General features: G+C 44.2%; 4 protein-coding genes across 4 annotated transcripts in view; 2 read left to right on the top strand and 2 right to left on the bottom strand.

Moving 5' to 3' along the window:
- Positions 1–554, top strand: part of MRPL40 (mitochondrial ribosomal protein L40) — a 5,967-nt gene extending 5,413 nt beyond the window's left edge. The window contains exon 4 of the mRNA XM_040348277.1: positions 72–554. Within this exon, the coding sequence (XP_040204211.1) occupies positions 72–384 (313 nt within the window). The 3' untranslated portion in view covers positions 385–554. The remainder of the gene's footprint in view (positions 1–71) is intronic.
- A 2,869-nt stretch (positions 555–3,423) lies between these two features.
- On the bottom strand, positions 3,424–17,002 carry C1H22orf39 (chromosome 1 C22orf39 homolog). The gene is made up of 3 exons (XM_040348264.1): positions 16,894–17,002; positions 11,393–11,560; positions 3,424–3,708 (listed from the first exon to the last, which is right to left on the bottom strand). The coding sequence occupies exons 1-3, from the start codon at positions 16,909–16,911 to the stop codon at positions 3,595–3,597; spliced, it is 300 nt and encodes a 99-aa protein (XP_040204198.1). The 5' UTR covers positions 16,912–17,002; the 3' UTR covers positions 3,424–3,594.
- Positions 17,003–28,787: 11,785 nt separating this feature from the next.
- On the bottom strand, positions 28,788–50,401 carry UFD1 (ubiquitin recognition factor in ER associated degradation 1). Its single transcript, XM_040348252.1, has 12 exons — positions 50,293–50,401; positions 49,825–49,957; positions 46,478–46,510; positions 46,211–46,332; positions 43,723–43,853; positions 42,321–42,393; positions 38,834–38,902; positions 36,965–37,030; positions 36,152–36,199; positions 34,768–34,856; positions 32,471–32,552; positions 28,788–29,383 (listed from the first exon to the last, which is right to left on the bottom strand). Exons 1-12 carry the CDS (start codon positions 50,293–50,295, stop codon positions 29,309–29,311), a joined length of 924 nt encoding a protein of 307 aa, XP_040204186.1. The 5' UTR covers positions 50,296–50,401; the 3' UTR covers positions 28,788–29,308.
- A 57-nt stretch (positions 50,402–50,458) lies between these two features.
- On the top strand, positions 50,459–113,837 carry CDC45 (cell division cycle 45). The gene is made up of 19 exons (XM_040348240.1): positions 50,459–50,694; positions 52,243–52,302; positions 66,314–66,406; positions 66,647–66,784; positions 66,863–67,012; positions 67,233–67,291; positions 67,409–67,457; positions 68,293–68,354; positions 79,997–80,047; positions 80,294–80,413; positions 87,096–87,227; positions 99,927–100,025; positions 104,371–104,532; positions 104,684–104,822; positions 105,588–105,671; positions 110,587–110,705; positions 111,463–111,539; positions 111,961–112,027; positions 113,627–113,837. Exons 1-18 carry the CDS (start codon positions 50,644–50,646, stop codon positions 112,023–112,025), a joined length of 1,710 nt encoding a protein of 569 aa, XP_040204174.1. The 5' UTR covers positions 50,459–50,643; the 3' UTR covers positions 112,026–112,027; positions 113,627–113,837.
- The last annotated feature ends 30,342 nt before the right edge of the window (positions 113,838–144,179 follow it).

Below are 144,179 nucleotides of genomic sequence, written 5' to 3'. Positions count from 1 at the left end.
TTTAAAAGACAGCAGCTACAGTATTTGGGCGAGACTGAAACAGAACTAAAATGAGTTTGTTTTTCTAACAGGATTAGGCCAACCCCTAAGCTCTCTGAAGATGAACAGGAGAGAAGAGCACTACTGATAAAGAAATGGGCGCGGGTCAAGCAGGAAGAACATGAGGCAGATCAGAGAAGTATTGAAACTCTTCTAGAAGCACAAAGAAAAGCTTTGGATGAGCTACGCCTCGAGTCAGAAGAGCTTTATCAAGCAGCAGTGCGCTGTGATCCAAGCTTGTTTCCAGTGGAGCATCAGGGACCTTGCAACACTGCACCTATACCAAAATATAATCCTCCAGATGGGAAATTCAATGACATTACCCAAGTTCATATACAACAGTGAGATGAAGGACAGCTGTGCGATATAAAAGCCTGCAAATCTATTACAGATGAGGATAAATACATCATGGCATCACTGCAGTGGACTTGGGGATATAATGTGTAGGGTTTTATTATAAACATGTAAATGTATGTTATGCAGTTAAAATTTGATAAAGTTATGTATAAAGCAGATCACTTTTCATTGTTTAAGGGGAAAGATACATTTCCTGCACTGCGTTCAAAAAACATTGCCTTAGCAGATTGCAAAGGGTGTCAGTACGTTCTTAACGGAACCTGAAACATCTTTGCCAGCACCAGATCGCTTGGTATCGCAGTACCGTGCAATTTGGTGCAGCATGTTTTTAAAATGTAGTGCATTTGTGTGTTCTGGTGCAATTTGCAGGCTATTCAAATTAATGGGCTGCCAAAATAACACTGCAGGGGAATGCACAGGCACATGCGATCCAGCCCTTTTATGGTGCTCTTCTTCTTTAAAAAAAATATATATGAAAACCCACTGCCTTGGGTGTGTAGCGGAATCTAAGCAGAGTTCATGGCCCCACTTGATTAAGTCAAACAGAAGAACCTTGCATATATACCTTGATTGCATATCTAGCAAAATGTCTTGGAAGCACTGGTAGAGGTTGCCATTACCGTGTTCAGCAGTTGAAAAATGCCAGTAATGAAGATGAAAAGCCAGAATAGGTTCTGGGTGGAAACACAAACCAACGCAGAGCTGATGGAGCGATTCAGCGCATCACATGGCTCCCTTTTTTTTTTTTTTTACAAAATTTATTTGAAGTGTACATTTCATTCACAGCAATGTACACCAGTAAAGGGCTGCATGATTTGGCAATGTGCTGCAAAATGTTATAACAAACTATGAAACATGATTTTTTATTTTCTATCTTTCTTTGTTTAGCAAAAAATAAAAACCCCAGCGGTGATTAAATGCCACCAAAAGAAAAAACTCTATTTGTGTGACACTTGGGTACAGTGTTGTTGTTGTATAACCGTGCAATTGTCATTCAAAATGCGTCTGGGCTGGAGGGAGGTTTAAAAGTGCCCAGTAAGGAAGTGATTAAAAAACTTGTGTTTCCAAACCTCACAGAAAATCCATGCTTTGCCGTGCATTTTAGAAACACCATGCAAATGCAACGTAACAAATGCTTCACACTCCACTCTATTTAAAAAAAGAAAAAGCATGTTTTGGGGCAATTGTTGGTCTGCCCAAAAGCACTCCAAAATGCCCAAAAACAACGTGTGGGAATGTGAGTTACCGCTATGTCAATGGGGCCTGACAGCTGAGTGTCTCCATCCAATCCCTATGTACTTGTATAAACACAATCTCTATACATTGTCGTTTAGCTTTACTAAAACTATGGAACAGGAAAAATCTATTGATTTGTATCAAATCAGGCAGGCCCCTGTACTACATAGTTGATGGGAGATCTAAAGGAGATTGTAATGTGTATGGTCATCTTGAAGCGGAATTTCACCCAAAAGTGGAAGTTACGCTTTAAGCACTCCTCACCCCTTTGGCATGTAATTTTTTTTGGGGGGGGGAGTGGGGGCATTGGTAGGAGTGGGACTTCCTGTCCTCCTTCTGCCCAGGGACTGCCTAGGCAGCGGCTCATCTCACCTTAGCTGGCCCCTCCCTCTAGGTGATCTCTTGGGACATGTGATAGGTCCCAGGAGATCGCCTGTCCACTCTGAGTGCGCAGCGCAAATTGCACATGCGCATTGGGTGACCACAGTCTGAATGGAGGCGCCAGCAGAGGGGGGGGTTGAGAAGAGCGACGCTCTGGTCTGTTTATTAAAAGTCAGCAACTATACTCGTTGTAGCTGCTGACTTTTAATAAACATAAAAAGGCTGGAACTCTGCTTTAATAAAGTGGAAGTAAACCCTCCTTATTTTCAGCCAAGGAAGTTGAAATCTTGGCCTGTGTTTAATTTTCAACTGACATGATACTGCACATGTGATTAGTCATGAGACCAGCCATTGGATGGTTTGGTTGAGAGCACACCCAATCTGACCGCTACATTTCTGGCACGTGCTGGGAATGTGACTTTTTTTTAAACTGTTAAATCAATGGGTTTACTTCCACTTTAAGGGAAGAAGTAGGTGGTGGTATAGTAAGGAGGGAGGTGTGGTGTACACTGGTAATGCATGCCCTATCGCACCCTTTTCTGTGATGAGAATGATGGTAGCTGACCTACAGGAAGTGATGCAGCCAGAAAAAATGTTTTAAAACTCCCGACAGAAACTTAAAATTTCAAACCTTTTGTGGATGAGGAAAGTGAGATATAAAAACATTGGGATTGCTGGGCCAGAACTGATATTACCAAAGGATTTGATTTATTATGAAAAGTGAAATTCTGCCTGAAAAGGTAAACCTTTTGCACTTTGACAGAATACACAGTTGCATGTTAGGCTGCTTTTACATGATCATGAAAGCCTATGGAACTCTTCACACTGGTCAGCTGTGTTTTGTAAAAATCCTACTTACTGCATTTTTGATGCGGGCGAACACACACCCGCGGTTATGTGTTTGAGTCTATTTTTCACAGGTGCAAAACTTGAAATGTGGTAAAAATGTGTATGCGTTTTTACCACGTCTTTGCAATGGAGGAGTGTGAAAGTAGCCTTAAAGGAGTTGTAAATCCTTGGAATGCATTAAGGTGAAAAACAATCTGTGCTGCAGCTGCCCCCTCCCCTTTTTCTTACCTGAGCGGTCCAGCAACGGCCATGAGCACAGCCAGACCCACCAGGGGGGGCTGGGTGGGTCTGTCTGTGTCAATGGATGCAGCAGTAGGACTCAGAAGCGCGCTCACACGCGTGCCCCCATGGAAAGCGGCTCTCCGTGTGTGCAGTCAAGGAGGAGCCAGGGGGCCCCAGAAAAGGTGGATTGGGGCCACTCTGTGCAAAACCCTTACACCGAGCAGGCAAGTTAACAGGTTTGTTTCTTTTTGTATTTTTTTTTTTAAAACAAACCTTTTACTTTAAGTGGATGATGTAGCTCATATACATATAATTTCAGTGCAGATCAAACACTAGAAGAATCAAAATAACCTTTTTTATTTCTTTCGTTTTTCATAAACTCAGATCCATGCTTCTAAATAAAGGAAGCAAAATACATAAAAAGAAATGCCTCAGAGCTATTACACTTCCACAGAAATTAAATGGAGTCACTCTTCATATTCAGCTTATTTCAGGTGTTCTTGTTTAGGATTATCTATCCAGTGGCAGGTGCCAGTCTGCAGGAGGATGCTTCCTCATTGTCCACACTGGATTGTTGTTCTGTTTTTCATTTTGCCGAGCCTTCTCACTCTGCAGTAGAGCTTCCTGTGAAGATATATTATAAAAATATAATGTCATTGGTAAAATCTTCAATATGTTTACAAAGCAATGCTCTGCTGCAGGCTACACTCCTCTGCCCCAACCTCCCAGCTGCAGGCTCTCCACAGTCATAAGCTGACAAATGTACAACAATTTAATACTTCAAAAAGGAAGTGAGAGACACTTAATTTATTAAAGCAAAATGATGCACTGAGAGCCAGGAAACTGTTCAAGGGAGCTTAAAGGGTAACTCCCCTTCTGTGGGAAAAAATATTGCAAATAAAGAAATAATATAGAATATACAATTTGCACGCAAGCCATATTGTAATTTTGTGTTATTAAAGATTACCTTTTCTTTCCAATCTGCAGCGCTGTAAAATTCAAGGGCAACCTGGAGGCGTTTCGTACACAGTTGGTGTACAGAACACCCCCAGGAGATGCAATTTCCTGCTTGTGTGATTGGTTCACTGATTTTCCTTTAAATATGCATTAACCACTTAAGCCCCGGACCTTTAGGCAGCTAAATGCCCAGGCCAGGTTTTGCGATTCGGCACTGCATCGCTTTAACAGACAATTGCGTGGTCGTGCGACGTGGCTCCCAAACAAAATTGGCGTCCTTTTTTCCCCACAAATAGAGCTTTCTTTTGGTGGTATTTGATCACCTCTGCGGTTTTTATTTTTTGCGCTATAAACAAAAATAGAGCAACAATTTTGAAAAAAATGCAAAATGTTTAACTTTTTGCTGTAATAAATATCCCCCAAAAACATATATAAAAAAAAAAATTTCCTCAGTTTAGGCCGATACGTATTCTTCTACCTATTTTTGGTAAAAAAAAAAAAATCGCAATAAGCGTTTATCGATTGGTTTGCGCAAAATTTATAGCGTTTACAAAATCGGGGATATTTTTATTGCATTTTTATTAATTATTTTTTTTTTTACTACTAATGGCGGCGATCAGCGATTTTTTTCGTGACTGCGACATTATGGCGGACACTTCGGACAATTTTGACACATTTTTGGGACCATTGTCATTTTCACAGCAAAAAATGCATTTAAATTGCATTCTTTATTGTGAAAATGACAGTTGCAGTTTGGGAGTTAACCACAGGGAGCGCTGAACGTGTTAGGCTTCACCTAGTGTGTGTTTACAACAGTAGGGGGGTGTGGCTGTAGGTCTGATGTCATCAATTGTGTCTCCCCTATAAAGGGGATGACACGATCAATGCTCCGCCACGGAGAAGCCGTGTTTACATACGGCTCTCCCCGTTCTTCAGCTCTGGGGAGCGATCGCGACGGAGCGGCTATAAACGAATAGCCGCGCCGTCGTCCCGGATCGCTCCCCGAGGTAAGCCGCACGCAGCGGAGGGGGTCCCGATCGGACCCCCGACCCGCGGAAAGGCAAGGACGTATATATACGCCCATCTGCCTGTCCGTGCCATTTTGCGGACGTAAATAGTCGTGCGGCGGGCGTTAAGTGGTTAAGATAAAAGTCAGATTTTAACTCTCCCCTGCAGCAAACATTTCTGTTTTAGTGCGATGCTCCTGAAGGGATAATGATTTCTAAAGGAATGCAGACCCTGCCACTCTCCTCAGAGCTCTGCAAGTGCATCAGCTGATCAAAAATGAAAAAGTCACTCTAGTTCAGATTGATCAAACAAAGAGCTATTCCTTCTAAGCAGAAACAAGTATGACTCTCTCCTCTTTATTCATAGGGTCCTTTGAATTGGCTCCTTTAAGGAGCAAAACACAGTGCAGTTTCCTGGCACCAGGTGGAATATAGGTGAATTGCTTTGACCGGTGTACTGCTCAAAAAAAAATTTAAGGGACACTTTGAAAACGCATCGGATCTCAATAGGGGAAAATATCATGATGGATTATCTATACTAATATGGACTGGGTAATGTTTTAGTGACGAAAGGATGGCACATCATTTGCTGGAAATGAAAATTAGCAACCTCCAGAGGGCTGAATTCAAAGACAGCCTGGAAATCAAAGTGAAAAAATTTGGTGGCTGGGTAGTACATTTTGCTGAAATTTCATTGCAACAGCTCAAAATGGTCCCCCACGTGCTTGTATGCATAACTAACAACATCAGGGCATGCTCCTAATGAGACGACGGATGGTGTCCTGGGGCATTTCCTCCCAGATGTGGACCAGGGCATCGCTGAACTCCTGAACAGACTGAGGTGCAACCTGGCGGCACCAGATGGACCGAAACATAATGTCCCAGAGGTGTTCTATTGAATTTAGGTCAGGTGAGAGTGGGGGCCATTCAATGGTATCAATTCCGTCATCCTCCAGGAACTGACTGCATGCTCTCACCACATGAGGCCGGGCATTGTCGTGCACCAGGAGGAACCCAGGGCCCACTGCACCAGCGTAGGGTCTGACAATGGGTCCAAGGATTTCATCCTGATACCTAATGCAGTCAGGGTGCCATTGTGTAGCCTATAGAGGTCTGCGGCCCTCCATTGACATGCCTCCCCAGACCATCACTGACCCACCACCAAATCGTTCACGCTGAATGGTGTTACAGGCTTCTCAAGACCCTTTCACGTATGTCACATGAATTTAGATGCTCTCATCTGTGAAAAGTGCAGGGCGCCAGTGGCGGACCTGCCAATTCTGGTGTTCAAAGGAAAATTAAATGTTCTCACTGCCTGGCTCCAAGGTGCCAGGCAGTGAGCACAGGGCCCACTAGAGGACGTTGGGCCCTCATGAAGTCTGTTTCTGATTGTTTGGTCACACCAGTGGCCTGCTGAAGGTCCCTTTGTAGGGCTTTGGCAGTGCTCATCCTGTTCCTCTGCTTTAAGGCGAGAGCCTGATCCACTCCACGCTGTAAGAACAGCAGAATCTGGGACATCACGTATGCACGGGGGTGCCAATTCATCTCCTCACACAGAGATGTAAGCCTTCCACATACGATGGTAGACTTCTGCGTCCGCAGCATGGTAGAGATCATCGAATCCGACAGCCCCCGGTCCCTCAGCACCTGGCTCTCAATAGCCACGCCGTTAAAGCCAACGACTGTAATGGATGAAAGATAGGACCCTGCGACAGAAGATCCTCTCGCAGTGGCAGGCGCCACGGAACACCTGCCACCAGACCTGCGTACCAGGGACGGCAAGGCCAATTCGGAGCAGTTAGGATTGTTGATATCCCCTCGGCTTCCACTCTGCGTAGCAGACGAGGAAGAAGCTTCAGAGGAGGGAAGGCGTAGATTAGGCGATAGTGACTCCACGGTGCCACCAACGCGTCTGACGCATCCGCCAACGGGTCTCTTGACCTAGCCACGAACCGTGACACCTTCAGATTGAGTCGGGACGGCAGAAGATCCACGTCTGGAGTGCCCCATTTCAGACACAGACTCTGAAACACATTCGGGTGTAGCGACCAATCTCCTTGGTCTAGCGTTTGGTGACTTAAGTAGTCCGCCAGCCAGTTCTTTACGCCCGGAATGTAAACGGCCGAAAGACCTGGAACGTTCTTTTCGGCCCACCGGATGTGAGCGACTTCCGCTGCTGCAGCCGAGCTCCGTGAGCCCCCTTGATGATTGACATACGCCACAGCCGTGGCGTTGTCCGACTGAATCCTGACCGGACAGCCCTGCAGTCTCAGAGACCACTTGGAGAGGCACAGCCTGATCACCCGGAGTTCCAGGACATTGATTGGCAGGCGGGACTCTTCCCGAGTCCAGCGCCCCTGGGCTGACTGAACACCCCAGACTCCCCCCCAGCCGGAGAGACTGGCATCCATCGTGACCACCGTCCAATGGCACGGCAGGAATGACTTTCTGGCCCAAAGTACCGGAGATGTCAGCCACCACACTAGGGAGGACCTGACCAGGCGACTCACCCAGACTTGGTAATCCAGAGACGAAGGGAGCTTGTCCCAACGTGACAGAATTTCTCTCTGTAACACACGAGTGTGAAATTGAGCATACAGAACCGCCTCGAAGGAGGCCACCGTCAGACCCAGAACTCGTATGCAAAAGCGAAGCGACGACCACTTCTGGGTCGCCAACCGCCTCACCGCAGTTTGCAGTGTCTGTAGTTTCTCCGTGGGAAGAAAAATTCTCGCCTCCGAGGAATCCAGGACCAACTCCAGGTATTCCAGACGCTGAGACGGTACCAACACTGACTTCTGAACATTTAGCAGCCAACCAAATTCCTGGAGGGTCTGGCAGGTGATAAGACACATCCACCTCTAACTCTGAGCTTGAAGAAGCTCGCAGAAGAAGATCGTCCAGGTATCCTACAATAGCGATCCCGTGCTGCCTCAGCAGGGCCAGAATCGGAGCGAGCACCTTGGTGAAAACCCTTGGCTCCAAAGCCAGGCCGAAAGGGAGGGCCACAAATTGAAAGTGGTCCTCCCCGACTGCAAAGTGCAGAAATCTCTGGTGCCTTGCGCATATGGGGATATGCAAGTACGCGTCCTTGATATCCAAGGACGCCAGGAAATCCCCTTGATGGAGTGCCGCTACTACAGAGCGAACCGACTCCATCCTGAATTTTTGCACTTTGACAAAACAGTTGAGGGCATTGAAATCCAGGATTGGATGGACCCCTTCCTTCTTGGGGACTACAAAACAGATTGGTGGCCGCGATTGCAGTAAAAAAACACACATACAGCAGTGACCCCCAAGCAGGCCCCCCCCCCCGCACACACGGCAGCAAAACAGCACCCCCTAAGCAGACACAGCCCCCAGCCACTGGATGGAGCCCCCCAGGCGGACCCCCCACCTCACTGCCGACCCCACCACCCAGAACGTGGGGAAAGGAGGGAGAGGAAGGGAGAAAGGAAAGCAGGGCGGACCCCCAATCGACCTCCCCAGGATTGCACCAGCCGCACCACCCTGCCAACGCAAGGGGACTGCTACTTACCTGTCCTGCGACCACCGGCTGGAGGCATCCCGGACAGAACCAACGTCCGCGCAGTTACGGCATGGCTGTCGGCCCGGCACACTGTGACACGGACATAGAGCCGGGTCATATGTGTGCCCTGGAGCGTATAGCTCACCGGCCACCCCTGGAGCAACGGGGCATGACGTGGACGGCCCAGTGCGTAGCTAAAGGCCGGCACAGGCTTGATGGCCGAACTTGGGGGGACTACAGGGATCGAGGATCCAGACTGTCACCCAGTTGATTGTAGATCTCAGGATCCAAAAATGCAGGAAAACAAAAAAAGAAAAAGCAAGAAAATTGCAAAAAAAATCCCCAGAGCACATGGGCATAGAGGAGCAATGTCATTCTCCTTGCTAGGCAGAAAAAAAACTGAGGCTGCAGAGCAGAGAGTGGGGGATGTACCCGGGGGAACCGCCCCCTGGGAGGTACTGTACTGTGTGGAGTGTTTAACACTTAACATGCTGTTTTTCTGCCTAGTCAATCTCCTAGAAAGGAGGGTAATACCCTAAGGTCAATATGCTGCTGTGTCCGTCCATGAACGGAAGAGAAATCTTGTTTTCCCACTGTAAGAGACAAACCGCGCCTTGTTGGGTTCCCAAAAACGATTTAGACTAACCTTTACATGACTCAAATTTCAGCCATTTCCTGCTGAATTGGCAGTATTTGAGTCTTGGGTGGCTTTACTGCCGACACCACCCTGCTCAATAAAAGTGAATTGAAAAATTGATTGAGCGGGTAAAATGTATTGGCTGAAGAGTGACTACCTCAAACCAGAGGCAATCACCGTTTGAGTATTTGGGCAAATGTGGATGCTGGCTATCTGAATACAATAGGCAGAAGGGGAGATTTCCCCATCAATTCAGTTTAGTGTGAATGAGGAATATCTAAATGTTTATGGCTATGTTAGGTTGCAGCTGTGCTTACCATCTAAAGCTGAGGACAGCTTAAACACATAGGTGAGAACTTGAAGATTGGAAATTTTGTTCAAGAACTCTGCTGTTTAGGTGCAGTCAAGGCTGTGTTCCACACTCAATGTAATTAATCCTTGACAATGCTGCTAGAGCTGGTCCCTACTATTACAGTTATCCATTTCAGCCAATCCTTGGCTTGGCCTTTGGAGTGTTGTGGCTGGCCTAGAAGTGATTGCCGGGCATTGGGCACCTAAGGGATTAAAGTTTTTTTTTACTAAAGCAAAGACTTTACCCTGCATTGAGGTGAAAAAAAATAGACATAAGCAGCAGCAGGAGCCATAGGCTGTCAGTAAAAACCAGTGGGAGGTGTGGCCAAAAAGTGCTGTGTGCACATGGCTTGCTAAGGGGACACATGCAGGAAGGAGGAGAGGGGCCTGCCAAGGAAGAGGTAAGGGACCGGCTCTGTGCAATATCTTTGCACAGAGCAGGCAAGTACTCCAACATCTTTTATTTTTATTACAACAAAAAAAAACAACTTGCATTTAGAATCACTTAATGCTGTGGAGATTGAGTACTGATGTAAGGATAGTGAACTACCTAGAGCACTCATCAGCACCCTGGTAGTTCACAAGCCGTTAGCCGCAATGGATGATGATAGTTGTTCTTATCCCATTCACAGAACTCTGGTAATGAATGATGCAGCCGGGTGGGCGGACAATTTTTTTCCCCATTGTAAAAGCAGGTGTGGGGTGAAGATCACCAGCCCGCTGTCACAACTGGGGATGCTCGTTTAGTAACACTTTATGAAAGGCGAACTTTACAACCAAAATAATATGCGAATTCTGACTGCAGAGACCACAAGCGCACTTTTACACTTTCCCCAGCAGACCCTGCATCTTTTTGCCCCTACCAGATGAACTAATAGTCTCTTTTTACTCCTGTGACAGCAAGGGACTGTGGACTGGCCTCCTACCCACAGATTATGGCCCAGAAGAGAACAAGAGACTTGGGGACAAGCTGGCATTGAGATAATGTAATGTTACATCCCTTCTCCCCCCCCCCCACTTGTTGCTGTGTTTAATTGTGTTGGTTCATGGCAAATAGACAATGGTCTGGACTGTAGACATCTCTCAGCAGAGGGATGTGTATTGAGGGGCTGCCTGCTTACCATAATCCCTTTATGCTTAACTGTAGTCTGTTTCAATGTACAAGTGTTCAGTTCCCATTGGTTCTTCCTTGTCCCCTACCCCCTCCCCTCTATGACAAGGCTAAGGGGAGTGTCCCTAACTGTGTGTAAAAGTGTATGTTTTGTATTTAATAAACAGGTTAAGCTCTGCATGTTTAACCCTCAACACCTGTGTGGCTTGTCTCGTGATTGAGGGGTTAAAAGCTGATAACGGCGAATCTGAAGGCTGCGGGTGCGTTTGGAGGACAGGATACACAGGTCTGGTGGATGTGCCCACCTGGGGTATCCGAGATCCGTCACAACTCCCAAACTAAAAAAAGACCACTTTGGCTCCTATTGACGCAGTGTACACCAAAAGGAAGATGAGCCTGCTGCTTTGACTAGTGCTGCACCCAGTCTGGGGTCTTTTAGAGAACCTAAAAGCTCCACTTGCATTAGAGTTTAGCCACAATGGGAATTCCAGTAGCAATAGTCTAACAGCTGCGTATGGATAGCTATGGCCACCGAGTCAGTACACTGCAATAACAGGTTTTGGCAACCACAGCTATTTATGACTGTCTGCATACCCAGTGATTACCTGCAGCAATTGTGGCTGGATGCACACAAAGTGGACAAATCCAATCCAACAAATCAGAGCCGATTTATGCCAAACAACATGCTACATTCATGAACACGTTTTATGACCCACCTTGGCTGCCTGGCTTTTTCTCTTTTCCCACTCTTTGCATGCTGTATAGTCTGCCTTCCACTGCTGGCAATCTGGTTTTCCTCCATAAGTGTAGTAGTAATGAAAACGATTCCTTAGGCTCTTACAGTATTTCCATTCATCCAAGTAGTCATCACAGTCCCGGGGAGGCTTGTGTAAGAAAAAAAAACAAAAATAAAAATTTAATCCCACTGCACACAATGAAAAGGATATACTTACGATGATATTACTCAAATTGCATCTAAATGCCCCTATTCTTTTGCAGCTGAAAACAGCAACATCTTAAGTTGGCCATACACGGATTGAAATGTGTCTGGTTCAGCAGGGACTGGCTGAATTTTGATCAGTGTGTGGCAGTTGCCGATCAACAGAAAACAATTGTTTGACTGTTAAATAAAACAAAAAACACCTATGTATTGCATCTGTGTCTAATCTCATTAAATTACTTTACGTTAAAGCCACAGAACAATATATATATATATATATATACACACACACACAGTATGTGCTAGATTCAGGTAGGGGGACGTAAATTTGTGCGGGCGTAGCATATGTTATTTACGCTACGCCGCCGCAATTTAGAGAGGCAAGTTCAGTATTCACAAAGCACTTGCTCTGTAAGTTGCGGCGGCGTAGCATAAATCTGCCGGCGTAAGCGCGCCGAATTCAAATTGTCAAGAGGTGGGCGTGTTTTATGTAAATAAAACATGACCCCCACGTAAATTAAGTTTCTCACGAACGGCGCATGCACCGGCCGTGAACGTATCCCAGTGCGCCATGCTCCTAATCATGTCGCAAATAGTCAATGCTTTCGACGTGAACGTAATTTACGCAAAGCTCTATTCGCGAACGACTTACGCAAACGACGTAAAATTTTCAAAATTCGACGCGGGAACGACGTCCATACTTAACATTGGCTATGCCTCATATAGCAGGAGTAACGTTACGCCGGAAAAAGCCTTACGCAAACGACGTAAAAAAATCCGCCGGGCGCACGTACGTTTCAGAATCGGCGTATCCAACTCATTTGCATATTCTACGCTGAAATCGACGGAAGCGCCACCTAGCGGCCAGCGTAAATATGCACCCTAAGATACGACGGCGTAGGAGACTTACGCCGCTCGTATCTTAGCAATATTTAAGCATATCTCAGTTTGAGAATACGCTTAAATATACGACGGCAGGGATTCAGGCTTACGACGGCGTATCTACGGATACGTCCGTCGTAAGTCTTAGTGAATCTACCCCCATATATATATATATATATATATATATATATATATATATATATATATATATATATATATATATATATATATATATATATATATATATATATATACATATACATATACATATACACACACACACACACATATATATATATATATATAAGGGCTGCGACTAACGATTATTTTGCCGATTATTGTTTCGATTAATCGGATAATAGCCTTAAATTTTTTTTTTTTAAATTTACATTATTTTGGGCCAACTTGTTGTTGGGCAGATTTCAAAACACAAATTGCCGCAAAAACACATTACATGCTTTTCTGCAGCTTCTCCATTGAAGTATATTGAACCAAAAAAATGGCACCGTTTTGTGTTAAAAAGTCCTTGCCCTTTCCAAATACGCAGCAGCTGAAAAAAAATCATGGATGTGAACGTGTCCTATAGGAAACCATGTAAATGAACTGTAGTGTGTTTCTGCAAAAAGCACCTAAAAACAGAGGTGTGACCCAGGCCTGAGATGTTTAATAACATAATGGGGTTAAAAAATAAGTACAAAAAGAGCAAATAATCGCCACTGTAAGGGGGTAATTTTTTACGGTGGTACAGTGAAAGTAAGATTTACAGTAGCGATTTGCTTTTTTGCATCTCACTTCTACATGTTTTAGGCCCCTTTCAGATGTCTGCTCCGCCTGTCCGTTATTACAAGTCCGTTAACGGACTTGTAATACATCCCTATGGGATCGCGTCCGTTAGCGGATGGAGCATCCGCTAGCGTCCGCGTCCGTCGGGATCCGGTTTTTTGGGACGGAAGAAAACCCTATTTTTCTTCCGTCCGGCGGAACGGAACTGTCCGTCTGCATCCGGTTCCCCATAGGGCAGAGCGGAGCTGAGACAGGGCGGTCCCTGCACTGTGTGCGGGGACCGCCCTATCCGCCGACAGCTCAGCGGGGATCCCTGCTGAGCCGACGGAGACACGCGGAGCGGACCCAGAAACGGTCCGCTCCGTGTGAAAGAGCCCTTACACTTCTACATCAGTGGATAGATGACTGCTCCCACATCTTAACACCGGCGGGGGGAAGTTTCATTCTTGCATTCCACCGAATGCAACATGCTGTTTGTTTTTTGCCAAGGGGGAGTGGATGGAGGCGGGGGGAGTGGGTTTAAAACTGTGGCTCAATCTCTCGGCCACTGGTGTGAATGAGGCCCAACAGACCAATAGTTCAGAAATAAGAGACGTTCATTATTAGCAGGTTTACATACACTTTAATGACAACCTCTTCATGACCAGGCCATTTTTTGTGAGACGGCACTCTGTTACTTTAACTGACAATTGCACGATCATGCAACGCTGTACATAAATTATTTTTCTTTTTTTACCCCCCACAAAGTTTTTTTGGTGGTATTTGATCACCTCTGGGATTTTTTTTATTCTGTGCTATTAAAGCGGAGGTTCACCCAAAAAAAATATTTTTAACATTACATTCAGCCGAGTTGTCAGAATGACAATCGGCTGTTTTTTGTTATTTTATTGGCGTACATATCGTATTTTCACCGCCGCTTTACGGTATGTACGCCGATAAAATAAAAAAAAACAGCCCATTGTCATTCTGACAACTCGGCTGAATGTAATGTTAAAAAAAAAAAATTCTGGGTGAACCCCCGCTTTAACACCGACATTTTTTTTTATATATATATATATATATAAAAAAAATGCAAGACAAAGGCATTATGAGCTAGTATGTATCGCATTATGAAATACTTACCTTAGAACGATGCCCTGGATTGGCGTTGGCCCTCCGAGTACAGCGCGGACATCTTCCACCGGGGTTCTTTCGGGGTTTGCAGCTCCAGCGCTGTGATTGGCCGAAGCTGCGATGGTGCCATTGTCGCGGCGCATGCCTCCTGTTGCGGTCATGGCGTGACTCCTGAAGAAAATGCACCAGCAGCCCGTTTCTTCAGTGCGTATGCGCCAATGACGTCGGCAGCAGCGCATATACTGAATAGTACCTACAGGTAAGCTTGCCTGTAGGTAAAAGTGGTGTAACAGGGTTTACAATTACTTTAACCACTTAACCCCCTGACCATATTGCTGGTCAAAACCACAGCACTTTTTGCGATTCGGCACTGCGTCGCTTTAACTGACAATTGCGCGGTCATGCCACATGGCTCCCAAACAAAATTGGCGTTCTTTTTTTCCCACAAATAGAGCTTTCTTTTGGTGGTATTTGATCACCTCTGCGGTTTTTAGTTTTTGCGCTATAAACAAAAATAGAGTGACAATTTCGGAAAAAAAATGAATATTTTTTACTTTTTGCTATAATAAATATCCCCCAAAAATATATATAAAAAACAATTTTTTTCCTCAGTTTAGGCCGATACGTATTCTTCTACATATTTTTCGTAAAAAAAAAAAAAAAAATCTCAATAAACGTTTATTGATTGGTTTGCACAAAAGTTATAGCGTTTACAAAATAGGGGATAGTTTTATGGCATTTTTATTAATATTTTTTTTTTACTAGTAATGGCGGCGATCAGCGATTTTTTTCGGTACTGCGACATTATGGCGGACACTTTTGACAAATTTTTGGGACCATTGGCATTTTTATAGCGATCAGTGCTATAAAAATGCATTGGATTACTATAAAAATGCCACTGGCAGGAACAGGGTTAACACTAGGGGGCGGGGAAGGGGTTAAGTATGTTCCCTTGGTGTGTTCTAACTGTAGGGGGGGGTGGCCTCACTAGGGGAAATGACTGAATGCTGTTCATACATTGTATTTCTCCCCTGACAGGCCCGGGAGCTGTGTGTTTACACACACAGCTTCCGGTCCGTGCTCTGTAACGAGCAATCGCGGGAGCCCGGCGGCGATCGCACCCGCACGGGAGTCAGGGACAAGCAGGGGGGTGCGCGCCCCTAGTGGCCGCTTAGAGAGCTGACGTTATAGTACGGGCTCTCGCGCAGGGCAGCCGACCTGCCGCCATAGAACTGCGGTGGCTGGTCAGCAAGTAGTTAAATGTGTGCCTAACCAACCAAGGGAAGTGGTGAATTTTATCCCCTGTGGGGAAAGAAAATCCATTACTTCCCCGCTGACAGGACCGAGCTCTGCCTTGTTTACATGCCGGCGGGCATTCCATTGGCCAGCACCTGCTGATCAGCATTTCTGTGTATAATCACAGCACAGCAGGGTTGCCGCCCCCTACCCAGAAGTGCCGAATCACGTACCTAGTACATGATCCAGTGCAGCAAAGCCGACATATGTGGAAGTGATACGGTCAGCAAGTGGTTAATTAAAGCAGATCTTTGCCTGCGTCTCCCCATTTATATATTTTTACCCCCCCTTACCGAGTGGTGTGTTGTGCATGTTTCAGATACTCACCCACCCAGGGGATTCAGTGTTGTCCTTCTGAGATCCTGTCGTCTGCCACTGCTCGGTCCTGTGCCACAATGTTGCTTGTGATGTCATTGAGAGGCCTGCGGGTGTTCGGACGAGAAAGGTCCCCTGTCTAATAATGCCCGCCCTGTACTGCACAGGTGTACTCCACCCCCTTTTTTAACAGCTCAGCCCATCATTATTAAATACGGCCTCTTCTGTAGGCATCCGCCTCTCACACGCATTAATCAACATTATCCGCCCCTTGCATAGTTGCACGAGCATCGGGAGCAAGTGGCACAAAGTCGTCTGCTGTGCGCAGGCGCCGTGTACAGCTGTTCATGTTCGGAGACTTTTAGCGGCTCCGTAGTGCTTCGTACTGCGCAGTACAGGGCAGCCATTATTCGACGGGGACCTTTCTTGTCACAACACCAGCTTTTCCTGGTTCAGCCAGCATGCCTCCCGATGACGCAGTGCTCTTCTTTTCTGAATGAAGGGCAATTTCTCCTGGGATATGTGCCATGCATAGCCCAGGAGGAACAGTGAGCATGGAATTTACCTCACGTTTTCATAAAAAAAAAAAAAGGGAAATAAAAAAATTAAAAAGCCAGCGTTATTCATGAATTGGAGGGGTGGATTGCATGGAAGTCACATAGAGGGTGAGGATTCGCTTTATCCCTCTGACAACTAAGGGCAGCCATGACCCCTATTGGTGTAATGTGGAGCTACCTTTTAATTCAATGTACTAAAGAAGTAAAACATCCTTTCTGATACTGTGATAATAGCACTGGCTATCCTCCATATCACTCCTCACTGGCAGCCTGTGTCATTGCCTATCACACTCTCCTCATTCGTCATTCACCGCCTGCTCCATACACTCACCCTCCACAGCTCAGCCATGCTTCCTCCTCCAGTCACACCCACTTCAACCTCTGACCAATCACAACACACTTTCCGAAGCACCAATGGGAGCAGAAGCGAAAGTGGAGGAAGGGGCGGGGTCCAATCGTGCGTGTGTAGGTATTTCCTGCTGCATGTGATTGGTTGGACGTCAGAAATGTGTAAGTATAAGAATAGACCTGGGAGGACTGAACATTGTGATGTGTGAGAGCGCCGCTCTGAGGATCGGGACTGTCACTGCTTCCCCTACACAGAGCTAGATGGAAGCTGCCATTGCACCATTTATCTCTACAGATCGGCAGTGCTCTTTGCTATATCAAGTAATAAAACACATCAGCTCTGTCACTTAGAGCGGGAGTTCACCCGAATTTTTTTTTCAACATTAGATTGAGGCTAATTAGGCGAAGCAGAATCGTTTTTTTTTTAAAATCAATGTAGTACTTACCGTTTTAGAGATAGGTGTTCTCCATGGCTTCTGGGTATGGTCTTCGGGACTGGGCATCCTATTTGATTGACAGCCTTCCGACGGTCACATACAGCGCGTCACGAGTTGCCGAACGTCGGTGCGGCTCTATACGGCGCCTGCGCACCGACGTTCGGCTACTTTCGGGAACTCGTGACGCGCTGTATGCGACCGTCGGAGGGCTGTGAATCAAATAGGAACGCCCATACCCGGAAGCCGCGGAGAACATCTATCTCTAAAACGGTAAGTACTGCATTGATTTAAAAAAAAACACCCGATTCTGCTTCGCCTAATTAGCCTCAATCTAATGTTAAAAATTGATTTTTCGGGTGAACCTCCACTTTAAGCAACATATGCAGGAAAAAAATACACCTATATGAACAATACAAAAATACTAAAAGAAATTAAGCTGTATAGTGGGCAATTAACCACTTCCATATCGGGCCTATTTTGGCACTTCTCTCCAACATGCAAAAATCATATTGTTTTGCTAGAAAATTACTCAGAACCCCCAAACATTATATATGTTTTTTTAGCAGACACCCTAGGGAATAAAATGGCGGTCATTGCAACTTTTTATCTCGCACGGTATTTGCGCAATCATTTTTCAAACGCCTTTTTTTTCGGGAAAAAAACGGTTTCATGAATTAAAAAATAACAAAACAGTAAAGTTAGCCCAATTGTTTTCTATAATGTGAAAGATGAAGTTACGCCAAGTAAATAGATACCTAACATGTCACGCTTTAAAATTGCGCACACTCATGGAATGGCGCCAAACTTCAGTACTTAAAAATCTCCATAGGCATCGCTTATTTTTTTTTTTACAGGTTACCAGTTTAGAGTTGCAGAGGAGGTCTAGTGCTAGAATTGTTGGTGACGCTCTAACGCACGTGGCGATACCTCACATGTGTGGTTTGAACGGCATTTACATATGTGGGCGGGACTTACGTGTGTGTTCGCTTCTGTGCGCGAGCTACTGGGTATAGGGACGTTTAAAACATATTTTTTTTTATTATTTTATTTATATTTTTACTTTTTAATTTTATCACTTTTATTCCTATTACAAGGAATGTAAACAACCCTTGTAATGGGAATGGTTTGTGACAGGTACTCTTTATGGAGAAATGCGGGGTCAATAATACCCCACATCTCTCCTCCAGGCTGAAAAGAATGAGATTGTGAAAAAAAAATCATGGATCTCATGCTTTCAGCCGCGACTGCGGCTTTGTTTACATTCTGGTACCCGGGCGTGACGTCATAACATCGCGCACGGGCCTCCGACAATCATAGAGATGACTGGTGACCATCTGGTTACCATTCATCTCTATGCCTCCCATCCGGCGCGGGCAGATCGTTTCTCCGGGTCTCCGATGGCACGGGAGAGCCCGGAGAAGCACCAGATGACGGCGGAAGGGGGGGGACGTCCCCTCCCATCGCCTGTAAGAACGATCAAGCGGTGGAACCGACGCTATGATCGTTCTTATGGTGCACAGAATCGCCGGCTGAAGAGATGGATATCTGAATGATGCCTGTAGCTGCAGGCATCTTTCAGATATCCCCACTGAAAGTCCAGGACGTCATATGACGTTCTTGGGCGGGAAGTGGTTAAACAACAATAAATCCATAAAAACGATATACAGTAGTCAGCATATAAATTGAAACAAAACCATATAACATGTATAGTGGGCAATAATAAAAAAAAATAAGCCATCTAAATTGTATAGTAAGCAAGTAAATAAAATAAACCCATATCAATTTTATAGTGGGAAAAATAAATAAAAAATAACCCCATCTAAACTGTATAGTGGACAATTAAATAAAGATGAACCCATATAAATTGTATAATGGACAATTCAAATAAATAAATAAAAGCTGACCATTGTAAGTGTTAAATTGATAGTTTCAACCCTCTGATCTTCCTGCTGACCATCACACTATGTATCATGAGTTGTGGGCGAGAGAGTGGGACTTAACATGTTTGTATATATCATTTGATTCATTCTAAATATTTTCTTTTTAGATACATCACATGCTTGCTCCCAAGGCCGCTGATAGAAATCATGGGGCCCCGTACAGCCTACCTGACGGGGCCCCCTTCAGCTCCACCCCTGGTCCCTCCTTCAGCCCCATCCCTGGCTCCTCCCCAGACCCCACTTTAAACAAAGTGCAGGTTTGTCTACAAGTGATATTTATTTTTCTCACCTATGCCGCCAATGCCATAATGTGCTGCAGACAGTGCCACCCATGCTGCCAATGGCATTATGCCATTGGCGGCATAGGTGGCACTGTCTGCAGCAAAATATGGCATTGGCAGCATAGGTGAGAAAAATAAATATCACTTGTAGACAAACCTGCACTTTGTTTCAAGGTGGGGTCTGGGGAGAGGCCAGGGGTGGGGCTGAAGGAGGGACCAGGGGCGGCATGGGTGGCACTGTCAGTAGGTAGCACATGCATTATGGCATTAGCGTCATGGGTGGCACTGTCTGCAACACAATATGGCATTGGCAGCATGGGTGGCACTGCCTGCAAGTAGCACATGCGTTATGGCCTATAATGCATGTGCTGCCTGCAGAGACAGTGCCACCCAATGCCGCCAATACCGTAATGGGCTGCAGACAGTGCCACCCATGCTGTAATGTGCTTCAGACAGTGCCGCCAATGCTGTAATGTGCGGCAGACACAATGCCACCCTTGCCACCAATAGGAATTATGCCATTGGTGGCATGGGTGGCACTGTCTTCAGCACACTACAGCATTGGCGGCACAGGTGGCACTGTCTGCAGCACATTATGGCATTGGCAGCACGGGTGGCACTGTCTGCAGCACATTACGGCATTGGCGGCACTGTCTCTGCAGGTAGCACATGCGTTATGGGCAGTAACGCATGTGCTACCTGCAAACAGTGCCACCCATGCCGCCAATGCCATATTGTGCTGCAGACAGTGCCACCCATGCCATGCCGCCGATGCCATATTGTGCTGCAGACAGTGCCACCCATGACTCTAATGCCATAACGCATGTGCTACCTGCTGACAGTGCCACCCATGCCATATTGTGCTGCAGACAGCGCCACCCATGCCACTAATGGCATAATGCCATTGACAGCATGGGTGGTACTGTCTCTGCAGGCAGCACATGCGTTATGGCATTAGCGCCATGGGTGGCAACGTCTGCAGCACATTACGGCATTGGCGCCACTGTCTCTGCAACACATTACGACATTGGCGGCATAGGTGGCACTGTCTCTACAGCATATTACGGCATTGGCAGCACTGTCTCTGAAGGCAGCACATGCGTTATGCCCCATTACGCATGTGCTACCTGCAGACAGTGCCACCCATGCTGTAATGTATAGATGCTGGCTGCTGCAGTAGTAGTAGATCTTGAATCCTCCCCTCCCCCCCCCAAGCAAGCACACACTACACACCTGTGTTAGCCGGCCAGGAGTCACTTCCTCCCTGATCCTGCTGCTGTTGCCTGGACTGTCCACACAAATTTCCAGTCGGATGCCAGCTGTTTCTCTTCTGCCGCTCGATTTGCTGCTTCTCTCACACAGAGGGAGAGGAATCACAGGGAACACAATATAGAGGACGCACTGGTGGGGAACTTGAGCCAGCATGAGGAACAGGCGCGGAAGAATGCCTCTTCCGTGCCCAAAATAGAAGAAATAGTCCCTTCACCTACCGCTACATACAAGCACATTACAGTGCAATCAGAGGTTTGGTTTGGTTTGCCGGGGAATTGTTTGGCCGTCGGACAGACGATGGCTGGAGGATTTTTTTTTTTTTTAAATTACAGTAATTAGCTATCTGTTCAGGTTCCCGGGCCCCCTGCTGGCCGGGCCCGGTACAACAGGGCTAGTTGTACTGGCCTATCAGCGGCCCTGCTTGCTTCTAAAGAGTGGTCCCAAAGCCATGAAATGTGTAGAGCTACCATATGCCGCATTTCTACCAAACCTACCTGGAACTTTTAGCCAATATGCAATACCCATACTTTAGGATCAGTGAGGCCATAGGCCCTGCAGGCATTATTTTATATTTTACGGTTTCATACAAATCTTGTTTTTGCTGAACTATGGAATACTATAGTAGTTATATCATGAGATAGCAATGTCATGTCATTATCATGTGTACTTACCATTTTTATAAACTATAATGTATACCCATATGATATGTATGTTTATATTATATAATGATCGACAGTGACATGTCACATTAAAGATTAAAGTTGAGAAGCGGGGGGAGGGAGTGTTCTGCTGTCATAAATGACATTTTACATTAAAGTGAGAAGCTGGAAGTGATGACTTCTTACCTCTTCTCCCATGCAGCCAGAGAGTTGAGAAGCGGGGTGAGGGGCCAAAAATGACTTCCCACCAGGCGGGGCCTTTAGTAATTTGGGAGGCCCTAAGCGGCTTGCATAGTAAGCCTATAGGGTGGATCTGCCCTGTATACAGGATTTATATAGCGCCAACAGTTTGAGCAGCGCTTTACAATGTACAATTTAAACAAGACGGTTAGGAGGAGCCCTGCTCCTGCAAGCTTACAATTTAAGAGGGAGGGGCTGGTGAAACAAAAGTAGGGACTGAACTGATGAGGGGAGTAGAAGATTTGTTTGTTAGCTGGAGGCAGGATAGGCCTCCCTGAAGAGATGAGTTTCAGGGATCGCCTAAAAGTGGGCAAAGTAGGAGATAACCGGACAGATTGGGGTAGTGAGTTCCAGAGGATGGGAGAGGCTCTAAAGAAGTCCTTAGACAAGCATGGGAAGAGGAGACAAGGGAGCTAGAGGGCAGAAGGTCTTGGGAGGAGTCGAGAGCAGGGCCATCTTAATGCATGGGCACCCCTGGGCACTGCCCAGGGCCCCCAGGTGTATCGGGGCCCCATGATAATCTTGCATTACACTTGCCAACTGTCAGATTTGCTGGCACAGTCATGCTTTAACTAAGCTGTCCCATGATGGCCGTGTACTGGGCAGCGTCCCAGAACCAGTACAGTGCCCTCCTGACCTACCCTGTACTGTGCCTTTCTGCCTCCCTCTGTACTGTGCCCCCTTGTGTTGATTAGTCTTTGATTTATGGCATGTGTTCTCATTGATTAAAACAGATTTTTATTGAAAGTACTAATCAATATATTTTTAATTCTATCAACTATTCATACTTAAATTCTTCAGAGTAAGGGTGCAAATTGGGGCAGGCTGGTAGGGGCCCCAGTGTATTACTTTGCCCAGGGGCCCATGATGTTATTAAGATGGCTTCGGTGGAGAGCATGGTTTGGGTGATATTTGGAGACGAGATTGGTGATTGGCTCGGGGGGGAATTGTGAATGGCTTTGTTTGTTTTAGTTAGGGTTTTGAATTTTATTTATTTTATTGGGCAATGGGAAGCCAGTGGAGTAATTGGCAGAGAGGAGTGGCGAGCACTGAATGGTTGGTAAGGTGGATGAGTCTGGCAGCGGCGTTGATAGACTGAAGAGGGATAGCTTGCAGAGGGGTAGGCCAATGAGGAGGGAGTTACAATAGTCAAGATGAGAGATAACAAGGGAGTGAATGTTGCTTAGTGGTGTCAACATTTAGAAAGGGGCATATTTTGGAGATGTTTCGGAGGTGAAGTCTGGACGATTTGGACATTAATTGGATTTGGGGCTGAAAGGACAGGTCAGAGTCTAGGATTACACATAGTACCTTGGCATGAGGGAAGGGACTGATGGTTGTATTATTGATCTTGATGGGAAAGTCGGGGAACAGGCTGGAGGAAAAATTATGAGCTCGGTTTTTGAAAGATTGAGTTTGAGGAAGTGGTGTGAGGAGTGGTATGGTAAGGAGCGAGGTGAGGCGTAGAGAGATAGATTTGTGTGTTATCAGCATAGAGGTGGTATGGTACTGGAAGCCATGGGAATATATTAAGACCAAGGGAGGAGGTGTAAATGGAGAAAAAAAGGGGTCCGACGACAGAACCTTAAGGTACCCCTACAGAAAGAGGAAGCGGAGAGGAGGAAACAGAGTTATAGGTCACACTAAGGCTGGGTTCACACTACTTTCATCCTACTTTGCTCTGTGTTCAATGTTTCCCTATGAGAGCGTCTTGTAGCGTCCTACACAAGTCGGTCCGACTTTGAAAATGCTCCCTGTACTACTTTTGGTCCTACATTGATCCTACTTCAGGCCCATTGAATATCATTGAAGTCGGACCAAAGTAGTATCCTGTTCATGAAAGTAGGATGGATGTAGGACCAATGTAGGATAAATGTAGGACCAATGTAGCAGAGCAAAGTAGGATGAAAGTAGTGTAGTAGTGTGAACCCAGCCTAAAGGAGCACTGTGATAAGTAGGAGAGTCAGTTGAGAGCAGAGTCTTGAAGGCCCAGAGAGTGGAGTTTCTTGAGGAGGAGGAGATGGTCAACAGTATCAAAGGCTGCAGAGAGGTTGAGTAGTATAAGTATGGAGTAGTGCCCATTGGTTTTAGCAGTTAGTAGGTCATGAGTTTCAGCATATGCATTTTCATGGCTAGTATACATGTTAAATATTTAAGGAACTCATTAGATCTATAAATATATAAAGCTTAACTCAAGCAAACCTATAAAACCAGGCATGTAATAAAGAATCAAATATGTGCATGACCACACTCACAATATGAAGTGTTAAACTACCTAAAACAAGAAAAAGTGTTAAAATAATACTATATAAAATTTATCAACAAAATATTCACTTTCAAAATTATTGTGCAGCTGAGTTCACAAAAAACGTCACCTTCTTCCCTCTTCTCTTCTTCAATGGTGACTCGAACTCGAACCAACAATGCACTAGCTTAAAGGAACCTATTTAGAAAATAAAAAGGAACCTTTACAACCCCTTTAAGGTGGACCTTTGGTTATTTTTTTTTTAACTTTCCATCTATTAAATCTTCTGCCCTTGTTGTTTTAACTTTGGATAGTAAAACTTTTTTTTTGCCAGTAAATACCTCATACAGCCCACTTCCTGCTTGTCTGGTAAAAGGCCTAGGCTTATGACATCATGCACAGCTCTCTCGCACTCTCCTGGGAGTTTGCCAGGAAGAGACAATGAGATCTGCAGGGCTGCAGCAGAGCTGTAGTGTCTGTGTAAATCCAGGAAGTGAACAGGCAGCAGGTTCAGCTGCCCACAGTTAAAATGGATGCAGCCAGACTCAGTGGAGGGAGATTGCTGCAGTAAATTTGGCAAGTACAGAATCACAATATATATAAAATAAATATGCAAAGTGGTTGGAGGGAAGCTTCAGAATGTCAAAGATGTTTTTATTTCAAATTATGTGAGCAGACTGCAGTTCCTCTTTAGGCATCATGCACACTGGACGTTTTTACAGCAGCTATTTTTGGCAGTAGAGGTTTTTTTCTACAGTCAATAAACTCTCCATCATGTTATCCTATGTGTCCATGCACACATAGGCTGTTATCAGCAGTTTTGCCAGTGGTGTTTTTGAGCAGTAAAAAAAACCCCCCAAAACTAGTGGGTTCCGAGAGACATTTTTCAGCTGTAAAACATTTCCCCCCCCCCCTTCAACCAAAAAACGCGAAAAAAACGCTATTGAAAAAAACGTTGAAAAAAAGCTGAAAAAAGTTGAAAAAAAACTCACTGCAAAGCTACTGGCATTTTTATAACGTTATTTTAACATCCAGTGTGCATGAGGCCTTAAAGCGATTGTAAAATAAATAATTGCATTGCAAAAACAAAAAAAATAGACGTTATACTTGTTCAGTGGTTTTGCCCAGAGCAGCCTCGATTCTCCTCTTCTTGGGTCCCCTGCCTACGCTCTGTGAATGCATGAAGGTAAAAAAACCTTCAGCCTTTACAACCACTTTAATGTCCACCCATGGGTTAAAGGATTCACTTTCTTCATTAAGGTGGAGTTCCACCCAAAAATTTTACTTTTGCTTTAAGTGACCGTGACCCCCTGACTTTACATATTTGGCATGTCATTTTATTTGGGGGGGAGCGGATACCCTCTTGTCTGGCTGTCACACTGTTGTGCCGAGGAGAGGAGGGGGTAGAGGAGCGGGGCTTCGTTCACCCGCATGACACTGGACCGCGGGACAAGGTGAGTGTCCGATTATTAAAAGTCAGCAGCTACACTTTTTGTAGATGCTGACTTTTATATGGGTGGAACTCTGCTTTAAAAAAGGAGAAGTCCAGCTTGGGCTCGTTTGGCTGGGCTTCTCCTAAGGGTCACGGGAGTGCAATTCGTTTTGCACTCCTGTGACCCTTTTCAGCAGCAAAAAGTCTGAAGTCTGCTCTTTGCTGACGCCACTAGAATCAGTCCAGGCACCACGTCATCCCAACTTCAGAAGTCTGGATCAGCCAGGTGCCTGGACTGATGGCAGTCTCAGCCTCTCAGTAAGCCGATGAGATAGCCGCTCCCCGCCCCTCTACAGCATAGCGCTCCAGTGAGCGTGGGGGAGCAGAGCAGGAGAGCTGCCGATTGACAGTCAGCAGCTCTCCTCTCTGGTAGCCAAGAGAACCGAGCCAGGCGGTGTTCGATGGCTTAGTTCACAATGCAGAGATGTCGGGGGACAAAAAGGCAACCCCATACTTCTTTAATGGGCTTGCAAGATTCTGGATAGTTCCAGACCATTTGCCAACATGCCAAAAAACAGAAAGGAAGGCTTCACAGAGCAAAATAACCGATTATTTATTTAAAAAAAAAACATCATAAGTGCACTCACATTGACAGGTATTCGCATAGACAAGTAAAGCCGCCAGCTTCAACCACCAACACAGGTTGATGGTCAAAGCAGACTCAGTGTGGGAAACTTCACTCAGAGCATGAACTCTGTCTAACAGGTTTTAACATCAGAAGCAGCATCATGTAATAGAAAATATTTCGTACTGTATTACTTGGTCTCGCAGTTTCATAAGCCCAGGTTATTTTTATAAGCTGATCAAAGTCTAGCTTTAAAATGAAGTGATATTTTGTCTTTCCTGCGTATTGTTACCTTCATGCCACATGCTCACACAAATTAAAATACATATTTGCCAGCACACCAGGGATCTTCAAGTAACATCCAAAACGTTTATTCAAAGTGATCACATCACAGAGGAAGAGTGCAACATTTTAGGGCCACACAGGACCCCTTTGTCGTCAGGCATGTGATGCAATAGGGCAGGGGTCATTTCCAACACAGCTGATATCCTATTAAAGTCAGCCAACACACAACAAGGTACATATAATGAAAGGAAAGTCTGGATGGCTGCACACCAAACTGAGATCCAAATGCCTTTATTCACATAAAACTATGAAGAACATGAGGAGCACGGCTTACGTTTCGCACACCAATTGTGCTTTATCAAAGCCACAGTCGCTCTCTATGGAGCAATAACCATCAGTGCTGTAGTTGTAATTCTTTAGCTTACAGGCACCTGGTGCAGAATGAGGTGGATATATAGAAGAAAAGATAACTTAGCATTTGGGATTTGTTTGGTTAGTATTAGCGGTTATTGAGTTTGCTTCAACTGTTGGAGTTAGGTGTTGGGAGAAGGTTATGTGTCACGCTGGTATCATGTGACCGCTTCACTAATAAAATGTGTCAGCCTACTCCATTTGCCCTTAATGCTAAAATCCAGGCAGATAATAAAGGCACAATCGAATACAGGCTTGTATTCATTATTATATCTTCAAAGCGGTAGTAAACCACACCAATTAGTTTTTAAACCCTGCAGGATAAAAGGCATAACGTGCTAGTATGCTTAGTGTCAGGACGTCCACTAACACACAGCTCCTTTTTCTATCTGCAAAGTAGAGAGTGTCCTGACTTGCCTGCTCCCCCCCCCCTCCCCCTCAAGAGGCTTTCTCCACACCAGGGAGAAAGCCTTGCATTACGGTGTGGAGTTACAGACAGAAGAACAGGAAGTGAGGATTTCTCAGAAGAAATAAGGACATTAAAAAGCAAAATGGAAGGATGAGGTAAGTGAAGGAGGACTGCACTAAGGTAAAGGAAGCTATTTAGGGATTTTTTTTTTACTTTTACAACCCCTTTAAGCCAAGATAGGCATTTGTCAAGAGTGCCCAACTATGCCCGCCCTTTTTTCCCCTATCCTCCATTAATAGAAGCTTGCTATAACTTCTATGAATGGAATAAAATTCATAGAAGCTATAGTGCAGCTTCTATCAATGGAGGAGGTGGGCGGAAAGGGAAGAAATAGTCGGCAATCTTAATGAGTATATCACAGCTCTCTCGGCTCTCTTAACCTCCTCCATGCCAGAAGACTACAGCAGGGGTGAAGGTGGGGACGGGAATTGGAACATTTCTACTAAACAAAAAGACTGCAGCACAGGGGACAAATCACACTGATAGTAATTAATGTCCCTTGTGCATTTTTTTTTTTTGAAAAGCCTATGGCGTGCAAAACACACCCAAAAACTTCACCCGGTGCAGAAAAAATGTGCACACACATAGAGAGTGTTCACAGAAACGTGCAGACGGGTGCTACGTCAAGTGGTCCTCCTGTGAAAAAGGACCCAAACCCTGATCCCCCGGGGCGTTAGGCTCCAGACGGGCACTAAGGTACTGTGGTGCGAGGAACCAAAGCCGACACGGACCCAACTTCCTCGGAGGGACTGCCGAAACAGAACCCTCCCAGTACTAGGTGGGGCTCCCCCGAAGGGAGACCCCATGAGAGCAGGCAAACTAAGCCAGAAGGCCATGTCCACCTACTCCCAAGACGTTCAGGACGGGTACCCTACTAATCACACAGTGAGACAAATAACGTGCACAAACAAAAAAAGGACAAAAAACGTGACAAACATAGGCAACAAATTAAATAAAGTGGGGGAAAGGGATAGTGGAGAGGAGAGTGAAGAAGTGGCCATTGTGCAGCACAATGGCCAGGCCCTCCGGCCAGGAATAAAAAATTCCTCCGGTCCCAGCCAAAAGGCCCGGCTCAGGAGGCAGGTGCTTAAAAAAACGTGTATTGGTGCAGTGACCGTGGTACCAGTCAAATCAAAGTGACCCTCACTCAGTGATTTTTCCGGTACCCCTGGACTGCCACTCCAGGGGCACATGCACCATAGGCTTTTCAAGTTCCAAGTTTTTTTTATTAAACCTAGGCTTTAATTATTTTTATTTTATTGCAGTGTAAGTAGGTGAATTTAACCAGTCTCTAGCAATCCCTGTACAACCACGCTCAGAGAGTGGTAGGCGAAGCAACAAAAGGATCAAGTGATATTCTGCTGTGCAAAGGGCTGATGGGAGGAGAGAGCAGAATGATAAAGAGATGAGCTCACCAGTCTACTGCTTCTACTATAACTGTCCAGCCATATTCAATGGAGTCAAACGTAGCAACGTTTGGGTAATCCAAGGTAGCTGGGTTGCTGGACAAACACTGATACTTTCCTATAGCCTGCTTTTGAAAGGCACACAACACAAGAGAAAAATCTAACCAGCAAGCAATTAACTGCAAAGAAAACTTTTATTTATTTATTACGTGTTTTTTTTTTCAGTAAAGCCAACTGGCTGATGTCAAAAGAGAATGGATGAAAATTGCACTTTTATCAAAAGCAATCTGCAAGAATGCACTGGACTCGTAACAGTCTAGTAATCAGAAGAGTGTAGAAACATTTATAAAGCCATTTGGGGACATCTCCAAATTGAATATTTGTGAGCTATAAATAACTGTATGCAATTTTAGTTCTCTTGTCCCGATTTAGTTTGAGGATGTTTTACGGTTTACTGGATTTTTCCTATACAGCCTATATTGGAACCGCTAAATAATTCAGGAACTATTTCCAAGTAAACGGATAGTTGATCCTTGGTGTATCGATTGTCACAGGCTCTTCACCATCCTGAGGTCTTTAAATATTAAGACAATATACTTTCCTTTCTGTAGATCACCAAGATATTTTTAATGCCTAACTGACAGCAGAAAACCAAATGCACTGAACATTCATTTCATTTTCCACTTGTGAAGTCTCTTAGGGCTTCCTGCCTTTCTTCCTCAAGGACTGTCCTTCTCCAGAGAATGCAATAAAGCGATTAAGAGCATCATCCTACATCAAGCCCAAAAAAAAAAAAAAAAAGAGTTACAAGCTTAGTAGAGTTTAAAGAAACACTTCATAAAATACAGTAATATGGTATTTAAACCAGGCCATGCCTATCTCACCTAACACCTGTGTATAGAGGCTGTTGTAATCTCTTTATTGTCCCCTCACCCTTATGTCACAGATTACAACATAGCAGCGGGGCAAGCACAGACTGGAAATCAGATTTTAAATGGCGGAAGCGATCAGGTCCGGTCTCCTGCTCGGCTGGGATATGAGTGAGGGCAAGATGGCCATCACCCGTCTCCATAGCATAGCAGGGCGGAAGCGACGTCAAAACGTCACTTCCGCCCATGCTTCTTAAAGGCACATTTTCTTGCTGTCATTTTTTCAAATGACAATTTTTTTATTTTGCATTTTAGTCTAAATATGAGATCTGAGGTATTTTTGACCCCAGATCTCATATTTAAGAGGACCTGTCATGCTTTTTTCTATTACAATGTATGTTTACATTCCTTGTAATAGGAATAAAAGTGACCCATTTTTTTTTTTGTGTAAAAATCCATAAAATCCACAAAAATAAATAAAGCGTCCCGTCCCAACGAGCTTGCACGCAGAAGCGCCCGCGAGTAGCGCCCGCATATGAAAACGGTGTTTAAACCACACAAGTGAGGTATCACTGCGATTGTTAGAGCGAGAGCAATAATTCTAGCCCTAGACCTCCTCTGTAACTCAAAAGATGCAACCTATAGAATTTTTTAAACGTCGCCTATGGAGATTTTTAAGGGTAAAAGTTTGACGCCATTCCACGAGCGGGCGCAATTTTGAAGCATGACATGTTGGGTATAATTTTACTCGGCGTAATATCTTTCACAATATAAAAAAAAAATTGGGCTAACTTTACTGTTGTCTTATTTTTTAATTAAAACAAGTGATTTCTTTCCAAAAAAAAGTGCGCTTGTAAGACCGCTGCGCAAATACAGTGTGACAAAAAGTATTGCAATGACCACCATTTTATTCTCTAGGGTGTTAGAAAAAAATATATATAATGTTTGGGGGTTTTAAGTAATTTTCTAGCAAAAAAAAATGTTTTAATCTTGTAAGCACCAAGTCTGAAAAACAGGCAAGGTCCTTAAGTGGTTAACCACTTTCATACTGGGCTTATTCTGGCACTCCTCTCCTACATGTAAAAATCATATTTTTTTGCTAGAAAATTACTCAGAATCCCAAAACATTATATATGTGTTTTTTAGCAGAAACTCTAGGGAATAAAATGGTGGTCATTGCAACTTTTTATGTCACACACAATAAAACACTAAAGTTAGACAATTTTTTTTTACAGGTTACCAGTTCAGAGTTAAAGGTCTTGGACTAGAATTGTTGCTCAGGCTGAAAATGTTCCTGGCGATACCTCACATGTGTGGTTTGAACACTGTTTACATAAGTATGCGTCCGCTTTTGCTTTTTGCGTTTTTTTATTGTTTATTTTATTTTAATTTTTACAATTTCCCTTAAAGTGGATGTAAACCCACCCTCATCTTTTCTAAACGACTGCCATAGTGGTGATCTATAAGGATATAGATGCCTCCTGCATATATCCTTACCTGTCAAATGTCTCCCCTCTGTCTGTTATAAGAACTGAAAAACTGCAGATTCTGTGGATGGATCTGTTGTCTGGAGCTCTGTGGGTGGAGTAGTGATGTCACTAACCGAGTTCTGCTATGATCACTAACATCCAGTCAAAATCCAGAAAAGTAACCACATGACTTCAGAAAAGGAGTGGGGGTGGGAATTGAAAAATAATGCCCTTCTCCAGGCTAGTGAATGAGTGTAAATAACCTGTCACTCATGGCAAGGGGGCGGAACGGACTAAGTTTTTTCTCTGCAAGTCCGTTTTATTTCACTGAACAATAAAAGAGGATTGCTCAGAGCTGGATTAACTCTGTGTGGCAAGACTGGACACAGATGATAGGAAATCTTATACTGTACATTGTGACATAAAAAAAAAAAAGTGGGTTTACATCCACTTTAAATCACTTTTATTCCTATTACAAGGAATGTAAACCTCCCTTTTAATAGAAATAGGATATGACAGGTCTCATCTCTGCTCGAAGCAGGAAAAGCTGAGATAAAAAAATTAAATACAATCTTGGCCTTTCCAGACAAGTATATGGTAGTGTTTACATCTGGTCATAACGTCGTGGCCCAGGCCTCCAAAAATCACAGAGACTGCCGAAAACCATCTGGTCCACGGTATTCTCTATGGTAAACTTCCGGCACCGGCGGATTTCTTCTCCAGCTTGCCGATTGCACGGGCGAGCTGGTAGAAGCACCGGAGGGCGGCGGGAGGGGGTCAGCCCCTCCCGCTGAATGTAAAATCAAACAACCGGCTGAACTGTCACTATGATTAATCTTACAGTGCAGGGAATCACCGGCTGAAAAAGATGATATTTGAATGATGCCTTCACCCAAAGTCCAGGATGTCATATGACAGCATTGGGCTGGAAGTAGTTAAAGGAGCATTTCTGAAATGCACCCTCAGGTGACTGATGAGGTAATGATAAAGAAGCAGCAGGTACACAGATCCACAGCACTAGCAAGAACAGGGAGTACCACAGTAGTGACATCACCAAGTCCTATTCTAAATCTCTTGAGATTAGCATTAAAAGAGCACAGTGCCTCTCAATCAGCCGATATACAGCTACTCCTAGGCTCAGAAAATGCATTACTATTTTTCGGGAAGAATTTAAGACAAAAATGTAATCTTTAAGCTACTGCTTGGGCACATAACATTTCTATACATCCCCTAGGACCAATAATATAGCAAATCTTAATTTTGTAGCACTCAGGCCAACCTTAAATAATGATTTATTTGTGTAACAACTTTCACAAGATAAACATTAGGCTAGGCGTAATTTATACAAAATCTAAGAAAATTGCGCTTTTGTCCATGTCAGCCAAAAAGGTAAAACTTTTAATCTTCACTGGAAAATGTTTGCTAAAAAATTGTCCTCATAAAATATACACCGTCTCAATTGTACTATGAAGATAGGCAATGCTATCATCCTCATATCCTTACATGATGAACATACTTACTTCTTCTACTTTCTTTATCTGTGGCCGCGAGTTCCTGATGAATGTAATTGTGCCAATCTTGAATTCATAGTTTGGAATTCCTCTGCAACAGGATAGAAGAAAATGAAAAACAAAGTCAAAATAAAATCAGGGGTGCACCCTTTGAAAAGACTGTTAGCTAAAACCGGACACACAATCAAGACTTTACTATACATATTATCTACAGTTCGGTCCATATATATTTGGACACGGCACAATTTTTATACTTTTGGCTCTGTATGCCACCAGAATAAAATTACAACAAAACAATGCTAAAAATTATGCACTTCAAATTCATTTGGATTAAATCAAGGGGTTGAACATAAATATCAAAGTACAAATTTTAGGAACTGCTTTAATTTGTATACACCATGCCTTCATTTACAGGGGCTCAAATGTAAATGAACAAATGAATATAATGATAAATAAAATGTTAATTTCTAATATTTTGTTGAGAATTCTTTACTGGCAATGACTGCCTGAAGTCTGGAACCCATGGATATTACTAAAGACTGGGTTTCCACTTTCTGAGATCAGGCGATTGACTCGGCCATTGCAGAATATTCCACTTCTTTTCCTTCAAAAGCTCCTGAGTTGCATTTACAGTGTGTTTTGGATCATTGTCCATCTGTACTGTGAGGCGCCGTCCAATCAACTTTTCTGCATTTGTCTGAATCTGGGTTTACAGTATATCTCACTGCATAATTCATCTGGCTGCTTCTGTAACATCACCAATAAACACCAATGACCCAGTGCCACTGGAAGCCATTACACTGCCTCCACCATGTTTCGCAGACAACGTTGTGTGCTTTGGATCATGAGCTGTTCCAAGCCTTCTCCACACTTTTTTCTTCCCGTCATTCTGGTACAGATTAATCTTAGTTTCATATGTCCAAAGAATGCTTTTCCAGAACTGGTCTGGCTTTTTTAAATGTTTTTGGCAAATCTGGCTTTTCTATTCTTTAGGCTTATGAATGGTTTTCACCTTCTGGTGAACCCTCTGTATTTGCTCTTGTGAAGTCTTCTCTTGATTATAAGCTTTGACAATGATAAGCCCACCTCCTCTTCACTTGTCTGGATGTTGTAAATGGGGTTTTCTTTACCATTCCCCCCCTCCACAAGCTCCTGCCTTTGTCTGCCCCTCTTGAATGGACCAGCTTTGGGCCATGTAGTAATGCTTAAACATGCTAAGGGCAAAGACTAATAATAAATATTTTTATTGTTTATTTGTTGTGTTTTCTCTATTGTAAAATTTATGTTATTAGTATTACTTTGTAGAACTTGTTTTTAAAGCTCCTGAAGAAGCATTTTATTTCAACGCGCAACATGTCGGGCTGAGCGTCGTATGACATTTCTACCTCCTGCAAACCACAAGGGTTCTGTTATAATTACCAATAGGAAGTGGTTGCTAGTCCTTCACCTTTATGTATTGTAACCCTGGGTGATAGGTGCTATGTCATGCTAACTTTCTCGTGTTCATTAGGCATTCTTAGGAACGGCCTTATTTGTACATTTTATGTCTTTCAATAATTTTTATGTAATTTTTCAATAAATATTTAATTTTCAATGCGCCTTCAAAGTCCATCATCTGCCATATATATTTTTCTTTACCATAGAGAGGATCCTACAATCATCCACCACTGTTGTCTTTCTTCGCAGACCTTCAGGCTTTTTTATGTTGCTGAGCTCACCAGTGCGTTCTTCTTTCCTCAGAATGTACCAAACTGTTGATTTGGCCAATGAATGAATGTTGCTGCTATCTCTCTGATGGATTTGTTTAGTTTTGAAGCCTGTTTCACTTGCATGGACAGCTCCTTTGAACGCATTATGTAGGTTCACAGCAATAGATTGCAAATGCAAATACCACACTTAGAATCAACTCCAGACCTTTTACCTGCATAATTGATGAAGAAATAATGAAGGCGTAGCCCACACCTAGCCAAGAAAAACAGCTTTTGATTCAATTGTCTAATTACTTTTGGTCCCTTGAAAAAAAAAAAGGGGGGGGGGGGGTTGGATATTCTTAAGAGCTGTAAATCCTAAACCCTTCTACCGATTTGGATGTACATAACCTCAAATTAAACCTAAGAGGGTGCACTTTCAGCCCATATTAAATAACTATAGCTTAAATATGTTTTGGTAAATACCTGATAAGGACTACAAATTGTGCCTGTGTCCAAATATATATGGACCCAACTGTCTATTGACTAGAGAACCTATATAATCTATAATTATTGGACTTTAAATTTTCCTGTTGTCCGTCTGGGACAGATACTCACCTCCTCATGTCTTCAGGCTTCAGTGGTGAAGGACTAGGATCAATCCCTTTCTTCTTTCCATCTAATCTATTTCCAGAACCAGTAAAGGCCTATATGTGGATAAAAATTAACACTGTATGTGAGCAGTAAAGCACAGACTTAATATGGCTTTCCCATAGTACAAAGACATTATTAACCGCTCCAAACCTTCCTAATGTTAATGGCTGTTAGGGGACTGCTGAAGTAACAGCCATCACACAGACACTTCTTCAACCATCTCCACCTCAAAGCATGATTTTTATGCACATCATGCTTCCAGTCTACAGATCTATTTAGGAGTTATGCAGAAAAGCTGCTGGACATTTCATGGAGGCGTCTACAACCAATGTATGAACTGAAACATACATAATACATTCTTCTAATAAAATATAAATGGCAAACACATCTCAGTTAATTGTACTTTTAGACCCCTTTTATTTCAGACTAGTGGACTGATCGGTACCACCGGTTGGTTTTTCAGGTGGACCCGATCGGACCCTCCAGTCTTCTCTATGGAGTGGCGGGTGTCAACAGACATAGGTCTGTTGATACCCGCCGACATCCAATCCACTAAAAACAGATGTATAGGGATCCCCATCTGCCTGGCAGATCGGATGGTAGTCGGGTGTAAATGGACAGGCGGTTCGTTTCTATCCGACTGCTCATAGAGTGCGGGCTATATCCACTCTGCATAAGCGGAGTGAACACGGATCAGCGGACAGATTTGCCGCTGAGCAGGTAGATTCCAACAGAACCCACCATATGTGGAAGTGGTCAAAGATAGTTGTGCAGTTCTGTTTATTACTTACAAGAGATACACCATCAAAAAAATAAAATAAACAATTTCAAGCAGTTGTCTGCCTAGACAATCTCTTTAGTTTCTGTGTGGTCAATCATTGGGTCCATCGGTGTTTCCTAAGCAATAAGGCTTGTTTACCACAAAAACTATTCTCTGAGATCATAATTCTGTGACAGTCTTGGTTTTCTGCCATATAACCGAAACTTGCATAGCCTTTAGTATGTAGCCTGAATGCCAACCCTACACAACATCAGTGTATATTATGTTAAATATTCAGAATAGCAGATAGCAAAGAATGTAAAAAGATGTAGAATTAATTGAAGAGCCAAGAACCACTTAGCCTTTTTCCACTTAATACAACCCACAAAATTCCAAAGATCTGATTTATGCCATACAGGCACAGAAACTCTATATGGTCTAATAGCATGCAGTACAGAAAAATGCAGATAGTCCCACATCCTGGCAGGAAAGCCCCTACCACTCTGCTCCAGGCAATGATTAGAAGGATTTTCTACATCCAAGCTGAAAAGAAAAAAAAACCTTTAATGACAACCACAGAAGACTCACCCTGAACCCTAGATCTCCCACATAGTCGCTGTGATCAGGCTCAATGTCCTAGGAGAAAATGGAAGATTATATGAAACATAGCTTCACAGATTTACACATTAAAATGGTCAAAATGCAAAATTATATATTCATTTTCACATTGTATTTCATATATTCGTAGCCTACGCCTATTAAATCTGAATGATTCTGAACTTTGACCGAAAGATGTAGGAGTTGCTGTAGGTATGTGCAGACACCTCTACACGTTATTTCTGAAAAAAAACTTTATATATTTTTATGAAACAGATCATCCTATTATATTCCAATACAGTCAAATGCTAGTAAGAAATTGTGAACATTTTTACTTTTTAAAAAGGAAAAGGAGGCAGCAGTTTCATATTACACTAAAAATATTATCAGCAGTTTAGGAAAGGGTTCTAAAAGTGGTTAAGCTATGGGACGCTTTGCCATACAAAATTAATATTGGATTAAAAAAAATTGAGCGTTTCCATGCTATATTGATATCCAAAGTGTTAATTATTAAAGTGGATATGCAAGAATATTTTGATGTAGGAAACTAATCCAACTGCTTCTGTAAAAAGGTCAGCAAGTATGTTGCTCATTCCATATGATAAAACTGGCAACAGGGGTTTTGTTCTGTCTCCAAAACAGAACTGCTGGAGTTGAAAGGCTGAATTTGTTTGCCAGGTTTTTCTATATCCAATTACCACAAACACAGGGATCTCCTAAACAAAACATTATTGCAAGGTACAAGGCATTTAGAGATTTTGTATTTAGGGCAATCTCCATTTACTGGAAAAAGGTTATTCTTACAGTTGGCTCTTCCTGCTGTGTTGGTCTTTCTGGCTCCTTGTAACCCAACGGGGCATCAAAATCCACCTGAAACAAAATATATTGATTGAAATGTATTTACTCAAAAAAAAAAAAAAAAAGATCACTCATTGCATCAACATGTGAATTCAGTTTTCTATTTAACACCACTAAACTGCCATAGAAATTCCCACAGAATATAAACGCCATGCCACAGCAATGTAGGAGACTGTCAATATCAGGAATCAATATTCCAGTAACATTAATCACATGGTCTGTGCATGGGAACTTCAATCTTTAGCAACGGGCATGTTTCCATGGGTTCTCAACTAATCGTTCTTAGCTATTTATTGTTCCACTTTATCAAACCCAGGGACATAGACTAAAAAGAAACAAAGAAAATGTTGGGAGGGGGGTAGGAAGGTCGCCTCTCTCTGCTTCAGTATGCTGACAACTGGATTCTTGGAGGTGCAAGATACAGCCCATTCTATAATTGAGGGCTGGTCAACACCAGATGCAATCCAGAGCATTTTTTTTCTGCATCAAAAAACACATGGACAGTGTATTATATGGGTTCCAATGGCCTAGTTCACACTAGTGCAATCAGTTCCAGAGCATTCCAATGCAGAAAAAAAAAAAAAAAAAAAAGTAGAACATGCTGCATTTTGTGTGCGGAAAACTGTACTGCAATGCAGAAAAATGCATCGGTACCCATCTAAAAGCATTACAGCCAAAGAAAAAAAAAATGGGGGGAAAAAAATGAGAATTGAAAATGCATGAAAAATTCACTGGAACGCAACAACAATGCGCATCCAAACTTCCCTGAGAAGCCAGGGGTGTCTGAGCTGTATGGAAGAAATATGGCGTCCAAGTCCTCCAGAACTTCTTCTCTTGTCCTTTCATTGCCATTGCAAGGTTCTATATTTACTGGATTTGTTCAACTCTGACAAGCCTGTGTGATTTTGTAGGAGGCAATGTTTGTTTCCCCAGCACCAGTATGCAGGCTTTTGCTGCATTAAAGGAGATGTTTCAGCAGATAGTTTTTGACAGATAAAGGGGTTACATGTAATAGGTAGGCTGCAGGAATTTATTCAAGAGACACATCTGTAAGATTTTTAATACGTTTTACTATGTCCCAGAAGTCTTGACGTTTTGGACAAATCCAGAAAATAAGCAACAAGGTGCCTTCCGAAGCAGCGGCAGAATTTTTTTAGAGGTCTGGCCACATATGGTGGAGAATCACTGGAATACTGTACTACCTAGTTAAGAGTTTGTAGCCCCCTTCTTGGTACTTGCAGGCTATGAAAAATTTATGTGGGAAGAGGATTATCTTCTAAATGTATTTTTACATGGAGTCAGCAAAGTACCTGAATCTGAACAAAACGTAACAGTTCACACAGTATGTGCATTTCAACTGCGTATTTAGTTGTGTGCCTAACTTAAAAGAGGTTGTAAACCTCTCTGTGGAAATTGTATCTACAGGTAAGCCTATAATAAGGCTTACCTACAGGTACTGTAAATATCTCCTAAACGTAAGCCGTCCAGGAGATATTTACTGTGTTTTATGCTGATGATGTCATCGGCACATGCGCTGTGAAGAAACGGCTGCTAGAGAGGCGAATATGGATGCAGCCTGCAGTGGGGACAGCGTGGGCTTCCTTTGCAGGTAAGTGTCACTTAATGTGCTAGTATGTGATGCATACTAGCTCATTATGCTTTTACTTTGCAGGGGCAAAGTAGAGGAGTAAAACATCAGGGTTTACATCCTCCTTACAGCCCTGCAGTGGGTATTCTTCATGTACTTAGTGTTCCCATGTCTTTTTTAGTGCCTATAACAATGTTATCTGTAAGGATTATTTTTTACTAACTTACATTCATGTCACACTCAATGATGGATACTGCTTTGTCTGGTTTTGTTTCCATCACCCGAAGTTCATATATCTGAAAACAGAAGCATCTTTTGTTACAAACAGTTACAGAAATACTTTACATTGCTTAAAATTTTGCCTAAAATTACAAAAATTGTCAACACTAAATTCCACAAAAATATAATTTTCACTGAAATTGACATACAGTAAGTACCAAAACACTACTGGAAAAAAAAAATTCATAATTATACTGCATATAATGAAAATGTGTGCGATTATTATTATTACAGTAAGTCCCCTATTTATGGATGAGTTCCGTTCCGGTAGCTCGTTTGTAAGTCCAACAAAGATCAGTACTCGCAGACAAAGACTATTGGCTGTAATCAGTGTGTTCTGGCGGGGGGAGCCCCCCTGTCAGAACACAATAGCACAGCTAGGGAGATCACTGCACCAACATTGCTTGTGTTGGTACGGAAATCTGTCAGTTTTTTTCATTCAGCCTGCTGGGTTGAAAAAAAAAAAAAAAACGGTGCAAACACATGTGCGCATCTTTCAAAGTTTGCAAGTTGAACGTTCGTGTGTAGGGCACTTACTGTTTATTACTTTACTGTACATTACAGATTTAGGCCAGGTTGCAGATTCTAACCTGGTCTAAAATTTGTGTAAGGTAACACATGTTGAAGTTCAGGCTTCCAAAGATACCAGAGAGAAACTGGGTTAGTCTTGAAATTTACCTTACTTGCAGCATTTGATGCTCAGCCCTGGCTTTACACAAACCATGGCTGAAAAGCTGCCAATCCAGATAGCTGCTCGAGACCAGCTCAAGCAGCATTATAGTAAGGTTTCTTTACTGAAGTTACTGAGGAAAAACATCAGCAGTGTACTAAAATTCTTCACTGACGTCACCAAGGTTAGATGGCTGTTTGTCAGTGTCCTGGCCTCCTGTATGCAGCAGTATAACCTCACAGTAATAGAATTCCTGTGTCCATTAATAGACAATAAAGATATATTTTTTAAATATTTCCAAATGACCGAGCAGCCAACAAGGTCCATTTACACAAAATTCATCAAGAATGTTCATTAGGGAAAAAATTACTGCATTCTTCTTGAAACTGAAACTACAGTTGCAGAGAAGTGACTTAGGGGCCCAATTATAAAGAACCCATATGCCATTACCACAGCCATACTGCTGCTTAAAAAATATATATATGTATTTATAAAAAGTACAGTGAAGTGCCTCACTTGCTTCAGGGATGGCATAGAACAAAGAATTCAGGATGGAAGAGAAGTGCTCTGTTCCTGTCACAGACTGTTCTCTGATCAGGGTTATGCAGAGAACACTAAAGCCCTGTACACACAATTGGTTTGTCCGATGAAAACAGACCGATTGACCGTTTTCATCGGACAAACCGATCGCGTGTGGGTCCCATCAGTTTGATTTTCATCGGTGCAAAAAAATAGAACATGTTTTAAATTTTTCCTTATGGATAAAAAACCGATAGAAAAATCCGACTGTATGTATGGAAGTCCATCGGTCAAAAATGCACGCATGCTCAGAATCAAGTCGACGCATGCTTACAAGCATTGAACTTATTTTTTTCCGGTTAGTCGTAGTGTTGTACGTCACCGCGTTTGGACACGATCAGATTTTTGACTGATAGTGTGTAGGCAAGACTGAAGAAAGTCAGCTTCATCGGATAGCCGACGAAAAAAATCCATCGGATTAGATTCCATCAGATATCCGATCGTGTGTACGAGGCTCAAGACTTCACAGGCACCACATAACGACATAAAACAAAGAGCAGATGTACTGTGGAGTAAACATTGCAGTGTTTCGCTCTCTATTATTAGCTTACACACAATAGGCTCTCTATCTAACTCAGTGTTTCTTAACTCCAGTCCTCAAGGCACCCCAACAGGTCATGTTGTCAAGATTTCCCTCTGATGAAATGGCTGTGGCAATTACTAAGGCAGTGAAACTGATCAAATCACCTGTGCAAAATAATGGAAAGCATGAAAACATGACCCATTGGGGGTACTTGAGGACTGGAGTTGAGAAACGCTGCTCTGGCAGTCTCAGTTCTGATGTCTACATTGTGAAGCTAAATAATAAAATTTAAAGCAAAGCAAAAAATCAAGGTGCTGACCTTGTCAGGTAACAGTTCACTTTCTCAGTGCAAATGAAACATGTCTGGATTCTAGGCCCAAATACCATCTATTCTGTTTGAGGAATCAGACCTTCAACTCCCTGGTTACAATAAACTTCAGTCAACTACGATCTGATATGCTCAAGGATATAAAGACACTGAAACATGTCTATACACCACAATTTTCATCATAACAGATTACTCAAACAATCTTGGCTTCTGAATTTCTGCTGCATCACCAACCTAGAATAAACCAATTTTCTCTAAGTATCTGTTGTAAAATCAGTTAAAAAGTGGAATGCTCAAAAAATATATCTTTAGAGAAAAAAAAGCCCGCCACAGATGGCTTAAATTTCAAGCTCTTGGTGGCTTTGTAGGCACCACCCTGCTTGTTAAAAAGGCGATTTTATAGTCAACTGATCTGGGTGGAAAATGATTGGCTAAACAGTATCCTCTCAGATACACTCACTGCTAATCAGAGCCAGTGTGACAGACACAAGTGCCTGAATACAACAATAGCCAGCAGTGCAGATTTCTCCAGCCAAACTGTTAGCAATTTATGGGGGAATCAATCCATTGGGCTATGCATGGTGGCCTTTACCCGGTAAAGCAGCACAGAGTGCAAAGATGATGTGGACAGGGCAGTAACACACAATCGGATTTTCCGATGGGAATTGTGTTATGGCAGGGTTTTGTCGGAAAATCCAACCGCTTGTATGCTCCATGGGACAATTGTTGGATTTTCCGACAACAAATGTTGGATAGCATGCTTTAAAATTTTCTGAAAAACCAAATGTGCGATGTCAGATTACAAACAAGCATGCTCAGAAGCAATGCTAACCATAACACAACATTGGCAGAAGTTGCCCAAAGGGTGGCGCTAAAGAGCTGAAAAAACACATAGCTCTGTATTTGTTGGCTGACAACGTTTTGCCGTCTATATGAAGAACAAGTTCACGGCCAACCCCCTTTGGTCAAAAGTCCTACGCTTTGTCCGACGGAAATCTGATTGTGTGTACAAGGCTATAGGGTTTGATTTTCTAAAACTGCAGAGTGCAAAATCTAGTGCAGCTCTACATAAAAACCAATGAGCTTCCATGTTTTTTTGTCAAAGCTTAATTGGGACAGCCTGAAGTTAGAAGCTGACCGGCTACCATGCACAGCTGCACCAGATCTTGCACTCTCCAGTTTTAGGAAATCAACTCCACAGCATCTTGTCTGATCTCAGTATATGTATTAGTAGATCCCTATAGCTTACTGCACATTGCAAAAGTATAACTCATCCATTCCATTCATGCAAGTTTGTATGTGTACATTCCACAGATGTCACTAGATTTAACCTACCTTTTCATTGTAATTTATAGCGATTACATCTCCAGTCGTAAGACAGGCAAAATTTCTCAGAGCATTCTCCAATCTTAAGTTGAAGTTAAGGTAAATCACTGAAAATGTATTTTAAACAGAAGCGTTGAGGACATATGGGAGCGCCCACTACCAACCTGTTCCTAGAAAACATTTTTCCCCTAAAAAGCCTAATGTTGGTGAAAAATATAAGGATGATATAGATCGGCATCAAAAAATGTCAGCTGCTTATTTTTATTATAGTGTCATTATTATAGTTGCAGAGCCATACTTGGGTTTCTTGCTGCAAACCTCGAACAATATTTTCACTAGCAAGTATGACATCATGTTCACTAAACACAGGAGACTTGGATCAAATCCAAGCAGCCTATAAATAACATTCAGGCAGTACTAGAGCTGCATTAGCAGTGGCATTGTGGCCATTCAGATATGATACTCTATACCAGGGGTCCCCCCAAAACCCGGCCCACTTGTATGTTTTCTCTGGCCTGGAGATCACTCAGACACTGCAGACACTTCAGACACAGCACTACTGGTCTGCTTGCTTTTCAAACCCCTGCTGTTCTCGACAGTATGTAGAGCAAGTCCTGGCAAACAGCAGACAAAGCCGCTCCCTCAACCCCCCCCCCCCCACCATTGCACTGCCACGCTGTGTCATGGATTGGTTGCTAGGACCACTGGTGTCCTAGCAACCAATATCATCAGCACTTCCCGGCTCCAGCCCGCTGTTTTTCTTTCGCATTTAGCCTTCTTGTGTAGCAGCCATCTGGAGGTGCAAGAGGCTACTGTGCCATTACTGTGACAGCGCACAACACAAATGTGCTGAATAGCTCTGATGGGGACACAGATGTCCAGAAAGACTCTGATGGGCACACAGATGTAAGGGGGAATCTGAGGGAAACATGGATATAAAGGGGATCTTGAGGAGAACACTGACATTAAGGGGGGACTCTGATGTAATAGGGGACTCTCATATAAGGGGGAACTCTGATTTGGATTCTGATGTAAGGGTAAACTCTCAAATCTTTTCCTTGTTCAGATAAATTATTACATTTATTTATAAATAACTGTTTTTTTTCATCCTGTAAATATTTATAAAATCTACAATGTGACTTTGTGCTGAAAAGTTTGGAGACCACTGCCCTATACTATCACTATTCAGATACAGTATAACTTTATAGCAGGAGTCTATGCTGGAAGGGAAGGAGCCAGAAGCAGCTGGGAAATATTTGTGTTGTATAAAACCTTACATCATGCATACAATATATTTGCTGTTGTCGTTTATCTGCCGTTACAAAAATGCTTCTTAGTTGTAGGTAGCACACATGCAATGTATTAATATTTTGAAGTTCTTGCAGTCCATGTGGTTATAGTAAAAGGATACACAGCTTTGGGGTTTGTGATATCCAGGAAATCAGGACTCTGGGGTTGGAATTTAGAGTATGTAGCCACCTGAAGATTGACACTTTCCACTTGTACCAGACCTCCCTCTTCTAATAGTAAATTCTGCATCATCTGAAAGGTAAGAAAATAAATACGGTTACATAATCTTTGGTCGTTTTTTTTTTTTCGTGAACAAAATGACTATTAAAACTGTGTGCTCTGTAAGAAGACATGCCCATACAAAGATGTTAATTACAATCAGCTAGATGTTGTGAACAAAATTACTCCTAAAGCTGCTTAATATTTAAGCAGCAGTGATCAGATGCTCATCAGATAAAATGCCTAACTCTATCAAGATGCAGTAATGGTATAGCTGCTTCGACTGCTGCCTGCACAATCCCAATAATATCAGGCAACAATTCGTTGTAATACTATCAACACAATAAATAATTTGCCAGATAGAACAAATCCAAGAATACATGGATTAGTAAGTAAGTTTTTTTTTTTTTTTATTATACAGGGAGAGTTATTGGGGATTTGAAATTAAATTTTAGCTAGGTAGGGTTAATTTCTCTTTTACGTTCACATATTGATTACCGTATTTTCCGGCGTATAAGACGACTTTTTGGATGCAAAAAAATGCATCCAAAGTCGGGGGTCGTCTTATACGCCGGTGACAGTCTCCGTCTGCTGCGAGCGTCAATGATTTAAAAGACGCTCCTTCTCCTCAGCGTGTTCTGTGATAGGAGGAACACAAATCTTCCCAGCAGCGCCTCTGTTCTGTGTTCCTCCTATCACAGATGCCTTCTCATCCTCAGGCGAGAGGACGTCCGTGATAGGCAGAACACAGAACAGAGGCGCTGCTGGGAAAATTTGTGTTCCGCCTATCACGGAACAATCTGAGGAGAAGGCACGGCCTTCAAATCATGGATGCTCACAGCAGACGGAGACTGTCACCGGCCTGGAAGTCAAATCAGCAAAACGTGAGTGATGGCAATGTTGGCACAGTGGGGGCAAGTGATGGCACAGAAAGACTAATAGGAAGGGGGTAGTCTTATATGGCGAGTATATACCAAAACCAATTGTATTTAATTTTTAATGTTTTTTTTTTTTTTCCATTTTTTCTGCATATTCATATTCACACTTATGGTATTGGTGTTTGAGTATACCAGTTTCATTTATATATTTGAGTTTTGCGCTGCACTTTTTCTATTTTATTATATACCAAAACCAACATTTTTCCTGGAAAAATAGGGGGTCGTCTAATACGCCCAGTCGTCTTATACGCCGGAAAATACGGTACATTTTTTTTTTTAATTTACAAGGTTTTGTTTTTAGGAGAAGTAGGAATTTAAGGGAGCAATATAACCTATGCTCCAATCTACAACAGGAGAGGTTGTAAAGTTTTGCTCCTGAAATTATTTCAGCCCTGGTTAGTACAAAATGTTTATCCCTTGAATACAGGTGCTGGATGTGCATATAGCCCCTATACTGCTCTGGGCTGCATTGTGTGCAGCTGTCAAGTGCTCCCCAGTAAGCAAAACAAGCCCTTTAAAGCAGGAGAAATGCCAATATGCCATAACCTAATCACTGCAGGTAGTGTTACAGGAAGATAGGCACAGATCAAAGTAAATGCTTCGATAAACACTCATGAGTATTGAACAACTTGGCTCAATTAACTCTTTCAGCACTAAGCAGATGTAAGGAATGTCCACTGAGGGGCTTAAAGCGGAGTTCCACCCAAAAATTGAACTTTTGCTTACCTGGTTCCTCCTCCCCCCTCCGGTGTCACATTTGGCACCTTTCATGGGGGTGGGGGGGGGGGGGGAGCAGATACCTGTCTAATACAAGTATTTGCTCCCACTTCCGGCGACAGATTTGGCGCAGATTCCGCGGCGATCTACACGTCTGGCCCCTTCTCCGTCCCCCCTGCTGTCTTCTGGGAGACACACAAGTCCCAGAAGACAGCAGGGACCAGTCAGGACGCACATCATGACTTGTGCATGCGCAATAGGGAACCAGGCTTAGAAGCTGCAAGGCTTCACCACTTCCTGATTCCCTTACTGAAGATGCTGGCGCCTGCACCCGGGAGTCAGGTCCGGCTTCAGGTGAGGACATCGCGGGCGCTCTGGACAGGCAAGTGTCCATATTTTAAAGGTCAGCAGCTGCAGTATTTGTAGAAAAAAAAAATGTAATTATATACTTACCTATACATGCCTATACAGGCAGTCAGAGGGTTACAAACAAGACAGGTTCTGTAGGTTTGTTCTTAAAGCATAGCTCCACCCAAAATGGGAAGCTACGCTTGTCTGCCTCCTCCCCCCCTCAGCTGCCACATTTGGCACCTTTCGGAGGGGAAGCGGGTACCTGGTTTTGACAGGTACCCACTCCCAATTCCGGCTGACTTCACTGCAGCAAACTCAGCCAGAAGTTTGGCCCCCTCTTCCTACATAAAGATACTTCAAATAGATTTAATAGTCCCCACTTACCCAGTGCGGGAGGTAGCAAATCCCTTCATCTGCTACAAACTCAAGAACACCACAATGTGTCATTCTGTCTGAATTCTTATTCGTTAACTTGAAAAGCATTGGGTATGTGATGTTTAATCTGCCTGTAAACAAATCAGATCACGCATGAGCAGAGTTTCTTACTACCAGTCATTAGTAACATAAAAGAATGGTTCTTTTACACTATATAGCTGGTTTGAATAATAAAACACAATAAAACACCCAAGTGAAGTTAGAGGAGATTCTTACTTAGCTGATCCAGTGCAGATGGAGGCATGATAACTGAAAAAGATAAAAATTACACTGAAAATCATCAATCTGAGTTTCTTCTTTCTGAAAAGCATACAGTTCTATGTGCAATGTACTTATATAATCAATGGTGGATACAAGTAAATAAACTCTGAGAAACATAAGTGGAACCTGCCTCTTTTAATAACCAGTAAGTATAATACCTACACTACTAGTAATTAAAACTTTAATTAAACTAAAAATGTAAATTAAAACTAGACCTCTTTGCATACCAACACTGTATGTTATTTATTTACATTTTTGAAGCATATCTAGCCCCCCCCCTCAAAAAAAATAAAAACATGTAATATATTGCCGCTTACCAGCCCTCAGGGGGTGATGCATTCGTTTTCTTTTTTGTAACCTTAACTTTCACCCAATGATCCAACAAATAACATACTTGTTACCTGTCTACGCTAAATTCTAAACTAGATCTAGGGAGGGAGTCATGGTTGTCATATAGGCTGAACTTCAAACATGTCTGCCTTCGTTTCCATGATATGGTGGATTGATGGGATTAGCAGTTTACACAAGATAAGGTTGTTTGTGCTTTCTTTTCTGCTTATAGAAAATGGCAAGGACAGTACATTTCTGACCAGATGAATGAGCTGACTAATAAATTACTTTAAGAACCCTGTGTAGTGTGGGGGGCCGGGATCTGGCGGCTCCCTTATTAAAGGGGGCTCCCGGATTCCGATAAGCTCCCTGCCCGCAGACTCCGACAACCAACGGCCAGGGTTGTCGGGAAGAGGCCCTGTCCTCATCAAAATGGGGACAGGGTGCTTTGGGGTGAGGGGGCCGCAGGGCGCACCCCTGCCCCAAAGCACCGACCTCCCCATGTTGAGGGCATGCAGCCTGGCATGGTTAAGGAGGGGGGGGGGCGCTTGCTCGTCCCCACCCCCTTTCCTGACTGGCTGGGCTGCTGCTAAGATACGGGTCTGATATGGATTTTGGGGGGACCCCCATGCCATTTTTTCGGCATACAGGGGTTCCCCTTAAAATCCATAGCAGACCCAAGGGCCTGGTATGCTCATGGAGGGGGAACCCATGCCTTTTTTTTACGCATTCAGTTCTATTTTTTTTATCCGCACAAAACCGCAGGTAACCGTAGTGTGTGAAGGGTGTCATAGGAAAGCATCGTGTGCTTCTAGCTGCGGTAAAATCCGCAGCTAAAAGCATCATTCTATCCATCCGTGTGAAAGGGGCCCAATAGCTGCAGTTACACCACACTGCACCCGTGGTGTGGGTACATTGCAGCACATCGGTGTGAAAGCAGTCCTATACTATTATGCCCAGTGCATTACTTCACACTGACCTGAAGATCTCTTCTTTTCTGCTGCTGGCACCACTTTGGAGTACCACCCACCAAATGCGGTATGCCATATAATTATGTGGTGTTTAGATGGGTAGTGGGGTGGTTGTTAAACCATGACTTAACTGCCTTCTTTTACCACCGCCTGGCTGCCCATGTGAATGAGCCCTTAAAGCAGAGCTCCAGTCACCATATTCAGGTTTTTTTTCTAAAAGCACCCCCATGATTGGCACAGATTGTACATTACTATTTGGATACTGTCCCAACTGTAATTATGTTTTTTTTTTTTTAATCTGTTAAAACGTACCTGATCTTGGAAGCAGGCAGGGGCCATCACGGTTCTGGGCATCTGATGCCCGCTCATGTCTATTTCCATAATTGGGGGAAGCTGGCTACCCAGCATGCACCTCCCGAATCGGTGCAGGTTGTTGATTGCAGGTTGCCATAACAATGAGGGTGGCAGAAGTTCCCGCCCCGTTGTTATAGCAACCTGTCAATCAAAAGAGAATCAGGCGATTCCCTTGGAGTCCTGGGTAGGGATGCGCTCCGGCGTGTTCGCACACTCCACGTGCAGAGCCCGCCAGGAAGTCGGCACTGCGCTGCGCTAATCACAGGCAGTGAGACATTTCCCGATCCCTGCATCGGGACAATGTCTCACTGCCTGTGATTAGCGCAGTGCCGACTTTCTGGCGGGCTCTGCACGTGGACTGTGGGAACACGCCGGAGCTCATCCCTACTCCTGGGATAGAGGACATTGATATCCCAGGAGTCCAAGGGAATCCCCCGGTGACAACATAGTCTAGGTGGCCAGGACCGGAAGTGCTGCCGACACATTTAAAATAAAAGCTATTCAGACATAATAATAATAATAATAATAATAATAATAAACAAAATGTCCATTTAGGATTGCACTGCGGGTGGCCATGTGGATGAAAGAAACTCCACTTTAAAGTGGTTGTAAGCCCTTACATAAACCCAGTGAAGTGACTGACCTCAGGTGATACACAGATAAAACAAATCCTCCTACATAATTTGTACCTATTTATCTACATCCATAAGAAGAACTCTGCAGAGCTCAGTGAGGAGAAGGGAATTTATTTATTTATTTATTATCTATTCACAAATGTTTTGCCTTTCATTTATATTTTAAACAGATGGGGTTGTTTTACAAGGTGGTGGTATACATATACGTTAAAAGAGAGCACAAGTACTCATGGGACGTGTACTGTGTTGCAGTGTAAATGGGACACTAGTGGGCTTGCACATATGGGGCCAGATTCACGTAGGAGAGCACATCTTTGTGCGGGCGTAACGTATCCTATTTATGTTACGCCTCCGCAACTTTGACAGGCAAGTGCAGTATTCACAAAGCAAAGTTGCGGCGGTGTAGCGTAAATAGGCCGGCGTAAGCCCGCCTAATTCAAATGTGGAAGATGTGGGCGTGTGTTATGTAAATTTATTGCGACCCCACGTAAATTACTCTTTTTACGAACGGCGCATGCGCCGTCCGTGAAAGTATCCCAGTGCGCATGCTCCAAATTAACCCGCAAAAAGCCAATGCTTTCGACGTGAACGTAAATGACGCCCATCCCTATACGCAAACGACGTAAAACGTGAAAAATTTTACGCTGTTCCGACGTCCATACCTAACATTGGTACGCCTCATAGAGCAGGAGTAACTTTACGCCAGAAAAAGCCTAACGTAAACGGCGTATCTGTACTGCGTCGGCCGGGGCGTACGTTCGTGAATAGGCGTATCTAGCTGATTTACATATTTCTAGGCGTAAATCAGCATACACGCCCCTAGCGGCCAGCGTAAATATGCTGTTAAGATACAACGGCGTAGGAGACTTACGCTGGTCGTATCTTAGAGAAATGTTGGCGTATCTGATTCTTTGTATCAGGCGCCAAGGTACGACGCCTCAGACTCAGAGATACGCCATCGTACACGTTGGAGCCCATCAATATTTAATACTACTTGTATAACAGAACTTACTTTTCCCTCCTTTCTCCACATCTGAGCGGTCATTTGGCCCAGCCAGCATGGAGACGGAGTAGCAGCGGTACTGGGTGGAGAAGCGGTTCTGGAAAACCCTCGGTATAGGGTGGTCAAACATATTGAAAGAAAACTGGAAGAGAAAGTAAAGAGAATGTTAGCTGTGTGCCTGTGGATGAGGTCTGGGCACATCACAGGACTGGATCTATAGGACAGGCTGAGTCCAGGTAAGTGCTGAATACACATCATGGCAGGACACTCCAGAGACTGAAACCTGGACTGTCTGAGCTCACACCTCAGAGGGCTCAGCCACACAGATGTCCCCTTCCTCCTTTACACATGACATCTCTCACTCCATCATTCCTCATCACAACTGACAACATGAAAGTTCTATTCCTAGGAGACCTCTGCTAAAGGAGCAGACAGAATGAAGGTCCCCAGCACTGTGTTTTCCCCGGTACGTCTTACCATGGTGCTGCCGGTTTAGGGACTTCACAACAATATCGCACTGAGTCACTCTACTCAGCCGGAAGTGTCTCTATTGAAGCCAAGTCTATACACAGCACAGCGCAGCCGCAGAACACAACGCTTTGCGCCGCTACACTACAACTACCAGCAGCACTTGCAGCGCGTCCGGAAGTGAAAGCTAAAGCTCTTAGAGCACTCTCATTGGTTGCCTGTAATCTATTGCTTTTGTGGGCCGTAGTTGTCAGTGGCTGGTGTTCGCTTCTCGTCAGGAGAAAGCGGGCTCTGTGATTGGTCTGTGTGGGGAGAGGAGTTTAGCGCCAGTTTCGAGGCATACACCCGCCAGGCGCAGAGATGTTTGTCAGCGACCTTCGTAAGGAGTTCTACGATGTGATAGTGCATGAGGTGAGGAGGGGGGCGCCGGTGTGTGCATAGCCCGGGCTGTGTGTCCTGTCCCCGGTTGTAGTGTGTGGGAAGGACGTCTCAGGAGGAAGTCTAGGACGTGTATATACGGTACCATTGTAGTCAGAGTCCTGTGTGCTGCATTTATAGAAGGTTTATATCAATGGTCACAGCATACAATTCCACTTTATACCGGCAGCAGTAATAGGGCCTCATTCACATGAGTGTATTACAGTGTAAGTCGGTGTGAGGGCCACATCTGCCCTCATGGGGATGTACAGGTGCTCTGTGCCGATAGTCCCACATTCTTGTCCATTGGGAAGCGGCAACTCCAGACCTCGGTATGGGTGCATGGTCCTAAACGCTGGACCGTGTGTGTTCTGGACCATGCGTCCGCATGGCTGTCACATTGGGAGCAATGGCTGTGTCCATGGAGCTGCCGTGTTTCAATGGACAACGATTGGGACTATTTTCACAGAACGCCTGTACATCCCCATGGGCGCAGACGTGGCCCTAGCACCGACGTACGCTGTAGTTCAACCATGTGAATGAGGCCAAACGATGGTTTATTTTGCCAATCCTGTTTAACCACTTGCCACCTGGGTCTATTCTGGCACTCCTTTCCTACATGTAAAAAATATCATCTTTCCCCTTTTTTTTTTTGCTAGAAAATTACCAGATTTTCTAGCCTGGTCCAATCACAGCGCCCTGTATCATGTGATTAGCTGTAGCCAATCGCAGCATGTCAACAGTAAGCCAACTGTCTCACTCTTGACATACTCATGCACTCCCTATCTGCTGTGTGTGTATCGATCAGGACTCGACAAATCCCATGTCGACTAGAAATGGCGTCCTTGTGCCTGGGCATTTGTCAGACAGCTACATTTAGATTTATTTTTTTCAGGCTTTTTCCCCTCTGTTTAAACCTGCAGATCTGTCCAGTAACACACATCCTGTATTCGTGTCCCCAATCTAAATGAAGGAGCACCTTTGGACAGTAGCATTGTCAGTCTGGGGGGGAAAGTGTTAGATATATTGGCAGATTTAAATGCACTAAGAAGTTAAATACTTTATAAGCAGTTACAGCAAACCTTGCTGGTGTTAAATGGTTTGCTCCTTTCTGCAAGTGATGCCTTCTACTGCAGAGCTTGTTCTTTTGAGAAGCAGACTTACTGGCTTGATCACCAGATCTTGGTTCAGCGATGTACACAAAAGCAGCTGCTCTCCCATTGGCGCTTGCTTCTGTCAATCGCACCAAGTGAGGAGGGAGCAGGGCTCGGGAGCAAGCACACCCGATTGCAGGAGCGCTGGCGAGGGACCAGAGAAGAGGAGTCGGGGCTGCTATCTGCAAAACCATTGCACAGAGCAGGTAAGTATTACATGTTTGTTATAAAGAAAATAATAATTTGTATCACTTTTAATCATGCCGATCATGTGAAACTGACCTTCACGTGTATAAGGCACCAGCTGTTAGAAGGTTGATGTATAGTTGTAAAACACCACTAAATATGGAGGCATGCAGACTGCTAATGATCTTCTATTTGATTTCAGCGTGTGCTTCTCCTTGTTGCACCTGATGTGGATGCAATGTGTGCATGTAAAATAATTCAGGTAAGGCTGTTTTTCTTTTGCGCTTTTATTTTTTTATAAAATGAACTTGAACTCATGAACATTTTTAAACTTTTAATCCCCCAGAGGATCAAGTGCATATAACATCTGATCCTGTTAGGATAGTGCTGTGAAGTCTGTTTATCTGAGGCTATTTGTAAACCCACACGGCTCCGCGACGCTGAATGTTACTTTCATTAATGAACACTCAGTGCTGTTAGAGCTGTGTGATAGTGCTGCTATTGCTCTGTATGTTTACTAGAAACTGGCAGTTCTATTGCACAGCACCAGTCATTCATAACAGTAAAATATACTCTGTTGTGGGGTTGTGTACGTCGCCTGCTGGCGCTTTTCTACATTGTTATGCGAATGGGAGGAGATTACTACACGTAAGATTATTTTTATAATGATTGTAGTTTTATAGGCACGTGGAAGTTATCCATTGTCGCTTATCATTAAAAAGGACTTTAATGCGCCCTTTGCAAAACCAGATGTCAGCAGCTACAAGTTCCCTGTAACTACTGACTTTTAAAATACACATACTTACCAGCCCATGAAGTCTATCGTCTTCTTCTTTACCTGATCCTTTTCAGGGTTTTGGTTTCTCTGGGCCAACATCTTGCATTTTAAGAGCTGCTTCTCACTTTCTGGTCATTCACAGCCAACCCTTATCTGTGAATTCGTAAGATTTCGGCCTCCCAGGATGTGTAAGACGGCAGACAGTTCAAGTGCTAGGTCCTCATCACCTAGGAATAATGAAGTAGTAGAGAGCACCTACAGAAAAAGGAACTTGCTTCAAATATAGGATTACACTTCTTAGTATTGCTACTAAATAGGTTTTCAGTGTGGAAAGGCATCTGCAGAGACAATTGAATTACTGTGTTCCTGTTGGGGCTTGTTCACTGTGTGGAAACCGGCAGTTTTCAGCACTAGAAAGGGTACACAGAAAACAATTGTTGTCTATGTGCCCTGTTCCAGCCTTTGGGTGAGGTGTGGAGCAGAAACATGCAACATATTTGCACCACTGACAAGACTTGATGCTTCTGCAATGTAAAATGTGTCTTTGTCATACCTGGGTAGGTACAAGAAAGATGGTTATGTTAAGCAATGCATTATTTTATTTTTTTTCTTTCTCATTCATAGAGGGACACCCTAATTTAGGCACTGTTGGGTTATACTGCTGCCTTCCAGAGATTGTCAAGTTCCAGCATTCCATGTTGCTAGTGTCCTAGGAGAATGAAATCTCTTTGCTGCTCTGTGGAGAAAAGGCGACCATTTTTGGTAGTTTATTTGTACTTTTCTCTTCAATCAAGAGTCCTGCTGTATCACAGCTAACCTGGTCTCTCCACGCAGCTATCTGAATAGACCTTTCCTAAGCCTGACTTGGAAGTGCTGTACCCAGATCCCAATGGAAAGGCTGCATGGAGCTAGCCTGGAATGTTACCTTTTGGACTTTTGCATTGTGGTGCTTTCCAGACCAGAGTGTTCTGTTGGCCACACAGTGCTCTCCTGGTTCAAAACTGTAAGGCCCCTTTCACACTGGGACGAGAGCCGCGGTGGCGGTATAGCGCAGCTAAAAACAGCGGCGCTATACCGTCGTAATTGCGGCGGGATTCGGCCGCTAGCGGGGCAGTATTAACCCCCGCTAGCGGCTAATAAAGGGTTAATACCGCCCGCAATCGCATTGCGGGCGGTATTACCGCGTTTTTCCATTTTAAATGTGAAGGAGCGTTATACGTACCGCTACAAGGACGCTGCTTGCAGGAGATTTTTTTCTCTCCTGCCAGCGCATCGCCTCAGTGTGAAAGCCCTCGGGCTTTCACTTTGAGGTTGCTGGGCAGGAGTTTTTTCAGGCGGTATAGCAGCGCTATTTTTAGCGCTGTACCGCCTGAAAAACTCCTCGGTGTGAAAGGGGTCGAACACTGCCACAGATTTGACCCTGTATTTGAAGGATCACTTTAGCTCTTCTTCCAGTCGATGGTGACCTGATCATTCGCCACCTGTCTTTTCTCCTACCATGCAACAGACTGGTCTGTGAGTATTTGTGGCGTAGCATCGTACCCTAAGCTACGTTGCCTTCTTCCCTGTGGTGTAACATGTCTGATCCTACTACGGCTGTAGCTCATATTTCCTCTAGCTGTTCTGGTCCTTTTTGCAGTGTACCCCCTTAGATACCAGGTACTGACACGCTGGAATTTTGTCCTCTGGTAGAGTGGATGCAATCGTCAGTTTTCCTTAGCTCTGTTGGGCATGGCTCTCTCCTCAAGAAAAGAGACAGGACACTATGGTGGAGAGAATGTGGCTGCTCACCCCGATAAAAATGATGAAAAGAATTTTCCCAAATGGGGTTATTGCGCTGCTCAAAAGGAAAGCGGTAATACCATGTAATAAAAAAGTTGTGTTTATTCACATGTTAAAAAGTGGACAAAAATTGGGTAGCATAAATGGATGGAGCATGAGTTGTATCAAGTACACAAACAGCGTTTACATAAATGTATAACAAGCAGTACACAAACAATGTATATACAGTCAAAAATGTGCATTGTAGTAAAAACAATCTAACGAACGTTTCGACCTTTGAAGGTCTTCTTCAGAGAGTTTGTGTGGCTGGAAAGGAACATATAGTGGTTAGACATCTCATGATCATAGTTTAGGTAATAAGAGATACATTGTTGGTTTTACAAAAAGCCCTTTGGCTAGAGGAGCAGTATGCAAAAGGATGTAATGAAAACAAAAAGTCAAAAAATTAAGCAAATTCGTGTGCAACATTGCAAACAAAATTATCTTAAATAAATTTTTTAGTTTTTAGTTTTTAATTATTAATTCCTTTACCTTGATGATGTGTCTCAATGATGTGCTGCAGTCCAAACGGCAGCATCAGGCGGTCTAATAAGGATAGCTTCCATCCCAGGCAGAAAAAACAGCTGTCCACATACTGTGAAACACCCCGCTCAACACCACAAGAGGTCACCCCCAAAAATTATGGGGCCAAGATGGAATGACCATATAGAAACCAGGAGGGGTAGGGGAACGTCGGTGGAACGAGGAGGTTTAATAAAGAAGCCTGTAAACAGAATAGTAAAATTGATATTTTTCTGCCTGGGATGGAAGCTATCCTTATTAGACCGCCTGATGCTGCCGTTTGGACTGCAGCACATCATTGAGACACATCATCAAGGTAAAGGAATTAATAATTAAAAATTAAAAAATGTATTTAAGATACTTTTGTTTGCAATGTTGCACACGAATTTGCTTAATTTTTTGACTTTTTGTTTTCATTACATCCTTTTGCATACTGTCCTCTAGCCAAAGGGCTTTTTGTAAAACCAACAATGTATCTCTTATTGCCTAAACTATGATCATGAGATGTCTAACCACTATATGTTCCTTTCCAGCCACACAAACTCTCTGAAGAAGACCTTCAAAGGTCAAAACGTTCGTTAGATTGTTTTTACTACAATGCACATTTTTGACTGTATAAACATTGTTTGTGTACTGCTTGTTATACATTTATGTAAACGCTGTTTGTGTACTTGATACAACTCATGCTCCATCCATTTATGCTACCCAATTTTTGTCCACTTTTTAACATGTGAATAAACACAACTTTTTTATTACATGGTATTACCTCTTTCCTTTTGAGCTGCGCAATAACCCCATTTGGGAAAATTCTTTTCATCATGGCTCTCTCCTCAGTCCTATCCTGGGAGGTTTTTACAGCAGTCGTGCACAATTTTTTTTGGGCCAAATAGCAAATTTATTGCCGACTATGACTGCAGAGGCCACAATGTGCTTCCATGACTTGCCCTGTAAAATCTTGATCTGCCTGCAGGCTTGGAGGCCTCTGGGCCCTCAGCCATCAAGGCCTTGTCTGATACAGTGTACCTTAATGGACAAACCTACACAAGAGAAGTCGCAGTCTTGTGTTATCCCTCACAAACTTGAAGAGACTGTCGGTCATTAATAACATGGTGGTCACAACAACTTTAAAACCTAAGGTCTGGGTAGGAGATTGTCCCAAATTATAACGTGACCTAGTGGGAACGCAAATTCAGTTTGGAATATGATCACCAGGACAGGGAAGCTAACTGGCAGAATATGCGTAAATGCACTCTATCTCTTACTATAAGGGAAACGGTGATTAAATTTACCCGCTGGTACTATACTCCTTTACGATTGGGTAAGATCTACCCGCAGACTTGCTCATCTTGCTTCCAAAGATGTGCTCTTCCAGGTTCTTTTTTTGCAAGTGTTCTGGGAATGTGAAGCTCTACAGCCTACTTGGGAGAGGGGCTCTGGAGCTAATGGACAAGCAAGCTAGTGGGGAGGCACATGGCTCTTAACACCTACTCACTGTCTATGAAAAAATCCCTGATATCCCGAAACCCCTAATGAAACTATTACACACTATTTGTATTGCGCTGCATTGGGCAATCGCCCTTAACTGGAAGTCTAACAGTCTCATTCTCATAGGTTATCTCTCGGGTTAATCAAATAATGTTATCGGAAAAAATATTTTGCTCACTACATGACTCTATCCGACACTAAATGGAACCCTTGGTTCACTTTCCGTCTTCAAGAATGACCTGAGTTGTTGTTGTTGTTCTTTTTTTTTGCCTTTCTGGTTGCAGTTTTGTTTGACATACCACCATATCACGGATAAGATCATATAGCATTAAGATTTTCTTATATAACCCTGACTAAGCACTGAGTTGGTGTGAAACGCGTTAGCTTGCATCAGTTTTTTTGCTGTGATATGATTTTACAATAAAAGGAACAATTTTTGGAGTGCGGCTGTCCAAACCTTTTTTATTTTTGCATTATCGTATGCATTGCCAGCACCCGTGGCTTTGGATTCAGTGAAGAGGTTCATCAATTACACCTGAGCGGTTACTCCCTTCTTGAATACTTCAATGTTTGGATGATCATTGTTTAACCATGTAATCCAGATGATTTTGCAATATGTAGGTTTATATCTTGTATCATTTTGTACTGCAAACGTATTTTTCTCAATAATAAAAAAAACGCTTGGTAAAAAATAAACCTTTTTTCTCGAGTCGTCTTCCAGGACGGCACCTTGAGAGTAGACTGGCTCCACCTGACAGGAAACACAATCAAAAAGAGGTTTAAAAACCCCGCCCCTCCCCGTGCACCTCAGTTCATGATTGTGTTTCCCCCAGCGAAACGTTTTTTTGTTTTTCCAAAAAGACCTAAGGCCTGGGGCTGGTGGTCCCCCTCCTGGAAGGTGAGCCATGGGTCCTGGGAGGCCTTGAGCTCAGTGAGGCTATTGCCTGTCCGGAGGGTCTCCCTGCATTGAGGGGGGGGGGGGAGCGGAAGGAAAAACCATGTTTGGAACCCCCCCCGGCTAGGTGTATCTGGGATAGTGGCTACCTCAGAACACCTAGGTGGCTGGAATCCCTCTCTCCCGAGCGTCCTCCTACCTGCTGGGCCGGGTAAGGACACTTCTCCGCGCTGTGGACTCGGCTGCTGTTCTCCCAGGCCCGTTTCTCGGTGGAGCCAGCATTTCCGACGCTGCGTCGATGGCGGCGCATGGTGATGACGCGCTTCCGGTTCCGGTCTTCGCCAAAATGGCGGCCGCCATCGGCGTTAGCTCACACGCTCGGAGCGCAGCAGGGGAGAGAGTGGCGCCCGATTCGATAGTGCCATGGAGCGTGAGGACCGCCCGGCACTAACCGCTGCTGCAGAGGAAGCCACCAAGGGTGAGTCTACCTCCAGAAACTTCATTGGGGCACTTGGACTGGGTCCTTATTCCCCACACACCCCCCTTCCCTTCCCCCTACTCCCTTTGTATTAAAGCCTTGTCTTTTACTTTCAGGGGAAGAGGTTACTGCCCAGGGGGAGGCTTCTAGTGTTTCTGCTAAACATACATCTAAAGCTAAAAGATGTGGGAATTGTAGCATTAAGCTAGCCACTGACTATTCCAAGCTTTTGTGTGCTAAGTGCATTCAAAAACTTACAGGGAAGGAAACTTCGCTAATAATGAAAGAATTCCTGACGGTTCAGTCAGAGATGCTTTCCACATTAAAAGAGTTTAAGGAAGCCTTAAAACCCAAAGGACCTGATCCCCTAGCAGCTGGACCCTCCTCACAGGAAAGCTTATCCACCTCGGCTCCAAAATTGTTGAGGGCTAGGGACGTTCTTCTGTCAGACTCTGAGGATTCAGAGGCTCAGGAAGAAGGTCTCATTGATAGCCAGACAGATGAGGAGGATGAAGATGCTAGATCAGGCAAATTCATTTTTTCAGCAGATGACATGGGTGGTTTACTGGCAGCTATCTATACCTCTGAGGGGATTCAGCAGCCGACCGAACTAGTGTCAGCACAGGATAAGATGTACCAGGGTTTAGCTAAACCCCAGCCAAAGGTTATCCCAGTTCACCAATCTCTTCAGGACTTAGTTCTAAAAGAGTGGGCAGAACCTGAAAAGAAGTTACTTAGGTACAAAACCTGGAAAAGGCGCTGTCCCTTTAAGGAGGAACTAGAAAACAAATTTTTCAAAGTCCCTAAACTAGACGCTTCCCTAGCTCAACTGTCTAGACAGTCTGACCTCTCCTTTGAGGATGCTGGGAATTTAAAAGATTCACTAGACAGACGGGCAGAGACCTCCCTTCGCAGGGCCTGGGAGGCTAATGCGGCAGCCCTTGGGCCCGCCCTGGCCTCATCCTGCATTGCCAGGAATACGGATACCTGGCTATCCAGGATGTTAGAACATATCCCACAGACTTCAAAGTTTAAGGATATCCGAGATTCCCTTAGAGTCATAGGTAGCGCTGTCGCCTATCTAGCAGACGCATCAATTGAGTCCGCTCGAGCCTCTGCTAAAACAGGCGCTCTTATTAACGCCTCAAGAAGGGCACTATGGCTCAAAACATGGGAAGGAGATTTGGCCTCCAAATCCCGTCTCTGTGCCCTACCCTTTGAGGGATCCTTCCTCTTTGGGACAGGTTTAGACCAGGCTCTAACTAGGGCCTCAGAAAAGGGTAAACGGTTCCCTCCCAAACCTAAACAAAATAGGAGGAGATTTTTTCGAGGCCCCCAGAATAAAAATCGACCTTCAGACCGAAGAGCGGCCTTTAATAGGAAGTGGATCACAGGGAAGGATAAACCAAAAGGGGGAATCCTTTTCCCTGATCCTAAACCCGCTGGAAAAGACTCCAAGTGACTCGAGAGTCGGGGGAAGGCTCTCCCGATTTCTTCCAGCTTGGGAAAGCATAACGCAGAGTCCTCATATTTTGCAGATAGTGAAGGAAGGCTACAGATTGGAATTCCGCCATCTTCCCCCACCAATTTTCCTCCTCACTCATTTACCCCAAAATCCCCTCAAAGCGGCAAGCCTTCTAGGGAATGTGTCAGACCTAGCACAACAGGGGGTCATAGTCACAGTTCCGGTAGACCAACAGGGTCAGGGGGTGTACTCTCACATCTTCGTAGTACCAAAACCCTCGGGAAAATTCCGTCTAATCATCAACTTAAAACCCCTGAATACTTATCTCCTCTACAAGAGGTTCCGCATGGAAAACATTTACAGTCTCAAGGGACTTCTTTTAGAAGGGGTATTTATGATAACCATAGACCTGAAGGACGCCTACCTCCATGTCCCCATTTACCAGGACCATCAAAGATTCCTGAGATTCGCCATTGTTTCCCCTCAGGGGATCCAACACTGGCAATTCACCGCTCTCCCCTTTGGGCTTGCCTCCAGCCCAAGAGTTTTCACAAAGGTGCTAGCAGAGGTGGTCGCCTTTTTACATCTGAAAGGCATCTCCCTTGTCCCCTACCTCGACGATCTGCTGCTGTTCAATCCCAGTCGGGCACTTCTTCTCACGGACCTGACCACCGTCCTGACTACACTGGAATCCTTAGGATGGATTATAAACAGAGAAAAATCTTCTCTCCTCCCAGAACAGAGAAAGATCTATCTGGGATTCTTAATAGATTCCTTAGAGAAAAAGCTTCTCCTACCAGTAGACAAGGTCCAGAGACTCATCTCAGTGGTCAGGTCTGTCAGGGGAACAGCAGATATTTCACTCAGGGAGATCATGAGGTTGTTGGGACTTATGACCTCATGCATCCCAGCAGTTCCGTGGGCTCAGCTCCACTACAGGCCACTACAGGCCTTCCTCCTCTCCTCCTGGGACGGGAAGGAAACATCCCTAGACTCCAGGGTCTCCATTCCAGAGTCGGTAAAGAACACTCTAAAGTGGTGGCTCATTCCTCGGAACTTGGAAAGAGGCCTTCAGTGGAACCAGTCAAATCCCCTCAGGATAACTACGGATGCCAGTTCCTGGGGATGGGGAGCCCACGTGGCGGGCCTACAGGCCCAGGGTTCCTGGGATCGACACCAAAGGGAGTCGTCTTCCAACTTCCGAGAATTATTAGCGGTCGGAAGAGCCTTGGAAGCGTTCGAGGAGAGAATCCTGAACCAGGAAATACAAATTCTCTCCGACAACGCGACCACGGTGGCGTTCCTGAACCATCAGGGAGGCACCAGGTCCCGTTCGCTCCTAAGGTTGTCCCTAGAAATTCTAGGCTGGGCAGAACAGAGGGTCCACTCCCTGTCAGCAGTCCACATCAGGGGAGTCCTAAACCTAGAAGCGGACTTTCTAAGCCGCCAACACATTCTCCAGGGAGAGTGGGAACTAAGTCAGGAGGTCTTCGATTGGGTATGTCATCATTTCGGCATCCCAGAAATAGACCTCTTTGCTCACAGGAGGAACAAGAAGATAGAAAGGTTCTTCTCCCTCTCCCGGGATCACGGATCGGAAGGGGTGGACGCGTTGGCCCAGGCCTGGACATTTTACCTAGCCTATGCCTTCCCTCCTCTGAATCTGATCCCGAGGGTATTGCAAAAACTGAGTCGTTCACAAGGGAAGCTGATCCTGATCGCTCCCTGGTGGCCCAAAAGATCTTGGTTTCCAATGTTAGAACAGTGGTCGGTCCTTCCTCCCCTCCCTCTCCCAGTCCGGGTGGACCTTCTGCGGCAGGGGCCGATCGTTCATCCAGAGCCAGGCTTTTTCAGTCTGACGGCCTGGTACTTGAGAGGTGGAACCTGCAGCGGAAGGGTTGCTCAGAGAAGGTAATAGATACCCTCTTAGCGAGTCGTAAGGAAGTTACCAGGAAGATCTATGCCAAGACCTGGGGGGTGTTTTCACGCTGGTGCACAGCAAGACAAGCCCCACTACCCGAAATATCGGTTATCTTGGAGTTCCTTCAGGAAGGGGTAGATCTAGGTCTAGCTACGAGAACCCTAAGAGTACAGGTTGCCGCCTTGTCCTACTTTTTAGACAAGAGGCTGGCTCTGGATCCTCTTATTAAGAGGTTCCTGACGGCCAGGGATAGGTTATCACCTATACAGATATCCAGAGTTCCCCCTTGGGACCTCTCCCTGGTGTTGGATCAGCTATCCAAACCTCTGTTTGAACCGATAGACAGCATTCCGGTTAGGCTGTTAGTATTTAAATTCTCCTTTCTTTTGGCCATCACCACGGCCAAAAGAATAGGAGACATGCAAGCGCTCTCAATCAAAGAGCCTTATTTTCGTTTATTTGAAGACAGGGTAGTCCTAAGTCAGGATCCCCTGTACCTACCTAAGGTGGCAACGAAGTTCCATAGGTCACAAGAAATTATACTTCCTTCTTTTTGCGCAAACCCACAGAATGAAAGAGAACAAACCTTTCATTGTTTGGATGTAAGACGCTGTTTATTAATTTTATTTAGAAAGGGTGAGCGAGTTCAGACGCTCATCACACTTGCTAATCAACTTTTCAGGACAGAAAAAGGGTTGCCAAGCATCTAGAGCCTCCATATCTAGATGGATAAGACAGGCAATTTCAGTAGCATACAGTAAGGCTGGCAAAACAGTACCTAAAGTCAAGGCACATTCCACGAGATCTATAGCAACCTCCTGGGCAGAGAGAGCAGGAGTTTCAGTGGAACAAATCTGTAGATCAGCAACGTGGTCAAGCCAGAATACCTTTCTAAAACACTACCGAGTGGAACTCCTGTCACCCCAAGACTTGACGTTTGGCAGAAGAGTCCTGCAGGCAGTGGTCCCGCCCTAAGGTAGGCCTGAGGGTTACTTGCTTATCTCTCAAGGTGCCGTCCTGGAAGACGACTCGAGAAAATACCAGTTACTCACCGGTAGCTGTTTTTCTATGAGTCTTACAGGACGGCAGGCCTATTTCCCACCCTGAGGAATTTATATGGTTTGTATTTTTATATACTGGTTCCCGTGCTCTTATGGTGGTTACTTTATCACGAACTGAGGTGCACGGGGAGGGGCGGGGTTTTTAAACCTCTTTTTGATTGTGTTTCCTGTCAGGTGGAGCCAGTCTACTCTCAAGGTGCCGTCCTGTAAGACTCATAGAAAAACAGCTACCGGTGAGTAACTGGTATTTTTTTAATCAAGTGCATTTAACCTAAGGTCTGGTCTATATCATACCACTGCTTTCCCCAGCATAGGCTTCTTTAGAAAGTTCCTCAGTCTGCGAAGACTTGTTTTGTGCACCTGCTGTTAAGTCTTTTTCTTTATGAAGTCTGGAAGAACCAGACAAGCTCACTGTCCCTCCTAAGCACCTGTTGGTTTTGTATCCCTTTGAGGAATGCTTTGTTAAAAACTGGACTGCCCCCTTTGGATCTGGCATTTTTTAAACTTCCTACATGCACCTTGGGTTTTTGACGTGCATAAGATATGCATCAATCATGTCATTTCTTGGTGTCGTTTGTTGGCCTTTATGCATAGCCTATAGTAGAATACGTTTTCACATTCCAGTATCAGAAGTTTGTTAGCGTTTAAAACGCAAGTCATACAGCATGGCACTGTACTGGTTAATGCATGACCTCTGGCTGTAGTCTAAGAATTTACATTTGTGAAGAAAAATGTATATCCCACAATCCCTGGCTTTCTCAGTCTAGTACTGGTACAGGTGCAATAATTGGTTTTGACGCAGTTACAAACGGAGGCCATTCACAGGGAGATCACCATGCCTAAAGAGATTAGTTTGTTTTTTATCAAATTTGCACTCCCATATTTGTGTTGCAACATTGAGAAAAAGACAAGGCGTGGACTATACACTGCATGGCTCAAGAAGTTGCTTGTCCATTTAGCTAAAAGGGACAAGTGAGGTGAAGGAATATAGGGGAATTAATAAGCCATGACTCTACAAACTGCAGTCACAGCATGTGAGCCCATCATAAGGTAGGGAAAACAAGCAGCACTTCTAAGGACCACCTGCATTTGGACTCCATAGACAAATGGTTACAGACAGTTTATATAGAATTTTGTGTCTATTATTTTGACCATAGAGCAGTTAAAGCTCATGTCTGCAGCCTGAGCTATAATGTGGATGTGTGTTTGAAGGTCTCCCGCCCTGTGTTCGGGATGGGCTAATGATACCTGTAAGCAAGAAGCAATTGTTCCTCAAATGAAAGTTTTTATGTTCAGGGCTGCCCTGAATAGTCTCATCAAGATTTTTACCATGTGTAAAAGTACCCATTATCCTCGGCAGAAAATTTTTGTGCTGCCTGCATATCTGATGCTTGGGTACAAAAGTGGTTTCCAAGGGCTACATGCTAGATTCCCCCCCCCCCCCCCAGAAACGGACTTTCAACCTAACTGTGTCCCAAACTGGTTAGCAGATCTCCATACAGTCCTGGCGGGTCTTTTGGTGCAGGGTATTGGTTCTGTCCCTGTGGCAGAATAGTTGCAGAGGTTTTATACAAACCTGTTCACAGCTCCCAATACAAAAGTGGGCACCTATCTCAAGACCCTAAATTTCAACATTTGGCCCCAGAAATTCCATATGCAATCTCCCTAGGTCTGTTATCCTCCTGTCATTGGGGGAGACTTTTTGGACTTTCTGAACATCAAGCATGCATACTTGCATGTCTCCATCTTTCCAGTGCAACAGTGTTTTTCTACCTTTTCCTGTGGGTGCTATGGATCTCCTGGCTTCCAGGTTTAACAGCTAATGAATCTTCTAGTGGCAGCTGTAAATGCTCTTGGATGACACTAGATTCAGGGATGCATTTCCTCCCCTGAAACCCCTACCTCGTCTACTTCCATGGATTAAGTTGAAGGTTGTTCTGGTGATGCTCATAGCTCTGGAACCCAGGCCGAATGTGGCGCTCTGACCTGATTAGACTCTTGGCCTATCAGAGTGCGGCAGTCCAGGAACACTTTTTTTCACTCTTGGCCGACACTTTGAATCTTGATCGCTTGAATCTTCTGTTCCAAAAAAAACATTTTTACCATCTTGCTTTAGGATTGCTGGTTTTAATGGCATGTTTGTTGAAGCCCAGATTGTAAAAATTGGAGGCTTCTCTAAATCTTTGATTTCTGTATTGCGAAAAGCTAGGAAGTGTACTTCCTGTAAGGTTAATCCTGACCCATGGAAGGCATACTTTGCTTGGTATAAGAGCTTTCACCCTAGCAAATTCACCATAGGATAATTTCTGGCATTTTTACAGATGAGCCTGGACCAGCATTTAGCTCAAAGTAGCATTCAGTCTGGTTTCACAGTATGTGTGGCGCGGCTCTCGGCAGGGGGTCCAGTGCATCTCTGTTTCAGGGGTGAATCGGGTCTGAATTTTTGCCTGAATTGGGACCCGAAACTGAGCCACAGGACCCTTCTGCTGTGGGCTACGTGGCCACCCCAGAGCTGTGTGAACCAGCTCTATTGCGAGCCAGTCACACTCTCCTGTTGTGTGAATTGAATGCAGGAAAACCCACTATGGTCACCCTATTTTGAAGCCTATTAAAGTCTCTGGTTCTAATTGGGTGCTTCAAAAAACACCCCCCCCCTGCCATAGGAATCTGTGTCCGGCGTCCTGAAAGGGGCCGTGCAAATGGATAGGGAGGACGGCAGAGGTGTTCGGGGGGGGGGGTTGGTTGGTGCAGTGCGCCCACAATGCAAGAGCCGCCACTGATGGGCCGTCTAGTAAAGCGGCAGTAACGCAACAAGGTGAGGGATGTGGCGGCGGCAGCAGCAGGTGAGTTGATGCCAGCTACTGTGCTCTGCCATGATGGATCTGAAATGACAGGTGCTCTTTACATGTAAGGACTTATTCTTGCTGGTGGTTAGAATCTTCATGATTTGCAAACAAAAAACATTTTTTTTTTTTTTTCCTGACCCTGAATTAGTGTGAACCTGGGCTAAGATGCTTCAAGTAGCACTTTGAGCTGCAGGCAAACTGAATGAATAAATTATTTAAGCTTCAAGTTGCAGAGGTTATCATCGCAAAGCTTTGAGAGTAATTTTTGATTACACACACTTCTAATAGTTAAGAAGGGGACTAGGCAATGACATTCAAAGCCTAATCTAAAGGGGTTGTAAAGGTAAAAAAAAAGGGGGGGGGCGAGCAGGACAGGACACTCCCAAAAACACACAGCTCCTTTCTCTATCTGCAACGTAGAGAGTGTCCTGACATTCCTGCTCGCCCCTCCCCCCCCTCAAGAGGCTTTCTCCACACCAGGGAGAAAGCCTTGCATTATGGTGTGTAGTTACAGACAGAAGAACAGGAAGTGAGGATTTCTCAGAAGAAATAAGGACATTTAAAAGCAAAATCAAAGGATGAGGTAAGTGAAGGAGGACTGCACTAAGGTAAAGGAAGCTATTTAGGGATTTTTTTTATTTTTACCTTTACAACCCCTTTAACCTTGCAGAAGGAGCCTAAGTGAAAAATGAGCAACAGCTTCGAGTGAAGGACCATGTCTATTCTTTGGATAGGCAGAAACAACTGAATACTTTGTTAGGATAGGTGGAGTAGGAATTGGAACCAGATTTCAAGCATTAATAATGTTGTATTTGGTAATGTAACAGTGTGCAATAAATGTTTTATGTATAACATGTACTGAACTCAATTATATGGTTAGTGCTCCTTTTTTTATATTCCTCCCATTGCAGAGAAATGATTTGGTGACTTATTTGGTTAGCCATGTTTTGATAAATCGGGTTCAGTGTGATGAATTTTTTTCTTTTTTTTTTCTTTACTAGTCTTTATTTCAGTGTGACCATGTCCAGTACACACTAGTTCCAGTATCTGGTTGGCAGGAGCTTGAAATTATTTTCCTTGAGCACAAAGAGCAGGTAAAGCTAAACAATTTGAAAGGTCTTTGCTTCTCGCTGAGCTGCTGCTATAACAGTTTTTGCTTCAAAGCATTTGGCAATTTATAACTTATATACTGGCTAATTCTGTTAGATCTGCTTTTGCCAACAAGCAAAGCAATTATATTACAAACCATACAGCAATGAAATGTTAACACTTTAACTTAAAGCTTTTCTTGAAATGAATTGTTAAATATAATTATAGTTTTTTTTGTTTTGTAGTTTCGGTACTTTGTACTTATAAATTGTGGTGCAAATATTGATCTTCTGGAGACTCTGCAGCCACAGGAAGAAGCTGTATTCTTTATATGTGACACCCACCGACCAATAGATGTAGTGAATGTGTACAATGACACCCAGGTATGTGTGCAGTACTGAGGCTTACAATGGGCTTGATACCCTTATGATATCAATAATGTACTGTAACTATCTATGCAGATAAAGTTGCTTATCAAACAAGATGACGACCTGGAAATCCCAGCATATGATGACATTTTTCGTGACGATGAAGAGGAAGAAGATGGAGAGGATTCTGGTAATGACAGTGATGGCTCTGAACCTTCAGGGAAGAGGAGACGATTTGATGAGGTACATTGCTTGTAAACTACAGCCTTTGAGATTGGAGAACAAAATGGCAGTAATGCTTATCATAACCTTTCTTATGCTTCCTTACATTTCTGAGTTACGTTCGCAATAGAAGAGCCAAGTCCTCCTGTTTGCTTAACTAAGACTTTTGTGTAGTGGCTGCTTTCTCCACTCGATTTGATTATGTACTGTAGCTCTAATTTATTTTTCCCCCTTGTGTTAGGGAGCTGTAGAAAGACGAATTGAGAGGCGACGGGCGAGGAGAGAGTGGGAAGCACGCAGGTAAACTTCCTTAATAGTGTCCTACCTTTTTAAATGTACCCTCTTAACTTGAAGTGTATTACTCCAACCTCTACTGTATGTCACAGCATAGTTAATTTCTTGTTTTATGTATTACAGAAGGGAGATCCTCTTTGAGTATGAACAGTATGAATACCATGGAACGTCGGTAAAGTGGTTTGTGGGATGTTTGCGTGGTTAACTTTTTACAGCAGATAAGTGTGTGTGTGTGTGTGTGTGTGTATATGGCAAGTGGTCCGGCATTCTGATAGTCCCAAGGAGTCTCGGTGATATCCAGAGGTGTAATTCTATGGTAGCATATTCTAAAATGGCCGGCAGATGGAAGCCACATTTTCTGTATACTGGGAAGACAGCTGGGCTGTCTGAGACAGCATGGAAGCCCAGTCCAGGAAGAAACCCACAACCAGCGTGTACAGCAAACTGGAAGTGATGTCATCAACATGTGTTTCTGAACAGCTAATTGGTTCCTTCTTCAAGAAATGACTAAAGGTTACTAGAAGCTGCTTCTAGTAATCAGATGTTGGTACAGGGCTCTCCGCCGCAGAGCTGTTGTGTTCTGACCGGATGGCCCCCCACCAGAACACTTTGGTCATTGGCTAAGAGCACTAATCGGGAGTTGGTCGGCTGCTGGTTTTCCAGCATACTGTCAGACGGACTGACATACACACGGGCTGAATGCTGGACTGTTTTTATTGAACTGGCCAATGTCTCTTGACATTTGGCCTGTGTGCACGAGTCTTTAGTGTTTTAGCCAAACTAGCATCTTCAGGGGATGGACAGTGGAAGCCCCCTTGCCTGTAATCTTACCCTGTCCTAAATGTTTTTTTCAGGCATAGCAAAATATCTGAATGGCTAGCTGCGAAGCTAAACATTTTATTGATAGTTAGCCACTCTCCAGTTGCAGCTTTAGAGATACGAATATATCTGTAATTTTTCAAATTTGTGCTAATTGTTTTTTTTTCTTTTTTATTTCACCTCTTTAGTCTGCGATGATGATGTTTGAGCTGGCATGGATTATGTCTAAAGATTCAAATGACATGTTGTGGTAAGTTTAGAAATTAGATTTAATGATCACTGTGAAGTCTTTATGTACTTTGATTTTCCATGCATGTAAAATGGTGCTCAAATAGGTTACACTTGTGGTTTAAAATACAGTTGTGCTCATAAGTTTATATACCCTGGCAGAATTAATGATTTCTTGGCCATTTTCAGAGAATTTGAATATTGACACACAAATGTCTTTCACTCATGGTTAGTGTTTAGCTTAAAGGGGTTGTAAAGCCTCATGTTTTTTCACCTTAATGCATCCCATGCATTAAGGTGAAAACTTCTGGCAGTGCCCCCATTTTACTTACCTGGGCTCCGTATTTCCCTTGGCGAATGCGTGCTGTCCCCCTCTGCACGGGGGTCCCAGCTCTTGATTGGGTAGATTGATTGCAGCGCAGCCATTTGCTCCCGCTGCTGTCGATCAAATTCAAAGACGCTGAGCTGAGTCCAGCATTTGTGTCTATGGATACTGAATGCTGGGCTCGGGAGTGTGCCCGCAAGGTAACCCCCCCCGGGAGAGTGCTTCTCCTAGGGGGTTATCTGATGCGAGGAGGAACCCCAGAAAAGGTGGATCAGGGCTGCACAGTGGAGGTAAGTATGACATGTTTGTTTTAAATATAAAAACGAAGGCTTGCAATTAACTGTTTTTACTCTTTTTATATCATAATGGCAACAGAAATGACCCTGATCAAAAGTTTACCCTGGTGATTTTGGCCTGATAACATGCACACAACTTGACACAAAGGGGTTTGAATGGCTATTAAATGGGGGGAGAGAGAGACTTTTTTTTCTCTTCCGTTCATAGACGGACACAGCATCCTTTGACAGTAGGGTTATATCCGCTTCCCTTTAGGAGAGTTTAGGCATTTGGGTGACGGCTGTGAGTTTTTTTTTTATTTTTTCCTGGGGTCTCCTATCACCTGGACCTGTGTGCGTAGCCGGGATTGTGTGTGTGTGTGTGTTCACTACAGGGCCTCTTTTGTGTGCTGTTCTGTTTTGCTGTGTCACTGTCTTCTTAAATGCGCAACGGCAGCCATTTTGTCGGAGTCGCTCTTTATATAGCTCGGCGGCCATTTTCTTGTGGTCCTGTGCTGTTTTTTACTCATTCGGCGGCCATCTTGAAATTCGTTTGGCCTTGTGTGGCCGTTTTAGCGCTGCAGACAGACCGCAAGTCTGCTGAAGGGGGGCAGACACAGCACTGCCAGCTTCTCCAAACACGCATAGCCTCTCTCAGACCGCGCTGCACCGGGAGGGATGGTGAGTTTCCCGGGGGGCCCCCCATGCTCTGTAACGGCCGGGAGGTGACCGTGTGCACTTCTTCTTTGCAGGTAGGTGACACAGCGGGGGGGGCGTTGGGAGGCCTGGACAGGTACTTCTCCCCTGTAAGCCTGTTAACCCTTTCTGCCCCTCCCCCTGACACATCTGCTATGGCAATGTCGGTGGTGTTTTTTTTTTCTCGCCAGGTTGAAGCGACTGGTGGCCGGCTGGGGGGTTTATTAGCGCCTCCCTGGCCTGCTTCTGGGGATGTCTCTGACACTGTATTGTCAGATGATGCGGGCTTAACCCACGCGCACAGTGAGAGCGACTCTGGTCAGGGTCGGTTACTGTTTGGGAAATGTTGGAGCTATTTTTTTCTGCATGATACTCAGAACTTGAGGATGGGGCGGGGGCACCTGCTGTGCCAGTCCTTTTTGGGTCCCGCAAACCACCATGCAGTGACGATGTTTTCCTTGTGTTCCTTTTTTGGGACAGTCTGTTTTACAAGGAATGGGATACGCCGCAGACAGTTTTTTGCTTGCGACCCGTTATCCTTTTGTGGAGGACCTTTTTAGTAAAGTGGGTCTCTCCTCCGTCCGTGGACCCTCCAGTGTCCGGGTTGAGTTCCACCATGTGGATGGGGCTCCTGCCTTTGAGGACCCCGCGGATGGGAGAATGGAGGCTGTGGCCCGCTCCATCTTCGCGGTAGGGGGTTCGGCTGTGAGACCGGTTTTGGCCAGAGTTCTGGTGCCACGGACTCTGACTGTACGGGCAACGTTTTTTTGCTGCAAGAGCAGGATGCTTCTGGGACCTGTAAGGACCTGGCTGAACAATTAGTTCTGGGTCTTAAATTGGTCTGTGGGTCAGTCCTGGTTACGCTCTTGCTTCCAGGGCTTCCTCCTATGCGGTGGTACTGCGCCGCCTTGTGTGACTGCAGTGCTGGTCTGCGGACCAGTCCTCAAAGGCCTTGGTGGATTGCCTTTTTAGGGGTGAACGGTCCTTTTGGGACTTCCCTGAATGGCATCATTATGGATGCCACAGGTGGTAAGAGCATGCTGTTCCCACAGTCTGGGAAGGGCTAGGGACCTCGCCATGAGCACGGACCCTCCTTTACTACCCCCAAGCATTTTTTTCGCCCACCCTGTGCGGTGGGGGAAGGTTTGCACGGTGCTAAGACCCCCGCTGCGTGGCAGCAGCGCACCTGGTTCCGCAAGGCCAACAAGCCTGCAGACATACCTGCTTCCGCCTGAAGGTCTGCCCCTGCCCGTGTCTCGGGTGGGGGACCGGCTTCGCGAAATTGCGGCTCAATGGAGGTCTCTCTTCCCCGACCGTTGGGGTTTGCGACGTGGTTTCCTCGGGGTACAAGTTAGAGTTTCTCTCGTCTACCAAACAGGATTTTTTCATTTTATTTTTTTCCTCCAGCCTCTGGCTTCCTCCGGTTCGCCGCTTGGTTCTGTCAGGGGCTGTCCAGGATCTTCTGGTCGGGGGAGTGATTGTGCCAGTTCCCTTGATGGAACGGTCTCGGGGGTATTACTCCAATCTGTTTGTAGTCCCCAAGGAGGACGGGGTCCGTCCAATCCTGGGCCTCAAGGCCCTCGTTTGTTTTTGTCAGTGCAAAATTTCAGGATGGGGATTTTCTGGCATCCTTGGATGTCATGAACGCGTACCTGCATGTCCCCATATGCTCAAAGCACCAGAGATTCTGGGCTTTGCGGTCAGGGAGGACCATTTTCATTTTGTGGCCCTCCCGCTCGGCTTGGTGTCGACACCACAGGTTTTCACCGAGGTGCTCGTCCCGATACTGGCCCGGCTGTGACAGCAAGGGTTTGTTATCGTGGGATGTCTGGACGACATTCTCCTACGAGCTTCTTCGAGCTCTGAATTAGTGGAGCCGTGTCTACCACGTGTCAGACTCTCCAAGAGTTCGGCTGGCTTCTGTATTGTCCAGAAGTCGGTGTTGGTTCTGTCTCAGGGACTGGAATTCCTGGGACTAGTCCTGGATTCCGCCGGAGCAGCAGTTGTCGACCTAGAAGTGGTCATCTCTGCGATTCTACATGAGGGTTCTGGGTCTGACGGTGGCCTCTTTCGAGGCGGTTCTGTATGCCCAATTCCACACCAGGGTGCTACAGAAGGAACTGCTGTCACGTTGGGACAAGCTTCCGTCGTCTCTGGATTACCAGGTTCATTGAGTCAACTAGTCATGTTTCCACCTGGTGTGGTGGCTGGCGTCTCCGGTGCTTCGGGCCGGGAAGTTGTTTTCTGCCGTGCCACTGGACAGTGGTCACGACGGATGCCAGCCTCTCCGGTTGGGGGGGGGGGGCGTTTGGGGCACCCAGTCAGCCCAGGGGCGCTGGACTCGGAGTCCCGCCTACCGATCAATATTCTGGAGCTCAGAGCAATTAAGCTGTGCCTTGCCAGGTGGTCCTTGGATCTGCAGGGCCGACCGGTCAGGTTCCAGTCCGACAACGCCACGGCCGTGGCGTACGTCAATCAACAGGGAGGCACGCGGAGTTCAGCTGCAGCGACGGAGGTCGCGTATATCCTTCGGTGGGTCAAACGCGTATATCCTTCGGTGGGCCAAAAGGTCCGTTCCGGCTCTATTGGCCGTGTACGTTCCGGGGGTACAGTTTGGCTAGTCGACTTCCTAAGTCGCACTGCTCTAGGCCAAGAAGAGTGGTCTCTCCATCCGCAGGTGTTTCAGGGTCTGTGCCAAAAAGTGGGGCACTCCGGACGTGGACCTTCTAGCGTCCCGTCTCAATCGGTAGGTGCCACGGTTCGTGGCCAGGTTTAGGGACCCGTGGGCGGACACGTCAGGCGCGTTGGTGGCTCCTTGGGGTTACTATCGCCTAATTTACACCTTCCCTTCTTGGAAACGTCTTCCTCGCCTGCTGCGCAGAGTGGAAGCCGATGGGATTCTATCGATCCTGATTGGCCGGGTCGCTTCTGGTGCGACTGGTGGCAGACGCCCCCTAGCGTCTTCCCCTGAGAGAAGATCTTCTGTTTCAAGGTCCGATCTTCCACCCTGTTTTACAGCCACTGGCTTTAGCGGCGTGGCTGTTGAGAGCCAGGGGCTGAAAAGGACCGAGGCCTATTGGGCTCGGTGGTCTCTACCGTGCTGCCTGCACGGAAGTCTACCTCACGTAGGATTACCATCATACGTGGAAGGCCTACATCTCTGTGTGTGAGGAGATGAAATGGCACCCTCGTACATACGTGGTGTACAGGGTTCTGCTGTTTTTACAGCAGGGAGTGGATCAGGCTCTCGCCTTAGGTACGGTTAGGAGTCAGATTTCTACTCTGGCTGTTTACTTTCAGCGACCCTTGGCGCGTACGTTTGGTTAGGGGGTTTGGCATGTGGCCCCTCCTGGGTGCCCTCCACTACCCCCATGGGACTTGAATTTGGTCCTTTTGGTGCTCCAGGATGCTCCTTTTGAGGACATTCAGGAGGTTCTTTGTTGACTGTCACAAAAGGTGATTTTTTTCTGGTAGCAATTGCCTCGATCAGACGAGTGTCTGTCTGAACTAGCGGCCTTGTCTTGCAAGGCTCCCTACTTGGTCATCCATAAGGATGAGGTGGTGCTGCGGCCGCAGCCGTCTTTTCTCCCCTTGGTCGTTTTGGCTTTTCACATTAATGAGGACATTGGTCTTCCATCCTTCTGTCCTCGGCCGAAATGCCAGGAGGAGGCCACTTTACATCCTCTGGATGTGGTTCGGGCCCTACAAGTGTACTTATCTGCTACGATTCTGTTCCGGAAGTCGGACTCACTGTTCGTGTCGGTGGCTGGTCCTACAAGAGGGCATGGCAGTCTCGTCGGCCACCATTTCTAGGTGGATCCGACGGATTGTGCTTCAGGCCTATGCCCTGAAGGGGTGTGTGCCCCCTTTTCGGGTTAGGGCACATTCGACCAGGGCGATCGGGGCCTCTTGGGCTTTCCGGCATCATGCCTCTGTGTTACAGGGGTGTATGGCAGCGACCTGGTCGTCGATCCACACTTTTTCAACATTTTTAAAAGGTGGATGTGTGTGCATCTTCTGATGCCTCCTTTGGCCACAGGTGTTATAGGCGGCAGTTTATGGTTGGAGTTTCTCCGTTGAGCAACTCCGGTTTTGTTTGGGGTGTGACCTGGTTTGCTGTGTTATTTTCCCACCCCTTTGAAATTTTTTGACACTGCTTGGGGACATCCCTACTGTCAAAGGATGCTGTGTCCGTCTATGAACGGAAGAGAAAATAGTATTTTTGTACTCACCGTAAAATCCATTTCTCTGAGTTCATAGACGGACACAGCACCCACCCCTCTGTTTGTACTGCTTGTTACGAACTGAGGCTACTAGAGCAGGGTGTGGGTTATACCCGGGGGGGGGGGGGCACGCCCCCTGGGAGGAGCTGCACTGAGGAATGTGTTTAACACTTAAAGTGCTATTTTTTTCTTCCTAAACTCTCCTAAAGGGAAGCGAATATAACCCTACTGTCAAAGGATCCTGTGTCCGTCTACAGACCATTGCCTCTTTCATCCAGTGCTGCACTGATGTTTCTGGATTCTGAGTCATGGGGAAAGCAAACTAATTCTCAAAGGATCTGCAGGAAAAGGTAATTGAACTATATAAAACAGGAAAGGGATATAAAAAGATATCCAAGGAATTGAGAATGCCATTCAGCAGTGTTCAAACTCTAATCAAGAAGTGGAAAATGAGGGGTTCTGTTGAAACCAAACCAGGGTCAGATAGACCAATTGAAATTTCAACCACAGCTGGCAGGAAAATTTGTTCAGGATGCAGGACTCTCTGAAAACATGTGGTGTGGCTGTTTCCAAGATGTACTTGAAGAAAGATGGGCTGCCTGGTCGAGTCGCCAGAAGAAAGCCATTACTATGCAAATGCTACAAAGTATCCTGCTTAAAATACGCCAAACGGCACAGAGACAAGCCCACCAGGTCAATAGGACAGTATTCATTTATGTGGGGACACATGCTTTTGAGGTGATTGGGGTTTTCACAGGCCCAGCCAAGGCACCAAAAGGCTGGGCGAAAGAGGCGGGGCAACAGGGGAGGTAGGAGACGTAGGGCAGCCCAAGCGTCCCAAAACGTAGAAGGCAGAGGTATTTTTAATTTAAGTTCCAGGAATTTTACAGATTCTGAGAAATCCATATTGGATAAAGGTTTAAAATACGCACCTCCTCGGAGCCTTAACAAATTCGGAACATACATGGATGTTCACAAATTTGTGAGAAAAATTAATATCAAAAGGTATATGGCGGGCATCCCTTCTATTGGTCAACATCCTGGTAAATGGGTACGTTCATTCGGGCCTATCAAATGCCTCTCTTTTCAATCCTCCAGGGGGACTGGCACCATTCCTGAAAGTTTTTAGGGATGTTCTACTGAGAGATCTAGAGGCATTGGAAGTTAAGAAAGCCAAACTTAATAAAACCTTACAGGAAGGATTAGATTCCTTATGTACTAATAAGGATTTGGTTATTAGACCTGCGGATAAGGGGGGGGGGGGTATAGTCGTTTTGGACAAAGCTGACTATTTGAAAGAAATGCATAATATTGTCGATGATACCGACACTTATTGCATTCTACCCAATGACCCCAAAAATAAATTTAAGAGGGATTTGGAGATTTTGGTGGAAAGGGGAGTGTTTGAGGGTATACTTACCATCAAGGAGAAACTTTTTCTCATACCCAAAGCCCCACGTACCCCCACGATATATTACCTCCCTAAACTTCATAAAGACCCTATCTGCCCCCCGGGACGTCCTATAGTGAGTGGTATAGATTCCATCACGTCCCGGGTGGGCAGATATATCGACTTCTATTTACAGCCCTTAGTAAAGAAAATCCCTTCTTATGTTAGGGATTCCAAACACATCATAAATATTTTATCTGGTGTTCCACCCACTGTGGGCATGTGGATGGTCACCATTGACGTCAAGTCCCTCTATACCATCATTCCCCACGAGTTGGGGTTGGAGGCAGTCCGCCATTACCTTTCGAGGGATTCAGGGCTTATAACAAAACAGGTGGAGTTCATTATGGGATTGTTAAAATTCGCAGCCGAATCTAATTACTTTTGGTTTGAAAACAACTTTTATAAACAGGTTACGGGAGTAGCCATGGGGGCTAAATATGCCCCCAGCTTGGCCAATTTGTTTATGGCCAAGTGGGAGGAGGATGTCATCGATGTAGGGGACACTCCCCAGATCGCTCTATGGGCGAGGTACATTGATGACATCCTCCTCCTATGGGCTGGCGAATATGACGATCTCTCTAACTTTGTCTCTAGGCTCAATTCCAACCAAAATTTGAGGCTAGCCAAACCTGCGTCCACTATTTGGATTTGAACATTATGATCAAAGCTGGGAGTTTTGTTACGTCCACATATTTTAAAGACACAGACCGTAATGCCTTTATTCCAACCGATAGTTGCCATCATACACCTTGGATCAAGGGAGTTCCTAAGAGCCAGTACTTGAGGTTGAGAAGAAATTGCACCAACCCTGAGGATTTTGCAATCCAAGCAGGGACACTTACTGATCGATTTCTAGAGAAGGGCTATGGTCAGGAGGAATTGGAACAATGCCTGAGTCAGGTCTTTGCCATGGATAGGAAGGACCTGTTAGTTGATAAAAAGAAAGATGAGGGTGGGGAATTTTTAAATTGCGCACCCTTCATCACATCATACTCTGTTCAGCACAGGTCCATCTCCAAATTAATCCATTAACATTGGCACATAGCAACCAATGACCCTGTACTAAAGGACATCTTGCCCGTTAGGCCAAAAGTAATTTTCAGGGGTTTTCAGTCCTTGAGGAATAAAATCTCCCTCAATGTGATTGATCCCCCTATGGGTGCTAGAGGTTTCTTTGACCAATTGAAGGGGTATTACAAATGCAAGAGATGCAGAGTCTGCTCTTTGAGCACTAACAAGAGTAGGTGCGTTACTACATTCACCTCTACTGTTACGAACAAGGAATACAAAATTGTTCCATGTATAACCTGTGCGTCTACAGGAGTGGTCTATTTAGTACAATGCCCGTGCGGCCTACAATATGTGGGCCGGACTAAAAGGTCTTTTCAGATTAGAGTAAATGAGCATATTACAAATATACTGGCTGGTTTTAAAGACCACTCGGTGTCGAACCACTATAGACTTAAACATAACCGAGATCCTGCCAATACTCTATTTCTGGGAATTGATCAATTTAAACCCCACTGGAGGGGAAGTAACCTAGTGAGGGATATATCCCAGATGGAGATGGGATGGATACATCGGTTGAAGACATACACCCCCTTTGGTTTAAATATTGATACAGATGTCAACGCTTTTATTAATAATGCATAAATGTGTACTCTCTGTGAAAGGCACCACTGGAGGTAGAGGTTTATCCTCCTTTTTCGTTTTTGTTTTTTTATATTTAATTTTATTTTTAAATTTTCTCACTGAAGATTAAACACATGGGTATAATTCACATATGGGGTAAATTAATTACCTAAATAATTTTAAAAAATAATATAAAATATATATTTTTTTCAAAATTGTTTTGATTTAAGGGGAAATGGTCAGTATAGTTGAGTCTTTGTGAATCCCCTTCATCACTGTTTAGGGTTCCTTTATATAAGACCTAAATGGTCAGTTCACCTATTTACACCTTTTTACACTAAAAGTAAATTCATTGGTGTGTTCACACCCATTATGAGGTTAATTATTATATATATAACTCTTATATAATAAGAGAAGTCTTTTTCTCTCGTCACGTAGTATTGTTTTTTATGTAAAATTTTATAAAAACATAATTTTTATTATTTTTTATATCTTAGCACAGTGGCTCTTAAGCAGGGTCCCACTGGTTCTCTATGCACCACACTCAGATTAGGGAGACCTCAGAATGGCGTGACTATTATAGTTACACATTGGGTCATATTATTCACTTAGTTTTCCACTGTACATATTTATTTATCGTTCTTTGAGAGGATTGCCAATTGTGATAGGTAACTAACTTTATTGGTTAATCTATTGTTCCTTTGTACCTTCGACACATCCTTGCAGGACTGACTATTACCCATGGGGAAATATCAGCTTACCGCGATTGTCTATCGTATATAGCTGATTGCATGTCCTAAGCAGGGTGAGGAGATGTCTAGTGCCAGAGATATTCCCTCCCCTTTAATAATTTATGCTCTTCCTGCCTTGATCGAATCTGATGATTCTGATCGGCGGATAATCGGATAACCAACGGATTGTAACTGCCAAGTTTTTAATACCATTGGCCCCCTTTTTTCCTTTTTTCTCTTTTCTCCCTTTTTTTATTGTTATTAATAAATTTTTCCGGAAGCGTTGCGCCGCGCTTCCTGGTTTGGGCAAATACCCACATTGCAAATGGCGTTTTCTGCATCCACTGAGCTGCTTTTCATATTGAGTGGCAGGTATATAAAGGTGTCTCACTGCCGAAAGCCCCACCCCCATTGAGAACGTCCCCTTGTGACGAAACGCGTTTGGGAGGCTACGCCAGTGACGTCACCACGCTCGGGAGGAGGGCTCCTGCATGCCGGCCGGCATTTTAAAACACACGCTGTTTTTAAAACTGATTGCTGTAAGTACATTACTTTTTAATAAATATTTGTTACCCAGCGGTATTACGCTATATGCGTCTTTTCTTTTATACTCCCGCTATTGGAGCGAATGATTTAGCCAAGGTCGGGTTACTATTGGTCCTGTCTTGGGACGTCTGGGAATCTAAAGGCCGTGGCGGGTCTATAGCCAACTGCTCTGATTACTTGCCATCTGGTAAGAGGCTCATTACTCTCGGTGGAGGGATCTCACGATTTGCATGATATGTCACCGGGTGATCGAAAGATCCATTAATATAACACAAGCAACATTTAAAGATTATACTCATTGATTGTCATATTGGGAGCTCTGCTTATCAATACAAGGACTCTTTATTTGGACTTTTTAACTTTTCTCCTGTAGAAAGTTTTTTCATTTTTACTTATTGGGCGCGGCTTTTTGTTTATTTATACATGCTTTTGAGGTGTTAATTGGGTCTGCTCCTAGACATTCCGTTGTGTGATGCTAATACTGTTTTGTGTGTGGAATGTACTTGTCAACTGTAGTAATTAGGTCATGTTAATTATGTCAGACCGGAGACCGAACGTCTGACATAGGAATGTGTATTATGCAGGTGAATCACTTATTGTCGGAGTCAGGATGTCTGGGGGATAATTAACTCCTCTGAATGTCATTATCTAAAAGAATGTGATTGAAGCCCCATTGTGTGATGTGTGGGTGGAGTGTTTTTTTGTTTCTTTTGATTACTATAAAATGGTTGTACTGTGTGTGTATATAAGAAAGCTAAGGTACCATTAAAAGTATTCATTTGTTTGACTCAGAAAGAACAGAGTTTGTCACGGTCCTAATTCTGGGGGAATTCTTATGGAATGGATTGGGTCTGCTGGATGGTTGGAGTGTCGGATAAGCTGTCTTGGGTTGGAGGAATGGAAGATCGTGAACGGTGTTAACCCCTGACCGTTACAAAGGCCTATGATGAAAGGTACATAGGTGGATCGCTGATGTTTTAGGGATGTGTGAGACCTACAAAGGCACAGGAAATTGATGGCAAGGTGAATGCAGTATGTTATCAAAAACTACTGGAGAAACATTTGCATTCATCGGACAGAAAGCTGCGCATGGGTTGTACTTGGACATTCCAACATGACAATAATCCAAAACACAAGGCCAAGTTGACCTGTCATTGGCTACAGCAGAATAAAGTGAAGGTTCTGGAGTGGACATCTGTCTCCTGACCTTAATATCATTGAGCCACTCTGGGGAGATCTCAAACGTGCAGTTCATGCAACACAGCTCAAGAATTTACAGGAACTGGAGGCTTTTTGCCAAGAGGAATGGGCAGCTTTACCATCTGAGAAGATAAAGAGCCTCATCCACAAATACCACAAGAGACTTCAAGCTGTCATTGATGTTAAAAGGGTATGCACGGTATTAAGAACTGGGGTATGTAAACTTTTGATCAGGGTCATTTAGGTAGTGTCTGTTATGATTTAAAGAGTAAACACAGTTGATGATTGATAATAAATGGCTTCAGCCAATCACTAACCATGAGTGAAAAAAGTTTTATTCATATTCTCTGAAAAATGGCCTAGAAATCATAAGTTCTGCCAGGGTATGTAAACTTATGAGCACAACTGTAACTCCCTAAAACCTTTTTGATGGAGCTTTGAACAGCAGCCAGGTGTGCATTTGCCAGCATACAAGACACACTGAGAAAATATTAACCACCATAAATATTTACATATAAAGGAAGTTGTATAGTGTATACAGTATGTACAATAAGCTTGGTGTTTTTGTAATTTAATCTTCTAGGTGGGCTATTGTTGGCTTGACTGACCAGTGGGTCCAAGACAGAATTACTCAGTGAGTATTCCTTTTATTACATTTGTACGTATGGTCTTTAGTTTTAATCCTCTATACTAGTGTACTAGTTGTTTCATCATGGCTGCAAAATACCATTTGACATGCCCCTGGACAGTGAAAGATGTTTTACAAATTTACTAACTGCATCAAGGGTACAGTAGGTGGCACTGCAGAAGACTGTCTTTATTCGCAAATCTGTAACTTGCATGTAATCCTATAATATGCTGCCCTGCTTTTGTTCTAAAGGATGAAATATGTGACAGATGTGGGAACTCTGCAGCGTCATGTCTCCAGACACAACCACCGCAATGAGGATGAAGAAAACTCACTCTCCATTGACTGCATGAGGATCGCTTTTGAATATGAGTATCCTTCATCATGATACATTTTTAGATAATTTAAGTAGACGTATCATCAGCAACAGAATTTAACTGCAGGTCTATTAATCTCATGTCTAAAATAATTACAATTTTCCCTGGAACGTCTTTCAGGACAGCCACCTTAGAGAGATCCCGGCTCCTCCCCTCTCAGGAAACACCGCCTTCAATCAGATATTTGAGCCTCATCCTCCCACTGGCCCTTCAGTTATGGTGTTTCCTCCGGTGGGGAGACACCGCTGTGGAACCAGGAGCCGATGGCTGGGGAAGCTGAGGCAGTGTTTGGACGTTTTTTGAAGATAGGGTTCTTCTGCCTAGAAATTTTGTTCATTTCGTTTTTGAATTTGGCGCTCAGGCCGGCTAGGGTGTCGGTTACCTGCAGCGCCGCGTGTGCATCCCGGCGGCTCTTCGGGGAGAAGTGTAAGCTGGGAGGTCCGTTTTGCTGTTGCCTAGGGTGGCGCTGTGGGCTCTCAGGTCCCTCCTGCTATGCAGTCAGCATGGAGCTTGCTGATCCGGATGACGGGCGACGTCAGATCCGGGTGGGGGGGGCGGGACAGCCACACGAGGCCGCGTCTTCCGGTTCCGGACGCGGCCTAGGAAAGCGGACCACGCACTCTGGCTGGTGCAGTCTCTCCAGTCTGACGTGTCGGCAACGGGGAAACGTCGGACCACTGTTCCGCTGAGCAGCAATGTCGGAGACGGAGGTCTCGAGGACAGCTCCATCCGAGGAAAGCACCAGCCAGTCGCAGGTAAGGGAACCCTGGGGTGGTATTCACCTACCTGTGCCCTGTTGGCTCCACGGGTGTTCTTCCCATCCTGGTGGTCGGTAGGGTTAGGAATTTCTGGGACCCCGGTGGTGGTTGGTCCTGGGGGGGGGCACTCCTGGTGATCCCTGTGTACAGCGCTGGTGGGCTTCAGCTAATGTACTGCTGTCTTTGTTTTGCTTCTCTTTCAGAAAGCCTCAAGTAAATCAGCCCATGGCTCTAAGAGGAAGTGCCCTGTGTGCAGACCAACACTAGGGGAATCCTGGTTAAAAATGCTCTGTAAGCATTGTATTGGGGATGTTTTAAAAGAACAGACAGCAGAACAGGGGGCAGAGCTGGCGGCGTCAGTTAAGGAGCTTTCTAGTACCTTCCAGTCTTTTCAAGCTCCTTTTTCCTCTTTTCAACTGCCCCAGCCCCAAAGCAATGCCCCACCAGCACAGCAGGTTGTTTCACCCAACCAAACGGATTTTCTCCCTAGTAGTGGTGAGAAACCGGAGGGTCTGGCAGAGGACGTTGAGGAAGAAGCGGGTAGCGCCCTTTCAGATTCCCAGGGGGAATCGTATACAGAGGGGGTGGACGGGGAGTCCACAAAATCCTCGAGGTACAAACTTTCACTAGAGGAGGTGGAAGAGCTCTTGGATGCCATCCACACCACTCTAGGTATCCAGGAGGAAAATAAAGTTTTGTCTTTACATGACCAAATGTACAGGGGTCTGGAAGAACAGAAAAAGAAAGTTTTTCCAGTCCATGACGTGTTGGTCAGTGCCATTAGAAAGGAATGGCAAGACCCGGAGAGGAAACCCTTTTTCTCTAATGCACTAAAAAGGTTTCCTTTTTTAGGGTAAGATAGTTTTAGTTTGGAATAAAACTCCAAAACTAGATGCAGCATTTTCCCAAGTGTCCAGAAATACAGATCTGGCCTTCGAGGATATGGGGGTACTCTCTGACCCCATGGATAAAAGGATGGATTCCCTTTTGAAAAAATCATGGGAGTCATCAGACAAATCTTAAACCCGCCATGGCAGCCACAGTAGTGGCCCCCAATATGGAGTTCTGGCTCACTCAAATCAGGGCGCATATTGAAGCCGGTACAGCAAAGGATACTATCCTTGCTTCTTTTCCCACGCTTCTTAAAGGGGTGGCCTATCTGGCAGACGCCTCGGCCGAATCAGTACGCATGTCCGCAAGATCTTCAGCCCTGACCAATTCAGCAAGGAGAGCCTTGTGGCTTAAGACGTGGCAGGGGGACAGTGCGTCCAAAATAAAGCTCTGTGGCATACCTCTCACCGGAGATTTATTGTTTGGGCCTGGCCTGGATAGGACGGCTGACAAAAAGAAAGCCTTTCCCATTAAAAGGAAATTTGGCAACAGGCGAAAAGGAAATTTCAGTTTCCCAGGAAATCTGAGACCCCTAAAACAGGTCACCAAAAGAAGGTCTGGGGACAAAAGGGGAAAGGGCGTGGGGCGGCAATTTTTTGCCCTCCTGAACTGCCCAAAAAGGCCCAGTGACAGTGACGGTGGGAGGAAGGTTGGGGGCCTTCCTTCCACAGTGGGAGGTGATCACATCAAATCAATTTGTTTTGGGGATCATCAGACGGGCTACAGGTTGGAGTTCTCAAATCCCCCAACCTACCAGTGTGTGCGGAAAAAGCCTCCGCTCTACTTTCCTCTTTACAGGAGTTGGAAAAGCAGGAGGTGATTGTCCAGGTGCCAGGTCCAGAGACAGGCAGAGGCTTTTACTCCCACATTTTTGTGGTCCGCAAGCCGTCGGGAAAATTCAGGCTCATCCTGAATTTGAAGCCTCTGAATGTCTCCGTCAAGTACAGGAGGTTCAGAATGGATTCGATTTATTCGGTCAGAGCGCTCCTTCCGCCAAACTGCTTCATGGCATCGATCGATCTAAAGGATGCGTATCTACACATCCCCATAGCCGAGGACCATCAAAAGTTCCTAAGGCTAGCAGTAAGGACCGGGAAACGTGTACTGCATTGGCAGTTCGGAGCACTCCCCTTCGGGCTATCATCTTCCCCCCCGAATCTTCACAAAAGTGATGATAGAAGTCCTGGCATTCCTGCGGCTCAGGGGACTTTCAATAGTTGCATATCTAGACGATCTTCTGCTGTTTGCACCATCAGCGGAACAGTTGGTTCAGGATCTTCAGGTAGCAAGAGACATCCTGGAAAATTTAGGATGGCTTTTAAACCTAGAAAAGTCCAGTTTAGTCCCAGCCCAGAGAATCACCTTCCTGGGCTATGTGGTGGACTCAACGAGCCAAAGGGTCTTTCTTCCTTCAGAGAAGGTCCTAAAGGTGGACAAGGCCATGTTACGTTTGCAGAGCAGCAGCCAGGTTTCAGTCAGGGAGGCCATGTCAGGGTTGGGATTACTGACATCCACACTTCCGGCAGTACATTGGGCGGGACTGCACTTCCGTCCTCTTCAGTTATTTATTCTGAAGGTTTGGGACCACAGTCAGACCTCTTTGGATGCCTTAATCTCCATCCCAAAACGGGTCAAACGGTCACTCTGGTGGTAGAGAAGGGGAGCAAATCTGTCCCAGGGTCTCGAGTGGATTCTGCCAGTAACCAAGACAGTCACAACCGATGCCAGCGGATCAGGTTGGGGCACGCACTTGGGTCCCAAGTGGGTACAGGGTACCTGGAGGAAAGAAGACGCTCAAAGATCCTCCAATTGGAGGGAGCTGAGAGCAGTAGAACTAGCACTCGGATCCTTTCAGGGGGAACTTCAGGGGCAACATGTGCGAATCCGTTCGGACAATTCCCCAACAGTAGCCTACATCAACAGGCAGGGGGGTACAAAAAGTTGCTCCCTATGGCTTCTGGCAGAAGCCATCCTGAAGTGGGCCGAACTCAATGTATTGTCCCTGTCGGCAACTCACTTGAAAGGAGATCAGAACCAGAAAGCGGACTTCCTCAGCAGAACAACTCTGAGGGAAGGCGACTGGATCTTAAACCAGGAGGTATTCAACATGGTTGTCAGAGATGGGGAATGCCATGCATAGACCTCTTTGCCTCGAGACAAAATACCAAGACAGGTCTTTTCTTCTCCCTAAACAGATGGGACGGGGCACTGGGAATAGACGCACTGGCTCAGACATGGGCATTTTCAAAGTGCTATGCCTTCCCCCCTCCGGTACTGATTCCTGCAGTGTTGAGGAAGCTTCAAGGGGAGAATACGATCCTCATTTTGATTGCCCCGTATTGGCCCAGGAGACCGTGGTTCTCCATTCTAAAACACCTGGCAATAGAACCTCCTTGGATTCTTCTGGCCCAAACCAACCTTCTCACTCAGGGTCCAATCTGCTGCCCTCACGTGGACAGGTGGAACTTGGCGGCCTGGCTTCTGAGGAGTCATTGTTGAGGGGCAGGGACTTTTCTGAACATCTGATCAAGACTCTCCTAAATTGTAGAAAAGTGGAGACTCAAAACATCTACTGTAAAGTGTGGAAACGGTTTAATAGCTGGTGCTCAGAAGGCTCCTTTGACGTTCATAGTTCAGTGGCAGTGCTAGAATTCCTACAGTCAGGAGCAGACAAAGGTTTAGCACTTAGCACATTGAAAGGACAAGTTTCTGTGTTGAGCGTTTTTCTAGAGAAACAACTAGCGTTGGACCCTTGGATAGCAAGGTTCTTTAAAGGTCTAAGTAGACAGAGGCCAGTTAAAGCCTCTTCTCTTCCAATTTGGGACCTCTCTTTGGTTTTACAGGCTCTTACAAAAGAACCCTTTGAACCATTGGAGTCCTGTTCTTTGAAATTAATTACCCTCAAAACAGCGTTTTTAGTGGCAATTACCACGGCAAGGCGAGTAAGTGAACTCGAAGCCCTTTCTATTAGGGCTCCTTATTTTCAAATTTTTCCAGATCGGGTGATTTTTAAGACCGATCCAGCCTTCTTGCCAAAGGTGGCTTCAAAATTTCATAGAAGCCAAGAAATCATCTTACCTACTTTTTGTTCTAATCCTGTGAGGGAACAGGAACGTATATTCCATAATTTAGATGTTAGGAGGTGCATCCTCCAATACCTAGAATGCACTAGACAACTTAGAAAGTCGGAGTCCCTTTTCGTATTATTTTCAGGGTCTAGGAAAGGATCCAAGGCCTCCAGACGAACTATAGCCAGATGGCTTAAATCGGCTATTGTTCAAGCTTATGAGTTAGGAGGGTCAGACCCCCCAGACGGGATCAGGGCACATTCCACTAGAGCGGCTGCAACGTCACAGGCGGAATGGGCTGGTTTTTCTCCGGAGCTAATTTGTAGGGCTGCAACGTGGTCCAGCTTTTAACACGTTTGTCAAGCACTACAGATTGGATCTGCTGTCAGCCAAGGACCAAGCCTTTGGTCGTAAAGTTCTGCAAGCAGTAGTCCCACCCTAAGGTAAGGTGCTCGCTTATCCTCTCTAAGATGGCTGTCCTGAAAGACGATCCAGGGAAATATGGAGTTACTTACCGGTAACGTCCTTTTCCATGAGTCTTTCAGGACAGCACCGGTACCCACCCAGGTACTGGACGTCTAAGGACTCCTCACATAAGACCGTCAGGTAAGACTATAATGTTTGTGTTGTATGACGTGTTCTTGTGTCTCCCCAGTTGGCCGGAGGTGCTCGTGAAAAACTGAAGGGCCAGTGGGAGGATGAGACTCAAATATCTGATTGAAGGCGGTGTTTCCTGAGAGGGGAGGAGCCGGGATCTCTCTAAGGTGGCTGTCCTGAAAGACTCCCGGAAAAGGACGTTACCGGTAAGTAACTCCATATTTTTGTCAAAATTAATGCAGCTTCACCAATAACTTACACATTTTTGGCTGCTATTACTTCCTGTCGGCTCCTTCTTTCCATATAACCCAGTTTGTGGGCATCCCCCTTGTGGAACTGAAGCAGAGCTCTGTTACCATCTTCTCTGCTGTGAGAGAACCTGTCGCATGTGTTTACAGTTGTGTTTGTGTAAACTGTCCCATTTTTTTTTTTTTTTTTTACACAAAATAAAGAATACTTGCAGCTAACAGGCATATTTTAACTTGTAGGTTTTCTATTATCCAGTTATAACTAGTGCCATGTTCTCTGGTTACTGTATGGTACCTCCTCTCTGTCAGAAAAAATGGCTGGTCACTGTGACTCACATTTTTGTCCGTTATCTAAATGCTGCCTTCTTTTAGACAGTGCTGCAGTGTGATCCTGTGGCATTGATACCAGAACTAGAAGAGGGCAAGGGTTCACATTACTAGAACATAAGGCAGTGATATGTAGCGAGTTTGATGCTGGCATTTGCACAACATAATTTCTATCCCTCTCCCCTTTGTATCTCAACCAGACTAGATACATTTTTAGATAAATTGTAACTAAAGATCCACTTTAAGGGTGATTGCTAAATTTGTTAAAAGAATGAAAAACATGTCGCCATGAGTCTTGCAAGATGTGTATATGACTGTGTCCCCCCCCCATATTTTCTTTAGCTGATTTAAGTTTCATTCCAGTGGCTAGAGCATGTAATGGCTGTTGTCTGTCTTTCTTTGGGTAGAGCAAGCAGACAGTTTTGGCTAGGCTAAATAAATAAATAACAATGGTTTGAATTCAGAATGTAATGTATGAAGTTATATTCTCTTTTACGTTCTGATTTGGTCACCCTCTCCTCAATGCGTTCTTTGCTGTGCCTATTACTGGACTCTTAGGTAGCCTGCACATATCATTCACATGCATCATGAGGAAGACATTGATGGAGGACATTTACAGAGGTAAATATTCCCAGAGAAGCCATATGTGACTTCACTCACTGATGCACAAATCTTGCTCCACCTAAACGAGAGAATAATGTGGGGATTTTTTGTAACTGTCAAAATACAATTTGACACGTGTCTGTTTTAATTACTTATCAATATTTTTCCTTAATTCTGGAATTTAGTATGCGTCTTTCATTATATCAACATTGGTCTATGTTTGAAAGCATATGTAACTCATGTTACACTTCCTCTGCTCTCAAACTTTGGTCTGTTCAAGGCCAGAAAAGGCTTCAAGAGTTCCTGGCTGACATGGGGTAATGTAGTTTTTGCACTTTAATCATCTTAATTTTTATGTCCACTTGCACTCCTTATTCTACCAATATTGCCACATTTTCCTGTAAATACTGGGCAAAACGAGATTTTAAAATATGCAAAGGTTGATTCTCTGCTTCAATTTCTGTCACGATTTGGAGGTTCTTCTTCCAAATGAAGAGTGTGTGTGTGTGGGGTGTTTTTTTTTTTTTTTTTATTTTTTTTCTCTCACAAAGATTTCTTTAATAAACAGTAAGGCTGCGTTCACGGGCACACTGAGGCTTCACAGATGGGTACTGATATGCTTTGTTACTATTGTTAAAGTTCATTTTGCTTAAAAAATTTAACAGTGTAATTACATGAAATCATTTACAAGGGCTTGTTTAGGGGTGGGGCAGGGGAGGTGTTGGGTGGGGCAACTGGTGGCGAGGAACTCTTAAGGCCTGGCTAGTGGCTCAGGACTTGCAATTTTGAGCCCTGATTTAGCTAGTTGCTTGATTCTTTGAATCTAATACAGTAGCTTGATAGTTTAAACCACTGTTCTGATACAAGCACGGAAGTTGTAGAAAAGTCAGAAGCACTTAACCACTTAAGGACCTTAGGTGTTTTTCAGATTTGGTGTTTGCAAGACTAAAACAGTTTTTTTTGCTAGAAAATTTACTTAAAACCCCCAAACATATATATATATATATATATATATATATATATATATATATATATATATATATATATATATATATATATATATATATATATATATATATATATATATATATATATATATATATATATATATATATATAATTTTTTTTTTTTTTTCTAACACCCTAGAGAATAAAATGGCGGCCATTGCAATACTTTTTGTCACACCGTATTTGCGCAGCAGTCTTTTTTTTGGAAAAAATTCACTTTTTGGAATTAAATAAAACAATAAATTTGGCCCAATTTTTTTTTTATATATATTGTGAAAGATAATGTTACGCCGAGTAAAATGATACCCAACATTTCACACTTAAAAATTGCGCCCGCTCGTGGCATGGCGTCAAACTTTTACCCTTAATCTCGATAGGCGAAGTTTTAAAAATTCTATAGGTTGCATCTTTTGAGCTACAGAGAGTAGGTCTAGGGCTATAATTATTGCACTCGCTCTAACAATCGCGGTGATACCTCACTTGTGTAGTTTGAACACCGTTTTCATATACGGGCGCTACTCACGTATGCGTTCGCTTCTGTGCGCAAGCTTGTCGGGACGGTGCGCTTAAAATTTTTTTATTTTTTATTTTTTTTGTTTTCTTATTTATTTTTATTTTATTTTTTACACTGAAAAAAAAAAAATTGATCACTTTTATTCCTATAACAAGGAATGTAAACATCCCTTGTAATAGAAAAAATGCATGACAGGTCCTCCTTTAAATATGAGATCTGGGGTCAAAAAGACCTCAGATCTCATATTTAGACTTGAATGCAAAAAAAAAAAAAATGGAAATTTTGTCATTTGAAAAAAATGACATTTAAAAAATGTGCCTTTTAAGATGCATGGGCGGGACTGACGTTTTGACGTCCCTTCCGCCCTGCTAGGCTATGGGGATAGGTGGGGGCCATCTTGCCCTCACTCGCATCCCCACACAGCAGGCTGAAGGACCCGATCGCCTCCGCCGCTACCGACGGCTCCGGTAAGTGGCGGGAGCCCTCTCCCGCCGACAACGGCGAATCCGTCGCGGAGACCGCCATTATAGTTTTACAGGACCGCTCATGCTAAAGATGGATACCTCGGTTGTGGCAGCAGCTGCTGCCGTTACCGAGATATCCATCTTTAAAAAAACGACGTACATATACATGAGCAGGTCCTTAAGTGGCTAAGCTGGCCATAGATGTAACCAATCTCATCTGGTTTGGTAGGGACTGGCAGAGATTCAATACATCTATGGGCAGGCTGGTTGTACCAAAGTTGATTCATCACACAACTTCAGCACAGCCAGCCTGTTGGATTTTTTGCGTTCGACCACAGCAGTGACCATTGTGTTCTGCTGGCGGGGAGCCTTCCCTGCCGAGAGAACATGGTGGCGCAGTGGTTCCTTCAACATTATGGGCTGCTTTAGTTGTGTGTTTTTAAGACAAGAATTCTAATCCAGAAGCAAATGTCGGCATGACAGGCAGGAACTTGTGTTTTTAGAATAAACTCCTTTTCTGCTGTAAAAATTGGCAGATACACACAGGGTAGTTATAGAAAATAATCATGTTTGCCAGTCCTTCTTCTGGTTGTGCAGTGTAATATAGACCTGTAGCACCTCCCCTACTTTTAGTACGGCGCTACACAAAAGTTAGTGGGGAATGGGAGGCTTAGTTTTACTCCCATTCACAAATTATGGAAATTCAGGCTGCTGTCCATTCCAGAATTTGTCCTGTAGGTCAGTCTGCGCTCCAGGGGTGCGTTGACACCCCTGGGCGGCAGTTGGCGCTAGAGGGATTCTGGCAGACCCACCTGCTCCCAGAAGCCAATCAGGAATCTTCCCTCGTTGGGCATGCTGGGGGGGGGATATATCTCGGGCAGCCGCTTTTGGCGGGTTCTGCTTTGCGGGGCCCGAGTTCCAGGTGCGGTACCCACCTTCGGGGTACGCGCATCCATGGGCCCCGCCACCGTGTCCTGCCATGCTGAGGCCATGTACCATGCGGAGCCTCTTCCTACTATTGAAAGGGGCCCCAGCGACTTGCGGGGTCCCTGCTTTCTGCTGAGAGGATCCTAAGCTGGGAGCTGTGCGATGGGGGATTGGCCCGGGAGAACCTAGAACTAGAGGTTGTCCAGGAGGCCTAGACGAACCATCGGGGATCCGGTCACCACACTGTATGACAGGTATGCTCAAGCTGTCAGTGGGTGACATTGATTGAACTGACTGTGAGGATTCACTCAAACGGTTTTATCACCAATCTAAAATTCTCCAGCCTGTGGCAGAGGCCCTGAGTCAGGCCTGTGGCAGAGGTCTGTTTCCTCCCAGTGATTTATAAGTGACGCTCCGGCTGACAGGCCCGAGATAGCTGCCTGTCCGGGGGCACTTTACCCCCCCTGATTGGGGTGGCGACGAATTGAGCTACACTATTGCTGAGAGCAGGCTTGCTCTCTCTGAATATCCAAGGCCTGATACTAAAAGTTCCTCTACGCTCATCAACCTTCTCTATCGTGTGTCATGTTGATGTTGGCCAGGTTGGGCTTTGGAATAAAGCATTGAAAAACTGAATTGATGTCTGGACAATTGCTCTTTGCTTAAACTCACAGAAGTCACCCCTAGACCAAGTCAAGAAGGTAACTTAGAAAGCCAATCCCAAACTAATCAGTGGCTCCTTCGGGGGTGAGCGCTACAGACCCTTTTCCCTTTATCAACATGCTGTCTGCTGCTGTTCTGTATTTTCTCTACAGCTTGGTATGAGCTGCATTGGGGAAAAACCTCAGATTAACTTCACTGGTAGGTAACCTCACTGATTCTCCACTAAAATAGCTTTTATTTTTGTCGTACAGTATGGGACACCGCTTCTTTAGTCCTTACCATAGGTTATATTTGGCTACCTTGAGGTGACTAAACGCTTTCAAAAAGAATGTTGCAGGGACATCTCCCTGTATAACTCCTCTTCCTATCTCCAGCATTATTTTTTTGCAGCTTCCTTAGGTGATGGGCCCCTTCTCTCTGAGAATCTTGCCTCTTTCCTATGGGAGGTTCTTTCTCGATTCTTCGATCAAGCCCCCTGGGATAGATAACCCCCATAACGGTTGGGGTTTCTGGATCTTGGGATGTGGGGGGATTGTTCCTGGACCTTGTTGGGTGATAAAAGTGGGGCTGGCCTGCAGAGTTGCTGAGCGTGTTGCATCCTTCTTCTGAAGGCGCGTCTCTTGACATGTAGTGCAATATGTGGGTGAACTGCAGGGTGGCTTACAGGTCTAGGGCTTCCATCCGCAGGTGTCAAAGCCATGTCCCTGGAGTCCCCCGTGGGAGTATGCATACAGCCAGGATGGTGTCTGAACCCCTTTAATCCTGAATATGTCAGCAGTGAGTAGACTGGAAGCCCTCTAAACATTCTTGCCCAGCTTGTTAATATTGTAGCCTTTTTTTTGGAAAATATGAATTTGGCACCATTTGGCCCCCCCCCCCCAGTCTAGCTCACACTGGTATTGCACATAACACGTGGCAGATCACTAGCTCAAGCTCAGCACATAGCTGCCGTTGGTGTGGTAGTCTGTCTACATGGGGCCATTTTGTTCTCCCTGCCTTCTTCTAGCCGTTCTGCTGGCTGTTTGGCCACACAATCTTCCTTCTTTTTTTAATCCACAGAGGAATTTAATGTCAAAATTCATGGGTAGAATCTCAGGTTTTTATAGAGGTTATTAATGGCATGGATTACAACAGGGGTGGCATCCATCCCTCCTGAATTGGTGAATCAGTCTTTGACTTTGTTCTTGAGCCTGACATGTTGCCCAAGGAGGAGGTAATTGAGGGCAATTCTTCCTTCCTACTAAGGAATCGGGCGTGGATGACATTTCTGCGCTGAACATTTCATCCAAATTTTAAGGATACCACTGCTATCCCTAGTCATGCTGTACACCCTTGCTTGGCATTAAAGCACTCTGAGCCTGCTCACCCCAAGGATTCCAGCATTGAGTCCCTTAAATTGCCCCAACTGGGTAAGACTGTCCTAGTCCACCTCCTGGTGGAGCCTGTCCTAATATAGGGATTGGGTTCCTTCCAAGAATTTTTATGCCTCAAACATTTTGCTCAGCAGTATCCTGTTGAGGAAAGTTTTTTTTTTTGTGTGTGTGTGTGTGTGTGTGTGTGTGTGTGTGTGTGTGTGTGTGTATTAGGGCCGAAACAACTAATCGATTCATTATGAAATATATCGATTACAATTTTCATAATCAATTAATCGGCCATTAACATAATGGGGTTAAAAAAACTAAAATTAGCCTTTTTATTAGTACAAAAAAAGCAAATCGCTACTGTAAATATTACTTTCACTGTCCCACAGTAAAAAAAATGAACCCCTTACAGTAGCGATTATTTGCTCTTTTTGTACTTATTTTTGTTTTTTTGAACCCCATTATGTTACTAAACATCTCAGGCCTGGGTCACACCTCTGTGTTTTTGGTGCTTTTTGCAGAAACACACTACAGTTTATTTACACGTTTTCCTATGGGACATGTTCACATCCATGATTTATTTTATTTTTTTTCAGCTGCTGCGTATTTGGAAAGGGCAAGGACTTTTTAACGCGAAACGGGGCTATTTTTTTTTTTGGTTCAATATACTTCAATGGAGAAGCTGCAGAAAAGCATGTAATGTGTTTTTGCGGCAATTTGTGTTTTGTAATCTGCCCAACAACAAATTGGCCCAAAAAAATGTAAAAAATCCGAAATAATAATCGGCCAACTAATCAATCAAATTTTTTTTTTTTGTTTGTGTATGTCAAAATTCATGGGTCAGAAAGTCCGGTCAGAAAAGCAGCAAAACCGTGTATTCTTCCAGGAAAAAAAAAAAAAAAAAAGATATCTATCTATCGGGTCATAGATGTGCAAAGGTTCAGCCTGGTCTTTTAAAATGTGTCTTATCAGATGCTAGTTTTTGTTGAAAGGTTCTGCAAGCGGCTACATGATTCCCCCCCCCCCCCTTTTTTTTTGTTCTGTGTGCTCCCCTTAATGGATGATTTTAAGATAAAAAGATTTATGTACTCGCTGTAAAATTATTTTTCTGACAGCATGCTTACTTGAACTGGTGGGAGGGGTTATATTCTGAAGGGGCCTATTGTCCATTTTCCTGTAGGTGGCAGTATTGGTCAATTTGCTTTTTCTAATCACGCAGTGTTCCTCAATGTATTTTATAGTGAGTACGAAAAATCCTATTTTTTTTTTTTTTTGCATCTCGATTCTGCTGTAACCATTTTACCTTTGCTGTGTAAAGACTGGTTTCCCCTTGTTTCCACTAACCTGCTAAATGCAACACATTATTTGTGGTTTAAAAGTTGTTTTTTGTTCCCCCCCCCCACTACTTGTAGATTGTCTACCAAATTTTACTTTTTTTTTTTTTTTTTTTTCTAGCACTGCAGCTAATGACTATAGTCCAACTGTTTTTACTTTTCTTGTGTAGTTTTAGGCCCCATGCACACGAGACGCTGGTAAACGCATGTTCAGAAGCAGTTGGACAGCATTTTGAACTGCCCCCGAACACATTCAATGTTATCCTGTGTGTCCATGCACACAGTCTCGTTTATTGCCTTTTTCCCAAGGCGTCTTCCAGGACAGCCCTTGAGAGATGGAGCTCCTCCCTGGACAGGAAACACATCACCCCCAGCTCTTTAAAAGGCGGTCCCTCAGGCATCTGTTCAGTTTTATGTGTTTCCTCAGACGGAGGAGACATGTCACCACGAGGAACCGTCTTTTTTACAGGGGGATGGATCAGGGAGAGTATCCATCTCTAAAGGGCTGGGGAAGGCAGCTGGGCTGATTGTTCCCCTACCTTAAAAATCTCTCCATTTCTTTGGCCACGGGTTCCCTCCGCTTGTGCATGGAGTTTCCCGTTCCTTCGTTCATCCGGTGCCCGGCGAGGGAGTGGGCATGGCGGCGGCGTCTGACAGGCGGGAGAATCTCTCCTTACGGTGGACGCCGTGACCCGGAAGTCGCTGGGCGTAACCTCCGGGCCTGATGCGCGTCATCACTGTGCGCCGGAAACTCAGGTTCCGGTTTCTTGGCGCGGGATTCGAAGGAAGGCCGAGTCGGCGCGATATAAGGCAGCAAGCGTGGGCTATACTCTGCCTATACACGGAAGCAGCATGGACGCTGCACAAGGAGTCCGGCGCCGGCTCTTCACAGGTAGGCTGGCTGTGCCAGAACCTTTTCTCCTGTGTTTTCACCTGTATTCAAAAGGGAGCTAGATGGGTCTGTTAGTCCTATATTTTAGCTCAGTGGGCACCTTAGAACAGGGGAGGAGGGGGATCTTGCATATAAGTAACACTAAAGTAGCTCTCTCTCTCTCTCTCTCTCTCGTTTTTTCTATCAGAGAGAATCAAAGGAAGTTAAAAACCCTTCTAAGGATAAAAAGAAATGTGCCACATGTAATGCAAGGCTTGCTTCTGGATATACCAAAAGTTTATGCGGTCCCTGTATTGCTACTGTGGTGAATAGCGAAGAAGATTCCCCACTCAATAAATTTCTGGGTTCATTTAAAGATGAAATGCAAGCCACCTTTCAATCATTCAGAAAACTAATTGCTGACACACAGATTGCAGGTTCAGCTGCTAGACAGCAGGAGGTGCCCACCTCTCCAATTCTGGTAGCATCAGGAACAGGTGATCCTGTAGAGAATGAGATTTCCCTTGATAATTCTGATGCAGATTCTTCCCAGGGAGATTCTGGGCAAGAAAATGTTCAGGATGACTCCCACACCCCTACTAGATTCAAACTCTCCCAGGAGGAGGTAGATGAACTAATTGGGGCTATTCATGAGACATTAGAGTTGAAGGAGGAAAAAGCTTCGCTTTCACGCCATGATAAAATGTATCAGGGGTTAAGCAGGAAAAAACAGAAGGTTTTTCCAGTGCACAAAATAGTTTCAGACTTGGTCCTGAAAGAATGGGAGGAACCTGACAAGAGGCCCTTCTTTTCAGGGGGTTTAAAAAGGAGATTCCCCTTTGATGAGGACCCTGCTGCGGTCTGGAATCAATCTCCAAAACTTGATGCCCCACTAGCAAAGGTATCTAAACACTCAGACCTCGTGTTCGAGGACATGGGACATTTAGCGGATCCTATGGATAAAAGAGGGGATGTTATCCTCAAAAGATCCTGGGACACGGCCATGGCTAACCTTAAGCCAGCATTAGCAACCACGTGTGTAGCACGTAATTTAGAGTTTTGGCTCAAACAATTGCAGGAACACCTGACAGCAGGTACGTCTAGAGAAGAGTTGTTAAAATCCTTTCCCATGCTGTTTAAAGCCGTGGGCTTTATTGCCGATGCCTCGGCAGAATCGGTAAAACTTTCAGCCAGGGCAGCTTCTCTATCAGTGGCTGCGAGGAGAACTCTTTGGCTCAAAACCTGGCCGGGAGACACTGCCTCTAAGTTACGCCTTTGCAGCGTTCCTTTTTCGGGAAATTTTTTGTTTGGCACTCCGCTAGATGAAGCGTTAGAACGCACTGCGGATAAAAAGAAGACTTTTCCTGACAAGAAAAAGTCAGGTTTCAAGAAGTTTTTTCGTCCCTTTAAAGGGCAAAAGAAAAATCAAGAAAAAGGGAAGTCAAATAGACCCTGGGCGACGCAAGGGGGGAAAAAGAAAGCCAATGTGCTCTTTAACCCTCCTGACAAAAATCCCAAAACCCAGTGATATCAGGATCCAAGTGGGAGGAAGATTGGGGGACTTCTTTCCACAATGGAAAAAACTGACCTCCAACAATTTTGTCAGGGGAGTCATAGAAAGGGGTTATGCTCTGGAGTTCGATCAAGCACCACCAAAAAGGTTCTTGATTACACAACTGGCAAAAAATCAGACAAAAGCACAGGCATTACAGCATCTCATAGGAGAGCTTGTAGATCAGAAGGTCATCATATCAGTTCCCAAACAAGAGGAGGGTCAGGGTTTTTACTCGCACGTCTTTTTAGTGCGGAAGCCGTCAGGCAAGTACCGCCTGATCTTCAACCTGAGACCTTTGAACACGGCCATTCGATACAAAAAGTTCCGGATGGAATCGATCTATTCTGTGAAAAATCTGCTTCAAAAAGATTGTTTCATGGCAAAAATAGATTTGAAGGATGCCTACCTTCATATTCCTATCAGGAAAAGCTCCCAAAAGTTCCTCCGCATAGCAATTCAAATGAGAGAAAAAATTTATCATTTTCAGAGTCAAGCTCTTCCCTTTGGCCTCTCCTCGTCCCCGAGGATCTTTACCAAGATTCTTGCGGAGACACTGGCCCCCCTAAGACTCCAGGGCATAACAGTCGTCCCATACTTAGACGACTTACTGTTCTTAGCACCGACGAGGCAAAAACTGCTGGCAGACCTAGTGGTCGCCCAGCAGTGGTTGACTCAGTTAGGTTGGATCATCAACCAGGAGAAATCAAACCTCATTCCCTCTCAGGAGATCCTGTTTTTGGGCTATATAATAAATTCAACAGAACAGAAGACCTTTCTTCCTCAAGAAAAAATCGATCACATAACTCAACGAGTAGCGCAAATACAGACAAATCTCCCTGTAACAATAAGGGAGATAATGTCGGTTCTAGGCCTCATGACAGCCTCCATACCAGCAGTGAAATGGGCCAGGTTTCACCAAAGACCGCTCCAGTCATTCCTTTTACAGAATCTTTTAGGAAAGGACTTGGAGGACAAAGTGTTTCTTTCAGAAAAAACAAAACAAGCACTTTGGTGGTGGAGAAACCAAAACAATCTGAAAGGAGGTCTGTTGTGGAACCCCTCGGTTGTGCTCATACTGACGACGGACGCCAGCAATCAAGGCTGGGGAGCCCATCTAGGGGATCAATGGGCGCAAGGCCTTTGGAGTCACCTAGAAAAGAAGCGCTCATCAAATTACAGAGAGTTAAAAGCTGTAGCAAAAGGCATGGCAGCATTTCAAGACCAACTAAAACATCAGCATGTGCAGATCAGGTCGGACAACGTCACGTCTGTGGCGTATCTGAACAAGCAGGGGGGAACCAGGAACCCCAGCCTGATGAATATAGCCAAGGAAATGTTTGTTTGGGCAGAAGGGAATCTGGAGTCTCTATCGGCCGTTCATCTCAAAGGTACGCAGAACGGTCTAGCAGATTTTTTGAGCAGACAGTCGATCTCTCAAGAGGAGTGGTCTCTAGATCCGACAGTGTTTGCAGACATAGTTACCAAGTGGGGTCTTCCGGAAATCGACCTTTTCGCAAACAGGAAAAATGCCAAACTACCAAATTTCTTCTCTCTGAATCCAAGAGATCAGCCACTAGCAGTCGATGCCTTACAGAACAGTTGGACATTCAACCTGACCTATGCTTTCCCTCCACTTCATCTTTTGCCGAGAGTCCTCTCCAAATTCAAGATGGAGAAGACTTCCCTCATTTTAATAGCCCCCTTTTGGCCGAAAAGGGTGTGGTTTTCACTTCTATCCTTAGTAGATCGGCCACCCTGGATGTTGCCGTGCAGTCCGGATCTGCTGTCTCAAGGTCCGGTCCAGCACCCCAACCCAACCTTTTTGAATCTGGCGGCTTGGTATCTGAAATAGACATCCTGAAGTCTAAGGGTCTATCAGACAGGGTGATCAAAACTCTGTTGCAGAGTCGCAAGCCAAATACCAGAGCAATTTATCAGAAACACTGGAAAAAATTTAATCTCTGGCTGAAAGAGAATAGGAAGAGAGAATACGATTCTCCAACAATTTTAGAATTCTTACAAGAAGGCATCGACAAGAAATTGGCTTTAAGTACTATTAAAGTTCAAATTGTGGCCTTATCAGTTTACGTTCAACGCTCACTGCAGCAAGATCCACTTATTAACAGATTTTGTAAGGCAGTAGCTAAACAACGACCGGTCCCATGCCGAAAAGTACCGACATGGGATCTTTCCATTATGTTGAAAGCAGTTATTAGAGAGCCTTTTGAGCCGATATCAGAGGCTTCTCTAAGGTTAATTACTTTAAAGACAGTCTTCTTAATTGCAATGACTACAGCTCGCAGAGTCAGCGAACTCCAGGCTCTATCAATCAGAGAACCTTACATGCAGGTATTGGAGGATCGGGTCATTCTGAGAACGGACCAATCTTTTGTTCCAAAGGTCGCTTCTTCTTTTCACAAGAGTCAGGACATTATTTTACCCTCTTTTTGCAATAAACCTGCAAACAGCAAAGAAGAACAGCTGCATCGGCTGGACGTCCGAAGATGCCTTCTTGCCTATCTAGATGCAACTAAGGAGTTTAGAACATCAGAGGCCCTGTTTGTTCTTTTTTCCGGAAATCGAAAAGGAAAACAAGCTTCAAAAGGGACAATATCCAGGTGGATCAAAATGGCCATCTTGGAAGGGTACAAAACTCTGCACCTGGACCCTCCGCAAGGCTTGAAGGCACATTCTACAAGGGCGTTAGCCACGTCCTGGGCAGAAAAAGCCGGCGCTACCCCTGAGCAGATATGTAAGGCCGCCACGTGGTCAAGCATGTCAACATTCATTCGACACTATCGTTTGGATGTCTTGAGTAATCAAGATCAGGCCTTTGGGAGAAAAGTCCTCCAAGCAGTAGTCCCTCCCTAAACTGGTGAGTGCTTGCTCATCCTCTCAAGGGCTGTCCTGGAAGACGCCTTGGGAAAAACAGAGTTAGTCTTACCGGAAACTCTGTTTCCAGGAGTCTTCCAGGACAGCACGTTCCCACCCTATGCTTTGAGGTAGGTATATATATATATATATATATATATATATATATATATATATATATATATATATATATATATATATATATATATATATATAATGTGCATGAATAATGTAAATGGTATATATGTTATTAACTGTATTTCAGCTCCGTCCTTCGGTTCTTGGATTAAAACTGAACAGATGCCTGAGGGACCGCCTTTTAAAGAGCTGGGGGTGATGTGTTTCCTGTCCAGGGAGGAGCTCCATCTCTCAAGGGCTGTCCTGGAAGACTCCTGGAAACAGAGTTTCCGGTAAGACTAACTCTGTTTTTTTCGGCAGTTGCGTTTAACCTCGTTTTTCCAGAAGCAAAAAAAGGGTTCAGACGCAAAGGTTTTCCACGTTTCAGACGCAAAACGCGGTACCGGCGTTTTTCCAAGATTTCGTTTATAGGCGTTTTTAAAGGTGACTTTTTTTTTTTTTTTACATTAGAAATCTCAAAAATGATGGCAAGTGATGAAAAACCATTAAAAAAAAAACTGTAATTGCTTGCATTGCATTGTGGACAATCCACAACTTGTGGCAGGTGACATGACAAGTGAACAATCCACAACTTGTGGAAAATCCACAACTTGTGGCAAGTGAACAATCCACAACTTGTGGCAGGTGACATGGCAAGTGGACAATCCACAACTTGTGGCAGCTGACGTGGACAATCCACAACGTGTGACAGGTGGCGTGGCAAGTGGACAATTCACAACTTGTGGCAAGTGGACAATCCGCAACTTGTGGCAAGTGATACGCTAAATACAAGTACACTGCTGCTCTTTCAGCTGCTAACATTAAAATGGCTGAATTGTTTAAATACTGTTTTTTAAACTTAGGGAGGGTCTTATGATGTTGCTTAACTAAACGCTTACAAACGCGGTAAAACGCTGCGAAATTTGCGGCAAAACGGGTGTTTTTGAAAGCCGGTTTTAGCCTTTAAAAACGTGTGTAGCTGAGTTTGCACCAGCGTCCTGTGTGCATGGGACCTAAAGCTGTAAAAAAGAAGAAATCTAGATTGCATTCCTCAAACTCAGAAAAGGAAATTCTCACACAGCAAAAGAATTGGGATGTAATATTGATGACTTTGGCCTTCTTAGGGAAAAATACCTGGAGGCAATATTGTGCACACAACAAAGTGCTCTACTTCAGCGATTAGCAAGCCACCAATATTTTTTTATTTTTTTTAATAACTAACTCTTAAACATTTGAGAGACATGTAATTGTACGTGGTTTAATTTCTATACTTTTATAATTGGTTTTTAATTTGTGTGTGGTATGTTTTTTTTTTATTTTTTTTTCCCCTAGATTGCCTTTAAAGCAGGTGAAACAGAAATTTCACTCCATGGACATATCCCTGAAGGAAAATCTTCGGGAAATGATAGAAGAATCTGCCAACAAATTTGGGTAACGTGTGTTTTTTTTTTTTGTTTTTTTTTATCTACAGTAACCTATTTCTTTCTTTCACTCAATTTTTCTTTATAAATAAAATTTGCTTGAATCTTTGCCTTGCTCTTTTTCAATACCATTTAAATCTCATGCTGCTGCTGTTTTGGGCATGTGACCCACAGAGGCTGCTTTCTGAGCAGTTTTCCCAGTCAGGCATAAAATTACTACACTAGAGCAGCACTGTTTTCTCCTTTTGTAGTAAGTAGAAAAAAGCTAATTTCCGCAAGTATCGTGTATACAACTGATGGCTGACATAAAGACTTATGCCACTTACACACTATCTTTTTTCGGCATGAAAAAAGACGTTTTTAAAAAAGTCATTTAAAATGATCGTGTGTGGGCTTCACATCGTATTTCATCTTCTGAAAAAACAACAAAAAAAAAATTTGCATGCTACATTTTTTAACGTCGTTTTAAAAAATGTCATTTTTCGGATTGTAAAAAAATTATCGTGTGTGGGCTAAAACAACGTTTTAAACCCGCGCATGCTCAGAAGCAAGTTATGAGACGGGAGCCCGAAATTTGCGTTCAAAGTGCCGTTTTTCGGCGGAAAAAAACACAAAACGGTGAAAAATTCCCAAAAACGCTCAACAGCCGGTGCCAGCGTTATTTTGCGTTTTTTGTTTTATCCATTGAAAAAAAAAGTATAAAAAAAAAAGTTACAAAAACGCTAAAAAAACGTTGAAAGGCAAAACTACTGGCTTTTTTTTTATTTATTTTTTTATAGCTTTTATCAGCTTCAGTGTGCATGGAGCCTTATTCATTTATCGGTGCTTTTCGGTGCATGTTTGTCACTAAATGCACGGACAGTTATGTGCTGTTCTCATGGAGAGAGTTTTCGCTTTCCTGTTTTAGTGTGTTGCATCAGAAATGAAAGGGGCAAGAACAAATTTCTATCAATCGCCATGACATGCAAAACTGCGGCTCTGGAGGTGCACCTGGGCACTTTGGAAGATGAATGCGCGCCGCTACAGCATGATGTGCAAAATTGATGTCCTTTATTCTCCCACAAATGGAGCTTTTCTTCTGGTGGCATTTGATCACCTCCTGCATTATTTTTATTTTTTTTAAGAATAATAAATATTCCCCCAAAAATATAAAACGAATTTCTTCCTCATTTTAGGCCGATTTATGTATTCTTCTAGTATTCTTTGGTAAAAAAAAAAAATCAGTAAAGGCGTAATATTGATTTGTTTGTGCAAAAGTTATAGCGTGTACAAAATAGGGGACATATTATGGCATTTTTATTATTTAGATGATAATATATATATTTTTTATATAGTAATGGCGGGGATCTGCGACATTGCGGCAGACAGATCGGACACTTTTGGGACCATTGACATTTATACAACGATCAGAGCTAAAAATAGCTACTGATTACTGTATGAATGTCATTGGCAGGGAAGGGGGTAACACTAGGGGGCGATTCTAACTGGGGGGGGGGGGGTTGGGACGGCAACGACTGCCTGTAGGAGGATACCGATTGCTGTTCATACTTGGTACTAACAGGAGATCGTGTTGCCTCTCTCCTGACCGTGACGATCTGTTTGTTTACACTGACTGACACACACACCCCTCCAACTCCTCAGCCCTGCAGCTTTCATTGGGTCCTCTTATGACTCATCCCCCCCCCTCCCTTCCTGGCAAACTCTCACGAGAGTGAGAGAGAGCTGTGCATGATGTCATAAGCCTAGGGCAGTGATGGCCAATCTTGGCACCCCAGATGTTTTGAAACTACATTTCCCATGATGTTCAACTACACTGCAGAGTGTATGAGCATCATGGGAAATGTAGTTCCAAAACACAGGAAGTGGGCTGTATAAGGTATTGACTGGCAGAATTTTTTTTTTTACTATCCAAAGTTAAAACAAGGGCAGAAGATTTAATAGATGGAATTATTATAGGAATTACCTATGCGAATTGGATGTGGCTTACACATTGCATCAAATTCGCAGAACATTTTAAAATCTATTACTTTAAATTGGTAAATCAACAGAGGACAGTTGCTCTTTAAATAAACTTGATTTGACCACCAGGCACTTAAACCCCCTTAATGACCAGACCAATTTTCAGCTTTCGGTGCTCTCACATTTTGAATGACAATAACTCCGTCATACAACACTGTAACCAAATGAAATTTTTGTCCTTTTCCCCACAAATAGAGCTTTCTTTTGGTGGTATTTGATCACCTCTGCGGTATTTATTTTTTTCGCTATAAATGAAAAAATTAAAATTTGGTAAAATGAATTTTTCTTCATTTCCATTTTAAAATGTTGCAAAAAAGTAATTTTTTTTCATAAATTTGGCCTAAAATGTATACTGCTACATATCTTTGGTAAAAAAAAATTGGTTATTTAGTCTGGGGGAAAGTTCTGCTATTCCTCCCGAGTATGGCGATACCAAATGTGTGAGACGTTTACACAGCGTGGCCACATAGAGGCCCAATATGCAGGGAGCACCTCTTCTACATGGAAAAATTATCATTTATTTGCTAGAAAATTACATAGAACCCCAAAACATTGTATATGCTTTTTTAGCAAAGACCCTAGAGAATACAATGGCGGTCGTTGCAACTTTTTATCGCGCACAGTATTTTCGCAGGAATTTTTCGAACACGTTTTTTTTTGTGCTTTAAAAAAAAGAAAACATTAAAGTTGGCCCAATGTTTTTGCATAATATGAAAGATGAAGTTACGCCGAGTCAATAGATACCCAACATGTCACTTTTCAAAATTGCACACGCTGGAATGGCGCCAAACTTCGCTACTTAAAAATCCCCATAGGTGATGCTTTAAATATTTTTACTGGTTACATCTTTTTAGTTGGAGAAGAGGCCTAGGGCCAAAATTATTGCTCTCGCTCTAACGTTCGTAGCGATACCTCACATGTGTGGTTTGAACACCGTTTTCATATGAGTGTGGTCGCTTCTGTATACAAGCACACGGGAACAGGGGCGCTTTAAAAAAAAAAAATTTATTGTTCATTTTACTTTTATTTTAGTTTCACACGTTTTTTCCCCAAAAATAAATGTTTTGATCACTTTTATTCCTATTACAAGGAATGTAAACATCCCTTGTAATAGGAATATAGCATGACAGGTCCTCTTTACAGTGAGATATGGGGTCAATAAGACCCCACATCTCACCTCCTAGGCTGGGAAGCCTGGAAAAAAAAAAAAAAAAAACAATCCTGGCTTCGATCGTATCGGGGAGAAGGGAGGGGAAACGTCCCCTTTCGCCTCCCGTATAAACAATCAAGAGGCCGAACAGCCACCATGATCGTTCTTACGGTGTAGGGAATCGCCGACTGAAAAAGAGGATATCTGAATGATGCCTGTAGTTGCAGGCATCATTCAGATATCCCTGCACAAAATCAAGGACGTCATATGACGGCTGGCGGGCAGGAAGTGGTTAAAACGCTTTTTTTTTTTCCCAGAGTATTTTCCGGGTATTGCAGGGTACTGGCGCAGGGGGTATTGCAGGGTACTGGCGCAGGGGGCGCGTGGGAGCTCGATTCTGGGAGGACGTCCATGGAGAAGAAGTTAAGGAACCGCCTATGAGGCGGTGATTAAGTGGTTAAATCATAATTTTTAAAGTGGTTGTAAACCCTTTACAACCACTTTAACCTACGGGTAAGGCTTGAAATATTTCCTAAACCTTCACGGTTTAGGAGGTATTTACAAAAATCACAGGCGCCGTAGACAACGGCGCAGGCGCACTTTAGCAACGGTGATCTTGCCGTTCCTAATGGAGGCTGTGCCGTGACTGGTGACTCCCGCGTGTGGGAGTGACGTCATCGCGGCTCTGGCCAATCGCAGCACCGGAGCTGCGATACCCGGAAACAGCCGGGAGAGATGTCAGCCGCCCGAGCGGTGAACAAGGATGGCTGCAGGGGCTTCGATCTGAGGCGAGTAATACATAATGAGCTAGTATGCTATGCATACTAGCTCATTATGCCTTTGTCTTGCAGGTGTGTGTTTTTTTTTTTTTTTGTAACAAGTGGGTTTACTTCCTCCTTTAAATAAAGCCTTTTTACTAGTAATTTAAATCAAATCCACCCCCCTGTCTTCACTATAGGCTGAAGCGGACACCACTCTGATAGTCTAGGCTGAAATGGTGTAATTTGGAATGGAATTACTTAGAGCGATTTAAAAAAAAAAAAAGTCTTTCCACTTACCCAGAATATGCTTGACTCATACTTTTTCTTAGCCAGCATCTTTTTCATGCCACATTTTTCATGCTTACTTGAGTAAATGTTTTGTTTTAGAGTGCTATAACTTTGTTCTTCATTTCCTTCTCTGACAGAATGAAAGACATCAGAGTGCAGACCTTCAGTGTGCAGTTTGGATTTAAGAATAAATTCCTGGCCAGTGATGTTGTCTTTGCTGTAATTTCACTATTGGAGAACACCGAGAAAGATGAGGGTGGGACTGATAACTTTATAAAAGCTTTGGATAGCTTGTCCAGGTACTTGAAAATATTTTACCTGCTTTTTTGCTTTTCTAGGTAAATGTTGCTATTTATTTTTTGTGCGCAGTAAAAAGGTGCATATCATTTCTTCTCTAACGTTGCAATGCTGCTTATGTTTTTGACAATATTTTTGGTTAACTCTTTACAGGAGCAACTTGGACAAATTACACACTGGCTTGGAGCTCGCCAAGAAACTCTTGCGTGCCATTCAGCAGACTGTGGCAAGTTGCATCTGTACTAACCTTATCTTGTCCCAGGGCCCTTTCCTGTACTGCTATCTCATGGAGGTTTGTATGAGAGCTTTGTCAGCACCTTCTTTTTCTTTTTCTTTTTCTTTTTTTCTTTTTCTTCCCCTTCTCTTGAAAGTTACAATTGCAAGACTAGTATGCAAAAAAGGGTGTTGGGCTCCATGTGGTAGAAAAATACATTGAAAGTGTAGAAAAACAACTTTAGACAGACGACACAATCATGCTTACTGGTATCTATAGTTTCCCCAGCAACGGAAACCACTCTTGGGTACACTCAAATGAGTGGTTTTATCTTGTGCAGAATCAGTATAACCTCTGCTCTGCTGCCCAAGCCGTGGCACACAAAGTGACTGGCCATTAAATGTGCCAACTAAGTCAGACTGCTGCTCATTGGACAAAACCAAAATGCACCAATAAACAGAGGGAAAACATCTCTCCCCCAAGCCCCCCACCTGAAGGGTCAGGAAAAGAACAAGACCCACTCCATGAGGAGAATGAAAATTATTAGAATATTGCATAAGACCAATAAATAAAAAAAATGATTTTTAATACAGACATTTTGGCTTACTGAAAAGTAACAGAAAAGTACTAAGTACTAACAGTAAGTAAAAAATTAACTTCTAAAAGGCTTTTTTTTATTTTTTTTATTCTGGATTAAAAAATATACTTGGTTTTATTGAAAGCATAACAGAATTGCATTTTTTTTTCTGCTTTAATTCCGAATAGAAAGTTTTGATTTTACTGGATTTGCATAAGTAGAGATTTCTTGCTGAAACTTTTTTTATTTATTTTTTCTGTATACAGGGAACACCAGATGTGAAGATGTTTTCAAAGTCTGTTTCCTTGTGCCTTCTCTGTAAATACTTGCTGAAGTCATTTGTCAGTTCTGTGAGTAAACAAACGCAACTCTTAAACACTAATATGGTTTCCTAGCCTTTTCTGTATGGTGTCTGATTGGAAATGTTGACACAGGACAAATATTTTAGAACGAAATAACAGTGTTTTGGATCAGAGCAATTTTTAGACTTTTTCTATGAGCCAATAGTTGTGTGATACCCATGTCATTAAAGCGGGGGTTCACCCTATCGACGGCAAAAAAAAATTTTTTTTTTTCTTTTACCTTAAAATCAGGCATTGTAGCGCGAGCTACAGTATGCCTGTCCCGAATTTTTTACCCCCGTACTCACCTTGTAGTCGTCCATCGAAGATACCGGGGAATGGGCGTGCCTATGGAGACGGAGGATGATTGACGGCCGGCTCTGGCGCGTCACGCTTCTCCGGAAATAGCCGAAATAGGCTTGGTCTTCACGACGCGTGCGCATAGCCTGTGCGCAGGCGCCGTGAAGAGCCGAGACCTACTCCGGCTGTCTTCGGGGAGAGTGACGTGCCAGGGCCGGCCGTCAATCATCCTCCCTCTCCATAGGCACGCCCATTCCCCGCGGGAGCCGAAATCTACGATGGACGACTACAAGGTGAGTACGGGGTTAAAAAAATCGGGACAGGCATACTGTAGCTCGCGCTACAATGCCTGTCTCGATGGTAAAATGTGTCGGGGGGGGGGGGGGTGAACTACCGCTTTAAGTATTAAACTCCAAAAGCAAACATTTTATTATATTGCAGCTTACCAATTAATTTCCATTTTTATGCTTTCTTCTATTTTCATCTGGTAAGCCAGCCAGCAAGTCTGCTGTTTTTAACTAGCTCAAGCTCTCCAGCAGAATTTATCAGTTTTCATGGATGAGACCAATCACTTAACATTGGCTGGAGTCATTAAAATGATCAGCTTTTATTTATTCATAACAAACCAATATCCCAAAGGGGGGGGGGAATGATTCTAAAATCAACTGCCTGTCATTAAACCTGCTAACACATTTAACACTAATGGGTGAGTTATTTAAGAAAGTAAAATGCAATAAGCTAGAGCTGAGCTAGGCTTTGCTGAAGAGCGGAGCTTTCAGGGATCGCCTAAAGGCAGACTTAGTAGGAGATGGTTGTATAGGTTGGGGTAGGGAGTTCCAGTAGATAGGAGAAACTCTGGAGAAGTCCTGGAGGGGAGCATGGGATGAGGGAGCTGGCAAGCAAGGAAGTCTTGGGAGTATCGAAACGGATAGTATGGGATAATTGAAAATGATAGGTGCTAACCACTAAACCAACACAATAAATACCAAAATTAGGAGTGCATGGGTAAATGACAAAAAAACGTGAATATTAATGTGAATAACACAATATTGAATAAATCAATAAATACACTGGTAAGAAAATACGTGAAAAACTAATCAAAGTCCATACAAAAATATATATGTGTGTGTGTGTGTGTGTGTAGAATAGATGACCAATGAAGGAAATAAGTCCTAAATCAGGAAATGGCAGCAAAGCAAAAGATAACGGTGTAATGAGGAATGGTCTTCAGAGGAGGTCTGTAGACAATAATATAGTGTGTACAATATCCATCACTGGTCTCCCAGGACTCTCACCTCAATGAAGTAACAAATGGGCATATAGCATGGATATGGATTCACATCTAGATGTTCCTCTTTGGTGCCTTCTCTAATGGTTCCTTGATATTAGCATGGATTCCAATTCTCAAAAAAACACCTGTGGATCTATAATCTCTCAAACGTGCAGAGGGGGGAGAGAAGGAAGCATCCACCTCTTTTTGCTCTTTCTCTCCCCCTCTGCACGTTTGAGAAATTATAGATCCGCAGATGTTTTTTTTGAGAATTAAAATCCATGCTAATATCAAGGAACCATTAGAGAAGGCACCAAAGAGGAACATCTAGATGTGAATCCATATCCATGCTATATGCCCATTTGTTACTTCATTGAGGTGAGAGTCCTGGGAGACCAGTGATGGATATTGTACACACTATATTGTTGTCTACAGACCTCCTCTGAAGACCATTCCTCATTACACCGTTATCTTTTGCTTTGCTGCCATTTCCTGATTTAGGACTTATTTTCTTCATTGGTCATCTGGGTCATTATAATATATATATATATATATATATATATATATATATATATATATATATATATATATATATATATATATATATATATATATATATATATATATATATATATATATATATATATATATATATATATATATATATATATATATATATATATTACACTTTGATTAATTTTTTAACATATTTTCTTACCAGTGTATTTTTTTCCACCAGTGTATTGATTTATTCAGTATTGTGTTATTCACATTAATATTCACGTTTTTTGTCATTTACCCATGCATTCCTAATTTTGGTATTTAATGTGTTGGTTTAGTGGTTAGCGATTATCATTTTCAATTATCCCATTTATCTTTTTGTGTACAGTGAACACTTAAGTTGAGCTGCTTTCACTTCACTTACTTTTACACGTTCACCTACTCATAGTAGCGCAGCAGTCACATTATATATTAATGAAGCGGATAGTATGGTTGCTGTTTTGATATGTGGTTGGTAATGTTTCTCTACGCAGAGTGGTGGATGACTTTGGATGTCGTTAACATTTTGAATTCTATTTGGTGATCAGAAGCCAGTGGGAGGACTGGTAGAGAGGGGTGATGCATACTCAGCAGTTGATAAGGTCAATGAGTGGCAGCAGCATTCACAATAGACTGAAGGGGAACTTGTGTAGAGCTGGGCTGAAAATAGGGTTGCAACGGTAAGTATTGCTTATTTTATAAGGTGGTGAGATTTGCAGAGCAGTGACTGATTTTATAGGATTGAAAAGAAGTCATGCAAAAGGGGGCACATGGAGGAGCAAATATCATGAGCTCCATTTATATAAAGACCATGTTTTAGGAAGTGGTGTGAATTCCATACTGATATGTAAAGGGGGGAAGGGATCAGAAACTCTAATATGAAGGATGGTGGTGATATAAAAGGCAGGGCAGGAATATGAAGGGGAATGGGGTTTATACAAAGGGGGTGAGGACAGGAAGGTGAAGGGTCGGCTGGGGACTGCAGTGTGAAAGGGGGTTCTAAAGTGGGTGAGCACAGGAATGTCGAGGTGTGCTATAAAGGACCTCCCTTCTGGATGCATAAAACAAGTGTGGCATTTGTGTGGTGTGTGTGTTTTTTTTTTTTTTTTTTTAATGGAAGCAGACTAAACACGTTGTTGTGGTTCTTTGGGCGTTTGTATATCCTGTTAAAACAGAAAAAAAAAAATTTGGGGTACTGTAAACTCCATAGAGGAACTGATGCTTTTAAGTCGTGAGGAGGATAGAGGTCTTTCCTGGCCCCATGATTAATTGGTGTAGGCCAGCACTACAAATCTCGCTCTTCTAAAAATGTCTCTCCTGAAGATTGCTATTGTTCCTCCTCCCTGACATGAACTTCTCATCCCTGCTGTCCTTGCTGTAATTTCTGTCCGCTGACGAGGAAACCATGTTTCCTGTAATCTCAGGGGGATATCCTCCTGTCATCTGCACACGCGCTGAGGGCTGAAAAGTTCTGTCTGCACCGATGTTAAGCTTTTATCATAAAATCTAGGTTTTTCTTTAGTCTTTTTCTGCAAGTGAAAGCTGAACGTCTACTTCTCCTTTTTTTTTTTTTTTTTTACTTCATGCTTTCACCTTCAGTTTATCTCACTTTTTAATTATCTAGTTCTAACAAAAAGTTTCAACAACTGGTCACCACAAACAGAATTATGACTGCTGAGAGTTCTTAATGCTTGGTGTATTGGCATACTGCTGGCCAAGAATTTCTCATATTTAAATCTACCAGAATGGCCCCTTTCACATTGGCAGAGTCTGTCCACTTGGCAGGGGATCTCCCTGCTGCTCCCTACTGACCAGGGGGGTGACAGGTTCGTGTCCACTCTGACACAGCCCCCTGTTCTCTATGGGGTCGTCAGATGGAAATTGACCAACTGTCTGTTTTTCATCCGAATATCTTCTCATCCGCCACACAAATGAAGAACTGATCTGTCTGTTTTCTAGTAGACAGGATCAGATGTCGGCGTTGCTCTATAGAGGGCAGTGATTGGTCCAATCTGGTCCACCTGAAAAACTGACGGGCAAACCCGAACGGTCCGTCAGTGTGAAAAGAGTAAAAGAGACCATATACACTATGGTCCCTTTCACATTGGCAGAGTCTGCCAGCAGATCCGCCCTCTCGGCAGGGAATCGCTCCGCTAGTCCCCGTTTGAGCAGGCAGATGACAGGTATGTGTCCGCTCAGCATCGGTGGAAACGGCCCACTGTTCTCTGTGAGCTGTCGGATGGAAACCGACTGCCTGTCTATTTTCATCTGACTGTCATCCGAGCTGCTAGACAGATGGGGAATGTCCCCATCCATCTGTTTTTAGCAAATCTGATGTTGGCGGATGTCCGTTGACATCCGCTGCCCCATAGAGATCAATGGGTGGTCTCATCGGGTCCGTCTTAAAAACTGCCAGGCAGACCTGATTGGTCCATCCGTGTGAAAGCGCTGGAGCGCAATTAACACACGTTTAAATATAGCATTTACATAATCCAGTGATTTCCACTGTTTGCCAACCCCCCCAATACCAAAGTACCTTGGGTTCAAATTGGGAGCCATGTCAAAATTCATATGCATCACCACCTGCTAGAGAAGTGAGATCACAAGCTCCGTGCTGTTATTGTAGTAGCATAGCATGGCCTTTATAGATAGCAGGAAGGCTGAAAAAGGTGGGGGAACTTGTCTGCGAGTACTGGTCTTCCAGCTAACACAAAAGCACAGTCAATATACATTTTGTAATTGCATCCACTGTGTAAATATTGGTTAAATCTCTTATAAACTGCTTTTTTTTTTTTTTTTTTTTTTTCCCCCCAGACAAAAAATAAACGCTGTAAACTGCTTCCCCTGGTTCTGGCAGCTCCACTGGATGTTGAAAAGGGAACTGTGATCATGGTAGGAATTCCTCCAGAAGTAGAGAGTTCGGACAAAAAAAAGTAAGCCCTTTTTTATTCTGCGTATGAGTTATGGGACATGTGATTGGAAAAGCGGTTAATTGGATGTGATAGAAGGTCAGATGCCGTGTGCTTTCTTTTTCTCTGCATGCAGTGATGTGGATAATGCAGGAGCCCACACTCCACACCATTTGGTAATGTCTTCTGTACACAACATAGCTTGAACAGTAGGAATGGCGTGTACACTTCACTTTTAATATTTAATTTAATTTATATTACTAGAGCTTGGGGATTTGGAGGGTCTAGTTTCCTCCATACCATTTATTTTTTACACTTGGAATAAAATTCCAATGTATTATAATACTTTCATGTGTGTGCCCATAGGTCTTGATACTTGTGCACCCTTTCTGCTAGCTAGGAGGTGTGGTATGTTATTAGTTTGTGTTGACAGTGTTACAATTATTGCACAATCCATGTTTGTTATATACAATATAATAGTGTCCATATCCCACGGCACAGTGTTATATGTAAATATTTGGGCGCTTACTTTATAAATATACACTTTTTCAGATTTTCAGTATAAGGCTGTATTATTGTATACGAAAATTATTGCATGGATAATTGTGATCACCAATTTGGCAATGGTGCCCATTGCATTTTCAAATTTTAGTTTAGGTATAAGTGTTAATCATTCTCTTATGTATAATTTCTTTTAAATTTAAACCTGATCTAACAAGTGTTTTGAACAAAATGTGAATTCACCAGCCAGCATTCCTAAAATGTTACATTTTGATTCTAGTTTCTTTGGTCGGGCGTTTGAAAAAGCTGCAGAGAGCACCAGTTCTCGGACACTACACAATCAGTTTGATATGTCCAGTAAGTGATTACCACATCTGCCTCCTTGGGAACAAAACTGGAAAGTCTGTTTATTTTTAAATCCTGCTTTTGTTAAAATAAAAGGGACCCTACTTATTATTGTCTGCCTGCAGCCAGCTGCACAGTAGTTGTAACAGTGGGCTTTAATGAGGTCAAACTGTGCAAGTTCACTGTGACCCGTATCCCTCTCCACATGCTTTGAGTGGTTGGAATTTTACTAGTCCGACTGAACCCCCACCCCCACTCCTCCGAAATGCTTAGCAAGGGGATAATGGTACTTCCCAAGTTTGTCTAAAAGAACTCTAATCTGTTAATGTGTGTTTTCTCATATTTCCCATCTGCCACATGCTTTTTGAAAGATAAATTGGTGACTTTCCATTTGTTTTATTACCATCATCTTAATGTATGTTTTTGTATCTAGTTATTGAACTAAGAACAGAGGACCGTACAAAGTTCCTGGATGCTCTCATCTCTCTCCTTTCCTAAAGGTATGTTGAAACCAAAATTTTATATATATATATATATATATATATATATATATATATATATATATATATATATATATATATATATATATATATATATATATATATATATATATATATTAAAAAATTTCATTACTTAAATTGCAACTTTTCCTGTGTGCCTTACCTTCTTTTTAATTCTTCAAAGTTAGTTTCACTCTTGGGAACATGTTCCACTCGTGTTTAGGATGTAACTTGTTGCACTCATGCAGCGTCTTTCTGATCTGCTGCATATAGTGATGACAAGCGGGGGATCTTCTACCCCTGCTCGCTGTTACTATTTTTTTAAATGCTCTGCTTGCTTGGCCACATCATTCATTCACAGTTCTGTGAATGGGGAAACGACAAGTTCTTTCAGTCTTGGCAGCTGTCGGCTTATAGTTCTCAATGAACTACCAGGGCACTGTTGAGCTCTCATTGTTCATTGTTTTCTCCTGTCAGTGTATATCTGTCTGCCCGTATGAGGTACATGAGCTGACAGATACACTGACGGCTCTGCAGGAGTCCTGTATGGCACCCATGATCTGCTGATCGTGGGTGCAATGCTTTCCAAACTCCTAGTAAAAAAAGAAATCATAAATGCACAACTTTTTTAGGCAAACTTATCCTTTTTAAAGGGTTTGTTAACCCTTCTATGTAAAACTATCCCAGCCCCCCCCCCCCCCCCCTGGCATAGCACACTGTCAGTAGTTTAAAAAAAATGGGTGTTCTAAATACCTAATTTGAGCCGTCTTCAGACCGGTCACATCACTCACGGACGCTTTACAGCTCTGATGGCTTGCTTCTGTGGGAGGGCCCAGTGATTTCCCTCTGACATCAGCCGAGGAGATCAGGTGGCCACTTGACTCTGCCACAGAAGCCCTGTATCAGAGCTGTAAAGTGGCCACAAGTCACGTGACCGGCCTGAAGACGGCTCAAATTTGTCAGTAGTTTAAAAAAAGTGTGCTAAATACCACAGTGTGCTATGCCAGTTTCTAATAGAGACTGGCAGTGAAAATCTTTGAGTTTTTATTTTACAAGAATAGCGGCGGGGCCAGGTCGGAGACAGACAGAGGGAGATGAAAGGCAGGAAGGAGGGGGGAGAGTGGATGGCCGAGGGGACAGATACGTATGACGGACGTACTTTGACCATGGCAGAGAAGCCCTGGTGGTCTGTTTAGCAAAGGCACACAGGAATTAACAGGTTCTTAGAAACACACAAAAATGAGTGCAATTTTATTTCTGGAAGTATTGGAGATGGTAGTGGAGTCTCATTGTGGATATCCATACAGCATTGTCTTTGCAGCTGCGATTAGTACTATAATAGCCTTATTTTATTATATACGTAAAGGTGATGCATAGATGTACATTTTATGGCTCAGTAATCTGCTTTGAAGTACTGTAATGCAAAAAATGGAGACAAGCCATATTGCTCACTTTTAGGACTAGATGAGTCAAATTGATCTATGGTTGTTTTCCAGATGAGCTCTGTTGATTGATTTATGCAGTATATTTTATTTAAAAAGTCCATGGTAGCCATAGCTGTTAGAGTGTGCTCATTCTTCTTCTCTTCTCTCATTTCAGGTATTTTGTGTCATTCCTAGGGACCCTCCTGCCCTTTGCCACATCCTGCCTCCCTTTTGTAAATGTACTTTTTTTTTATTTTTATTCTTTTACATGTGTTTTTATTAATGTATAAACTTTAAATTATACAGTTGGCCAATAATGTAAGGTTTTATCTATTGTACTCCAGACTAATCCATGTAAGTGTAAATAAAAACAAATTTTAAAGCTATTGTGTCTAGTAATATATGTAAAAAAAAAAAACTGGTTTGTTCCTACGCAATTTGTCTGTCCCACCCAGTGTTCCTTTTGTAGACTAAAAGGACTAAATCATTTTAGTCAAACTAAATTGAAATTTGACTTCAAAATTAACACCGGCGGGGGGTGTGGCTTGCTGGAGCCAAAGATGGATGCTTAATTGTACAGCTCCTCTGTGAGGGAGAAATAACGGAGCGACTAGAGCCCGGTATCATCGCTAATTCCTTGTCAAAATCACCTCAGAGCTGCTACTAGTTCCAGCCGACGATGTCCCGCAAACGAATGTTCCCTCTTGAGGCCCAGGTTAGTGTATATCCTGAGGTAAATGGCAGCCGTGACGCATTGAGGGAGGCTTATACAGACTTGCCTGATGATAAGCAGGCTGATAATACTGTCACAACACTACCGATACCTCCCGCACCTGATGCAGAGATTGATCTCCTCACATGCAGCCCAGCTAAGGCAAAGATGCGGATGGATACACTGCTCCCTCAGCCACCCCAAGCGCAAATTGAGCACCAGACTTTTAATCCGCTGCAATCTCACCAAGCATTACATAGCTCCATGTCATCCTTCCCCACTACAGGGCAACCTGTCATGGATACAACTTTAAAGGATATGCTCATATCCCTCCATACTTCTCTGATGACTGATTTGTCCTCCCTTTTTCATCAAATTAATACTGGCATGCAATGTATGGGCCAGAGAGTCACAACAATTGAACAAGGGATGGCTGAATGCACAACTACTGTGAATGATCTAATAGATACGATTGAGGAGGTGAAGGATGAACAAGACTGGGTCCGGGCCAAGCTGTCCGATTTTAGAAGATAGATCAAGACGCAATAACATAAAACTGAGGGGAGTCCCTGAAACTATATTGCCGATTGACTTGCAGAAATATGCCAGAGAACTCATACATACCATTTTTACCTGATGCTTCGCCGAGAGACATTGTTGTCGACAGGATCCACAGAATTGCGAAGCCCAACCATCTAGCAGCATCTGTGCCCAGAGATGTACTTATGCGCATACATTTCTTTCACATTAAAGAAAGGCTGTTATATGAAGCAAGATCCAAATCGCCTCTCCCTCGTCCATATGAAGAGATCCAAATGTTTCCAGATCTATCTAAATACACGCTGCAACTTAGAAGGAACCTGAATCCTGTTACTAATGGCCTCCTGAACCATAAAATTCTATACAAGTGGCGTTATCCTGCAACTCTTCTGATTTCTAAAAATGGCACCATCCATGTTTTCAGTGACTTACAAAAAGGATTGCATCTCTTGCATGACTGGGGCATTGTTTTGGAACCCCCCCTCGTCTGGCATCCCACACCTGCAACAACGTAAGGCGCAACCATCTCGACGCGCTCAAGGGAACACAAGATCCAAACAATGATCTATTACTTGATTTCTATGGGCTTATATCAAATATAAAGCCTCTCCCTCACTGGTTTTCTGGTCCTCACTTGGTTTCTTAAGTTACTAACTGTTTACCCCCACTGGCGGCTTAGCTGATTTCAGCTTATTTTTGCTTGTTTTTGCTGCATCTCTTTTTATTTATACATCTTAACAGGAGAATCTTAGTGGTTTTTTTTTTTTGTATTCTTGTTTTAACTTATTGCCTTATTTCACAGCTCCAGTTTTACTCCTGCAGGATCACAGTGCCTTTTTAACGGTTGCATTGCAACCTTTGATTGAACTGTTTGCTCCCGCCACGTACCTACCATCATCTAACTGTTAAGGCCCCGTACACACGACCGGATCTGTCCGTTGGGATTTATCCGCGGATCAGTTCCAGCAGGCAAATCCGGTCGTGTGTACGGCCTATCGGACATTTTTCGGCGGACATTTCTCCAGCCGACGGTTTTCAAGCGGATAAAAATTTCTTAGCATGCTAAGAAATCTATCCGCTGGAAACCTGTCCGTCGGACTGATCCGGTTGTCTGTACAGACTCACCGGATAAGTCCAAGTGATCCCCATCCCTTGCATGCGTCAAAGTGATTCGACGCATGCGTGAAGGTATTTACCTTCCAGGGTCGCGCACGTCCGGTGGTGTACAGGGCCTAAGTGTTTTACTACCTTATCTTACCACATAACACAGGAAGACTACCACGCCGTTCACAGTTCTATCACTCAATGTAAAAGGTTTTAACCACCCAGCCAAATGGCATTCTCTATGGCTCACAGTAGAAAATCTCAATTGTGATATCGTTTGTGTCCAGGAGACGCACCTATTATCCGACTCCAAAGCTCTTTGCTATAATGCCAAATATCCTATGGTGTACCACGCTACTTACTTGTCTAAAAAGAGGTGTTCTCATAGCTATAAAACACAACATTGACTTTCACCTGATACGGGAAATCTCTGATCCCTATGGCAGATACCTTATTTTATTATGTACTCTCAATGGCATCAACTACACTCTGCTAAATCTATATGCCCCTAAATCTATATGCCCCTAATACCCAACAGATGAACTTCATTCGGAGGACCATACATAAAGCTCAATTACTCAAGCAGGGCCACCTACTTGTTTGTGGAGACTTCAATTTAACGGTTGATATACATATGGATTCCACCTCAGCAGCCAAGAGAAGAGAGTCCCCCTTGAAACAGTTCCTCATGTCACAGGATTTATTTGATGTTTGGAGATGTCATCACAGTTCCGAAAAAGATTATACATACTACTCTCCGTGACATCATTCATACTCACGTATAGATATGTTCCTTACAGACAAATGGTTATTACAAAGGATTAGCGCATCTGTAATCCACACCATGTCGTGGTCGGATCATGATTACCATTAACGACACTGGACATCAGAGGAATGCGTTTCTCTGGAGAGCCAATAACTATGTTTTACTACATTCAGTCTACTCCCAGGAAATAACCAAAAATGTAAAAGAATATTTTGAAATTAATGATGGTTCGGTGGGGGACCCCGCCGTGGTGTGGAATGCGCACAAAGCGGTAATTAGAGGTATCATAATGAAATTCAGTCACATATGTAAAAAGAAGAGGACGCAGTGTATTGACGAATTAACTTCACGTATAGCCAATCTTGAGACCCTCCATAAAGCCAATTCCTGCCCGACACACCTGGCCCAATTGCTAGTTCTTAGGCAGGAATTGAGGACAATACTCCTTGACTCCTTCGAGAGAGTGCAACGTAAATTTGAAGCCACCTCTTACTCCACTTCTAATAAGGCAGGGAAAAAACTGGCACAACGCCTGAAAGGTAGAAGAACCAAATCAAAGATAACTCGCTTAATTCAACCTCACACCAATCAGAAATTGACCAATCCTCAGGATATTGCAGATGCGTTTAGTGACTATTACAGTAACCTTATATAACATTAGAAGTGACCCCACTTCGCCACAACCCTCAAGGACTGACATTGACGCATTCCTTCAACAAATCACACTCCCTACTTTAACAGAAGCACAACTGTCCTCCCTGAATAGACCCTTCACTGGTCAGGAAATACTTGCAGCTATTAAATCATTACCCTCTGGGAAAGCTCCAGGACCAGACTGCTTAACAGGGGAATATTATCAACGATACTCCGACCAACTAATCCCATACCCGACACAATTTTGTAATGACGCTGCCTCCTCTTCCACGTTTGCTAAAGAGTCATTAAATGCTATCATTGTTACGCTCCCGAAACCAGGGAAGGATCCAACTTCCCCCCAAAATTTCCGCCCCATATCCCTCCTAAATGTAGACGTTAAGATCTATGCCAAATCCATCGCTAGACGTTTGTTAGAAATTATGCCGACTCTCGTACACTTGGATCAATCCGGCTTCATCAAGGGGAGACAGGCACCTGATGCCACGAGACGTATGATAGACCTGATACACCATGCTGAATCCAGCGGAGCGCCTTCTCTGTTGCTTTCTTTAGACGCAGAGAAGGCGTTCGATAGGGTACATTGGGTGTATCTGCAAGAGGTACTCCATAAATTTGGTTTTCGGGACCACATCTTTAGGGCCATCATGGCACTCTATTCAAATCCTTTGGCGCAAGTGTATACTGCGGACATGTTATCTCGACCGTTTGACATAACAAATGGCACACGCCAAGGTTGCCCCTTATCGCTGTGCTGTTCTCCTTATAGTTATTTGTACATTACATTATTAATCTTTATTTCTACATGTTTGTTTTCATGCATTTCTTTTACTGCTGCCATCTGCTGGCCAGAATTTGCATGCCACACGTCCCTGTTCTTGTTAGTAAAGTTTTTTCTAAATTGGAGGCGTGGACTCTTGCTGGGCAGGTCTCTTCACTGGGAGCAGCCATTTTCAGTATCTCCTCATGGCTGTGTGACTAGACACTCCACATTTTTGGGCTCGTGAGAAGGCATCAGTTTTTGACCACGCAGAAGTCGGCAGAAGTCAGCAGTAGTTAGCAGCAGCTCAGCAGCAGCTCTGCAGCCACAGCAGCTAGCCTCAGGACATATTCTAACAAGTCAGCATTGATACCACAACTACAGAACAGTATTGTATCACCGTTTGTTGTCTTATCTGGATTGAATAAACCCACGCTGATTTCATCTTCATGTCTGAGTCTGGATCCATCTAACCTGAACATCTGCCGGTCCTGTCTGCCCCACTGCTTGGATACGAAGGTAAGAAGTCACACAGCTATTATCAGTTATACCTTCAATCGCCTTCATGTGGGAACAGAACAGTCAAAAACTGCCTTAATGTCCACACCCCAGTCACAGATTCCCTCAGAGTTACCACACTAAGGAATCGCCCTGCAACAGGCCTATCTGCAGCGAATCTGCCCAGCTACAGTGCATGTTCCACAAGTCTAAGGGCAAGCACCGCATGTCCACAGTATCTTTACTATTGCCTGAAAGCCCTCCACAACTCATCAAGCCGTTTCCTATATCCCATATCAATCTTTGCTCGCATAGCAGAACTGTTAACGCACACGGGGTCCCTCTCTAACCTAAACCCCCGCAAATCACTTAAAGCACCTGAGGAACCTTGCCAGAGTGCCCCAGCGCAGCCACACTGCAATTTTCAGCCCCCAATTCAAAAGTTTATTTTCTTAAAGAGACAGCGCACCTTAAATCAAAATGGACAAAAAGGACCTTGCACAGTTCCCCAGTGATGAAACAGAGCTAATGCAGCCTGATACTGATCACCAAGAAGTACAGGAAGCAGAACCCACACTTCCAGCAGACCAAGTCGTGCGACCAAGACGCTCCCTCAAACCGACAATAAAGGTCAGGGAAAACTATCAAACCACAAAAGATGAGCTATGCGATAACCTGGAAGAGCTATGGGAGCGAGTTTCCTCCCTCATGTCAGGACTTAAATCCTCTGGTGATACTTCAAGCTTACAAGTTGGCATCAGGCGGCTGAACACAGCTCATGAAGGATACAAGAGACTGTTCACAAGGTATATAACCTTTCTAAAAAACGTTAATAATGATGAAGCCCTTTCAGAACTGAGCAAGGCAGAATCTATAGACATTCAAAGAGACACCATGGTGCTGCTTGCTAAAGATAAAGCGGAACTCCGCATCTCCCATTTGCAAGAAACTAGATCACACAGATCAAATTCATCCAAACATTCCTCTCGGTCATACAGATCATCGTGCTCAAGAAGCTCAACCCTAAGCGACAGACTACTAGAGGCCCGCATAAACGCAGAGCAATCCAAAGCCAGACGTTCCTTCACTGAAAAAGAAGCTCTGGCAAAAGCAGAAGCAGAGGCCAAGAGGGCAGACGCAGAAGCAGAGGCCAAGAGGGCAGACGCAGAGGCAGAGGCCAAGAGGGCAGAAGCAGAGGCCAAGAGGGCAGACGCAGAAGCAGAGGCCAAGAGGGCAGAAGCAGAAGCAGAGGCTCGAATAAAGATTCTTGAATCAGAGATGGAAGAGGAAGTTGCATTAGCTAAAGTAAGACTACTTGAGCAAGCATTAAGCCAAGGTCTTGATCCAGTCTGCTCGCTACCACAGGAGGTAGAAGATTCAGCTTACCGCACCAGCGACTATGTGCTGAAACAATTATCTGCATTACCCCCAGTATGCAGTACCATCCAAGCTGACAACGCCGAAACCTCAAAGTCATGTCCACCTACAGTGCCAGTGTCACTTACAGCACCCGAGAAATCTGATGGTGTTCACCCAGATGTGCCTTCTCAAGGACAGTTATTACGAAACTACAAAAAGGGCCATCAGGCGTTTCCTGGCCTACCTCAACAGCTCAAGCAGCAGTCCTCACGATCTACAGAGACTAGATCACAGCTCAATCCTGCAGCAGCATCATTCTACCTGGATGCATCTCACCCTTTCACGCCGCAAAGCCTACACGCCCCGGCGGCACCACAGGTTGTCGTGGCAACAAGCAGTGAGAAATCAGATATGTCTGAGTTGGCCAGGATTATGGCGAGCAGAGAGCTAATTAACACAAGTCTCTCAAAATTTGATGACCGTGCAGAGAGCTATAGAGCTTGGAAGGCAACTTTCAAGGCCACCATTGCCAACCTCAAACTAGACGCAGAGAAGGAGCTCAACCTCATGATCTCATGGCTGGGTCCAAGCTCCACAAATCGCATCAAGAGCCTCAGAACTGTCTATGTGGGACAAGCAGAAGCAGGTCTCGCTGCCGCCTGGCAGAGACTCGAACGTACCTTTGGCAGTGCAGAAGCTATAGAGAAGGCCCTATTTAAGAGATTGCAGAACATTCCAAAGATCAATCTTAAGGACGTCCATAAGCTTCAGGATTTGAGTGACCTGCTCATGGAACTAGAGCTTGCCAAAAGAGACCCTCGTCTGATCGGGCTATGCTACCTGGATACAGCCCATGGAGTGAACCCAATTGTCGTGAAATTACCATACAGTCTGCAAGAAAAGTGGGCGGCATCAGTCTCAAGGTACAAAAGGGTGCATGACATCACCTTTCCCCCATTTATTCATTTCTGCAGATTCATTGAAGAACAGTCCCAGATGAGGAATGACCCCAGCCTCGATTTCCTGGAGTTCAACACTACAGCTCCAGCGACACCATCACCAAGGTATGAGAGTGCCATGCATAAACACAGAGACTTTAAGAGCAGCGTGAGTGTTAGAAAGACTAACCTACCATCTTATGCAGCACCCACGGGTAAACAGTACAATACCTCATCAGGAGACAAGTCCTTCAATCGTGAATGTCCCATTCATAAAAAACCACACTCACTGAACAAATGCAGAGGGTTTAGATCCAAACCCATACAGGAGCGCAAGAAGTTCCTCAGCGAGCTTGGGGTATGTTTCAGATGCTGCGCTTCATTGGAGCACATGGCTAAGGACTGTAAATCCATCATCAAGTGTGAGGAGTGTCATAGTGAAAGACATGCCTCGGCTATGCACCCAGTTCCACTGCACAGAGACTCACAAGCTGCCGTCGCCACCAGTCCCGCTCCAAGTCATGGCGGGGAGCCCCAGAACCACGCTAACGCAGCCGCCGATGTTTCCTGCTCATGTTTGGAAGTATGTGGCGAGGGCCAGGGTGAGAAATGTTGTGCCCGAATATGCCTAATCAAGGTCTATCCAGAGGGACTACCAGAAAAGGCAGTAAAAATGTATGCCATCATCGATGACCAAAGCAACCGGTCCCTAGCAGGACCTAAATTCTTTGAAGCCTTCGGGATAAAGGGACCATCAGAACCCTACATCTTAAACACCTGCTCAGGCCGCATTGAGACTAGCGGCAGGAGGGCGCAAGGATTCATTGCTTCCCCCATCAGTGGGAATACCGAAATACCCCTACCAACACTGATTGAATGCGATCAAATACCCAACCATAGGGATGAGATTCCTACCCCAGAAGCTGCGTTTCACCAACCGCACCTAAGGCACCTAGCCAACGTTATCCCACCTATGGACAACAATGCTGAGATTCTACTCCTGCTTGGCAGAGACAATCTAAGGGTGCACAAGGTGCGCCAACAGTGTAATGGTCCTGACTACGCGCCATTTGCCCAGAGGCTGGACCTGGGATGGGTAGTCATAGGAAACGTATGTCTGGATCAACCAGAAATCGACTCCTTCAAAACGTACGTGCGTGGAGATGGACGCACAACTTGCATTAAGCCGTGTCCTCATCACTATGAAGTGAAAGAGAAGTCTCCAGACCTCGTACAACCACCTGACATCATTTCTCCCCTCTTTGCTGACGACTTGGGGAGATCAGTCTTTCGCACAACCAAGGATGATGATAAGGTAGCCTTATCAATAGAAGACAGAGAGTTCATTAAGATAATGGACAGCGAGTTCTTTAAAGATGAAACCAATCACTGGGTTTCTCAATTACCCTTCCGAACCTCCAGGGTAAGACTCCCAGACAATCAGGAGCAAGCGCTATCCAGATCTAACTATCTTCAGCGTACCATGAACAGCAAGCCTGAGACGAGAGAACACATCGTTGTACCATTCGAACTTAATCCAGCGGACCACGCAACCAGGCCTACGTCTGTGGGTTCCTTTGCTAAATCTACTTGGCTTACAGGCCCAGAGTTTCTGCTAGGACGGGCAGACAAATGTGAACAGGAAGTTTACAGCATCCAGGATCCGGATAATGATCCAGAAATCCGCGCCGAAGTTAGCGCACTAGTCACTGAAACAAAGCAGACCTCCAGGCTTGACTGTCATCGTTTTGAACATTTCTCCAGTTGGATGAGACTTGTCAGAACCATTGCAAGGTTAGTGCACATCGCCAGATGTTATCACAACACTCAAGAAGATAAAGATTGTCACGGTTGGCACATCTGTCATAAACCATTCTCTGCTGAGGACATTTCTCATAGCGAGTCTCTCATAATACGTCATGTCCAGCAGCAGGAATTTAACGTAGAATGGAAGTGCTTGAACAACAGACAGCAGATTCCTATAAAAAGACCTCTTGCTAACTTAAATCCAATTATGGACACTTTTGGCCTGCTCAGAGTTGGTGGTCGTTTGAATCAAGCCCACCTAGGAGTTGCGGAGCAAAATCCTGTCATTATTCCCAGCAAACATCATATCACCACGTTGCTGATCCGACATTACCACAAAAAGACTGAACACCAGGGCAGACAAATCACTGAGGGCAAGTTAAGGTCTGCGGGTCTTTGGATTATAGGTATGAAGAAACGTGTAGCCCAACTACTGCATGACTGTGTGCACTGTCGTAAAGCCAGAGGAAAACAGCTACACCAACAAATGGCCGACTTGCCCGCGGATAGACTATGCACAGAGCCGCCCTTCACCTACACTGGCCTAGACGTCTTTGGACCATGGATGGTGTCCGCACGTAGAACCCGTGGTGGTCACGCAAACAGTAAACGTTGGGCCGTGCTATTTACTTGCATGAGTGTGCGAGCCGTTCATATAGAGGTGATAGAATCTATGGACACATCCAGCCTCATTAATGCCTTAAGACGGTTCTTCGCCATCAGAGGACCAGTGAAACAGTTGAGGTCAGACCAGGGAAGTAACTTCATCGGCGCCTGTAGAGAACTGAACATCGACACTAAGCCTATCCAAGATCAGTTGGCGGAGAAAGGTTGCACCTGGATTTTTAATCCTCCTCATAGTTCCCACATGGGGGGTTCCTGGGAGAGAATGATCGGGATCTCACGCAACATCTTAAATTCTATGTTGATGGATGTAAACTCTTCAAGACTTACGCACGAGACTCTCGTCACTCTTCTCGCTGAAGTTTCAGCTATCATCAATTCAAGACCCCTTGTGCCAGTATCTATGGATCCTGAAACACCAGCCATACTGTCTCCGGCTATTCTACTTACCCAAAAAACGGACAATATGCTCACGCCTAGTGGAGAATTTACCCATGGGAATATCTACCAAAAACACTGGAAACGTGTACAACACCTGGCAGATTACTTCTGGAACAGATGGCGTAAAGAGTATCTCAATATTCTTCAAGGAAGGAGGAAATGGCAACATCAAAAACCAAACTTGAAAGAAGGAGACCTCGTATTAATGAAGGAGCAACAAACCGAAAGGATCACCTGGCCTATGGGACTAATTACAAAGGTTCTTCCTAGCAAGGATGGCAAGGTCCGAAAGGTGGAGCTGAAGATCTTCAGGAAGGGTGAGCTTAAAACTTTTGCAAGGCCGATTAACGAACTCATTCTAATATTACCCATCGAGAACGTTCCTGAAGGATGAAAAAGGACTGAACTCGAACTTCACAGTTTTACCCGCTATGGGTCAGCCAACCCACTATGTCATGTTTATTGCATTTCACATGTTCTTTGTTACAGGTTGTATTATATTTTATGGACATTCGTCATAGTGAAATCTCCTTACGTAAATTTCAGACGGGGAGTGTGCTGTTCTCCTTATAGTTATTTGTACATTACATTATTAATCTTTATTTCTACATGTTTGTTTTCATGCATTTCTTTTACTGCTGCCATCTGCTGGCCAGAATTTGCATGCCACACGTCCCTGTTCTTGTTAGTAAAGTTTTTTCTAAATTGGAGGCGTGGACTCTTGCTGGGCAGGTCTCTTCACTGGGAGCAGCCATTTTCAGTATCTCCTCATGGCTGTGTGACTAGACACTCCACATTTTTGGGCTCGTGAGAAGGCATCAGTTTTTGACCACGCAGAAGTCAGCAGAAGTCAGCAGTAGTTAGCAGCAGCTCAGCAGCAGCTCTGCAGCCACAGCAGCTAGCCTCAGGACATATTCTAACAAGTCAGCATTGATACCACAACTACAGAACAGTATTGTATCACCGTTTGTTGTCTTATCTGGATTGAATAAACCCACGCTGATTTCATCTTCATGTCTGAGTCTGGATCCATCTAACCTGAACATCTGCCGGTCCTGTCTGCCCCACTGCTTGGATACGAAGGTAAGAAGTCACACAGCTATTATCAGTTATACCTTCAATCGCCTTCATGTGGGAACAGAACAATCGCCACTAATATTTGATCTGTTAATGGAACCTCTAGCGGCGCATGTACGATCAAACCCCTTGATCACAGGTTTGACAATAGGCAATACGGCACATAAGATAAGTCTCTTCGCGGATGATGTCATCTTGATCCTGTCTAATCCGATAACTTCATTGGCAGAAACATACAAGTTACTGAAATGGTTTGGTATGGTTTCCTATTACAAACTTAATACGTCGTAAGTCGCAAATTCTGGACCTTAATCTCGATGCCACGTCGAAAAAAATTCATACAGCTCCAATATCCGTTTGCTTGGTCAGATAAGGACATTTCTTATCTCGGGATCCACCTCACTAAATCGGTTAAACACCTTTTCTCGGCCAACTATAAACCACTCCTTTCCAAATTACAATCTGACATTCAATCTATCCACAAACATGAACTATCGTGGTCAGGCAGGCTAGCAGCATTCAAAATGCTCCACTTACCACAAATTCTATATTTATTTAGGACTCTCCCGATACCCGTACCTAAGTACTTCTTTAAATCTCTCCAAACCTTGCTTAATAAATGCATATGGAGGGGGTCTAGACCCAGATGTGCTCACTCCACTCTTATAAAACATAAATCAGCAGGGGGATCGGGCACTATTGATTTTAAGGATTATTATACAGCTTCACTGTTAGATCAACTTACAGAATGGTTTCAACCGTGTCCCACTAAATTGTGGAGCATTATTGAGGCTTTAACACTAATACGCCCAAATCTTAAGTGGTGGGTGATGAGCACTCCCTTTAAGACTAAATTACCTTTAGCAATACCTCCCACCATGTTGGCATCGGCTTCGGCATGGAAAACATTGACCCAGGAAATTATTGTACACCCAAAAGCCCCACAGATACCATTCCCTCTAGAAGTTCTTCATCATTTATTGTTTAACCTATCCATAAATCATTGGTCTGCCCGGAGTATCATATCTATTCAAGATTTATTTAAAGACTCCCGTCTGAAATCATTTTGTCTCCTTCAAACAGAGTTTAACTTGCCATCCTCTGAACTCTCTACTTACTTTAGGGTTAAAAGATACCTAGACACACTGCAATTGCCTATCTACACAATACACCTGAAGGCTTGGGAATGCCTAAATAGTGATTCCCACAAAATTAAGGGCATATCTTTGTTTTATAATGTACTACAACAAAAACTCCAATTTGATAAACTATCCCCCCACACACATTGGGAAAACGATTTGGGCCGAACTTACACAAACCACCAGTGGCAACAAGCATTGCAGTCTATTTATAAGGCTACCAAATGCTCCGCACTATGGGAACTTACTCAAAAACTGTCCCTCAGATGGTACTTGACTCCAGCGAAACTGGCCTCATTCGGTCTCGATGTCAATGACATGTGTTGGAGATGTAATTCAGCCAAAGGTGATTTATTTCACATAATGTGGAATTGCAATTCTCTCACACCTTATTGGAGGACTATCTTCCAAATTCTATCCGACATCTCGAACCAACACATTGCCCCCACACCTGACCTAGCGGTCCTCAATCTTTCTATAGATTCAGTACCCCCTATTGCCAGGCATGTGACTACACACATATTATTAGCAGCTAGACGGTCTATAACTAGACTGTGGAAGTCAGATAAAATTCCCTCCATAGAAAACACACTTGACTTGGTGAACCTTCATTATGGATATGAAATGACTATGGTGTCTAGTGGTGGATATTGGATTAGGGGAAAAAAACACTTGGTCACTTTGGGAAAAATGGAATGGAGCTGTGAAGTTTCTTTTTACTTTGTTTGTTCTTAGTTCATAGTTTCATGATATGAAGGCAAGTTCAGCCATGTGAGCTCTCATTATACATGATGTTTGTCGCTTGTGACATACCTCCGGGAAGATAAAGAGATCCCAGTTGGGTTCTTGAGGGTATGGTATTGGCGACTCCTGTGAATGTATTTATTACAATGTATTTATTAACATATGATTTGCGATCTAGATTTTCCTGTTAAATGATATTTTAGCCTTATATTTGTATTTTGAAATGTCAACGGATTTCTGTAAACAATGTACAATGTACACATTGTCTTTCAATGTTTATGATAAACTCAATAAAAACTGATTGATGAAAAAAAAAATTAACACCGGTCTGTAGTGCATGTTCATACCTCAATACTGTACCATAAATAATAACATATGAGATTTTTCACTTCAGCAGTATATAATAAGTTGGGAATTTTTAGAGAACTGTTCACTAATGAATAACAATTTAATTGCACCCATTTGATTTTAGATGACCAAAATGAGTTTTAGTCTACTAAAATGTACTGGAGATTTAGTCGACTAAATACGACAAACTAAAACAAATGCAGAAGACTAAAATGGGACTAAAACTAAAATGCCATTTTAGTTCGAAGACTAAAACTAAATCAAAATTTGCTGCCAAAATGAACACTGGTCCCATTCTTGTATTTATATATTTAGTTTCAGATATGCACAAGTAGATATTTGTACAATCGGACATATGTTAAAAAGAGATCTGAATAATTTCATGACCGCCTTGTAGCCACTGGATATTTTCCTTCTAGTTCCATTTTTATGCTATCTTGCAGTTGACCACCAGTCATACCTACTTGATATAATTCAGCTCCTATTTGCAATTTACCTTTTTCAACCTTATGGTAGGTGTCAGAAGAAACCTTTTTATTTTGATCCCCCCTCACTTCCTGTTCTGGTGCCATTGGGACAAGAAATGAGAAGGTGCACGGAGCAAAAAAAAACTCTCCCCGCTCTAGTTAATGTGGAACTTCACCCTAATGGGGTGGCACCTAGTTTTGGTAGGTACCCGCTCTCTCCTGGACGATTCCATTGAAAGTTCAACACCCCCTTTTTCTTCTTTTCTCTAAAACCAAGTGAAACACTGTTTTAATGTAAGTTGGTGTGGTCTCTGATTCCATCTCTTCCTGACATCTTTTCGTAGGGACAGGAAGTGAAATTAAACCACCTCCTGTGCGATTTTATTTATTTATTTATTTTTCAGTAACAAAAACCTGACTGATTTTACAGTTGGAGATCCATAACAAGCATACTATAACTGAGTGTCAGAACTACTTCTGTCTATATTTGTTCAAGGTTAGTTACTCCATGCATCAGCATGGCGAACGGACAGAACATTTTCAAATGAGAGATCAACAATGGCTGCCTCCATGTTGTTCGCATGACGGTCACTTTACAGGAAACCTGTGATGAGAAAAAATCTTATTTGTAGTTTTGTTCTGGATAATTTGCTTTAATTTATTAAGACAATTTAGGTTGGCATGACAGCCAGACAGCTAGAATTTTTAGGAAGTCGTGTAATGGCAACCCTTCTAATTCATGTCAGAAATAGACATGCTAGGCACTCTGAAAGCTTTTCCCTTCCTTCACCTCCTTTTCCCTTCCTTCACCTCCTTTTCCCTTCCTTCACCTCAAATTATAGTAATGGTTGCTCCTAATAAAGTGAAGAGAAGTTTTTGTTTTTCTTTAAAGGCTTGACTTTACATAGGACAATTTTTGTAAGTTTTGCTAAAGACGTATCAAGTTTTATTAGGAGAACACAAATCAATTCATAGCATTGAAAATGCAAAACTAATTTCTGCCGATCGACAAGAATCTGAGATATTTGTCATAATAACTTTTTAGCTTTGTGCAGCCGTGAGCTTGGTATTTTAAGAGCCAGCAACACACTTTATTCAGGTAAAAGTGATCTGAGTGCCTCTATAACCACATGATCACTTTTTTGGGCTCCAAAGAAGTGTTCCCAACACAAATAATGAGAATAAATAACTTAAAGCACCCCTGTATACATCTGAATGCAAACAGGCAGCGTAGGACATGCATGTTTATGTAAACTTAAATTGTTTTTTTTTCTGTTGAAAAGCATGTGGCGTGCAAAACACAACCCAAAAACTCCACCCGGTGCAGGGAAAAATGTGCACACACATAAAGAGTGACATCACAAAAAACTGCGGCGGGCTGCATATGTCAGTTGTCCTCCGAAGAGGACCCGTCTCTGATCCCCCGGGGCGTTAGGCTCCTGACAGGGACTAGAGTAACTGTGGTCCATACAGCCGAAGCCATATGGACCCATCTTGGTCCAAGCAGCCGAAGCCACAAGGACCCAACATCCTCAGAGGGACTGCCGAAACAGAACCCTCCTCGGTGAGGCTCCCCCGAAGGGAGACCCCATGAGAGCCGGTGAACCTAACCAGAAGGCCGAGTCTACCAACTCCCAAGACTTTCAGAGACCGGCCCGAGGACCAGCACCCTACTCGCCACACATAAAGTGCAAGCACCAACAAAAAGAGTGACAAACAGAACAACACACGGGGAAAAATAATAAAAGAAAGTGGGGAAAAGGAAGATGGGAGAGTGAGGAAAGTGACCAATGTGAAATACATTGGCCGGCCCTTAAACTTAAATTGTGCTGGCTATCGTCACAACCATCAGAGTGAGAGCAACAGTCTAGGGCCATAATTTTACTCTAAACTGATAACTTGTAAAGGCTTTTAAAGCCTATGGAGAATTTTGGGTACCATTGTTGTTTGCTATTTCACGGTCATGCTTGGTTTATACCTATGTAGTGAATTGCTGCTGGTTCCTCAGGAAATGGCCAAAGTTTGTATAGTGTATACCAAGCTTTGCACTTGAGGAGAAAAGCTGCTGGGCAGGTTATAAAACCGTATTCAAATCACCCATTGCTTTTCTCCTGATACGCTGTACAAGAGCATGGCTGCAATTCACTTCCTTTACCTCTCTTCATTGTCCTAAATTATTGACTTGTGCATTGAGGGGACTGGCTTTAGGGAAAGCTGTACTGAATGGAACACAATGACTGCCATTGCTGTCCTCCTTAGAACACTAGTTATGTGCTTTGGCATCAGTGTTTGAGAAATTAACCCCAAATGAGCATGAAGTTTTAAAAGTAAGAGTGAAGTCAGAGCTCCTCATCCACATGGCAGGGGCCTTCAAGTAGTGCAGACATTGCTAAAATTTCTAGAGGGATAAGTTGGCAAAAGCAGCCTCCATATTCTCTCATTACCGGTTTTAAGGACAAGCTGTGTTCCATTGTGCTGTCCATGCTAACTTTTGTGGTAATCTGTATTTTCATACAAAATATATTTTAAAGCTGCTTGAAAATATTTGAGTGTTTTAAACATGAGTCATAAAAGTTGTAGCTTAGTATTCTAACTATAGATTGTTAAAGCCCCACCCTCTTCATCTCCAGCTTGTTTAATTCCTATTTAGAAGGATTATGTGCTCATAACCTTCTCAGAGGCACCTAAATTGGAGTACAGTCATTACTTAAGGATTGACATTCCAATACACAACACTACAAGAAGTGTGAAGGCTTTCATTTTTAAAACACAAAGAAAAAAAAGTGCAGTAGCCAATTTAAAAATCGCAATATTGGTCTAGTGTAATTTGAGTTTGTCGACCTGTGATCTCGCCTCATTTAAAGTGGTGCTAAAGGCTGAAATTTTTTATCTTAATGCGTTCTCTGCATTAAGGTAAATCTTCTGTGCAGCTAGCTCCCCTTATATTTAGCTGACCCTGCTGTGCCCATTTCATGGACTCCGAGACAGCAGCAGAAGCCATTGGCTCCCTCTGCTGTTAATCAGACAATCAGTAGGAAGGGGGGAGTGGGCAGGCCTGAGACACACTCTGGGGGTTATTTACGAAAGGCAAATCCACTTTGCACTACAAGTACAAAGTGCACTTGAAATTGCACTAAAAGTGCAGTCGCTGTAGATGCAAGGAAAATCAAACGGCATTTTAGCCTGCACATGATTGGATGATAAAACCCAGCAGAACTTCCCCTCATTTCAGATCTACCCCCTCAGATTTACAGTGACTGCACTTCCAAGTGCACTTGTAGTGCAAAGTGGATTTGCATTTCGTAAATAACCCCCTCTGTGTGTCAATGGACACACATCGGGGCTCTGCAATGAACCCGCACTCAGCGGAGCCAGGAATGCTGGCGGGGGGGGGGGCTGAGAATAAGAGGATCATTCTGCTCTGTTAAAAACCATTGCAAAGATCTGGTAAGTATGACATGTTTGCTATTTGAAAATCGCATTTTTTTTTTCAGTCACTATAAGCACAACTCAGGTTTCCTATGACTTTAAATAGTTTGTACCAAGCTGGTCCAAACAAACTACTACCTTCATTAACAGATGGGCCCGCTGGGAGTGCTGTATGTAGCAATAGCTACATATAGCATGTAGTGCTGTGTTCTGGCACCTATGTGTCATTGCTACAGTCTCCGTGCCGTTACCAGCGGCTCCCGCGCGCATTCCACAGCCACGATAACCAGAAGTAACTCCGGGGCAACATGTCGGTGGCCGGAGGGGAAGAAAAAGACCACTGCGGGAGGCAAGTAATACATAATGAGCTAGTATGCTATGCATACTAGCTCATTATGCCTTTGTCTTGCAGTGGTTTGTTTTTGGATTTTTTTTATCTTAAGAGGATTTACTTCCTCTTTAAGCCCTGGCTATGAAAAACTCTCTTTACATGCTTTATAACAGTTTATAAGCAGCTAAAGCATTACACTTTTGTGTAGAGTGAAATATACCTGGTTTATCCTGCCCCTCCCTCCTTGTCTGCATCCCCACTCCAGGCTTAGATTGTGTAGAACAGCTGGTGTCCTCTACTTTCCACTTAAGCTCTTAATTTTCTCCCTTTTCTTATCTGTGCAGCCCAAATGACAATAGTCAGTCACACATGTGGGGATATACACAGTGGTAAATGACACTCGCCTCCCTCCCTCACCTTGCTATGTCGTCCTATTGCTAAACACTATGGGGCTGGGATTGCTGATTTGATTACATTTACTAAGAAACTCAAAAAATGTAGTTTTAGTATCAATCAGTATTAAATATATCACATTTAATTGCTGTAAAGTAAAAAAAAAAGGTTTGATTCAGATCCTATCTGAACAAAGTAAAAGATAGTGTTAATCAACTTTGACTCCAACTGCATTATACTGATGCATACAAAATACACATCTGAGGTTTATTTGATGGTGGCTTCACATGTGGATTCTCTGAACAGAAGTGGATTCTTTGAACACAAGTGCTTGAGTTAAAAACCAGGAGTTTGCTAATAACTGCTTCTGCTTGGGTTGATTTTTTTTTCCCCTCCTTTTCTCTGACGCTTTTTAAACAGCTTTTTTTTCTTTTTCCTTTCTGCTAATTAAGGGGAGTGTTTAATTGTTCACAGGTGTGTGTTTGTTCACAGGTGAGTATAAAGTGTCTGTACAAACTCCCATAGGAGCTGGCTCCCAGCTGATGGTGGCTTCACATGTGGATTCTCTGAACAGAAGTGGATTCTTTGAACACAAATGCTTGAGTTAAAAACCAGGAGTTTAAGACGGAAGTCTTCATTATTTTATCAATCACTGACCCAGAACAAGCTTGCAGCTAGTAAAGTTAGAACTCTTGATATATAGATTCAGCGGTGCAGCAGACGCTCTCACCTTGGTCTGCTCACCCCCAGGGACAGTGAGAGCAGGACGCTCTCAAACGAGTCGGCTCTCCCCAGGGATAGTGCAGCCAGGCAGGGTCCTCCCAGCTCTCGGCTGCTGCAGACACAGCACAAACAACCAGGACTCCCATAGTTTAACACAGGGGTACATATCAACCCCCCCCCTAGGCAATTGATCAAGGGTTGCACCGATCGCCCGTTGAGGGGGTCAGGAAGGAATTTTTTTCCCCAGTCTCTGCAGATTGGCACAGCACGCCTGGGGTTTTTCTGCTTCCTCTGGACCAATCGGGGAGAGAAGACTCAACGAGTGACGGCTCACTTGGACAGTCTTCCGCCCATCACCATATAAGACCCCCCCAATCAACATTACTTCCCTGTGTTTTTTTCTGCGACCATGGGTTACCTAAAATACTCTGCAGAAACCATCTGTCAGGAATGCTGGTAGATCAGACTGTGTGACCGCACAGGGGAACCAAACAAGGTGAGTAGTGAAATAAAAGGTGTTTATTTACAAATGTGTGAACCACCAGTGCACAATAAAACGACAAACAGTATGTACAAATAAAGGGGAATACCGTATTCATAAACGAGCCAAGCCGAGGTCATACACATGGGAGGTCAGTAGATGGGTGAGGATGGGAACACAGCGGATCAGGGAGCGGATGGATGGACAGGCTGCGGGGCAGGAATCCAAGAGGGAACAGGAACCAATGTAAACAGGCAAAGGGAAGAACGGGTCCAGGATAAGCTCAGGATGGGGAACAGAAACAGAGTCCAGATAGCAGGGTCAGATAACAGGCTCAGGTCCAGGAGGTATGACGATACCAGGGCGAGGAGTGATTACACACGCCGGGTATTTATAGAGGCGTGCTGATTGCATTCAGGTCACACCTGAACGCAGGAAGGGCTGTATGCTCCATACTGCCAAGAACGCCCCGCTGGTGGACGCCAGTACTGCAGCCCAAGGATCACATAATACCACCAGGGGAGAGCTCCCCTGGCAGTCCAAGACTGCCGGGAGACACCTGGTGGTGGGCCACAGTACTGCATGCCAAATACCAGGCAGTAACACCAGCGGGGGGAACCTTCCCTGACACCATCCAGGAACTAAAACTATTTGCCTTTATACTCCCAGTTGTCACCAAAAAAGCTCTAAGGAATGAGCGACTGTTGAGAATCAATCGACGATCAACAGTCAAAAACTACGCACAGGTACCCCAGCCCAAGCGCATAATATGCGCTTTGGTCAACACAAGATCGGCAGTAAAACACCATCAAGAAATCTATGATTTCATCCTTCAACGCGATCTAGACTGCCTCTTCATCACAGAAAGCTGGCTCACAGCCGACTGCAACACCATTCTAACAGAATTGGTGCCAGCAAATTATCGCATTCAAATGCAAAAAAGAGGGGGGGCCTGGCGGTGATCCACAAGACTCACCTCTTGATCACCCAACCAGTCCTTCAAAACTCGCTTCCATTCATGGAAACCCTCACTCTGCAGCTGCAAACAAATCCCCAAGATACGGTCCATATGCTACTTTGCTATAGACCACCAGGCCCAAAAACGCACCTCCACATATACCCTAAAATTCATCTCCACATATACCCTAAACATCAAACAACTTTTGGTGCTTGGGGATTTCAACCTCTGGGCCAACTCCTCGCTGGACCCCATAGCCAACGCCTGCATCGACCATCTGGAAGGATTAGGTCTGCAGCAACTAATACAAGGCCCCACTCATGCCTCAGGCCATACACTCGATCTCATTTGCAAACAAGATTTGGAAATTGACATCCTGGAAAATGAGCCGCAACAATGGACCGATCACCATGCCATCAAATTCACAATCACCAAAAACGCCAGCCCAAAAAAAAACGTCAAAACCGGTGACTACTCACTGGACTAGATCTCAGAAGAAGCTCCATTCGGAACTCTTCAAAACAACACTAGGGAACAAAATAAAAACAACCCAACAAAAACAAACAGCCACAGAAACACTTGACGCCATCAACCAGTCGCTACTACAGTCAGCTGACTTAGTAGCACCAAAACGCAAAACTTGCATCCGGAAAAACAACTCCAGCTGGTTTAATGACCAGCTGATGTTGCTAAAGCAAGAGCGTAGAAAAGGTGCTCTTCAGAGGAAAACCACACCATTTACAAGATAATAACAAAGAAATATCACAAAGAAATCTTCACGGCTAAAAAAAATAATTTCTCCAACATCGTCGCAAATGCCCTTAACCGCCCCCGAGAACTCTTCAAGCTGGTCACTCAGACTATGAGTCCTGCTTGTTTAGAGGCCCCCAATTCTGATTCACAAGAATTTTGCAATGAATTATCTGATTATTTCATTAATAAAATTGAAAAAATCCGTGAAAGTATTCAGCAAAATGGAACTGTCACCAACTCCCCCCAAATCACAAACCTAATACCAACATAAATCAGCCGCAATCGCCAAAATTCACTCTAAATTCATCGATGCCACTAAAAATATCATCGGGACTCTGCGTAACAGCACAGCACCCAATGATATCATCCCCACTAAACTGCTGAAAGAAAGTGCCGATATACTGGCACCAGCTATCACGCAGCTCATAAACCAATCATTCAAGGAGGGCATGGTGCCCACCTTGCTGAAACAAGGTACAATAAAACCAATTCTAAAAAAACCTACCCTCGACCCCAAAGACCCAAACAACCGGAGGCCCATAACAGGTCTAAATGTTTTCTCCAAGGTAATGGAGAAAGTAGTCGTACAACCGCTGCAACTGCATTTAGACACCCATAAATTACTCACGGAACAGAAACGGCGCTGCTCAAAATATGGGATGACGCTCTAGAGGCCGCAGACGAAGGAGAATCTTGTCTCCTGATACTACTGGACCTAAGCGCGGCTTTTGAGACTGTAGACCACGGACTACTACTGGCTAGGCTAGCTGAAGTAGCCGGAGTCGCTGAAGGTGTTTTACCCTGGTTCTCCTCTCCTCCTCTTTAACCGATCACAAATAGTGAAACTGGGGTCTTTCACTTCTGAAAAACGTACGGTATCATGCGGAGTCCCTCAGGGATCTCCCTTATCGCCCGTATTGTTTAATATATATCTTCGCCCACTCTTTGAAATCATCAGTAACCAGAAGTTACTTTACCACTCCTATGCAGACGACACACAACTGTATTTCCGCATCTGCAACAAAAAGGATCACTCTCTCGGACTAGAGAAATGCCTTACTCTAATAGATAACTGGATGACAAACAGTTATCTTAAACTCAACGGTTCAAAAACAGAACTGTTTCACGCTAACCGGAAAAATCACCCCATGTCAACGTGGACTCCCCCACCCATTTTGGGTAAAACTATAACCCCTAGCACCAAAGTCAAAAGTCTCAGAGTCATTTTCGATACCTACATGACAATGGATGCACAAATAGGGTCAGTAGTCAGCGGATCCCACCATCTGCTGCGCCTACTACGCAGACTCACGCCTTTTATCCCGAAAGAGGACATTGCAGTCGTGGTGGGAACAATTATCAATTCCAGACTCGACTACGCAAATGCCCTCTATCTAGGACTCCCCAAATCCCAAATCACTCGTCTGCAAGTCGTTCAAAATACGGCCGCTCAACTAGTGACTGGAAAAAAACATGGGAATCAATCTCACCATCACTGAGATCCCTTCATTGGTTGCCAGTAAAAGACAGAATCACTTTCAAGGCACTCTGTCTAATACATAAGTGTATTCAAGGCAATGCCCCCCAATATCTATGCGAAAAAATAAAAGGCAATAACCCCAATCGCATTCTGCGATCCACCAATCAAAACCTACTCCAGATACCCAAAGCCAGATACAAGTCCAAAGGAGATCGAAGATTTGCAGTCCAGGGACCTCGCCTGTGGAATGCACTACCAACCACCATCCGACTGGAGTCGGACCACTTGGCCTTCAGGAGAAAGATTAAAACCCATCTCTTCTGAGGTCAAGGGGTTCTTTACCCATGAAATGGATACAGTGCCTAGAGGCGATTCGGTTCGCATGTGTTGCGCTTTACAAGTCTCTCACTCACTCATTTATAATCCAATTTTATAATTACACTTTTTTTGTATATATATATTTTTTTATTATAATTCATGTGAATGGCACAGCACCAATCAGAGCTGTGAAGAGATAGACTCTCTCTGTATCAGAGCATATATCATCAGCAGAGTAATAGAAGCCCCTCCTGAAGATCTTTCCCTGCAGGTGCCAAACAAAGAACAGGGAAAGATCATGTGACCACACAACCGTGCTGCAGAAACAGGGCAAGGGACGATTACAAATAATACAGTGGCATGATATGTATGATTTATTCCATCTAAAATATGTTTAGTATCACTTTAATACTGCAGTGTATATATTCTTCTACTGCTTGCTATGTATGCAAAATTACCACACAACAAAGTCCCATTAAGTCTGTCTTATTTGACCTGCATTGACAGGTAATCATTAAATGGTACACAGTAGTTGTATGCTGACAAGTGGCCCAAAGCACTGGTAAAGGAGTCTGGTACTTCTCTGATCTTTCCTCTCTATTATCATAGCCACCCTGGCGGTATGATTATGTCCGATTTCTCTTGTGTTCATGGATGGACACAGCAGATTATCTTGACAATAGGTATTGGCCTTCTATCAGTAGAGGACTAGGCAGAAACATTGTTAAAGCGTTAATACAACCTTAAAACTGTACAGTACCGCCCAGGAGGCGGTCCCTCTAGGTACAACCCCTCTCCCTGCACACAGCAGCTTGAGTTTTTTCTGCCTAGCATAGGAGTTGGACCTGGCTCCCTGTGGGCCCTTTGGTCTTGGATTCTTTAAGTATTTTTCTCTACTTTGGTCCTGAGATCTGCTATCAACTGCCGACTGGGCGACAGGCTGGATGTCCTAGATCCTTGTAGTCACCCCAGTTTCGGCCAGTGAGCGTGTGCAGGCCTTTAGCTACTCGCTGGGTCGGCCACAACATGCCCCGTTTTTTCTCCAGGGGTGGCCAGTGAGCTACGCGCTCCGGGGCACACATATGACCGGGCTAATTACTGTCTGTCACAGTGTGCCAGGCCGACGGCTACCTCTGTACTGCTCGGGTGGTAGGTCTGTTTTGGGATGCTTCCAGCAAGCCTCGCAGGATTGGTAAGTACCTTCCCCCCTGCCTCGGTGGGGTGGGATGGCTGGACATTCCCAGGGAGGTCGATTGGGGGTCCTCTTCCGCTCTTCTCTATCTCGCCTCCCTCCCCCTCATGCTTCTAGCTGGGCCTGCTGCAGTATCTGATGGTTCCGGCTCTCTATGTGGGGGCTGTGCTGGGGGTCCGCTGTCCTAGGGGTGCTGTGTGTGGGTACCCCCACTGTGTCTGGTTCCCCTGGAGTGTTCGCTGCCATGCCTTGTCTGATACCTGGTTCGGCCACCATGCTGGTCCCACTGCTATACTGTGTTTTTTTTTTTTCTTTCCTCTCTGGTCTTTCTGTAGCCGAGCGCCCTGTGTGCATAGCGGCGGCCATTTTCTTGTAGCCGCGCGGCTTATCTCTATCTAGGATGACCGCTCAGCGAACATTTTCTAGGTCCGCGCGCCCTATGCTGTTCTGCACATCGGTGGCCATTTTCCATAGCCAGCACGCTTTTTTTCTAAACGGAGGCCGCTCGGCAGCCATTTTCTTGTGGGTTCCTGGCCTTTTGCGGTGATGTTAGGTTTCTGGACGTCGAGAACGGCCGGCTTTCATTCTGCTGAACACAGTGACTTCTGCATTGGCATACAGGGAGCTCCTTCTGTCAGGACAGGGTGGACGGCAGCAGTTCAGTTTCCTACTGGGGTGGTGAGTTCTCTGGGGGCCCCCTCGGCGTTCAGAGCAGCTAGAAGGGTGGGCTGTGTGCCTTGGCTTACGTCCCTAAGGGGTCAGACGTGTGGGTCAACATGGCTTCCCAAGCGGATGCTTCTTCCCCTGACATACCTGTGATGGCAACGGGTGCCCCTGTGCCTGCTGTCTCTGTGGAGGCTATGTCGGCAGTCCTGGAGGCCTTCGTTGCCAGGGTGGCTGCGGTGTGCGGGGGAAAAAAGGGGGGTAAAAAGCACCCTCTCCCCCACCATCTTCTGGGGATGCCTCTGACTCGGATTCGGGCCCAGCTACTGCTCCTGGCCCAGGTTTTGATTTTTCAGACTATGTGGACCATGGACCTTCAGACAGTAAGGGTGATTCGGGGTCGGTGCACGATAGCGCACTTGTTGGAGCACTTATCACCGGTGTGCGAGATACTCTTAAATTGGAGGATAAGTCGGGTGCATCTACAGAAGTGTCGGTCCTATTTTGGTTCCGCAAGCCTGCCCATGCTGAAAAGGTGTTTCCTTGTGTGCCTTATTTGGATAAGCTCTTGTACATCGAATGGGAACGTCCGCAGAGGAATTTTTTTGGTCCCCAAGTGTATGGCGGTGCGTTACCTTTTTGAGGAAGATTTCCTGAAAAAATTTACCTCTTCCCCGATTGTGGATCCTCTGGTGTCCAGGTTAAACAAAGTAACCACGCTTCCGGTGGAAGGAGCGCCTGCTTTCAAGGACCCGGTGGACAGGAGGGCTGAGGCAGTGGCCCACTTCCTGTTCACAGTGGTGGGGTCAGCAATGTGTCCGGCTGTCGCCGGAGCCTTGGTGGCTCAGACGCTTACGGAGTGGGCTAAGTTGCTGCACCACGAGTTAAAAGAACATCAGGCTTCCCTAACCTGTGTGGAACTGGCCGAACAATTGGTACAGGGCCTTAAAGGGGTGGTTCCCCCTAAAACACATTGCTAACAATAGATTCGTAAGACCCGTTACACTGCGGGTAGGCTGGCTTTTTTTTTTTTTTTTTTTTAAGTACATACCGAGATCTCCCCGTCTCGTTCCTTGTCGGTGGGCGTTCCTAGTTGATTGACGTTCCTCGGACGGGCGCGTACGTGACGTCACGACTTTCCGAAAGAAGCCGAACGTCGCTGCGCATGCGCCGTATAGAGCCGACTCTATACGGCGCATGCGCAGCGACGTTCGGCTTCTTTCGGAAAGTCGTGACGTCACGTACGCGCCCGTCCGAGGAACGTCAATCAACTAGGAACGCCCACCGCCAAGGGACGAGACGGGGAGATCTCGGTATGTACGAAAAAAAAAAAAAAAAGCCAGCCTACCCGCAGTGTAACGGGTCTTACGAATCTATTGTTAGAAATTAGTTTTAGGGGGAACCACCGCTTTAAGTTTGTGTGCGAGTCAGCTTTGGATATGATTCCGTTGCTGTCCAGGGCCTCGGTCTCTGCAGTGGTACTGCGTAGCCCGATTTGGCTGAAATGTTGGTCCGTGGACCAGGCTTCTAAGAAGGCCTTGCTTGATTTACCTTTTAAAGGGGAGAGGCTTTTTGGAGCCTCCCTGGACGACATCCTAAAAGAAGCCATGGGAGGTAAGGGTACTCTGATCCCGCAATCTAGGAAAGGTAAGGAGCCACGCCGTAGGCATGGGCCCTCCTCCTCCCCTCATAAGCGTCTTTTTCGTCCGCCAGGAGCTCCCAGACCAATAGGGCTCCTGCTGAGGGACAAAAGCGTCCCTGGTTTTGCAAGCCTGCACACAAACCTGCGACCGCATAAAGGTTTGCCCCCAACACGCAGGTGGGGGGTCGCCTTCGCACATTTGCGGCTCGGTGGTCACTTTCGCACATTCGCGGCTCGGTGGTCTTCCCTACTTTCCGACCGGTGGGTTTGCCAAGTAGTTTCCTCAAAGTACAAGATAGAGTTTCTCTCTGACCCTCCAAAAATATTTTTTTCCCTCAAACCTTCAGCTCCCTCCGACTCGTCGGGTGGCCCTGTTTGGGGCTGTACAGGATCTGCTGGCACGGGGAGTGATCGGGCCAGTGCCCCCGCTGGAAAGGTTTCAGGGGTTTTATTCAAACCTGTTTGTGGTCCTGAAAAAGGAAGGGGTCCGTCCATTCCTGGATTTCAAGGCCCTGAACTGCTTTGTGAAAGTTCAGAAATTCAGGATGAAATCGGTGCGCTCGGTAGTCCCCATCCAGGGGATTTCCTGGCATCCTTGGACATCAAGGACGCATACTTGCATGTCCCTATATTTGTCAGACATCAGAAGTTTGTGTTTTGCGGTCGGGGGCGACCACTAACACTATTGCCGTGCTGGGGCTTCGGGCGATCAAGCATTGCAACTCTCCTTGTGGTCTCAGAGACTTCAGGGGCGTCCAGTCAGGATCCAGACGGACAATGCCACGGCAATGGCATATGTAAACCATCAAGGGGGGGGACAAGGAGCTCGCGCGCAGCCTCGGAGGTCGCTCACATTCTAAGGTGGGCAAAGCAGAGCGTGTCGGCTCTATCGGCTGTATACATTCCGGGCGTAGAAAACTGTCAGGCGGACTACGTAAGTCGCCAGATGCTGGACCAAGGAGAGTGGTTGTTACACCCGGATGTGTTTCAACAAATTTTCAACAGGTGGAGAACGCCAGCCGTGGACCTTCTGGCTTTGCGACTCAATCGGAAGGTGTTGAGGTTTGTGGCCAGGTCAAGAGACCCCTGGGCAGACATGACAGATGCGTTGGTGGCTCCGTGGGGACAGTATCAGCTGATTTACGCCTTTCCCCCACTAAAAGCTTCTCTCTCGTCTGCTTTGCAGGGTGCAGACCGAGGGGATCCAGATGATTCTCATTGCTCCAGATTGGCCTTGCCGTCCCTAGGTCGCCAACCTAGTGCGTCTGGTGGCGGATGTTCCTTGGCGACTACTGCTACGACAGGACCTTCTGTCGCAAGGTTCCATACTTCATCCTGCTTTACAGTCGCTGGTTTTAATGGCGTGGCTATTGAAAGCCAGGTGCTGAGGGACCATGGCCTGTCGGATGCAGTTATTGCTACCATGCTGAGAGCACGGAAGTCTTCCTCCTAGGAAGATTTATCATCGTACTTGGAAGGCTTACATCTCTATGTGTGAGGAGCTGAAGTGGCTTCATGGATGGGGTAGACATTTAAAGATAGGCTTGATGAAATTTAGTACATGAACTAATTTTACCTACCAAAATATTTATACATTTTAGCTAGTTTTGTAATTATACACATTATATGGCAAGGAGGGGGACACCAATTCCGCAAATAAAATTAAGGGAAACCTTGAAATGACCTCCATCCCTCCACTCTACTGGCTTGACAATAAAGGAACAGTTGGACAAACGATTGATTTTTTTTTATCTCTGACTTCTTATACTGTAAGCATGTTCACAGTGGTAGACCAACATTCTACAATGCAATACATCCTAATTAGAGGGTGTTGGGTCCCTTAAGGTTGAGTCCCACTTCATGGATTCTGGGCAAACAACCTGTCAATCACATTCCCTGGTAATGGGTCTGTCAGGACAGTATAAAAAGATGATGTGCATATGTACCAATGTACAAAACAAAGGTAATTTCCAGCAGGTTAGTTTGTGGAAAATCACTAATGCACACTGCCACACTCATCCTAGTCTTGACACCAGATGGCCTATTTAACAAACAGAAATGATCCAGGTAGTTACTGGATCGTCTTCAGCTCTTAGGCCTGGTTCACACCTATGCATTTTTTAATGCATTTTCAGTTTTGCAGAAACACACTACAGTCCATTTAACATGGTTTCCTATGGGTCGTGTTCACATTCATGATTTTATGGAAAGGGACTTTTTTTTTCTGTTTTTTGGTTCCATAGATTTTAATGGATCAAAAATATGTATTGATAAACGCACATGGAATATTCAAACTACAACCTGCATAGGTGTGAACCAGGCCTTACCCTGCAGCTTGGACCTGTTCCTGGGTGTTGTCTTTCTATTTCTGATCCAGCCTGCCCTTGGAATTGTCTTTCTTCTGCCTTCCTGCTACTGTCCTCGGCTAGTTTCTGACCATGGCTTGCCTTGCTGATCCCCAGCTTGACATTTGCCACAGCTTATGCCTGATTATTCCTGGTTTTGACCTTGGCTAGATCTTGACTATGGCTCACATCTGCTGATCCTCTGGCATGACCTCAGCTTGTCTCATGGCTTTACTCTGCCAACTACCCTGCCTGCCATCTGACTTCTCATATACCAACCAACTTTCTGTCGACCTACATGAGCATCTCATGTCTCAAGTTGACTGGTACTTTTGTCACGGTGGGGTTTATTTACTAAAGCTGGAGAGTGCAAAATCATGCTCACTTCTGCATTGAAACCAATTGGCTTCCAGGTTTTATTGCCAAAGCTTAATTGAACAAGCTGAGGTTAGAAGCTGATTGGCTACCATGCACAGCTGCACCAGATTCTGGGTACACCAGGTTTAGTAAATCTACTCCTTTTTTTTTTTTGAAAAGCCTATGGCGTGTGAACACACCCAAAAACTCCACCCGGTGCAGAAAAAATGTGCACACATATAAAGAGTGTTCACAAAAACGTGCAGACGGGTGCAACGTCAAGTGGTCCTCCTGTGAAGAGGGACCCAAACCCTGATCCCCCGGGGCGTTAGGCTCCAGACGGGGACTGAGGTACTGTGGTCCGAGCAACCGAAGCCGACACGGACCCAACTTCCTCGGAGGGACTGCCAAAACAGAACCCTCCCAGTACTAGGTGGGGCTCCCCCGAAGGGAGACCCCATGAGAGCAGGCGAACTAAGCCAGAAGGCCATGTCCACCCACTCCCAAGACGTTCAGGGCTGGCCCGAGGACCCGCACCCTACTAATCACACAGTGTCACAAAACGTGCACAACAAAAGACAAAAAAATGACAAACACAGGCTTAAATAAAATAAAGTGGGGGAAGGGATAGTGGAGAGGAGAGTGAAAGAAGTGGCCATTGTGGTGAAACAATGACCAGGCCTTTCGGCCAGGAATAAAAAAGGCCAAAAGGCCCTGTGTCTTCTTACTCCCTGTGCTCATTTCAGGGGTATTTGTACCAAAGGTGTAATAAAAGCCTTCCAATCATCTTGGTCTCCAACCAGGTTAGTGATAGGAATTTAGGGTAGTATAGCTAGTAGTAGTTTGTCACTGTCAACTGGACATGTTCTGTAGTGCTAAACATGTTTCAGCGTTCATCCACATGGCTTCCTCATTTTAATTGAATGTATGGAATATACCCTAGGATTTATAAACACATTAGAAACTCGGTCAACCTAATCTACTCCCCAGGAGTCAATGTGGGATTGTCCTCTCTATCCACAATGCGTTTTCTGTTGAGGTCTTGTACATCACCTGTTGTCCAGTTGGGTGGGGCAGGAGGAGTGTAACCTATGGAGTGTGCAGCTGTAGAGCCTCCCATTATTATGAGCTACATATCATTCTGCATCGTGAGCTGTGAGTACCTTTGAAAAAGGAGAAACCTTTAGGTGAATCTGCAGTAAATCTCCCATTCCATCTAAGGGACTTATTAAACACCAGGTCACCAGTGATGTTCTGCACTGCCTTGAATTTGATTAATTTGCCACCTAATTGGATATATTAATAAAAGATTCAGTTTAATCTCCTGTTCTTGCCCATTGTTTTGGATAGAAGACTAAGTTTTAATTATTGGAACTCAACTAGTTAATATTTTACTAGTATGCTGGGATGAGATGAAGATGGAAAGGGGTGTTCGGTATCAGAGTTCTGGTCTTACAGCAAGGGCGGGTGACCCTGGTGTTCTCTGTTATGAGCGTAGAGTAATACATTCATGAGATTGCCTAGAATAATTTGGCTATGGGATTCCTGAAGTTATATAGAAGTAAGGGAAATAGAAGGGAACCAGCCTATGGTCTAAGAGGTGGTTTTGGGAGAAGAAGCTCCCCATCCAGAGGCGATACCTGTGAGTGATTAGCAAATTTCTTTAATTGGCTTTTGCCTATTTTC

This window comes from Rana temporaria, chromosome 1, assembly GCF_905171775.1.
Source record: "Rana temporaria chromosome 1, aRanTem1.1, whole genome shotgun sequence".
In the NCBI taxonomy this organism is placed as follows: Eukaryota; Metazoa; Chordata; class Amphibia; order Anura; family Ranidae; genus Rana; species Rana temporaria.
The sequence above is the reverse complement of the archived record's forward strand: the minus strand, read 5'-3'. Positions and strand labels throughout refer to the sequence as shown.

Excerpts from the sequence above, each read along its gene's own strand:
- C1H22orf39 (XM_040348264.1), bottom strand. Across the intron at positions 3,709-11,392 it reads GAAAAAGCCAGGCAGCCAAG|GAAGCTCTACTGCAGAGTGA; the intron begins GTGGGTCATAAA and ends ATATCTTCACAG.
- UFD1 (XM_040348252.1), bottom strand. Across the intron at positions 37,031-38,833 it reads TCATTGAGTGTGACATGAAT|GTGGATTTTGATGCCCCGTT; the intron begins GTAAGTTAGTAA and ends ATTTTGTTTCAG. Across the intron at positions 29,384-32,470 it reads AGATAAAGAAAGTAGAAGAA|GATGATGCTCTTAATCGCTT; the intron begins GTAAGTATGTTC and ends GGCTTGATGTAG.
- CDC45 (XM_040348240.1), top strand. The coding sequence starts at position 50,644 with ATGTTTGTCAGCGACCTTCGTAAGGAGTTCTACGATGTGATAGTGCAT. Across the intron at positions 52,303-66,313 it reads GTGCATGTAAAATAATTCAG|TCTTTATTTCAGTGTGACCA; the intron begins GTAAGGCTGTTT and ends TTTCTTTACTAG. Across the intron at positions 110,706-111,462 it reads GAGAGTTCGGACAAAAAAAA|TTTCTTTGGTCGGGCGTTTG; the intron begins GTAAGCCCTTTT and ends TTTTGATTCTAG.